General features: G+C 46.3%; 1 protein-coding gene across 6 annotated transcripts; it reads right to left on the bottom strand.

Moving 5' to 3' along the window:
• Positions 1 to 253: 253 nt before the first annotated feature.
• On the bottom strand, positions 254 to 103,355 carry NSD3 (nuclear receptor binding SET domain protein 3). 6 transcript variants are annotated; one of them, XM_044279034.1, is made up of 23 exons: positions 102,795 to 103,355; positions 89,924 to 90,696; positions 74,190 to 74,352; positions 71,960 to 72,114; positions 67,320 to 67,880; positions 63,515 to 63,644; positions 54,130 to 54,230; positions 36,091 to 36,136; positions 35,668 to 35,798; positions 33,122 to 33,241; positions 32,598 to 32,724; positions 32,279 to 32,476; positions 28,953 to 29,126; positions 22,618 to 22,761; positions 16,635 to 16,794; positions 15,428 to 15,630; positions 15,221 to 15,333; positions 13,844 to 14,113; positions 13,228 to 13,344; positions 12,863 to 13,004; positions 5,389 to 5,495; positions 3,303 to 3,507; positions 254 to 2,514 (listed from the first exon to the last, which is right to left on the bottom strand). In XM_044279034.1, exons 2-23 carry the CDS (start codon positions 90,650 to 90,652, stop codon positions 2,273 to 2,275), a joined length of 4,338 nt encoding a protein of 1,445 aa, XP_044134969.1. In that variant the 5' UTR covers positions 90,653 to 90,696; positions 102,795 to 103,355; the 3' UTR covers positions 254 to 2,272. The 6 variants fall into 6 exon arrangements, with proteins under 6 accessions (XP_044134969.1, XP_044134972.1, XP_044134971.1 ...); XM_044279037.1 differs by having other exon boundaries at positions 16,635 to 16,791; XM_044279036.1 differs by lacking the exon at positions 102,795 to 103,355 and adding an exon at positions 91,079 to 91,180.
• Between the last annotated feature and the right edge of the window lie 18,541 nt (positions 103,356 to 121,896).

The raw sequence follows: 121,896 nt of genomic DNA, 5'->3' as shown, positions 1-121,896 counted from the left end.
CTCACTTTACTCTTCCCCAGCCTCCTCCTTTGCCCGCCCTCCAAGTCTCTTGCCTCATCGATAGGTCCGGACTTGGGGCGGGCACAGGCAGAGGCTGGGGAGGAGTGAAGTGAGAAGAAGGCAGGGCAGCCTGGGCACCTACACACTGAACGCCGCCCCTGGGCACTTGCGAAGGCTCATTTGCATATGAATTAAACTTAGTTTTTCCTGCTGGTGCAAGTCTAAAGAAAAGAAGAAAGGTACCGTTACAATCCTGTATAGGTGTGCTACAGAGCCATGGAAGCGCTGTATATGGCCATATGGAGGTGACAGACTCGCTTTAAGACCTTTGATATGTTCCTATGACATGTCAAAACTTTTCTGAAAACTCAGTGACACTTTAAAGAGGTTGTCCAGCATAAAATACCCAAGTCCTTCTCACCACACTCTGCTGCTTCTGTTCCAATGTTTCCCAGTTCCTACACTTGTCTCTCCTTCCTGGTGCCTCTCGATACACAGAAATGACTGGCTGAGGTGAAGCAGTGCTGCGGTCATCGACTGGCTGGGTGGTCACTTCCAATGCCGAGAGGGACAAAGAAAAAGGCTGGCGGAGAACCCAGTAAGTTTCAGAAGAGGTGGATCAAGGGATCGGTGAGGTGATTATGACTTCAAAATGTTCCAGGCTGGACAACCCCTTTACTATGGCATGGAAGGTGGTGGAGTAACTAGGTACATCTTTATAACAGAAACGGCTTAAATTATAGGCCGCACCAAAATCCTGGCTATAATTGATTTACTATACACACTTTATGTACTTTATAGAATAGCAGGAAAACAAAAGATGGGGGTTCAAAGCCCAGCTCTCTGTTTGCTTCGGCAGGATTCAGATGGACAATATTTCCATCCAAGTGCTGTCCATGTTTAGAACGGACAGCACGCGGACTGAACACTGACTGGGTAGACGTTCCTCATTCCATGGGGAACAATTATCCCAGAGTGTTTCTACGTCTGTTTTTCTCTCAAGACTCATTCATTCCAATGAATGGGTCTTCGGGAAAAAAGAACGCACACGGACTCCATCCGTGTGCGGTCCCGTATAAAAACTCATCAATGTTCACCAGGTGACAACCAATCAGACCTTTTCTCCAGTTTTTGTTAACTCTCCCATCATTATGTACTCTTTCAGGAAAGGACATCATATCTTAGGTTGGGGGCCGAGATAACCGTTTCTTTATTCGCTGCTTTCTACATGTACATAGAGTGTTGTAAAGCAAATACAGTCAGGTTCCCGGTGAAAGTGGCTTAAACGTGACTGCATATAGTGAGCGACAGAACTTCTAACATGTCTCTTTGCAGGCATAGTCGGCATCTGTCTAGGATAGCATGGCAGGAGGCAGATGAAATTCCCTTATTTATGGGTATCCTTGGTCGACACACTGCATCCTGTTAGAAACCTTCAAATTTGACGGGAAAAAACTAATGGTTATTCAGGACAGAGGGGTTTGCTGATTCACAAGACAGGCAAACAGTTTGTTTCAATCCACCATATTTTAGAGACAGAAAGATGACACTGTTGTCTTTTTTTTTTTTTTGTCCATGCTCCTTGGTTTTCCAGGAGGTATGATATATACATGGCATGTGGTAGACGCTATATGTTCCCCTTGAGGCGCCACAGAACAGTATAATAGAGATTGGATGCACCTTATGTTGCAAGGAGGAAAAGGAGTTGTACGTTTCCTCTTGAATTCGAAAAAAAAATTAAAAAAATCTGCACAAGGAGTTAACCATTTGTCAAATTTCAACATACGTCCTTTAAAGAGAACAGCTGCCATTGAATCCTACCAAAATCGACTGAAGGAATACTCCAGGAGATATCCAGGAATAATGCTGAATTTCCATCTGTCCGCTAACACGTCAGAGCTGCAAAGTTGCCGTTTCTTCAGCGCTTCCATGAAACCACTTTGCCCCGGAGCTGCGTTTCATTCACAATCCCAAATTCAACAGTAATAATTATAAAAAAAAAAATTATAATAAATAGAATAAATACAACTTTGCTTACCACAAAGGTGGAGGAGAGAGGGAGGACTGGATTCACTATTAAAAAAGAAAACGTAGAAGAAGTTTCCAGGAACAACAAAATGACACTAAAAGGACAAGTACAATCTAATCCTGGCGTTAAAACACTTTGATGTGTGCGTTACAAGCCCCCCACTACACACTGAGGAAGAGGAGGAGCGGGGGGCGTACGTGGTACTGACAGGACTAGTCTTCTGTTCTAAGTGCATTGTCTCCTTTAAAACTTGGATGGGAAGGAAGAGCCCTCGCTCTCAGTTTTACATTTAAATTTCTTCTCCTTTCCATAGGGCAGCAAGTGCTTGGGGTCATGCTCCGAGCAGTACAGTCTCCCGTCCTGGGCTGAGGCGGTCAGCGCTCCTTTCTCATGCTCTCTGCAGAAAGACGACGGACAGAAGTCACAGAAGGATGAAGCAGCGGCTCCGCACTGGTCACATTGGTGCCACGGGCAATCCCATTTTCCTATTAAAAAAAAAAAAAATGCAAAAACATAAAAATCGATAACCAGCCAAAAACACACAGTGTGCAAAGTTGTTAAACCGACCCACCCCCCAACCTACAAGGACAAGTCGACTATTCTGAGCTTCAGGATGCAGCGATTGTTCAAATATGTGCATTTTATACTTTCATTATATGTAGATTTTTATAGTTTTTTTTTTATAAATAGTCCCTCAGCTGTGATAACAACCTATCTGCCCCCCCATGATCGCATTGTGGGGGGCGCTGATGCTCCCTTCCTCCATCTAACCACTTAGATGCCAATGTTGCTACTGACTGCAGCATCTGAGGGTTAACAGTCTGGATTCAAGTTATTTCTGATCTAGGCCTTTGCAGCCAAGCACAATCCGTCCATCACTATGGCACCGATCAAGGGCAGCGCAGTGGATCAGCGGTTAGTCATCAGTTTGTGTTGGTTTCCTCTACAGTTTCCTCTCGCACTCTGAACGCGCACCGATGACGATACTGGAGATATGGCTGCTATAGAACAGTGTGTGCTATATAAGGGGAAACTGGCCAAGAACCGTAAGAAGCAGGCGCACCTAGAAGAATTGCGCAAGGCAAGTAGCCTGAAATGAATGCTGTAGATATCTGAATTAATGTAAGCCCCTCAGGCAAATGTGAGGTCTAGTGCAGGGCCTACAGGGCTGGTGCATGACACAGGGATTAGACCCAGCACAATGTACCAGTTCCTTGAAATATGGACAGAACCAGCTAAATACAGCACACAGGATCCACAAGCCATGTATTACCATAAGGAGGCTGCGTCAGGTTAAGGCAGAGGAGGTGATACGCTTTCGGACAGTCTCTCTTATCACACATCACCAGTTCTCCCCCATCTCCACAGCGGAAACAGAAATCTTCATGCATCTGCTTCTGCTCCGTTTTGATCTTCCTCTTTTTGGCCTTCAGACGAGCGTTTTTGGCCTTTTCTTCATTTGCTGTCGCACAAGCTGTCTGCAGAATTAACGACAGAGTGAGGAAATGCTGGAACACAGCATTGTAGTAGCTTTGCAGAAAAACAAATACTTCAGGTTTCGTAAAGGCAGTACAAGTCCTCAACCAATATAGAAAGTATACATTGAGGGAGGGGTGGTGGTAAACCTTTACACGGAACAGACATCCACCCATCCAGTTCAGCCTATTAGGGGAGAGGCAAACGGGTGCAGGTGTACAAACAGAAAAATCCGCACAGATTTCTGTGAGTTTCTGTAGCAAAAACGTCTTGTGTTACTTGCATTTTTTGTTGAGGATTTGTTGTGGTTTTGCCCACAGATCTCATACTTGCATGACAAGATTATAATCTGCCCAAAAGAACCACACAAACAATTGGCATGCTGTAAAAATCGGCACGGCAGGTCAATTTCAGCACGGGTAAAAAAATAAAAATAAAAATGCATGTACATGTCTAATCTCATACACTTTGCTGGTACTGGATTCTGCAGTTTGTCTACATGGGAATCTGCGCAGAAATGCAGCGTGTAATCTGCATCTTGTGCAGGCAGCCTTAGGCCTCATGCACACAACTATAGTTATGGTCCGCATCTGGGCGCAGTTTTTCCGGCTCGGATGCGGACCCATTCAACTTCAATGGGGCCGCAAAAGATGCAGACAGCACTCCGTGTGCTGTCCGCATCCGTTGCTCCGTTCCGAGGCCCCGCAAAAAAAAATATAGCATGTCCTATTCTTGTCCGTTTTGCGGACAATAATAGGCATTTCTACAATAGGCATTTCTACAATAGGCTTCCTTTTTTTGCGGATCCACGGTTTGCGGACCGCAAAAAAAAAAATTGCACGGTCGTGTGCATGAGGCCTTGAGGACCTGTGATATTAATCCAGAGGATCGAAAAAAGAAAACAAAAACAAAAACATAAGGCGGGAGCTACTCTAATTTTAGAGTAAAAAAAAAAAAAAAGCCCTCCCGACTCCAAATTTGGCAACCAGAATAACTATGATCATCGACCCATCTACGGAAATCTAGTCACTATAACTTGTAATATATGTATATATATATATATATATATATGTTACTGTACACAAATGCATCCGGAGAGTGGAGAGCTCCAAAGTCCCACTGCTCTTACAGGAAAGACTCCTCATCTGTGTTGCTGCTGAAAGACTCACGAAGGCAGATAAGAGTCCATTCACACGTCCGTATGTGTTTTGTGGATACACAAAACACGGACACTGGCAATGTGCATTTCGCATTTTGCGGACTGCATATCGCCGGCACTCTCATAGAAAATACTTTTTCTTGTCCGCAATTGCGAAAAAGAATAGGACATGTTCTAATTTTTTGCAGAACGGAAGTGTGGATGCTGACAGCACAATGAAAATGAATGGGTCCGCTCCTGTTCCGCAAAATTTGCGTAAACGGATACGGACCCATTTTGTGGACGTGTGAATGGACCCTAATTGTGTGCTGAGAGGGAACTGTATTGCTGGACTAAAAGCTGACATTGGGTCTATTGATATGGAATATATCTGCAGTATTCGCATGGAGAACTATGGTTAAAAAATGGGTATTTTTGCTCAGAAACCAATGAGAACACTCATATATGAAGACTGCAATAAGGAGACAGACAGGAGGGAGGAAACACTCCAGACAAGCTCTCTGGAGAGTGTGTGCCATCATATCACTGTCTTCCTCTGCACAACTGGATTACCAGAAAAGAAAAAAAAAAACTGTGTGGACAGCTTCTTCCGGTGGAGAACATCTACACACACGTGGAGGCTGATGGACTGTATGACTTCATACTCAGGAGCCGTACAGCCACCAACAGCCCCCAACGTAGGCACATCTACTTCATGACATAGGAAGCGGATGCATTCACTTACTTTAGGTCGTACCCCCAGGAAGCCACTGCAGTTATCCGCCCCACAATGACATTCTGTCCGGCCATTCCCCAGGCAGTCAAGGTTGTAGTTAAATGTTAACTCCGCTCCTAAAGACATTATAATAGAGAGAATACCCAATTACACTTTAAAAAAACTGAAAACTGGCACATAAGGAAAGTAATTATGGGGAACAGAGGTTAAAGAATTAGTAGGACTGTTTTCACACTTTTGACAAGTACAAAGAAAACCTGAATTTTCAAGTAGCCCTCATACCTATATATTGTCTGACAGTAGATAACTGGCACATTGCCAAAATGCCACTCAGCACTTTATATAGAAAGGCAGCTTTGTGCAATTTAGATGCGTCATGTTTTGTTTAAAAAAGAAAATGCCTACAAATCTGTGTTTGAAAAGTCTAACCCAAGCAAAAAATACGATGCATAAGGCCTCTTCATGTCCATATCAGTGATGACATTTGTGATAAGATGGGCAGTGGTTCATCCGTGAAGGATCCGTGTTTGGTCCATGTGTCTTTTTTTGCCCTCCGTTTTTCATCCCTATTCCAATACTAGGTTGAAAATTAGTTTCCATAGCATCTATTACCACAGGTGCCGGGTGTGTTGTGTCAGTGGTTTTTCATGGAACCCTAGACTTTAGTGGATGTGTTTGGGCCTCATCACAGGCCAAAAAGTAGTGCATATCTCCGCTATCAGTGGGTTAAATAAACACATTAAAATCAATGGGTATGTGTGCTGTTTGTGGCGTCCATGATTCACCGACATGTGAAAGAAGCCTAACACCTCCTAAAAATAAAAGTTCAAGGCGTGCAGAGTTCATACATACCCACTTGTGCCTATGGCAGTGTGCACATATCACATTCACCAAAACCCAAAAATTAGGGTTTCAGCTGGATTTCTAAAGTGAAATGAGTGTACCCCCACACCCTATATATTTTTTGTAGGCAGTCATGTCCACCTTTACTAAACAGGATTTCATTTATTTTGGTTTTAAAAAAAAAATCCTTAAAATCTTATATTTGTGCAAAGGCTTACACAAACAATGTAAACACTCCCCGTGTGTCACGTACCGACCACAGGTTGAACAGACCTGAACTGAAGTCATCATAGAAACCTAGAATGCTGTGAGTTCAGTTAAACCCGCAGTGGGGCCATGATACATCCAACTATAATACCTCCGCCACAGGAAAGTCGGAATCAGGCCTAACAGATCAAGGTGTGCAAAGTTCATACATACCACAAGTGTCTACGTTGGCAAGAGCTTTCAAAGAAAAGCTAGGTAATGTTTGGCATTCATCAATACATGTAATAAAATACATAGTACTGCTACTATGCAATCAAACTGCATATAAAAATACAATGCAACATTTGAAATGCTATGTACACCTTTGGAGGCAATTTTTTGTTTTATGATTGCATGTTACTCGTTATTTTTTCAGGCTTTTATTAAAAATATTGAGCTGTTCTGTCACAAAGGGTTAGCTGTTTTTCTAGCTGTGTGACTGGTACTTTCAAATTCAATTTGTGCCTGGTCATCTAATGTCGGGCTTATCCATATGGGTAGGATAGTCATATTCTCTTATCATTGATTTCCTCCATATTGGACACAAGGCTCTGCCCTACTAAAGGTGCAATATATTGTCTCACAAAGACATTTGTTTGTAAAAGGTCTCCAACACCCTAAAACCCACAGTGAAATGTGAATATGATAAACCTATCTATACTGCATATATATCCTTTTTCAATATATAGCGGATATCCAAATATTAATAATCTATAATAGCAAGTTATAACAATTAGGATGATTTTTGCTTTTTATATCGATATATTCTAAAATAGGCTTTTTAAGAAAATGATAGGTCTGATAAGACACTGTCCCTGCAGGCTGAATACATAGGAATAGGGACAACACTTAGATTTAATTTTAACATAGATTATTCATTTGTTTCAAGTTTCATCTATTTAAGATGACTGGGAGATAAATCTGTGAATCACGCTAATTTGGATAAAGACATAAAATAATTATACAGGTGATATGACATTTATACAAGTGTAATGAAGGGAACCGTCCTTCGAGTCAGTGTCCTATCCAAGACTGCCCTCTCCTCATAACTCAGAACTAGACTAGACAAATACTAAGCCTATTATACATATCCACGCCCTCCGGATGACATCATAGGTAATGGGGGTGGAGGTTTCAGAGAGGGACAGGTTAAAAACAGGTGTAGGGGACACTTGGGGAGACGGAGATAAACGGACTCATACATGAACAGATGCACGGACTCATCAAGGAAACAACACACCGCCATCTTGCTTGCATTCATGAGGCCTATTAAAACCCAGATATCTAGTAAAGTATAATTCTCATTACCTATATGATTAATAGAAATTAACTGGCTTGATATTTAGTAATCCCTGCTTGATTGTGGATGTATAATGTTAAAGGTGCCCATGTCAATATTAGTGCTATTCAGTAAAAGTGCATATTACGGAATACGATATCTAAATTGATATCAGAGGGAAAGCTCTGCCTGAAATCCATATTTCGGGAGTCAATATGAAGCCCGATAATTGCCGATACTATACTAATGGATATCTGAGATCGGTTTATAGATTGAGCAGAGAAAGTATTTGTGTACAATATCCTCCTCGAATTGTTGAAATATATGTGATTGTAATTGTATATATCTGCCCGTATTATGGGGTACTACATGCCCATACACTACATTTTATGGATGCCATCTTGTGGATAAATCTAGGTATTGCACGTTAGGATATATTATTGATGACAATTTTTTTTGTTTTATATTCTAAATTTATGTAAATAATTTATATTTTGCATAAAGGCTGGTACAGTGTTTTTTCACTGTTATTGCACAACAAGATTACCTACCCTTCATCTCTTCATATTTTTGAGGTGTTTTAAATGTCCACCTCGTAGACCAAATTTTCATTGATCCTTAATTTTCTTAGTAAAGCATTTTGCTTTATTAACCCTGACACTAATAAACCTTATCTTTAAACCACCAAGAGGTCAAACACTTATTTAAGCCACATTCTTATCAATAACGTAAGAACTGAGCTATAATGACTGTTTATGATGTGAGAGAGCAGAGATAAGGAGTCTCTGTGCTCCCCAGATGACGGAAAATATAGAAAATCCAAATGGTGCTACTAGAGCTTGTCAGCCCTGTACAGAAAAAGGATGCCATCTTTTTAATAAAGACCTATTTGAAAAATTATTTTTAGCTCAAAATAAGTACAATGCAATAATAAAAAATAGAAAAATTGCCCCCAAAGGTGTACATAGCCTTTAAACACACAGCGCCTTCATGCAGTTTTTCATGAAACAGTGATTATAAGCCAAAATAGCCCAAAAATATAAACTTTGTTAAAAGGCTCTATTTAAGTTGCAAACAAAATGTACTCTGCAGAAAACTAAGATGTGAGGAGTTCATACCTACCACGAGTTTATGCAATCATTGTATTAAATGCCAAACGGCAAAGGTAAAAACACCCAACAGAGAACAAATAATGCAAGAAAAGTGGGTGGGTGCTGTCTCTCAGGATGAACTTGGAGTGAAAGCTATTTTACAGTTGAGTACACAAAGAAAAAATATCTCCTTTTCTTGCTCGTGTCATTGGGAGACACAGGAACGTTGGATTTTATAAAAAAGAAGTCCATGGGGGAGGGAGAAAACAAGAGACCACTGGAGCCATGCCATGCCATTGGATGTCTAGAGCACAGTGGCCTGCAGCACCTTGAAATTAAGGACAAACCCGGAAAGCTCGCACAGCATCCAGGTTTTTTTTTCTGCTCGTGTGCAGGTGTTCTCTGAATGAATGAATGAGAGCTGGAGAGGCGACAAAAGGACTGAAAACAGGGGCCCAAACTCTTGGGAGGAGAAGGGCACCTAGTCCTGTTCTGAGGTATACGAGTACTGATTCCGCCAGTAACCTCAAATAGAATCTCAGCCAATCTGGTGCCAAACAAACATGAACTCAAGAAGGGTAGTCCTGTAAGTGAACATTTTGAGGATGCTGGCACATAAGGTGGTAGCAGGCTGGGGTGGTGGGGGGCAGTTGTGAATAGGGTGACCCCATGGATGGTGGGTGACAGGGCAGCTAGACTGCCCTGTCCCACTTTGTCTTCTTGGGGGAGAGAACAGTGAGGGAGATTGACACCAAGAGCAGAAAAGGCCATGCATAGCCTGGAGGTCTGCCTCCTAGGAACTCTAAGCTGAAACTGGTTAGTGCTCTCCTGGTAGGAGGGGTATAGCTGGCACAGCGAGTTAATACCTCTTTGTCTTAGAGTCTGCATCCTAGTGGCAGCAGCTATACCCACAGTCCTGTGTCCCACAATGACACGAGTGAGAAATGATTGTTTATGGCAACAAGTGGGTAAAAATGTAATTTTTGATTGACATAAATGTATTCCATTGGTCAGAACTATATTAGAAATTCTTCTCTAGTTAGCATGGGTATGGGTGGAGAAGCGGTCAGCAGATTTTATGCTAAGGCTCAATACAGACCGGATAGGGGCGATGTAAAGTGTATACCATATTTTTCGCCCCATAAAAAGCATAAGTTGGGGAAAAATGCCCCTGCGTCTTATGGGGAGAATACTAATGAGCGATTTCATTACGGAAGCGCTCATTAGTACCAGAGGACCGGGAAAAGGCGAAGGCAGTGGCTGCGAACAGCGTGAGGGCGCTCTGTGACCTTACACTGTGCACGCCGGTTTACATCACAGCCGGTGGAAAGATGAAGAAGATTGCGCTGAAGGAGAGGAGAGGCGGCGTCCAGATCAGGAAAGGTAAGTGTTTTATTTTATTCCATATGAGGCTGATGGGGGCTGATATAACGTGGCTGAGGGCTGGTGAGAGGCAATGGGAGCTGATATAACACTGCTGGGGGCTGTGAGAGGCAATGGGGGCTGATATGACGCTGCTGGGGGATGGTAAGAGGCAATGGGGCTGATATAACGCTGCTGGGGGCTGATGAGAGGCATATGGGGGCTGATCAGAGGCATGCGGCGCTTATCTGAGGTCTGATTGCAGGTCATTCACATTGGGGTCTGAACTGAAGTCTTTTTGGGGTCTTATTAACATTGGGGGTCTCATTGGGGCTGGTTGTCAGCTTAGCTCTGATTAACATTGTCCTCCTCTAAAACCTAGGTGCGTCTTATGGACCAGTGTGTCTTATAGGATGAAAAATACATTTATTGATGTGTGTGTGGTTGTTACAGCTTATTTCATGATGCAATTCAGCCATATGTAAGCATCATAGAGTGAATAAACAGCCTGTCAAAAAGCAGAGGGGTAATTAGCTGAGGAACTATGCTCTCTAATTGATAGGCAAGGGTCATCTGAAGCCATACATAGATCATAGATTCTCCTCTGTTCCCTGTATGCTGCCAGCTATACATCTGCTGACCCATCTCTATTCATAACACAGGTAGAAGCAAAAGTTGCTATTCTATACAGTTCCCACTTCAGTCTAGATCCCAGCTTGGCTTTAAACTAAACTAAGATTGGACCATTAGTGCGAAGGGTAACGCATTTAAGACGCTTCATTCCATTCATAGGGTTTGGTGGAAGGTCAGAGAAATCATTGGTATTCAGGGCTACTCAGATATCACCCCTATTTGGCCGAATTTTATGTATACTGAGGTGAACAAGGTTAGTGGAGTGAAGGTGTGGAGTACTGTGGGACTGAAATATATGGGTCAATTGTTTGATAATAATGTTCTTAAAGAATTCTCTAGTCTACAACAGGATTTTGGGCTGCAGAAGTCCCAATTCTATGTATACCTGCAACTTAGGCACGCGTTAAGCGCTCAAGACAAAGTAGCAGCGGTTGGCCAAGCACAGAAAAACGCAGTAGTAGACCTGGTAAAATCAAATGGAGGTACGAAAGGAGTGATATCATTAAATTACTTGTGTCTTATGGAAGCGCAGTTTAAGAAGCAGGAATTCCGGTTGTATGACAAGTGGAAAAGGGATGCCCCGGATTTAACAGGGGAACAGTGGGATGCGGTCCTAGAGGATTTTACCCAAGTTGCAGTTAGTGAGGCTCAAAGGGTATCTCAGCTCTTGTTACTGCACAGAGTATACAGGACTCCGGTCCTGCTGAAAAAGATGGGGTACAGGAGTGATGATTGCTGCCCAAGGTGTGATGTAGCGAACGCAGATCTCGTTCACTTGATGTGGAACTGCCCCAGGCTGAGGAGGTATTGGGTGGGGGTCGGCAAATTGGTGAAAACCGTTTTTGATGTGGAAATCAGTATGAAAGTGTCGGTATGTTTGTTAGGGTGTGTGAATGCTGAGAAATATGGGCAAGAGAAAAGATTAGCTATTATTAGGATATTGTATCAGGCGAGGAAAGTAATAGCATTTTACTGGTTGAGTAGACAACCGCCTTCAGTGGAAGAACTGGAGCGAAAAATACATGCGCTGATCAGATTGGAGAAATATGTATATCAAAAAAGGAATTGTTTAAAGAAGTTTGAGAAGATATGGTCGAATTGGATTCAACACTATAATATACAACTGTGAAGGAATGGAGGGGGTGTGAGCGATGGGGGGAGTGACTGAGGGGTGCGTGATTAAGTATGGTTGGGGGGGCAGAGGGGACTCGAAAAATTAAAGGGGATAATCTACTTATGGGGATCTCCAGGAGCAGGTGGATCTTGGGTATGATTTTGCGATTACACATACTTGTTTAGAACGTAAAATTCTGGGTACCGCTGAGTAACACTGTGTTTCTGTACTGTGATGTGCTCAATTGTGGTAATGACTTGCTGCATCCTATAATGTGCTGTTGTTCGACTGCTCTTGTCCCAGGGGTTGGGGAGGGGGGACGACAGTGTTCTGTCTTTGTTGTTAATATGAAAAATCTTTAATAAAAAGAATCTGATTAAAAAAAGATTGGACCATTAGTAGGAAGGATTTATCAGATACATTCTTGGCTACTGAAGAGCATCCCTGCCGTCTAAAATATGTCTTTGAAAGGGAAAGTATTAAAAGCAAATACCTGTGAAAATAGAAGATCCTCATGTACAAAACCTTGCTGTTCTAGATCAAGAGCTAAATCCCGTTCACTAGTCACGGTTTCTATAAGCCTGCTAGCTCATTACATACTCATTCCCCCCCCCCCCATCCTTTAAAATGCCTTAAAGCAGTGCAGAGGCTGCTGTAATCGCATTGCTTTATTAAGTTGCAAATTCCCTCTACAGGCCACTTGTAACAGCCAGTTTGGGTAAGATATTCAAGTTATTTCAGATATATGTCAATTTCTTTATCTGCTCCTGCGGTTGACATCAGCAGGAAGGAGGTAAAGGGCTGCAATAATTCAAGTCTCCTCGTTCCCTGCTTCACATTGAAATAAATCGAGTGGCAATCAATCCAACATAAAGATACAGAAGAAACAGGCTTAGTAAGAAAGGAGGGTTGTACCTTGAGGTATGTCACAGAGGGCAAACAGCCCAACTCTGAAATCCCCATTTACCGTCCACTTCTGTGTTTCACAGTTTGGGTTACAGCTATGGTTCATGAATCGCGAGTAGTTCCCTTTAGGGCCGGCATCTATGATGCGATCCTGAAACGAAGCAATCACATTAAATATGTCATTAGGGAAGATTCGTACAAAGCTAGTGCCCATAAAGGCAGATACAGGTGCTCAGTGAGATACGTATTATACACGCGTTCCTGAAATTAGTTCCAATTTAGTGGCTCCAAATCCTAAAGGGCTCTCTCCAACTTGGGCAGCAAATTTTTTTTTTCATCTGGATATTTTTCTGCAAAGGTAAAGATGTTTTCACCTTTGTGACCGTCAACAAGTAGAAGTTGGTGACACCGTTCTCATGGGATCGTTTCAGTCGTAGTCTGCACTCCTCTTCATCGATCAGCTCCCCAACGTACTCGTTGACAAATTCGCCCTATAAAAAAGTAAGAGATGAATGACCTCCATAGGTGATAGCAGTCTCTGACCACTTTCTCTTCACTTCTGGGAAATTGTACACTTTTCATAGTATACAGTTTCAATATGCATTGATTAAAGGGGTTTTCCTCACAATGAACATTTATTGCCTAAATATCTGATCATCGGGGCCCCACTGCTGAAAACCCCACCAATCAAGAACGTGGTGAGGAGGGGTTTGAATGAAGCAACACCAAACATATCAGCTTCATTCAATGTCTATGGGGCTGACAGAAACAGTGGAGTGCAGTCCTGTGCTGATTCAGTCAGCCCCATAGACAATGAATGGCGCGACAGGGTGCATGCATGTGTGAGCCCAACTCCACTCAAGCTCTTTAAACCATGTGGTGAGGAGCAATGGAGGAGCTGGGGACCCCTGTTTTCAGACAGGTCATTTGTGTGAAAACCATGGTGTACAATACCAATAGGTATTATTGCTTCATGTCTTTTAACTATACCTTGCGGATATCTCTTTTGCACCTTAGACCCCAGCCTCTTCTGTCTGTACGGAAGATCTCAGTCTCTGGGTAGAGCCGTTTGGTAAAGCTCTGATTTTGACAGTATTCACCAGCAGGGCACACCTGAGGGTGACACTCGTACAGCAACATGCGGTTCAGGCACTGGGAGTCCAGGCCACAAGGGGCTTCATCAGTGGGACGACAATTACAACGAGGTATTTCAGAGACATCCGCCACCTGGATCTGAACTTTGCCCACAGGTTTATTGGCCTGTTAAAAAGGAATATTAAGAGACACAATATAAAAGACAGTAAGGCCCCTTGCAGACCAATGTTTTTCACGCAGCGAGTCCGCATCGCAGCACCCGGCCTGACCTCCCAGCGCTGCCGGGGGTCACATAGCATTATATTGATTTATGATGCTATGTAACCCTTACAGTTCTGGAATGTATTGGATAACGCTGGCAGCATTATGCCAATGTTATGCAGGGTTACATAGCATCATAAATCAATATAATGCTATGTGAGTCCCGTCGGTGCTGGGAGGTCAGGCCGGGAGCTGCGATGCGGACTCCCTGCAGGAGGAACGCTCCTCTGCAAGGGGCCTAAGGCTGATACATTGTTTTACACACATGTTAAAGGGGTTTTCCGAGACTTAAAACCGGAAGTCCGATCTCTAATGGAGCAGCGGGCCCCATAGCCTCCGGGTTTCTGCCATTTCATACAGCAGACAACCTTGGGCTAATGTCTGCGATCAGCAATAATGCCGATTGCATACATTTAACCCCTCAGATTCCACGGTCAAATGTGACCATAGCATCTGAGCGCGGAAACCGTGGCTTGGACTGCTCCCCTGTGCGGGGATCGGGGGAGCCATTATTTGTATCTGAAAGGCCTAGTCTCTGAAGAAATGTTGTTTTATTATAGTCATCTAGAGTGAAAAAAAGTAAAACAAAAAAGTTTTCCCCATAATAAAAATTAAAAAAGTTATTGCCGCATCCCAACAATGACGGTACCATTAAAATATAAAAATATTTATCCTACATAGCGAACAGCATAACTGAAAAAAATAAATAAATATCAAAATGGCCAAGTCGCTATTTTTTTTGTCACTTCACCTCCCCATAAAATTTAATAAAAAGTCATACACACTCTTAAATGTTATCTATACACTACATCATATCCAATATTAAATGGTGCCATTAGAACGTACAACTTTTTTCGCGAAAAACAAGCCGCCAACAGGGATATGTGAAAGGAAAAATAAAAAAGTTATGGCTCCGGGAAGGCAGGGAGTAAAAAATAAAAATGCAAAAACGGTAACATTGCAGGGCGCTGGAGGGGTTAATGTAATATAATGCTCACACTGGACTCGCACCTTTATGTGCTTGTAAGCAGGAGGTTTTCTGGAGTTGCGCTCTATCTCCAGAGCTTCCTTACTCTCTCGCTGTGCCTTCAACTCCTGGAATCTTTTAGCAGCTTCTTCAAGAGCTAAAAGAGAGAAAAGAGAGAAATAAGGACGTGCAAATTACAAGGATGAGAGGACTTAAGTGTTGTGGACATGACAAACCAGCCTCGTGCTCACCTTTCTTGAAAGTTTTATTAACACTGGTCTGGCCCTCAGCAAAACTTTTATCCCCTTCTACGTAAGGAAAAACACGACCCCGGTGCACCCAGTAGTAATCATGCGAGCCGAAGAAGAAAACCGGAAAGTCTCCGATGTCATGTTTCAGTTCCTGGATATTAAATGGGACAGACCTTGGATTGCAGATCTCCGCAGGCCACCATCTGGAAGTATCGGCGGTAAAGCAATTAACATTCTATGAAGGTCAATGGGTATCACTCTAGTAGCCACTGTCATAGCACAGGCCCAAGCAAGCTCTGTGCAGACACCGAACCAGCAGCGCTTACTACACGTGAGCTCAGTGGTCTGCACATTTTCTTTGCAGCTTGTCAACAAATTAAAGAGGTTGTCCCAAGAAAAATATTCTACATTTGTCAAACCAGCCCCTGGATCTGAATATATTTTGTAATTGCATGTAATTAAAAGTTTCCTATAGTCGGTATTCAATAAAATCTATGTGTACAGCGCCGCCTGCTGTTTGTTATTTTCCTAATTTCTCTGTCCAGCTTGTCGAGATGGACGCACATGCTCAGTTCCATCTTTCAAAGGCCACCAGCTGTATATACTGTGACAGTTACAGGGAGAGAGCTGCAGCAGAAAGGACATGCCCCATGAGTTGTGATAGGGAGAGATCTGAAGCATTAAAGAGGTATTCCCATCACAGACATTAGGGATATATCGCTAGGATATGCCCCCATTGTCTGATAGGCGCGGGTCCCACCTCCGGGACCCGCACCTACGCCAAAAACGGAGCAAAGAGAGCGGTGGCTGGAGGACCCCGGGTTTCCCAGGGTCCGGCCACCGCCAAGTGCTCTCCCCATACAAGTGGCTATTTTCGAGGGCCCCACAGAAATGAATGGAGGGCGGCTGCGCATGGGCCCTCCACCACCTTTCCCTGATGCATTCTCAGTGTAGGTGCCCAGAGGTCCTAGAGATATGCTGTCTGTGATGGGAAAACCCCAGCTTAAATTAAATTTGGCAGAGTAAACGGAGCAATGAATGTGGAGATCTCTGGATCCATGTGAGGTACAGGGCTGGTTCTGGCTTTGTTGGAAAGAGATTGACGTGGACTATATGATGTCGGATTTTCTTTTTTTATATTATTCATGGGATAACCCCTTTAAATCTCAGTACTTTCAAATAGTCATGTACTATGGAGAGCACTTACCTGTAGTTCCCTAGCTTAACCCATACGATCTGCTTGTAGTGCAGCTTCTTTCCGGTCCTGCAGTCGTTGCAGCTCCAGGACCCTTGTGGCATCTCTATGCTGAGGCAGGAGGGGTGAAAGGCGGCTGGACATGAATCACAGCACAGGAGTTTGCCGCCTCCTCGGATAAACAGACAACTTTATTAAGACCTCTGACTCAGGGCAATGGCAACTCTCTTGGTGTCGGGATAACTCAACCAACAAATGGGTTGCAAAGCAATAGAAGATGATTAAATTTATCACTATGTGGGAAGATCTGAAAATCATGGCTGCCTTGTAGAGAACGTCTAAACTCTCCAAGGGTGTAGTGGATAGAGGTTCTTATTCCTCCTATACAGGCATGTGGTTGGCTCACCATCAAACATCATTTTACACCTGAATGCTAGATACAAATTTGCACTTAAGTCAAGTAACTCTGCAAGTAATTTGCACAACTTTAGTACTGATACCAAATAGCTCCGTTAGTTGATATTGTGCTCATAAGCGGCTATTGGAATTTACATTGTACTCAATGTGCTCTGAATTCAGGTATATTAAGCTTTATTAAAGGGGTTTTCGGGGAATTAAATGGGATAGGTCATCAATATCAGATCAGTGGGGGTGCAATTCCCAGCATCACCACTAGTCAGCTGTTTGAGGCCTTGGCGCTCGTACTCATGCTGCGACCTCTTCCCAGTATAGCAAGCACAGCGTCATACATTGTATAGTGGTTGTGCTTGATATGGCAGCGCTGTCCTTTTCACTTGAATGGGACAGAACTGCAGACGTCAACGGCAGAGGAAGACGCCGAAGCGCTAAGGCGTGTTCCAACAGCTAATCAGCAGGGATCCACACTGATCCGATACTGGCACCACTTGGAACCAAACCTGAGTTCGGGAAATGTTTTTTTTTTACAGTACAATTTATGAAATTCGGTAAGCAACAACTTCCGCACATTGGAGCCAATACATTCTAATACTGTACAGAGCTCCTGCTCCGTACAGTATTAGAACAAAGTTTTATGCGAATCGACTTCAGATGTTTCATCCGAAGTCGATTCGCTCATCCCTACTGATGACCTCTCCTGAAGATAAAACATCAACATAATCTATAACCTACTTGAGCTTTTATGCATATTTTATCTATACTGTAAAATGGTGTTAGAAGGTGGATTGGAAGAGGATTCAGCTACAAGCTCAAAAAAAGGCATGTCTGGACAGTTTTGTACAATGGATATATGGCGATGCCTTAAAGGGGTTGTGCTAAGTATGAACGTTATGCAATCTCAATAGGATAGGGCATAATAAACTGATCAGTGGGGGTCTGATCACTGGGACTCACCTTTCTGGATCCAGAATATATATATATATGTAGCTCTGTTCATTCTCTATGGGAGGTCTGGAGACAGCAGAGAACAGCACTTAGCTATTGTCGACAGTCTCGTAGAGAATGAATGGAGCGGCAGGGAGCATGCACAGAGTGTTGCTCCATCCAGAGGGGAACATGGTATCCCAGTTCTTGAGATCGGTGGGGGTCTCATCGGTCCAACTCACACCAATCAGTTAATTATTCCCCATCTTGTGGCTAGATTATAGCTTTCAAGTTTCAGCGTATTTATTGAGACTGCTGCATTGACAAATAGTCAAACAATCCAATCGAAAGGCAAAAACAAGGACACACACAATCATAATCACATGCCATAAACAGGAAACAAATTCAGAACTGGGAAAACACAAGTTAAAGAAACACAAAACCTAGAAATGGATGGTGTAAAACAGGAGCTAAAACGGCCAGCCCTACTGGTCAGTAAACAGGCCTGCAGAAATCCGTTCACTTTCAGAGTGAGGTCCAGAGAAGAGGAGGGAGGCCACTGCTGCAGCCAGAGAAGAGGAGGGAGGCCACTGCTGCAGCCAGAGAAGAGGAGGGAGGCCACTGCTGCAGCCAGAGAAGAGGAGGGAGGCCACTGCTGCAGCCAGAGAAGAGGAGGGAGGCCACTGCTGCAGCCAGAGAAGAGGAGGGAGGCCACTGCTGCAGCCAGAGAAGAGGAGGGAGGCCACTGCTGCAGCCAGAGAAGAGGAGGGAGGCCACTGCTGCAGCCAGAGAAGAGGAGGGAGGCCACTACTGCAGCCAGTTGTCTTACAACCACACACAGGACAGTGAGGAGGAGAAGGGACATGGCTGAGTTCTGGGGATGCAGAAGACTTCTTTATAGATTTCTCCGTTTTAATTGTAATATGTGAGGAACAAAGGAGAGGAGATTGAAGGGGTTGTCCTGCGAAAAATATTTAGCAGTTTTCAAACCAGCACCTGGATCTGAATACTTTTGCAATTGAACGTAATTAAAAATTTTGTATAGCCACTAAGCTTTTCAATAAAATGCATCTGTACAACGTGATCAGTTCCTTTCTTCAGCTGCCTCTTGAGCTGTAATAGGGAGAGATCTGCAGCAGAAAGGGCACACCCCCTGAGCTGCCAGCTTGATATAAATCTAGCAGAGCAATGAATGTGGAGATCTCTGGATCCATGTGAGGTACAGGGCTGGTTCTAGCTTTGTTGGGGCTCATGCCCACAACCGTGTGCCCGCTGGGCCCGTACTGCGGCCCGTACTGCGGCCCGCAAAATACAAGCCCGGCCGTTATGGCACTGCATCATGGATGCAAACCCATTCACTTGAATGGGTCTGCAATCCAAAAGGTCGGTGCTGAACGGAGGCACGGAACCCCACAGAAGCACTACGGAGTGCTTACGTGGGGCTTCTGTCCGTGCCTCCGCACAGCAAAGAAGTAGTGCATGCACTACTTTTTTGCAGTGCGGACCGACGGATGCGGATTGTGGACCCCATTCAAGTGAATGGGTCCGCGATCCGCATGAGGCAGACCCGCGGTCAGTGCCGTGCATTGTGGACTGCAATTTGCAGTCCACAGCACAGGCCGGCCATCCCACGGTCGTGAGCATGAGCCCTTAGAAAGAGACTGTCATGTGCTATATCATGTCCGATTTTCATTACTCATGGGATAAGCCCTTTAAGGGTGAAGTGCAGTGAATTTTTACAACTTTTTTGTGCATTTTCTATGTTTTGTGTTCCTTTAAGGCGATATGATGCCATGGTGAGAACAGTGGAGTGTTTCAATTTTCCTCGGTAAGGATCTTAAAGAAGCACTCTGCAATGGATAACACTCCTCAGTTATAACAGACATAAAAATTGAGGCTCTTTGTGAATACTGTTTAGCTGTTCAGCTTTCTGTCTATTTGTGTCTAAAGGTAAATTCCGAATGACGCTGGTCTCCAGTTATACAGCTATTATGTCACACGTCTGACGGAGGTGGGGGCTACACTGCTGTCTGTTTCCAAGGGCAACCAGCAGAAGTCTGACAATAACTGTACTGTATCAAGATGGTCCCACCAGGCATCATATTGGAAGATTTCATTCTGCCCGGCAGCAGGCAGTCATCTTATGACCAGCGTTGGGTCGCCACACCACCACGTGAGGTCCCATCACCACCTCCCACCAAACAGAAAGAAATTCTATAGTAACTTTATGCCAACATCAAAACCCAGCCAAACTTATATTTCCTCTCAGCGCTCTAGGATGTTACAGGTTCTCCACCAGCAGGGCCTTGTGATCCAGATTTCAGAGGAAATATAGAGAGACAAGCCATATAACGAACACGAACACAAGCCGGGTGCAGGGAGCGCAAGCGGAGGGCTGAAAATAATTGTGTCTGCAATGGGCCAGGATGACTATACATGGAGGGGCATGGGGCATCTGTAAGAAGCCAATGCTTGTACTGTATGCAGATACCCCACACTCCAAAGGTTTCTATATCATATTCTAACTAATCTATTCTGTCAACGCCCACAAGAACATGACTGTATCCATGTATGGACCTATATACGGTCAGGTATGTACCCACAGGAGTTGTCCAGCCACCTACATATCTGCAACACTCACCTTACCAATTCCCTGCCGCTTTCTGGGTCATCCGGCTCCACCAATCAGCTGTTAACACAGACATGTGATCACTGCAGTCAACACCGCTAAGGTCATCACAGTGGCCAGTGATTGGCTGCAGAGGTCACATGTCCGTGTCCACATGTCATTGCTGGAGCAGAAGACACAGGAAGCAGTGGGATGACAGCAGAAGGGAATTGCCTAGTTATTATTTTATAGCATTTTAAGTGTTTTTAATTGGGTGAGTTTACTAATGCGTGCATGTAACCAACCAAGAATATACATAGATATCCATATACATATCAACGCATATACTGCATGTACGTATATATTAATGCATGTAAGCATGAATACATGTATGAAACCATGTACATACCTATGCATATATGTACTGATGTATGCATGCACACATTTTAAATTCACGTAAGAAGCATTAAAGGGGTATTCCGGTTACATTTAGTTATCCCCTACCAACAGGGCCCCCACCGATCACAAGACTGGGGGACCCATACCCTCTGCAGCCCCCACGAAATGAACAGAGAGGCCGGTCAGGCATGCTCCATTCTTTTCTATGGGAATTTCGGAGATAGCCGAGCACTGCACTGTATCTTTCGTGCATGCGTGAATTGCCACTCCGTTCATTTGAGGGGGGGCTGCAGGGGGCATGAGGCTCCCGTTCTCGTGATCGGTGCGGGTCCCAGTGGTAGGACCCCACCGATCTAATAGTTACCCCTATCCCTTTCATCTATGTACATGCCTATGCATAGATGCACCAAAGTAATCACCTAATTATGTCCTACCAGTATTATTATTTTTTTTACAAATTTGTTATTTATCTAACATTTCCATAATGTTTTTTTTTTTGTCTGGTAGATTTTATGCTAAAGATTTTCCCTATGACACTGGCTGACCTGTTACATGTGCACTTGGCAGCTGAAGGCATCTGTGTTGGTCCCATCTTCATATGTGTCTGCATTGCTGAGAAAAATAGTTTTAATATAAGCAAATGAGCCTCTAGGAGCAACAAGGGCGTTACCATTACATAGAGAGCCGAGCCATTGCTCCTAGAGGCTCATTTGCATATATTAAAACTTTTTTTTTCTCAGCAATGCGGGCACATATGAAGATGGGACCAACACAGATGCTTTCAGCTGCCAAGTGCACATGGAACAGGTCAGCCAGTGTCAAAGGTTGGGCTGACAGATGCCCAACTGTAATGTGTAACAGGTGTAAGATCCGAGCAGACAGCCATCCTGTATGTGGCCTTGGTTTGCAGACCAGGGGCTCATGGGACCCCTAATCTCCGGATAGAGCCCCTCATCTACTTGAAAGAGTTTGTGTCATCTCATACATTGGGGGAATATTGCCAATATAACCCCCCCCCAATGTCTGATAGGTGCGGGTCCCACCTCTGGGACCCCCCTTCCCCCCCCCATGTATTGAGATGAAACAACCCCTTTTTATCTTGTGGCTATGCCATAAATTTCCGAAGTTAGAACGCACTAAGGGCCCTTTTTGTCCGGGCTGAGGATGGGCCGGCAAACGATAGCTTTTGTGCACGCACAAACGATTCAATTACCCCAATCGACGGCACATTTACACTGCCAGATAATCGCTAACGAGCGTTCCTATGAACGCTCATAAGCGAATATCTTTTGGATTTTCGGACAGTGTAAAGGGCATTTAATACAGCCATCCTTTGCGTAATGATGTCAAATCTTACAGTAAGATTTACACACGTGTCCGGGTCAATAGATATGGATCAGGTAGAATTATTTTAAGCCCTTTAAAGCTGTTCAAAAACGCACACATAAAGAAAGGTAATAAAAAAAATAAAAAATAAATCACATCCAAAACTTAACACCATTCATCACAACATCAAGTGGCGTGCAAAGCGGAAAGGCAGAGCGGGCACAGCCGAGCGCCAGGCAGGGATAGAGGCTTAATGGCTTTAGGATGATGAAATGCAGATAAGGGGTTTCAACAACGGGGGAAAAGCTATTTTACAGTTACCTTTCTCAGATTTCTTTAGGAAAGCTGGCGAGGAAGAAGGAATCATAGGTATTTTCATCAACTCTGCACGCTTTGAGTCATTCAGTAGATAGTGGGACTTAAAGGACATAGAACTGACCAGGGTATAATCCTGAACTATCAGCCCTATACAAAACAAACAGAGAGATGCGGTCAATGAAAGCACCCATGATTCCACAAGGATCAACACAGGGTGGGGTGGGGGGTGGAGGCTCAGGAGAGAGGGGGAAACAAAATGAACAAAATGAAAAAACAAACAAACAAAAAAAAAAAACAGACAATGAGCAAATGGAAAGAAAACATGACTCAAAAGAATGACAAAAGAAAATGATGACATCAGCATTATCGCGTGGCTCTAGATTAAAAGGTCCATTTTCCTATTTCCACGACTATGGTACTGCAGCTCAGGCATGGTCACCTGACTGTGGTACCAGACGGGGCCCGAGGATAAAAAATGGCGCTGTTTCTGATGGGGGAAAAAAATGCTTGTACTCCTGGACAGCTCTTAACAAGCCACCATTTCTGACTAGGGGTTTAAAGGAGGTTTTCAATTGCTAGGATACGCTATCACCGCATGATTGGTGGGGGGTCCAAACTCTGGGAGCCCCAGGATGCTGAGAATGCAGGGGTCACAGCGCCATGTTAGCCACGGGCCCCCTTCAGTGTATTCTCTGTACAGCGGGGACCTGGCCTGGAAGGAAACTGCAGCCAAGTATTTTTTAAGCGAATCAGCGCTGTAGCCCCTTCATTCTCGGGATCGGTGGTGGTTCCAGATGACAGACTCTTGTATAACATAACCCAGCAATATGCCATACTACACACTTTACGAGATAGGAACAACTCCCCCTTTAAAGATATATACCTAGCTGGACATACTTAGAAGGTAAGCGTCATTCCCAGACTCCTTCATGTCCACTCAGCTTCACCAAGTGTGCATGTCATTTCAATAAGGGAACGAGAACACACATCTTCCTGTATTTCCATGGTTCTGCTATGTTATGGAAGCAGAACAATGAAAATAACAGATGCGCCATTTCTGTCACATGACCGACCCCATTCACCATAATGGAGTGCGTCAGGTTTGAGTCATGGGACTGAGACATGGATCCCCACGGAAGCACTACGGAGTACTTCCATGGGGTTTCTCTCCATGCCTCCGCACGGCAAAAATATAGAACTTGTTCTATTTTTTTTTGTGGTGCGGACAGATCACAAACTCATTCAAGTTGAATGGGTCTGGATCAGTCGCGGCAGCTGCATGGAAGGTGCCCGTGAATTGGAAAGGCTAAACAGCTGTGTGCAAGAGGCCTTATCCTGCATTTTTGATAAATCTGCAAAAGCGGCCCCAAACTGAGCCTCTGACAGATGTGAACATGGCCTTATGTTGCTGCAATTTTAACATGTGGTCTTAAAGGGGTTATCTGGGTGTTGTTACTGATGACCTATGCCCAGGATAGGTCATCAATCAGATCAGATCCCTGGCGATCAGCTGTTTGAGGAAACCATGTTAATCCGTTGAGCACTGCAGCATCCTCGCAGCGCCATCCACTGTATAGTGGCAGTGCTTGGTATTGCAGCCCAGGCCTATTCACTTCAATGTGACCAAGCTGCATTTAGGCCATGTGACTAATGAATGTGACATCACTGGCCTAGGGGGAGGCTGCAGTGCTCACTGGCATGCCGCGTGTCGGACCTCCTCCGATCTGATATTGATGATCCATCCTGAGGATAGGTCATCAATAATAAAGTCTCGGACAAGCCCTGTGACAAGGAGTATTCCACATTGAAGACAGTGATGCACAAAATAATCTGCTCACTGAGCGCTTCAGTGGAGGTTCACGGCTTGTACTTGTCCCCTGTGGTTTAGGGCAGATTCACAGAGTTTTTGGATGAAGTTTTGAGGCAGATTTTCTGCAGGTTTTTGGGCCAAAGCCAGAAGGAGATTCAAAAGAAATCGGAAATATCAAATAGGGACTTCTACTTCTCCTTCCTGCTGGATCCACTTCTGGATTTGGAGTATGGGTATTTTCGACCACACAGGACCTAAACTGAGCGGATTGAAAATCCACAACACAAATTGACAGGCTGCTATTTTAAGTCCTCGCCATGGGTCAATTTCCACGCAGTTTTTTCCTGTATTGTGTGGCTGAGGTTCTCCGATACTGCACCAAGCTGCGCATTTTCCCGCCCGCAAAACACAGCCAGAAAGCTCTGTAGGATACCTGTCCATGTGAACAAACCCGTGAAAGTAATGCAATTCTCAATCAGTATAACACTGGGATACTTAGGGAAAACATTGCTCCCTTCTACCTGCATCATTTCAACGGTATGAAGTGATGCCATTTACTAGTATACTTTGTGAATCAATTCATCAGATTTCAAGGTCTCTGTCTGTAGTCATTGAATGAGAACCTAGTCTGGTCAGGTAGACCAAACCTGTTTACCTGCAGCTGTCTAGGGGGATGACTGCATACAGATTTATTACAACAATTTCAATGGTAGCTGTAGAAACTTGTACTACAAGATCAGAGAGCTTTATCCACTGAAAGGAAAAAAAATTAAGGTTCAATTTCAATAACTACAGAGATCCTGAAAATGTTAAACGTTTTCGGAGCTTTGAATACCGGTGACTTATCCTCAGGATAGGTCATCAGTATCTGATCGGTGGGGGTCCAACACCTGGGACCCCTGCTGATCAGCTGTTTGAGAAGGCGCCGGCACTCCTGTGAGTGCTGCGGCCTTCTCTCAGCACACCAAGCACAGCACTGTACGTTGTATAGCGGATGCGCTTGGTATCGCACCTACTTCAACGGGGCTGAGCTGCGCCAAGGCCATGTGAGAGATGAACGTGACGCCACTTGCCTTCGAAAAGTTGTTAGAAGGTTGCGCCGCTACTACAGGTGCCGTTGCCTTCTCAAACAGCTTATCGGCGGAGGTCCCGGGTGTCTAGAGGATAGGTCATCAGTATTTAAGACACGGAAAACCCCTTTGAGACCAACTGATTCACAAATCATTTTAGAAAATTGCAGAACTTAATTTGAAGGAATAAGAAAATCATAGAAAACCACAGACCAGGCATCACTCTCAGAGCCAACTGTTATGTACGGTGGATGGGGAGGTGGGCACCCTCAACAACCGCTACGTGACCTCTTCTAGCATTTTTTAAGTGTAGCTGTACATTCAAAAAACGTTTCATATGCCCTGGTGACACATCAGAGGTTTAAGGCTACTTTCACACTCGCATTTGGTGCGGATCCGTCATGGATCTGCACAGACGGATCCGTTCAGATAATACAACCGAATGCATCTGTTCAGAACGGATCCGTTTGTATTATCTTTAACATAGCCAAGACGGATCCGTCTTCAACACTATTGAAAGTCAATGGAGGACGGATCCGTTTTCTATTGTGGCAGATTGTGTCAGTGAAAACAGATCCGTCCCAATTGACTTACATTGTGTGCCAGGACGGATCCGTTTGGCTCAGTTTCAGCAGACAGACACTAAAACGCTGCAAGCAGAGTTTTGGTGTCCGCCTCCAAAGCAGAATGGAGACAGAACGGAGGCAAACTGATGCATTCTGAGCGGATCCTTTTCCATGCAGAATGCATTAGGGCAAAACTGATCCGTTTTGGACCGCTTGTGAGAGCCCTGAACAGATCTCACAAACGGAAAGCCAAAACGCTAGTGTGAAAGTAGCCTTAGATAGGTAGCGGTATGAGTGTTTAGGCCTCTCCCATACCAGTCGCTTAAACGAGAAGCACTCAGACTGTTGCCTCTCCTTGCTGATGAAGACGGGCTCAACAGAAAGTCTACAAGTCCATCTTCAGCAGCCAGGAGAGACTGTAATGTCTGAGTGCTTCTAGTGATTGGCGAGGGACTCCACACTTGTACCCCCACTGATCAAAACCTTATGTCCCCATACCTGTTTCTTTTTGATAGTACAACTACTCTTTAAAACACCTATGGCATATGCTGTGCCAGCTGATTGGCAGGGTGACACTGCTGAGAAGAGCCTCTGCACCAGCGCCCCGATCTCATCGCTCCTACATAAAAAGAGGGTGAGTCTTTGACTGGGTCTTCCGTGGATTATTCAGTGTTATCAAAAAATATGTCACAATGTACATTGCTGTAGGAGTTAACCGAGAGCCACGTGGACATGCTGAAGGATAACACAAAATTATATTATAGAAAACAGCGGATACACTTGGTAACTCCTTACCTGCCTATGTTACTGCTCAAGACGTCTATTCCTCAAGATCAGAGGGATCGCACTGTCCCTTTTTACACATAGTGAGGAGCTAATGGAGGGGCGGTCAGGACCTGAACATAAATGGGCTGCAGTTTTGGATTAGAGCTGTACCCTCTTTCTGTACAGCCGAGAGCGCTGCTGTGCCGTTTTCTTTAAAGTGGAGGAGCGATGTGCAGCATTCTGTGACTCATTCATATTCAGGACTGTGGGGTCCAAGAGGCTGAATGCCCACTGATCATAGAGTGATGGCATATCCTAGCCAAATAAAGGATAAAGAGGCTGTGCCACAAAATAATATTCTACACTATTCAAACCAGTACCTGGTTTTGTATAACTACTGAGCTATTCAAAAAAAATCTATCAGTATAGCGCCACCTGCTGTTTGTTCTTTTTCTTGTTTCTCTGTCCAATTCACCGAGATGGTCGCACATGCTCAGTTTAAATCTTCAGCTGCCACCAGCCATATGTTCTGTTAGATGCTGTGGAAGTTACAGGGAGAGAACTGCAGCAGAAAGGACACATATACTGTCTCTCTAGTAACTGCAATAGTCCAGCATCTGCCAGATGACCACAGATTTTGCCTTCCATACCGACTCCTCATATACTGGAAATTTATTTTTAATTAAATCAAAAGAGGAATCTGATTTAGAAAATCTACTCTCAAATAATAGATGGGGGGCCTTTGCTTGGGGGACTGCATCAATTGGCTGGAGTGGACAACTGCCACGCAGTTCGCCTCTCTCTGGAGGATCCAGTGCATTAAAAGAGTGGCCCATTTGTTTCTAAAAGGCAGTATTGTAATGCTTATTATCACCTAGGATGGCGCTGTAAAGAATCTGAACACTTGCTGCAGGGTCCTCCCGCTAAACCCTATGGTTTTCAGACAGCCTGTGATCAGTTCCTAAAAATGTTTTTTCTTTTAACATGGAAGCCTACGCAACTGAAGTCTATGTCCGGTGTGTACAATGCGTATGCGCTGAACGCAATGTGAACACGGCCTTATTCCTTCTCCACACTTACCATACGCCCGGTACAGTCTGACCTTACAGTTATCAAGTGTAATTGCCGTTAGTAAAGCAGGTAATGGAAAATGGGTTCATAAAAGAAAAAGAAAAAAAAAAAAACACACACCAAAAAACAACAACACAGGAAATGTGAATAAATAAGAATAAAAAGACTCTACAGGCTTCATCTGGTCAGGGACGTTGACACACTTGCTGGGGTCTATAGTGGTCTAATGTTAACCAATAATAGGGCTGGATACAATATACTAACATAGCTGAAATCATATGTGATCAGGTCATACATTACAGACAGAGTGTCTTCGATCATTGCTCTATATACTTGAACACCACAGATACCCCCATACCCACAAGTGGCTACAGAACCTACCACTATCTGATGCCATTTGGATCAGATACTTTCATCACTGGTCAGCAATCTGTGGCCCTCTAGCTGTTGTGAAGCTACAACCCCCAGCAGGTACTACGACAGGCTTTTAATGTGCACTGACAACAGCTGGAAAGCGGCAGGCTGCGGAGCCCTGATCTAGCTTCATTATTTGCTGTTGCTTAATAGGGCAGGCTCAATCCGTGGCCGATCTTACTTACTCAGGTCTGCCAAGTGAACTTCCTGCATAGAAGAGCTGAAAAATAGATTCACTTTGCAGAAGTGCTGCCCTCTTGTGACCTTCGCATTTTCTTTGTCAGCAAGGTGGGATGTATAAGGCGAGACCGCAACCACAACAGCTGACGCTCAAGAGCCGTTCCTGGTCAGTCCCTGCACGGCTATATGGATGTCTAAGAAAGGGTACCGTGCTCAGAAACCCCTCTCCATCACAACCGCATTATATAGGGAATTTGGAAACGGGTTGTGGACTCGAGACATTCCCTTTAGCAGACTTCCCACATCAATACCGAGTGATTGTAAACTAATGAATGGGCTCTTTCTGGTCAATCCCATATACTAGGCTGAAAGCAGTCTACTCTGTTCCCATCACATGCTGCAAACAATCCTAGTCGCCTACCCACAAGTACAGAAAGCGGTTGCACGTATCACATTGCTTACCTCGCGCGCACACAAAGCAGAAGCTCACATTGACTGCGGAGGACGAATGACTGCTGCGTTTGGAATGGTTGCTGCAAATCATGAGGCTTGAAGACAGGATAAGGCTGCCCGCAGCCACACAGCTGTCCCCACTGTGATACGCCACAGGGCATCGCATGCAGCGCAACATGCGTCCTGCAAAAGAGAACATGCCAAGTTACGGATTAAAGGGAGTTTTGGCAGGAAAGGGAGGAAAACATGCTGCAATGTAAGAATGCTTTCAAAAACAGGAGTATTAATAGTTTAAATTTCTTCTGCAGCAGGACTACAACCCCAATCATACATTTACAGCGTGTGATGAAGATGGCACAGCATGTTATCGGATGCCAATTACACTCGGCTGACAGCCTCTACTGCTGTTTGAGTCAGGCTAGGGGGTACCCAAATAATGAGCTATTGTCACTTTTGCAATCAGGACATCGTTATAGGTGTCATCGTTCGAGCTTTTCTCCAGAGGCCATGAGGATGCTAAACTCTAACGGGGTTTTGTAATAGTATTGTGCTGTCAAATAGTATTGTAATGCAGATATTTATACATGTACTGTCCGTGTTCTTGTTGTATGGATGGATGTAAACTGTTTTTTATCGGCGCTGTATTTCATACTTGCTCAATGACAATAAAGTTGAATCTAATCCAGCTGATGTCACGAAGAACTATCTTCAGCATTACCCGGGAAGTGGCCCTTACAGAGCCCTGATCTCAACATCATCTGGGATTACCTGAAGAGACAGAAGGATCTAAGCAAGCCTACATTCACAGAGGATCTGTGATAAGTTCTCCAAGATGTTTGGAACAAGCTCCCTGCTGAGTTCCTTCAAAAAATCTGTGGGCAGATTTAGTGTACCTAGAAGAACTGAGGGTGTACTGAAGGCAACGGGTGGTCACACCAAATATGGATAGGACTGATTTCTCTTTTGCTCATTCACTTAGCATTAACCTATTCATTCTTCTAGATTTGACGGCATTCTTACTTTGCAGCATTTTCCCCACACCTGCCTAAAACTTTTTTACAGTACTATATATCTGGAGAACAGAGGTCCAGTGACCCCTGTATGCAGATGTTGCATTCTTTACAGAGTTTGAAAAAAGTTTTTTTCTCGATTCCTATATTGATGATATATCTGGACCGCCGAGCAGCTGTTTAAAGAGCCTCCAGTGTGCACCGTGGCTTTCTCACAAGCTAAGGCTACTTTCACACTAGCGTTCATGGGTCCGTTCGTGAGCTCCGTTTGAAGGAGCTCACGAGCGGACCCAAACGCCTCCGTCCAGCCCTGATGCAGTCTGAATGGAGCGGATCCGCTCAGACTGCATCAGTCTGGCGGCGTTCAGCCTCCGCTTCCGCTCGCCTCCGCACGGACAGGCGGACAGCTGAACGCTGCTTGCAGCGTTCAGCTGTCCGCCTGGCCGTGCGGAGGCGAGCGGATCCGTTCAGACTTACAATGTAAGTCAAAGGGAACGGATCCGCTTGAAGATGTCACCATATGGCTCAATCTTCAAGCGGATCCGTCCCCCATTGACTTTACATTGAAAGTCTGAACGGATCCGCTCAGGCTGCTTTCACACTTAGAATTTTTTCTAAGTTATTAATGCAGACGGATCCTTACTGAACGGAGCCTCCGTCTGCATTAATATGATCGGATCCGTTCAGAACGGATCCGATCAAGCGCAAGTGTGAAAGTAGCCTAAGCAAGCACAGACCCGTACATTGCAGCCCAGGTCCCATTCATTAAATCAAACTTGTCAGCGGTGTACGGACCTTGCATTGTATCAATGGGGTAGAAGCGAATAGTGTACGGGCAGAAGCACACATTGCTGCTCCTGCCTGTGCCCCCTGAGGTTGGCTAAATGCTGGCATAGCACATAGGTACCCTGTAACAATGTGCTATGCCAGGATTAGCTGAGTGGGCCGCTGCCCGTGCCTGCTTTGCTCAGGTTATAGGTCCGTCTTGTAAGCTTTTAGCGTAGAGAAACGGGCATAGGATGGAGCCGATCCGCTCAGCTAATCCTGGCATAGCTCGTTAGTGATCGAAATTTGTATGAACGCTCTTTAGTGATCATCTTGTGGTTGTAATACTCCCGCCGATAGCCTGAAGCTCATTCATCGGGCAATTCTGATTTTTAAACATGCTTAAAGGATAACTGTCACATTTAGACCCTAATTTCAATTTTCATATATGTAGTTACTAATAACATGATATTCCAGAATCAGTTATTATTAGACTGACTTACCCCATATTTAATAAGATTCAGCCCTTAGCAACCAGTCTGCATAAAACTGCAATTTCACTATTCAGTTAAGATGGCCGCCACTGCCCTCCCCCTGAGGCTAATCCCGCCTGCCCTCACTAGCCAGTAACAATAGCCCCCCAAAAGTATCAGTAACCACAGCCCTCCCCCTAAAGGGTTAATCTCCTGCAGCACAAAGGGGTCCTCTTACCACAAGTTGCTTTCATTTATACACTGAGCAGATGGCAGATCTCCCTTCCCTGGTCTGCGCTGCTTCAACTCTGCATTGTCCCAGTCTGCTGAGTGAGGGAGCGTCTGCCAAGTGCAGGGACAGGGAGAAGTGCACACAGCCCAGGCACTGTTATCAGCTGCTGGGGAGGACAGGCTGTAATCATTTATTTACAGTCCCTGGCTGTCTGTAATCTGACCTTGCACGCTGCCTGCTTCTGCGTCCTCCGTCCTTCAACACATAGACGGACCTGCCTAGCAACCTGATTTTAAGCACAGGTAAAAGTAGGCAGTACAGGGAACAAAAATGTGGAATTAAGGGGTAATTGAATACAAAGTGAAAAGTTGAAATAGGGCCACCAAGGAGATATTAATCACCACAATCCAATACTCCCAAAAAAAATAATACGACAGTTATCCTTTAAAAATCAGACCGTGTGGTCTAATTACGATCTGCCCCCGGCAAACCACTAGACAGTATGGGGAGGGGGGATGGCATAGCGATCACTCCTCTCCATGCTGCGGAGGAAATTGCTGCATGTTAAAGCAGCAGACTCCTCTGCTAGCTAGCAAGCGATTGCCGGGAGGGAACGCTTCCCTCCCGACAATCGCTTGCTGATATGCCTGTCTAATACAGGCTGCCTTAGCTTTATCTCGGGGCGAGATCTAGTGCAGAATTCCACACTTATCAGGCACAACTAAGCAAAGACCCCTAATCCCAGATTGTAAGGGAAGTAGTACTGTGCAGTAGTCCTAGGAAGTGGTCACTAGCACGACAGCTTCCACTTCTTACACATGTACCACATTAGCCACACACATATCTCTAAGTCACCTTTGCAAGCTCTGTACATGTCCTTTTCAGCAGTGCAAGAGCTACAGCAGTGGTGAGGACACCGGAAGCCCCTGGAATCTGAGACGGCGGCTGAATATTGCCGCACACAGGCTTCGTGGTAGAATTTGCCACAGGAAGGGACAGAGCAGCGCTTTATATTGGTGTTGGATATTTTGCAGGAGAAGCAGGTTTGGTTGCCTGTCAACAAAAGAGATAAAAGTTAGGAGCTGTATTTTTTTTTAGCCAATGATAAGTTTATGGATGACATTGTAGGCCTTGTAAAATATCAGCACACAAGGCAGACAAATGGCAAACGTACCAGTTCTACACTCCATGCAGACAAATTTTCCTTCCGGTAGTGTATCCATGCCAAGACATTCAAGATGGAAGAGTCGAGAGCAATCACCATAACAGGACACCAGCGACTCACCAAAATTTTCACAGATCTAAATAGAATGGATTCACAAACGTGTTACATCACCATTATGTCCTTTCTATGAACCACTTTCAACAACGTACAACATTATGCTACTAGTTTGAAATATCACTCCCATCCTATAAAATGGTATATCGCTAGGGTATTCCATCACTTTATGATCCGACATTTGGGACCCTAGAGAGTGAAAGGGCTGCAGTGCGGATTCAGCCTGCTGTCTCCATGGTTTTCCCGACATAGCAGCGCTCCAGGTCATTCACTATGCAGTGAAGACGCACCAAACCACCACTATGGCCAAATTATTCTCAGGATCGGTGGGAATCCCAGAGGTCCAACCCCTACTGATCATACAGTAAAGGCAAAGCCTACGGACACAAGATGGAGACAACTCTTTAATGCGCACTTACCTGACACACAGTGTCTCTCTTGCCTGACCGCCGAGAAACACTGGAATCTACAGACTGGACATCAGAAGCGTCCGCATCACCAGCGGCTGACGGACTGTCCACTTGCTTCTCAAAGCTAATCTGTAGTTAAAATTATGAATTCCAAATCACACAATTCAGTAAAATAACATGGAAAATGTACAAACAGTTTCCTAATTCTAGATCTAATGAGCTCTCTAACTTTATTAGGCATCATGCGGTTCATAAAACCGAAGAGGACACCTCCTTGTAAACCGTTAGGCGGGACGGAAGGAAGCGAGGAAGTGAATGCAAAAGGAAGCGAGGGAGGGAAGTTGGGAGGAAATGAAAGCAGAGTAGAATGAGAATGTGAAGGCAGAAGAAAGGGGGAGGTAGCATAAAGCAAAGGTAGAGAATGAGGAAGTGAATGTGGAAGAAAGCAGGAAGTGAAAACAGAAGGGAATGAGGATGTGAAGGCAGAAGAAAGGGGGAAGGGAAGGCAGAAGGGAGTGAGGAAAAGTGAAGGCAGGAGAGAGAAAGTAAAAGTGGAAGAAAGGGAAGGCAGAAAAAAGAGGAAGAAAGGGAAAGAAAATGGAAAAGAAGTGAAAGCAGAAGGGAGGACGGAAGGAAGGGAGCAAGAGAGAAACTAAAGGCAGAAGAGAGAGTAAGTGAGGAGAGGGAGGTAGGGAAGGTGGAAACAGAAGGAGGAAGAAAGCGAAAGAAGAAGGAAAGGTGGAAGTGAAGGCGGAAGTGAAGGCAGTGAAGGCAGAAGGGAAGGAAGTGAAGGCAGAAGGGAAGGAAGTGAAGGCAGAAGGGAAGGAAGTGAAGGCAGAAGGGAAGGAAGTGAAGGCAGAAGGGAAGGAAGTGAAGGCAGAAGGGAAGGAAGTGAAGGCAGAAGGGAAGGAAGTGAAGGCAGAAGGGAAGGAAGTGAACGCAGTGAACCATAAGGTGGTGTAAACTACTCCTCCACCTCGCTGGGTGTCAGCCTGACCACCTAGGGAGCAGTTTCTTCCGATATCAGATTGGGCAGGGGGGTACGCCTAAGGGGCCTTTACACGGCCAAGAATCCCAAAGATAATCGCTAACGAGTGTTCACAGAAACACTAGTTAGCAATTATCTGACGGTGTAAATGTACCGCCGATTAGCCGATGGGTGAGTGAAGCGCTTGTTTATCGGGTAATTCGATTATTTGTGCGAACACAAAAATTGTTGTTTACTGCAGAAGATCGTGCTGTCTAATAGCGATCTGCCGGCGGCAAACAACCAGTCAGTATGGGGAAGAGCAATGGCATTAGCGATCACTCCTCCCCACACTGTGGAGGAGATTGCTGCATGTAAATGCAGAGGTCTCCTCTGCTGATGAACAGGCGCTTCCTTCCCGACAATCTGCTGCGCTGTCGCCCCGTCTAAAGGGACCTTCAGACAAGCATTTAAAACAGTCACACACTGGATCTTATGATCTTTTTCAGAGCTGTTGACTGGTTAGGAGGAATTTCAAGAACACCAAAGAGAATCAGTGTAAAGCATAACACGAGGCATGACCGTGTGTAAAGGAACTTTTACACACAATGTCGGCTGCTCACATATTTTTTAGTGGCTTAAAAATAATTGTTTTTCGGCAACACATTACCCTGTGTAAACAGAGGACGTGCTGCTGACAAATGCAGACCGTATGGGGTCCAACGATTGTATTGATGATTATTCACCCCCTGCATTGTGTAAATGGCCATAATGAGCACTAATCAACTTTAATTATTGCCAACCGGTACTTGTTAGGGGCAGAAGATCTGTCCGTGAACAAGGACCCTTAGGCTTCATTCACACTTCAGTGTTTGGTCAGTGATTTCCATCAGTGATTTGTGAGCCAAAACCAGAAGTGGATCCTACACAGACATGAGGTAGAAGGGAAAGATCTGCTCCTGTTCTGTGTTTAGAGCCGCACCTGGTTTTGACTGGCACAAAAGGCCTAAGGCCTCGTTCACACTTCAGTGTTTAGTCAGTGATTTCCATCAGTGATTTGTGAGCCAAAACCAGGTACAACTCTAAACACAGAACAGGAGCAGATCTTTCCCTTCTACCTCATGTCTGTGGAGGCTCCACTTCTGGTTTTGGCTCACAAATCACTGATGGAAATCACTGACCAAACACTGAAGTGTGAACGAGGCCTTAGGGTCCATTCACACGTCCACAAGTGTTGTCCACACCCGTTCCGCAATTGTGCGGACCCATTCATTCTCTATGGGGACTGAATGGATGCGTAGAGCACACTATGTGCTCTCCGCATCCACATTTCCGGAGCTCGGCCCCGATCTTCTGGTCCGCAGCTCCGGGAAAAAAATAGAGCATGTCCTATTTTTGTCCGCAATTGCGGACAAGAATAGGCATTTCTATGGGGGTGCCGGCCGGGTGTATTGCAGATCCGCAATGCACTACGGACATCTGAATGGATCCTTAGTTTTGCCCAGAACACATCTTTCCCTTCCTAATTCTTGCACATATTTAGCTTTCAACAATTAATGTAACTTAAGACGAGGCATGCCAATCCCACCTGTGCATCGTTCAGGCCACGGGAGTCAGAGTCAGAAGCGTCCCGGTAGGAGGAGTTGGCAAGTTCCACATCAGTAGAGGCCCGGCTTCTCTTCTTCAAGGGCTTGCATGCATCTGATATCTCACTGGCCCCTTGAAACAAGGAGCGTCAGGATTCACTAACACACCATGTGGTAACTTCTATTAGTTTCAAAGAGAACGAATGCGGATGTGTGGAAAGAGCTACAGTAGGTTTATGAAGTTTCTGCATCTAATACAGTGACGAGCCAAGTCAAGGCGTCCGCTGGGCCCAGAACAGGACTTTGTTTGTAATGTGGATGCCGAACAAATCAAAATGATCAAAAGCAATAGGAAGGACTTGGAAATGAGGGGTCTTCAGTGTAATGTAAGTGTACAGGCTCGGACACCAGTCAAAAACACTCACCCTTCTGCAATCCAGTCTGCACCGCTGTTAATGGGGTGACATCAACCTGTAGGGGTAGACAAGAAAATAATCAATGTGGTCTGTGAGCAGATCTATATGCCTCTGAGGCACCCAGAACATGTGCAGAAGGGACAGTAGCTGCAGCTGCATCCCCCCTCTCCGGTCTGCTACTGACTCTCGTGAATTCATACACAATTTCTGCAACTAAAAGTCTGTTCCATGCATCTGAATGGGGTTGCTTCTGCAGAACGTGCAAGGATTTCTGCAAGCCCCATCAAGACGAATCATTTTGCCATTCAAGAATATGCCGTAAATGTTCAGAAACCTCTTGAGAGCATCTAGGCAGAGAAAGGCGCACCTATGACTGATGTCCGAAACGTGCTCTGCAAAAGAGCCTTTCAAAATACGAGGCGTCTCAGATTGGGCTCCTCCATAGAAGTCCAACCAGAGGGCACAAGACCGGGCACTGAATTTACTCCTGAAACACCAAACACGAGGTCCAGGGCTCAAGGGATTCAAGTGACCTAAAGTGATTACTCTTCTGCTCTGGTCAAGGCCAGGCTGTGTAGGCAGCTGCCTAGGACAACTTTAGGGCCCGTTCACACTGGTTTCTGCGCTGGCAATGGTGCGGAATCTGCCTCCCATTGTTGTCACTGGGAGTCATCTGTTCAATCGCCGTTTGAATATTTTCCGCACGGATTTCCAAACCTCGTCAAGAAGGAACAGGCCTGGAAAATACCTTTATCCTCTGCACACAGAATAGCCCTATGAAAAAGTGCTAGAAGCCGTGGGGTTGAACCTGCAGCATCTGCCATCTGAACATACCCTTAGACTACCTGCAACCAGTGCGGATTGCGCATCTTTTTCTGCATAGATTGTGGTGCGGAAAAACTGCAGCGTACCAGCAGAGTGAATGAGATTAGACAAATCTCTTGGATGTTTTCCTTTTTCGTTCCGTGCAGGTTTTGAAATCTGCAGTATGAAGACTTTGCACCCTTTTCAATGCAAATGTGAGATCTGCATCAAAAACTGCAAGTAACACATGCGGCTTTTGGTGCAGAAACGTACAGAAATCTGTGTGGAAATTTGTACGGAATTTCTGCAAGACAGCCCGCATCTGTGTGCAGGTAGCCTTGGGAGTTCTTGCAGTCCTACTTTACAACGTCTAACCGCGTCTTTCACCTAAGGCCTCTTGCACACGACCGTATGGCTTTTTCAGTATTATGCGGACCGCAAAAAATACGGACGACGTCCGCGTGCATTCCGTTTTTTTTTTTTGCAGAATGCAACAGCCACTCCTAATAGAACAGTCCTATCCTTGTCCGTTATGCAGACAATAAGAGGACATGTTCTATCTTTGAACGGAATGTAAAAACGGAAATACGGAAACAGAAGGCATACAGAGTACCTTCCGTTTTTTTTTTGTTGCAGATCCATTAAAATGAATATTTCCATATAAGGAACGTAAATGGAAAAAAAATAAAAACTTTAGTGTGCAAGAGGCCTAACCAGGAAACAACAGCACAGCAAATATCAGGAAACTGCTGAAATCCATGGTTCAAGGGAATAAAACCAATCTAAAACGAAGCAGGTTTGCAATGGTCCTCTACTTTCTGCTAATGTACAGTTGGTAGGATGACCTGAAGCAGAGGATGGATACAAGTGTACATGACTGCAGGATCAGACTACATCAAGATTGATTGTAGTCTGTTACCATAGAGACGCATGAGAGTCAAATGGTGACACAACTTTATTTAAAACCACATTAAACTGAAAACACGATCTGCAAAGAGGTTCCCTCCAGCACCCAGGAGCAAAAACCCCTAGGTGAACCTCAGCCTAAGGATCGCCCATCCTTTTGGCTTAGAGGGTTAAAGGGGCTTTCATAATATTGATGACTGTCTATATGAGATAGGCAGGGGCACAACTCTTGCCACCCCCGATGGTCAGCTGTTTGAAGGTGCTGGGATGTTCTTGTGAGTGCTCTGGTCTCTTCATTATTCACATGGGAAGTCTACCTAGTGCGTGCTGAGAGGAGGATTCTGGGAGTTGTAGTTTCACAACAGCTGGGGTGCCGGAGGTTGCTGATCCCTGCTCTAGCTCCTATTACCTCCTATTGAACTGATCGGTGGGGGTCAGACACCTGGGACCCCCACCGATTAGCTGTTTCAGTAGGCTGCAGTGTTTCAGTTTTGTCCCGATTGACAATGAATGGGGACAAAACTGAAGCGTTGTGCTGCTGTTTTGAGAACCTGTGTCGGATCTCAAATCCGGACAGCACAACTCAGATGTATCTTTGGTTCGGGATAGCCCTTCATGAGCCGCTCTGTAACAGTGCCTCCTCTACTGGCAAACAAGCCATCCTACTAAAAGATGAGACACAGTGCCGACCGCCAGCCCTCGCCGTTTCAGTAGCTCCGACTGCGTTGCATGGGAACTATGGAAACAGTGTAGTGCAGCTAGCTATAGTATTTCTGACTGTTTCCGTAGATCTCATGCACTGCAACGGTGAGCGTCAAAGCGCTTTGCTGTTTCCTGGCCAGGAGGTGGTCGGACTGTGTCTTATCTCGCCTTAGTAACTGTGAGATGAGACAACCCCTTCCCTCAATACAATCTAACTGTACTTTGAGATTTTAAGTAACTACCCATATCTTGGCATACAGGTAGGTTGAGTGGATAGTGTGAACCCTGGCTGCGACAACCAGGGTCATCACAGTTGAGGCCAGTCATCGGATGGTGAGTCACGGGCCAAGATATGGCAGGGATAGGTGTCCTGGTGCTGAAAGAGCCTGACTTTCTAAAGATGTCACTTGGTCCTGTGCCGCTTGGGGAACGCGTCACCGCTACAGCCAGTCAATGGCTGCAGCAGCGTACTTGACCCATGTCCATGCTCCAAGCTTACATGGGGCAACCACAGCACAGCTTAGAGGGCAGTGGATCAAAAGAGCCAGGACCGAACAGCGGGGAGCAGATAAGTATGCTTAGAGGGTTATCCAATCCCTATAATGACCCCCAGAATGCCGGGGCCCCTGCTCTAGAGCATACTTACCTGCTCCCCGGAACCCGGGTCGCTCCGGATCCCTGCACGGCCACCGCATCTCCCCGTTGTGCGGATCATAATATCCGGTGACGGGGGGAGCAGCCAATAGAAGGCCGTGATGCTGACCAGCCTCCCTAGCATTGGAGGGACGTGGGTGCCGCATTTTGGCCGGTCCTTTGTGACGCAATCTGCGACTTTTCCCCACTCTCGCCAGGTCGTGGTGTGGGTGTACCGGCAGGCCTGTCTCATTTATCATTTTCTATGCCTGTTTTAGGCGTAGAACATGGTCTAAATCTACACCAGTAAGGGAGCTGGCATAGATTTAGATGGGCGGTGGATGCGCCAAAGTTATAGTAGAGGCCGGCACCACTACATAAAAGCGGTGCATCCACCGCCGGCTAAAAGGGGTAATAATATCGGCATCAAAATGTTAAAAAATGACTCAAAAACCAGAAGAAGAAAAAAAATTAAAATCACAAAGACTTTTCCCCATAAAAAATGATGTAAAACCCCCCCCACATAGTTGGTCACTAACTACCAGAACTATAAAGTGATCCCATTATTTGAAGGGTCTCCAGGCTACAGATGTTGATGATCTATCCTCCCAGCTCCTGTACCCTCACCGATCAGCTGAATGAGGGGGATGCGACGCTCGTGCGAGCGCCGTGTCCTCTTCGATGTTTACCTGCCCACCGATACAATATCCTGAGGATAGGTCATCAATATAAGCAGCCGCCCTGACAACCCCTTTAACCTGCAGTGATGCCCATAAGAAATAAACCACAAAAAATTCAACCCAAAAACTTTTTTTTTTTTTTTTTTTTTTTTTTACTTCCTCCTGCTTCCAAAAAAACTCCATTAAAAGCAATCAAGTCGTATGCTACCCAAAATAGCACAAATTAAAATGTCTACTCATCCAGCAAAAAAACTAAAAAAAAAAAAAAAAAAAACAAGCGCTCACACAGCTCCGCTGAAGGGAGAAAAAGTAAGGCCGAGTTCACACCAGTTTCATTTCCCGTTCTTCTGATCTGTCAGAAGATAAAACAGGTTCCCATAAAAAAAAAAATAAACACAATCCTGTTGCACATTTTGCATACGTTTGAGCCATTTTTTCGTCCAAGAGCCATTTTTTTTTAGACAGATTTTTTTTTTCTAATGGATCAGAAGAACATAAAACGAAACAGTGATGTGAACTCTCCCTAAGGTCTCATTCAGAGCGGCCGTATGAATGAGACCGCAACCGTTCCGGATCGGGTGCGGACCGATTATTTCTATGGGGCCGCAAAAGATGCAGACAGCATGCCGTGTGCTGTCCGCATCCGTGGTTCAGTTCTGCTGCTCCGTAGAAAAGAGAGAGCATGTCTTATTCTTATCCGGACAAGAATAGGCATTTTCCATTATGGTTGCTGTCATGTGCGGTCTGCAAATTGCGGAACGCGCTAAGCCGGTATCTGTGTCATCTGAATGGGCCCTAATGGCTACACTAACATTCTGTTAATGCAAACGACTGATTGGCCGAGGAAACACTTTCCGTGCGTCTGCCAGGCTGACCGCAGTGTCGCCGTATAATAGTAATTGAGGACACAGTCCGTTTATATCTGATACAAGTTCAGTGGAAGAGATCCGCCATCACATATGGACAGTAAGATACAGTAAGTTCAGGGGAGCGAAGTCGGCCCGGCAGACACGCGGACTGCGTTTCCCGGGCCGATAACTGTCGTGTGCATGAGGCCTGACATGTTATTTATCCTCCAGCATAGTAAACACAAAAAAAAACGCAAAACCTAAAAAAGCAAAATGCTAAGCTTTTCAGTACATTATCTGTACCTCAAAATAGCGGTATTAAAAATACAACTCAAACCATCAACGACAAAATAAAATACAGTATGTATGACTCTCAAAAGTTGGGTTGAAAAAATGTCTGCATCGTAAAGGCTAAGGGTTGGATCGTGGCATTTTTTTTTTTACCGGTGGAATTTTGGCATGGATGTGTCCCTTCTTGGCATGCCCGCGGCTTTCAACCACCCGATCTTTGGCGCTATCTCTAACTGAAATGAATGGAAGGCGGAAACCACACGTCCTCCGGCCATATTTTGGTGCGGAATCTGCACTAAGAAACGCTGTGTGAACAGGTCCTATGAGGCGGATGATATGCAGTTTTTTCCGTGCAGTGTAATATGGTACTAGCAATGTGAAAGAGTTAAAAAATCTCACGTACATCGTGCGTAGTTTGGAACTCAACCTGCCATGAAGATTTTAATATCTGCAGCCCATTAATAGAAGTTCCACACCAAAAAACACAATAAACAGTGCGGTTTTATGTGTTTTTTATGCTGCTTTTGTGTGGATTTTCTGCATACAAATACACAAGGTAGCCCAAGGGTGCAGATCTACATGCTGAAAATCAGCACCAAAACAGCACCGAGGCCTCGTTTACATTTGCGTTTTTCACTTTCATGAGCTGTCCGCATTTTCTACAGACCGCACACGCACCCATTGATTTTAATGCGTCTGTTCACACATCAGTATTTATTTTACTGACTCAAAAAAAAATCACGGAGACATGCACTACTTTTGTCCGTGATGCTGACCGAACACGCCCATTATAGTCTCCGGGTCAGTGAAAAAAGAGCGACACAACACGGATGGCATCCGTGACGCGTCCGTTTTTAGCTGACCACTGATAGGAGAGGCTGCGGAAAATTATCTGTCAGCTGGGCGGCTTCAGTAGCATACGGATGACCAGGGCCAGCTCTAGAGTCATGTGGGCCCTTGGGCGATAAATCTCCGTGGGCCCCCTTGTGGCATTGGTCAAATGTCACCATGGCATCTGAGAGTGTTAAAAACGGAAGCGCGGGCTTCCTGCTCAGACGCGCCTTCCCCCAGCGGAGATCAGGGAAAGCACCCTGTTCTAAAAATGAGCCGCAGCCTGTACTAGGCTTCCAGGCTCATTGTTATTATACCCCAGTTCAGGCCACTAGATGGCAGCACTAAACTGTGATCTAGTGGTTTCTATAGAGAATAATGGAGCAATTTCCATTATTCTGTATAAGTTGCAATCTGATGAAAAGTAATAAAACAAAAAAGTTTAAAAAAAGGTTGGAAAAAAAAATAAAAAAAAAATATATATATATATATATATATATAAAAAATATGGAAAATCACTACACTTTCCCCAAAAATGAAAAAAAAAAAAAAAGAATAAAATGATGGGCATCGTCGCATGCGAAAACTAAACCCATACTATTAAAATATTTTAAAAAAAGTTTGCCCGGATGGTGAAGGATGTAACAGAAAAAATAAAAAAGGCTGATTTGCTGTTTTTTCCATCACTTTATCTCCATAGAAAATTGAATAAAAAGTGATCGTCATACACACCCCAAAATGGTATTGTAGAAAAGACAGATTTACCTCAAATGAGCCCCCACACATCTCTGTAGACATAACTATAAAAAAGTTATGGGGGTCACCGGGGAGCAGCGGTTCTGTTAGGGTTGCCACCTTTCCAAACAAAAAATAATCGTTAAGAAAGTTGCTGTGTCTATATAAAAGTTTTATTTAGCGTCTATTTTTTTTTAAATATTATGCTGGGATTCAAACTCACAGCCTTCTACATTACAGTCAAGAACCTTAAAGGGGTTGTCTGGGTTGAGAGCTGAACCCGGACATCCCTCCGTCTTCACCCCGGCAGCCCCCCTGACTTGAGCATCGGAGCAGTTCATGTTGCTAAATCGCGCAGGGCAGAGGCATTTTCAGGAGTTCTGGTGACGAACCGGAGCTCTCCATAGGGCTGGCAGGAAGCCCGGTGACGTCATCAGCACTGATGGGCGGGCTTCAGTGCTGGCCCTGTGGGTGACACATGGAGGGCAGAAAAAACACAGATACTTCACAGATGAAACACAAACTGATATTTCCCCGAGACACGGAAATGTGAACAAGGCTTTATTGCAGTTTTGGTGCATGTGTAATTAAAATCCACATTGTGCGCAGTCAACGCAGCGGAAAAACGGGCTGAAGACTTTAGTCCCATGCAGCAATGGAAAACCATGGATGCTGCAGACTCCTCAGGGGTCCGATATGCCCACTAACACCTTAAAACTACCTGCAAAAACCCAAGGGGGGCAGCAAGTGTGGGCATGGCTGCGACTACAACGGAGGTCCTCCCATTGTCTGTCCATGTGCCCCCTTTTCTCTCCAGATACCCCACAGTGGGGGAGACTTATCAAAAACCAGTGTAGAAGAAAACTGGCTTAGTTGCCCATAGCAACCAATCAGTCTCCACCTTTCATTTTCCACAGCCCCTCTGGAAAATGAAAGGTGGAATGCGATTGGTTACTTTTCTACTCAGAAATAGTACCATATATAATAGTCAGTCTCATACCTGAGGTGTCACATTGTAACTGAGTACAGACCTCACTCATACACAGCACTGCAGCCAACTACAACCCCCAATATCTCATGTACCTCTCACAGTGACCACACCTCTGGTACAGTTATGTAGTATACACTGGACACCGCATCTACCGTACCCAGTGACGTCACACCTCCTTTCTGGGGGGTGCACACGCAGGTTTCTACTGCTTCCTGTCACATGGTCATTGCGTCTTGCAGTAACCACCACTAGGGGGAGCTCACTCCACTTAGATTTTCACAGCTCCCATTCAGTTCCATGCGATAAAGCTCCCCCTAACGGTGGTTGCCGTGGGAGCAGAATGTTTTTATGTCGGTAGGATGTTCTGCCAGGTTTTCTCACATTATGATGGATAGTAATGAAATTTGAGTACATTGGCTGGGACTTTTAGTGTAATGTCTGTGTATACATGAGGAATATGTGTTTTATGTGACCGGTATGGCATTATATATATATTTTTAGTGAGGTCAGGACTCGTTCACATCTCTGATATCCATGGAAAATCCATCCGTGTGTCATCTGTATGCCACGTACACTGCACCACTGAAAAGGAATTCCCAGAGCATCTCGTACCAAGGGTCCGTGAAAAACCACTGACAGAACATGGAGGCCACCGCGTTTGGGTGAGTGGTTTTTCTAGGGTGGTCACTTGCTTCACCCCAAAAAGCCAGACATTCTAGGCCATACCCCTAACCATGCCCCCAATCCTTCTAAGTCACACCCTCTCTAAGTAACGGCGCCCAGTAGAAGGAAAAAAGAGCTCGGGTTGTATTCACACAACAGGTATGTATTTTGGGTCTGAAAAACGCGGATCTGCATAAAATGCTGGTGATGTTGGTTGTTGCATTTTTTTTGCATGGACGCATTGCAACGATGCCTGTTCTTGACCACAAAGCGGACAAGAGTAGGGCAATTTATCTTTTTTTGCGGGGCCTTGGATCGGACTTACAGAGGCGGACAAAATAAAATTCCCCGTTACGTTGCCTGTGCGTAGCGCTGACAGTGAACAGTGTGCTGTCCGTTGTTTTTTTTTTTTTTGCAGACCTATAAAAATGAATGGGTCCTTGTACAATCCGCAAACAAAATGGAGAACAAAAATACGGTCATGGGAATGGGGACGTAAAGGGGTTTCAGTGAGCCCAGTGACACCACCGCCAACATTGCTAGACGGAAGCCTCCACCTAGCAGTGTAATAATATAAACAAAAAAGGGCATCGGAGCATGAAATGGGGAGCTGGAGGGGCGACTAGGGGGATATGTCCGGAATCCGCTCTGAACCCGGACAACCCCTCTAAGGCGAGCTGTGTGGGGCCCGGAGTGCTTCTCTCAGCCTCAGGGTGACATGTCTGCCGGCTCTAGTCACTGACTGGGGGGTGAGAAGTGCAACGCTGCTGTCTGAGCGTCAAGCCACTGAAAAGGAGGTCTCCCCAGCGTCCGTCCAGGCCAGAGTGCCAGGAAACCGGTCAGTCCAGCCTAAAGCTAGACGTCTGGCCACCCTAGGTTATTTACATACCCACAGACTTCAATGGGCACATTTGGCCTGTAACACAGACCAGACTGGTGCACGTCTCCATGACTTATCTACTGACCCACGGTCAATGGAAAACAACTGATGTGTGAACACACACACACATTAAAACCAGTGGGTACGTGTGCTGTCCGTGCAGAGTACACGTTTATGATTCACTGAAGTGTGAACGAGGCCTCAGAAAAAATGTACAAGTCATACTCAAGGATTCCCTGCTACTTACCTTGTGGTCACTGGTCAATGCTTTTTTCCATGGATCAGGGGGGATAAGCCGCTGGGAAACCCCACGGGAACGGGGGTCCCAAGTCCTGTGTCATTACAGTATGGAAGTATCTCACATACTCCGCTCTAGACAGGCGCGTTATCTCCCTGGATCGCGCCTTCTACCACACGGATGGGTTTCTAGTAAATGTTCAGACATCTGCTCAGTCACCAAATTACTATCGAGAGAGAGAGAGAGAGAGAGAGAGAAGCTGCATCTCCCTCCACTGTGCCTGCGAGACTGCATGGTATGAGGGGAGAGTAATACTAAGTTATAATCTCCCGCAATGTGCTCAGGAAAAGAAAATATACAGTAAACGGCGTTAGACATCCATACATCCACTGCTACTCCAAGGCCTCTTGCACACAAACGTTGTGCAGCCGCTCCGTGCATTGGGGACAGCAATTTGCGGTCCCCAATGCACAGGCAACGTCCAGGCGGCGGCCGGGACGGATTGAGACCCATTCAACTTGAATGGGTCCGTGATCCGTCCGCACCGCAACAAATATTTTTTTTTTTTTTGCGGTGTGGAGGCACGGACAGACAACGTTAGTGTGCAATAGGCCTAAGGAGCACTTTCGTTGATTACTCCCCTCTCATAAAGTGATGTACCAGCACTACAACCACTTCATTCTCAGGATTGTGGGGTCCTACAGATCAGACCTCCACCGATCATAAAGCGGAGACGTGTCCTAGTGAAACGCCTTCAAGTGTTTTTTTAAAGCTGGGCCCTGACGCATGAATTTGCTGTGGTGTTTTTCCACCGCTAAAAATAATAAAGTCTTAGAAACCGCTCGTGGTTTATTGCATGCCATATGAAATGTTTAGGGTGGTTTTTGATAAAAACAAACATGCGGATAGCGTTTTTTGTTCAGATAGGGGATGGAAAAAAAACTTGAAAAATACCAAAAGCATACTGCCTCGTATAAATAAAGACAAAAACGCCAGCAATTAGAAAAAACCTCACTAGGCAAAAACCGTCTGGCCTGCATTTCATTCTTCCCCAGTCTTTTAGGTAACATCTGGAGCTGGAATTTTTATTTACTGCACTAAAACCACAAAAGTGCAGAAAAACGCCACAAAAGTCTAAAAGTCAGCCTCTTACTCACTTCAATGGCAAGCTGCACTTTTTTTTTCCCCACATGGAAAATAAACTTGGCTCAATCCCATTTAAATGAATGTGCAGGATAAAAAACTAAACAAAACGCTCTGTACGAGTCCAAGTGACACAGATCCACGCCAAAAACCAGGAGCCGAAAATGCAGTTTTGTACTGAAGTAAACCATCGAATCCAGCGATAAAAAAAGCATAAAAGACATGCCAAAAAACCCACATGATTCTGCTTTTCAAAATCCGTCATGTGAACACAAACCTGTGTGTTTTCACTCTTAGGGCTCATGCACACCGCCGTAGCCTGCAAAACACGGATACCGGCTATATACGGAACGTCCTGGCCTCTATAGAATAGGACATGTTCTATTTCGTTGCGGGGTTGCGGAACCAGACGGCACACAGTTTGCTGTCCATCTTTTGTGGCCCCATTGAAGTGAATGGGTCAGCATCTGACCCGCACAAAATGTGGATTGGATGTGGGGAAAAAATACTTTTGTGTGCATGAGTCCTTAAAGGGATTGTCCCATCTCACCTTTCAGGCTGCCGCTGGTCTGCGAATCTGCACTTCCTGCCTCTTCTGGGAGCAGATACCTGTACTGTACATTCCTGAATTTTCATCATCAGTACTGGCGCCAGATACTGATACTAGAGAGGCGGAGGAAGGTGGCCGGGAGCTGGTGCATGTGGTGCACCGCACAAGCAGGAAGTGTTCCCTGCCATGTGTGGCCAACGACCACATCCACAGAGAGGTCCAAGGAGGAATTAGCTTATATTCAATTGGGCTGCAGGATGGACCCCGTCAGTTATGGTTGGTCACACCCAAGGTGTAGCCTCAAAGCACAGAAATGAATGGGTTTGCAGAGCAACTCGCATGTTTGCCCCATCCACAACCCCAGAATTGCAAAAAATCCAGCAGTGTTGAATTTTTGGCAGCACGGTGCGAGTTGTGCTGCGACCTCATTCATTTTGGCTACACCGCAATTCTTGGGTGCAATAACCGATGCGTGCCCAAGATCGCCATGCTGCCAAACCCATAGGCTACTTTCACATTAGCGTTTTTCTTTTCCGCCATAGAGTTCCGTCACAGGGGCTCTATACCGGAAAAGAACTGATCAGGCATATCCCCATGCATTCTGAATGGAGAGTGATCCGTTCAGGATGCATCAGGATGTCTTTAGTTCAGTCGTTTTGACTGATCAGGCAAAAGAGAAAAACGTAGCATGCTACGGTTTTATCTCCGGCGAAAAAAACTGAGGACTTGCCCGAATGCCGGATCTGGCATTTTTTTCCATAGAAATGTACTAGTGGCATTCAAAATACCGGAATGCCGGATCAGTCCTTCCGGTCTGCGCATGCGCAGACCTTTAAAAAGAAAAAAATATATACCGGATTCATTTTGCCTGATGACACCGGAAAAACAGATCCGTTATTGCAATGCATTTTTCTGACTGATCAGGATCCTGATCAGTCAGAAAATATGACATGCGTTTGCATACAGTTTGCCTGATCGGGCAGTCAGTTCAGGCAACGGAACTGCCTGCCGAAATCAAACAACGCAAGTGTGAATGTACCCTTAGACAGGAACACCCCTTTAATGATTTCCATCTTTCCCCTTCTGTTTTCTCTCTCTGGAGAATAAGAGGTCATTGATCTTGTGGTTTTCTTTACCCGTTTCTTTTGGGCAGTGAAAACCTAATTTGTGTTTTCTCACTTCAATAAACCATATGGTACTAGTAGAATAGAAGTCATTGCTTCCAAGGTCATAAATTCCCCCCCAAAAAATCGTAAGTTATAAAGTGTGCAAAGGGTGAAATCAGGCAAATCTGCAAGACGGGGGTGCGTTCACACGACCGTATGCATTTTGCAGTCTGCAAAACGCGGATGATGTCTGTGTTGTATCAGGTTAATTTTTTATTTTTTTACTTCAATGGGTCAGTGATCTGCATTTGCGGCCAAGAATAGGACGCTCTCTCTCTTGCGGAACAGATTATACACATAAGCACATGGATGTCTTCAGTGTCCTTTCTTCATTCGTATGTCTGTTCCACAAAAAGGTAAAATGTTGTATTCTAGGACATATATGCAGACAACGGGCCCATTGAAGTCAACAAGTCTGCAAAAAAAAAACGGATGCGACATATGCGTCATCCGTATTTTGACGACAAAATACCCTAACAGGAATATTGCAGACAGTCTGCACCGGAATCCAAGCCGATGTTTTCTGCAACATATGAATGAAGTTTTGTAAACCCCTGTACTGTAAAATACGGTGGATTACTAGCGGCCAGCTCCCCGCATCGTGCGCCTGATCCTAAGATTATATCCCAGCTCATGCTGCAGAACTACAGTCAGACAATAGAATTCTTCAGGGTGTCCCGGGACATCAACAATTTTCACAAATCCACAGTTCACACTTGCTGGACAAGGCCACGGGAGCCCACGGCTCTGAATCTGCCGCACATACTGCCGATGAAAGGCATCAGATGACCTGTAAGCCTGCAGGGCTGTCTGCTGCTCCTACAACAAACCGGGCGAGCAAGTATCTCTCCTGTTTACACTCTTTTTTGTTCCACTGCTCTTACAGTTGCTACACAATTTTAAAGAGCACCCGTCAGCAAGATCAACTCTATGAAGCCAGGCGATCCTGATGATCAAAATGATACATGTTTTGTGAAAATCGGTTGAAGCGTTCCCATGAGTTAAAAAAAAAATAAAAAATAAAAAATTTCTATACAAATGAGAACTTAAAAGGGTTTTCCAGAAATGCCAACACTGATGACTTAGGCTCCATTCACACCTCTGCAAATGGGTCCGCATCTGTTCCGCAATTTTGCGGAACAGGTGCGCACCCATTCATTCTCTATGGGGACAGAAAAGATGCGGACAGCACACAGTGTACTGTCCGCATTTTCGTGCCGCGGCCCCGCAAAAAAATAGAACATGTCCTATTCTTGTCCGCAATTGCAGACAAGAATAGGCAGTTCTATGGGGGGTGACGGCCGGGTGTATTGCGGATTCGCAATACACCACGGACTTGTGAATAGACCCTTATCCACAGGATACTACAAGAAAATTTAGACCTGCACATTCATATACATAGTGACAGGTGCATATCCATCAAGCAAACATGGTTGATAAAAAAAAAAAAAAGGCTGCACAACATTTCACATACAAACAATAGAGCTGAGAAATGGGGATCATTCTAAATTCAAGTGGTATTATACCTACTGTAAATGGAAAAATAGAAGCTCTTTGCACAATTTTTTTTTTTTTATCAAACCACAGGATATGTCATCAGTATTAGATCTATGGGGGTCCGACACCCCTGACCCCGCCGATCAGCTGTTTGAGATGGCACCGGTGCTCCTGTGAGCACCATGGCCTTCCCCCTGCTCACCAAAACACAGCACCATACATTGTATAGCGGCAGTGCTTGGTTTCGCCCTCAGCCCCATTGACTTCAATGGGACTGAGCTGTGCCTCGGTCACTGGCCTAGGGTAACCTGATAGAAGGCCACAGCTCTACTGCGAGCACCACTGTATTCTGAAACAGCTGACCAGCAGGGGTCCTGGGTGTCAGACCCCCCAACAATTAGCTACTGATGACCTATCCTGAGGTATTAAGCCTCATTCACATGTCCGTGTTCGGTCAGTGATTTCCATCAGTGATTTTGAGCCAAAACCAGGTGCGGCTCCAAACACAGAACAGGTGCAGATCTTTCCCTTATATCTTTGGAGGCTCCAGTCCTGGTTTTGTCTCAGTCACTGATGGAAATCACTGGCCAAATCACTGATGTTTGAATAAAGGCCGAATGATCACGGCCGTGTTCCGCGGCCGAGAGCGGTCCGTGGTATGCCGGGCTGGATTCCTGTTCAGAGCAGGAGTGCACGGCGCCATTAGTTGCTATGACGCCACGCGCTTCATGTCGCCGCTGCACTACAGTAATACACCATACGAGTGTATTACTGTAGTGCAGCGGCGGCATGAAGCGCACAGTGTCATAGCAACCATTGACGCCGTGCGCTCCTGCTCTGAACAGGAATCCAGCCCGGCACACCACGGACCGCTCCCGGCCGCGGAACACGGCCGTGTGCATTCGGCCTAAGGCTTTAAAAGTCTCCGAAAACCCCTTTAACTGCGCTGAGGGGTGTGTCCTAACCACAGCTTTCCTTCCAGTGCCGGCCATGCCCCCGGGACCACTAAATCTCTAATTTGCATAAATAAATTTCTCAGGAACAACACAACCAAGAGCGATATAATTTTAATCAGCAGGATCAACCATACCAGGCAGTAATCCACGTTTAACCCCTGCCCGAATCGCTGTATATACAGTCAGGTCCAAAAATATTGGGACATCGACATAATTCTAACATTTTTGGCTCTATACACCACCACAATGGATTTGAAATGAAACTAACAAGATGTGCTTTAACTGCAGACTGTCAGCTTTAATGTGAGGGTATTTACATCCAAATCAGGTGAACGGTGTCGGAATGTTTGCATATGTGCCTCCCATTTGTTAAGGAACCAAAAGTAATGGGACAGTTGGCTTCTCGGCTGTTCCATGGCCAGGTGTGTGTTATTCCCTCATTATTCCAATTACAATGAGCAGATAAAAGGTCCAGAGTTCATTTCCAGTGTGATATTTGCATTTGGAATCTGTTGCTGTCAACTTTCAAGATGAGATCCAAAGAGCTGTCACTATCAGTGAAGCAAGCCATCATTAGGCTGAAAAAGCAAACCCATCAGAGAGATCGCAAAAACATTAGGCATAACCAAAACAACTGTTTGGAAAATTCTAAAAAAGAAGGAAGGAACGCACCGGTGAGCTCAGCAACACCAAAAGACCCGGAAGACCACGGAAAACAACTGTGGTGGATGACCGAAGAATTCTTTCCCTGGTGAAGAAAACACCCTTCACAACAGTTGGCCAGATCAACAACACTCTCCAGGAGGTAGGTGTATGTGCGTCAAAGTCAACAATCAAGAGAAGACTTCACCAGAGTGAATACAGAGGGTTCACCACAAGATGTAAACCATTGGTGAGCCTCAAAAACAGGAAGGCCAGATTAGAGTTTGCCAAACGACATCTAAAAAAGCCTTCACAGTTCTGGAATAACATCCTATGGACAGATGAGACCAAGATCAACTTGTACCAGAGTGATGGGAAGAGAAGAGTATGGAGAAGGAAAGGAACTGCTCATGATCCTAAGCATACCACATCATCAGTGAAGCATGGTGGTGGTAGTGTCATGGCGTGGGCATGTATGGCTGCCAATGGAACTGGTTCTCTTGTATTTATAGATGATGTGACTGCTGACAAAAGCAGCAGGATGAATTCTGAAGTGTTTCGGGCAATATTATCTGCTCATATTCAGCCAAATGCTTCAGACCTCATTGGATGGAGCTTCACAGTGCAGACGGACAATGACCCAAAGCATACTGCAAAAGCAACCAAAGAGTTTTTTAAGGGAAAGAAGTGGAATGTTATGCAATGGCCAAGTCAATCGCCTGACCTGAATCCGATTGAGCATGCTTTTCACTTGCTGAGGACAAAACTGAAGGGAAAATGCCCCAAGAACAAGCAGGAACTGAAGACAGTTACAGTAGAGGCCTGGCAGAGAATCACCAGGGATGAAACCCAGCGTCTGGTGATGTCTATGTGTTCCAGACTTCAGGCTGTAATTGACTGCAAAGGATTTGCAACCAAGTATTAAAAAGTGAAAGTTTGATTTATGATTATTCTGTCCCATTACTTTTGGTCCCTTAACAAGTGGGAGGCACATATGCAAACTGTTGTAATTCCTACACCGTTCACCTGATTTGGATGTAAATACCCTCAAATTAAAGCTGACAGTCTGTGGTGGTGAATAGAGCCAAAAATGTTAGAATTGTGTCGATGTCCCAATATTTATGGACCTGACTATGCACTGCACTGTGTGGATCGAGTCTTTAAAGATGGCACCTCCTCAGCAGCTGAGCGGGTGCCTTAGTCGCCGGTTTTCTGCTGTTTTAGGCCCCATGCACACTGCCGTGTTTCACAGCCGTGTGCGGGCGTGGAACCGCGGCCTGGATCCCTCCTGAGAGCAGGAGCGCACGGCGTCACTGGTTGCTATGACGCCGTGCGCTCCCTGCTGCCGCCGCAATACAGTAATACACTGGTATAGATCATACCAGTGTATTACTGTATTGCGGCGGCAGCAGGGAGCGCACGGCGTCACTGGTTGCTATGACGCCGTGCGCTCCTGCTCTCAGGAGGGATCCAGGCCGCGGTTCCACGGCCCGCACACGGCTGTGAAACACGGCAGTGTGCATGGGGCCTTACACAGTAGACACCCAGAGGCATTGTCGCTGTTATCACCGACCACAGATTTTTAATCCCTCAGATGCCATAGTCAACTGCGACCATATTCCGTTGTCAAATGCCAAGGCTTGTTGGAAAGTCAGATTTTGACTAGGGATGAGTGAATAGACTTCGGATGAAACATCTGAAGTCAATTCGCATAAAACTTAATTTCAATATACGGAGCGAGTGCTCCATACAGTATTAGAATGTATTGGCTCCGATGAGCTAAAGTTTTTACTTCGCAAAGTCTAGCGAGACTTCGCATAATAACTTCAGAAATTGATTTAGACTGTACAAAAACATTTCCCGAACTCTGGTTCGGTTCCAAGTGGTACCTTGGAACTGAACCTGAGTTCGGAGCCAATACATTCTAGTACTGTATGGAGCACTCACTCCGTACAGTATTGAAACAAAGTTTTATGTGAATCAACTTCGGATGTTTCATTTGAAGTAGATTCGCTCATCCCTAATTTTGACTCATGTGGAGCCAAAATAGGTGGCAATAATGAGATGGTTCTCTTCCTTGGGAGATACCTCTTTTGCACCCCTGTACATAGGTTAACCTTAACCCATTTAATATTCCTTAAAAGGGTATTCTGGTTATATGGAGTTATCCCCCATCCACAAGATGGTGGATAACTATTAGATTGGGGGGGTCCTACCACTGGGACCCCCATCAATCACAAAAACAGAGGCCGCGTACCCCGTGGAAACCCTTAAATTAACAGAGCGGCCTGTCCTTACATATCTATAGGCGTTCCAGAGACAGCCGAGTACAGCGCTCTGTTATCTCTGGAACTCTAATAGAAACTAATGGTGCAGCCGTTTTCGATCATTGGGGGGGTTTCTATGGGGTATGGGGCACCTGATCTTGTGATCGTGGGGGTCCTACTACTGGGTTAGAGGATAACTTTATATAACTGGAATACAAGGGCTGACAGAGGTAGGCAATGATGAGGGCTGTATGAGGCTGAATGAGCGCTATGTCCTGCCAACGAATGAGGATTTTACGTGCCACATGAACTATGCAATCATCCCCTGCCCTTTAAACTCCTGCCTTAGGAGCCATGAAGGAACCTGACAGTCTGAATGAAGTCTGAACATTGTAACAATGTCTTAAAACAAAGGTAAAAAGATAAAGAAAAATGCAAGGCAGATGGTTGTATGCTTTAATAGTACAGATTAGATACACGTAAAGTCTTCCAGTCATTAGTAATTCAGCCACACATTTAGCCAGGGATGAGGTGTGAAGGTTAATGTAACAGGTCACCACAATCCAAGGACACCACTTATCTTACTGCCGGTGATAGGAGAAAGCAAAAAGTTCATGCAACCCACCTGCTCTTTTTTCACCTTCTTCTTTGGCACGGAGTCCAAGGACTTCTCAGATTCTGAACGAGTCCGATTGGACCTTCTCTGGTGTTTCTTCTCGGAGGTTCCTAGTAAAAAGAAACTGTGTTGTGCATTAATCCATCAATGTGCCTGAGGACTGCAAACGACCCACCTCTGGTAGAGATAACCAAGAAAGGTTAACCAGCTCTATTAAACTGCCCTTTGGTGAGGATTGGCTAAAAAAAAAAAAAAAAAAAAAAAAAGTCACCCTATCCACAGCCTCTTTAAAACATCCTGATCTTCAAGATGTCAGAGATCTGCTCCCCAATATGAACGATTCATACACCAACCATGTGAGTTAGAGAACTTATGCTCGGTACTCTCATCTCTAGGGTATGCCATCACCCTTGGATCACTGGTGGTCCGATCAGCTAAATATCCCTTTAAATTCCCCAAATCCCCGTATAGAACAATGCAGGTCACAAAAACAAATCTTCCAGGTGTCTACACCCATAATGTAAATAAGCTAAAAAAAAAAGAAAAGAAATTATAAAAAAAAAAATATATTATATATTTTTTTTTTTTATGGAAAAAAAATATATAAATAGAGTTAAAGAAAGAGCCAGGTACCTAATTAATGCTAGGATCATCAGCAGCCACAGGAGCTCTCCTGACAAGGATGGTAATACAGCTGAATACGGGGCGAAGGCGGCAGTATTTTCTGCTGCACTGTGGTATTTGGTTCTGCTGGGGCAGTATTTTCTGCTGCACTGTGGTATTTGGTTCTGCTGGGGCAGTATTTTCTGCTGCACTGTGGTATTTGGTTCTGCTGGGGCAGTATTTAGTGCTGCACTACAGCATTGCTGGCCCCACCTATTCCTGTTGCCCCTGCCTACTTGTACTGTACTGCCTTCTTTAAGTTTGGACCCACCTACAACAAGGCGCCACTTTTAGTTTTTTGCCAGGGCCACTTTAACCCCTTGGATACCGGAGGTTTTTTTCCATTTTTCTTCCCCATCTTCCTTGAGCCATAACTTTTTTACTTTTCCGTTCACATATCCATACGATGGCTTGTTTTTTGCAGGACAAGTTGTACTTTCTAATGCAACCATTTAATATGGCATACAATGTAGTGGGAAGCGGGGAAATTTTTTTTTCTAAAAACGCAATCCCTCCACAGTTTTTGTCCCTATGGCTTTTCCTTTGCGGCAAAATTGATCTGTGCCCTTCATTCTCTGGGTCAGTACGATTAAAATGATACCACATACTGTATGTATACGTTTTTTATGTCTAAATAGTGTAAAAATAAATTAAAACTTTGGAAAAAATATTTATATATATATCCATATTCTGACTGACCCCCCCCCCCCCCTCCCCATAACTTTTTTTTTATAGTTATATCTACTGAGCTGTGTGGAGGCTCATCTTTTGCAGGACGATCTATAGTTTTTATTGTTACCATTTTGGAGTTTGTGTGACTTTTTAATCCTATTTTTTTTAGCTTTTAGATGCCACGATTACACTTGATCACGGCATCTAAAGGCTTTAATGACCACGATAGGAACTATTGCCAGTCGTGGTCATTAGCCGTGGGTCTCTGCTGTTTGAAACAGCGGAGACCCGCCGGCAATGGCGCCCGCTACACGTGCAAGAGGGCGCCATGTTTACTAATCACTGCAGCGCCGTACATGTAAAGGGTTAAGTTCCCAGCCTATCCTTGGGTGCATAGACTTTACTGGTGAGCGATACAGACCTGAAAGCATTCTGCTTCTAGCTGAGACTACGGTGCTTCAAAAAGGCACAACACGGCAGCATACATTGCTGCAGTATCTGAGAGTCATCAGAACAGGCCCACACATTAATACAGGTGCGAATTTTAGAACGTTGGGGCACAGATCTAAAACACAACCATGGATATATTACACGTGTGATGTGCTTTCCACCAGCAGTCTCATCACTGATGAGATTTAGCTACCTGCTGTGAGAATATGCAAAGGAACAAGGGACATAAAAACCTGCCCAGAACAACCATCTTCAAGGATGAAACTATGGCTACATTCACACAATTGTATTTTCGGCCCGCGTCCAATCTGCATTCTTTGCGAATCTCTTGCGGACCTACTAATTTCCATGGGGCCGCATAAGGCTACTTTTACACTCGCGTTTCGTGCGGATCAGTCATGGATCTGCAAAGAAGGATCCGTTCAGATAATACAACCGTCTGAATCCGTTCAGAACTGATCAGTTTCTATTATCTTTAACATGGCCATGATGGATCCGTCTTGAACACCATTGAAAGTCAATGGAGGACGGACCCGTTTTCTATTGTGCCAGATTGTGTCAGTAAAAACAGATCCGTCCCCCATTGACTTACATTGTGTGTCAGGACGGATCCGTTTGGCTCAGTTTCGTCAGACGGACACCAAAACACTACAAGCAGTGTTTTGGTATCAGCCTCCAAAGCAGAATGGAGACGGAACGGAGGCAAACTGATGCATTCTGAGCGGATCCTTTTCCATTCAGAATCCATTAGGGCAAAACTGAACCGTTTTGGACCGCTTGTGAGATCCCTGAACGGATCTCACAAACTGAAAGCCAAACCGCCAGTGTGAAAGTAGCCTAAAATGTCATCTGTGTGCTGTCCACAAATTATACAATATGTCCTATTCCTGTCAGTTTTGAGGACAATAAACATTTTTTTAAATGGGGCCTGGGAAAAGTGCAAGGTGCATCAGTATTTTACGGATCCACGATTAGCGGACCGCAAAACAGATACGGATGTGTGAATGTAGCTTAATGGCAAGTGCATTGTAACTAATGATAAAATATGAGACCTGACAGACAATGAATGTAACTATGAGGACATTTAAGGGATTATCCCACAAAAAATATTACTATGCAAAGAGTAAGGCATTGCAAATAAAGTATTAGTGTAATATATTAGATTTTTGGCTCCATAAGACGCCAAATGGCAGTGCGTATTATGAAGCAAATACTAATGAGCGTTTATCTCACTAGTACACATAGGAACGGGAAGTGGTACTCACCGCTCCCTGGTCTTCTGCCTGCACCACTGTGTGTCCTGACTGCGAGGTATGATATGAGGTGCGATGAAAATTTTTTTTTTCTTCTTATTTTACTCCTCTAAAACCTACCTAGGTGCATCTTATAGAACAAAAAAGCCACTACATCCAATCGAAATATTGTAAGGGAGTTTTTTTTATGTACAATGCATGTTCCTGTTTGGTAGCGCCCCCTGCTGTTTATACTTCTGGCCCATCTTCTCCTGCATTCAGAAGTGAACCAACTTGCTCAAAAGCTTCCCCGTTCTCAATGTCGGTGTAGGGGTCTCAAAGCAGGTGAAGCAGCCCCAACACTTTTCTTTCATTCTTACTTCTAAACTCATTGACAAAAAAAATAAAAGTAACGCACCGAGAAATGTCAGATTGCTGCAAAACTCAGTTATGTCTCAGGTAAATAATTTCAGGTGTTGTCGGATTAGACACTGGGACTTGCGATGAGTGTAAAAGTGCTTCCCCCGCTGCCCTATAAAAAAGGTTCTCAGAAGCTACTTTTGGGTGGTGTACCTCTTGTTGAGCGTTCACTGACTTCTAGACAAGCATCTATGATGCACTCAGAGATTTTGCCCAGTTGACAGACTTTGATTGGAGGTGCATTAGCCTAAGAGAAGCAGGATGGCGGTTTCCACGAATTGCCCGAATATGCCGTTCTGACCTAGCTGTTAGGAGCAGTGGTTTTGAGGGCACTTACATGCAGTGAACAGGTTCTGGATGGCCTACACAAACTATCAGTAGAGAGGATTGTTTGATCCACGTCAAGCACGAGTAGTAGCTCCCACAGTTTTGTTGTCCACCACCCAGACACAGGTGCTACCTTCATTACACAGCCCATTTCCAATTGCTTAGCAAAAGGAAATTTGGTGTAATGGTTCTCATTATGTGTCCTGCCATTGACAGCCAGCCACTGTCAACTTCATTTAAAGTGGTGTCATGAGCGAGAAACCTGGACTGCTGCAAACTGGAAATGTATCATTCGTTAGTGATAAATCCAGGTTCTGTTTTGGATCCGGGGCCAGAGGCCGCATCTCGTCTCCTGTCCGGGCCAGAGGCCGCATCTCGTCTCCTGTCCGGGCCAGAGGCCGCATCTCGTCTCCTGTCCGGGCCAGAGGCCGCATCTCGTCTCCTGTCCGGGCCAGAGGCCGCATCTCGTCTCCTGTCCGGGCCAGAGGCCGCATCTCGTCTCCTGTCCGGGCCAGAGGCCGCATCTCGTCTCCTGTCCGGGCCAGAGGCCGCATCTCGTCTCCTGTCCGGGCCAGAGGCCGCATCTCGTCTCCTGTCCGGGCCAGAGGCCGCATCTCGTCTCCTGTCCGGGCCAGAGGCCGCATCTCGTCTCCTGTCCGGGCCAGAGGCCGCATCTCGTCTCCTGTCCGGGCCAGAGGCCGCATCTCGTCTCCTGTCCGGGCCAGAGGCCGCATCTCGTCTCCTGTCCGGGCCAGAGGCCGCATCTCGTCTCGTGTCCGGGCCAGAGGCCGCATCTCGTCTCGTGTCCGGGCCAGAGGCCGCATCTCGTCTCGTGTCCGGGCCAGAGGCCGCATCTCGTCTCGTGTCCGGGCCAGAGGCCGCATCTCGTCTCGTGTCCGGGCCAGAGGCCGCATCTCGTCTCGTGTCCGGGCCAGAGGCCGCATCTCGTCTCGTGTCCGGGCCAGAGGCCGCATCTCGTCTCGTGTCCGGGCCAGAGGCCGCATCTCGTCTCGTGTACAGGGTAAAGGCCGCATCTCATCTCGTGCCCAGGCCAGAGGCCGCATCTCATCTCGTGTACAGGCTAGAGGCCGCATCTCATCTTGTGCCCAGGCTAGAGGCCGCATCTCATCTTGTGCCCAGGCTAGAGGCCGCATCTCATCTTGTGTACAGGCTAGAGGCATTACATATACCTACGTTACATTCACACACACAAAGTTTCATTCCAACAACTCCTTGGTGCGCTTTTATATATATTTTGTCAATGGAGTGTATATAGCTATATTTCTCTCTAAACAGTGGAGAAAAACTGTGGGGGCGTCACATACCGTGTGTCTCTCGGGCTATATTTGAGGGGTAACTTTCTATGCATAGGAAGAAGGGGTTAAAAGGAGCTAGTTAGAATGCTTCTTGGGAGGTGCAGGCACTTTGTAGTCTCATCTGAACTGCTGCCTGCCCACAGAAACGGTAGAACAATCCTTTAATTTTACATTTGTGGGATAACCCCTTTAAAAGATCTTGTCAAGGGTGGCTAACAAAAAACATACATTACTCACACATCACCGCAGTCCCAATGCTGCTCTGGTCCCTGCTGCTCTTCACTTCCTGGTTCCAGTTCGACACAGGAAATGTCTAGAAATGAGAGGCAGCCATTTCCTATGTGTCAAGCTGGGACAAGGAGAGCAGCTGGGCATCGATGGAGTAATGCCTATTTTTTATTTTTAACTCTGACCCTTTCGCTTGGAAGCCCCCAACTATGAACTTACCAAAGAAGTAGAAAAAAAAAAAAAAAGTCAACAAAAAAGTACAAAGTACTACTGTTAAAACTCTGCCGGATATAATGGACTTCATGGACTCATGTAGATGTTCAGACACAGCATAACTGTGTGATGAGCGTTGCAGTGATGGATGTTACGTACAGAAGCCTTGTCTGGGGTCACTTTATGGTGAATGAGTAGATGCTGTGCTTGTAATGAGACTGTATGATGTCTGTGGATGCATCTGCTACCGTGACACTAATGATTAATCTTATTGTAGTAACCCTTTAAATCATGTATAGGACATTTCTGTTAGCTCCCTCTTTCACATGGGAGTTTTCAGCTCCCAGCCAGTAGGGAACTTCTCTCCAACCAGAATGGACGCATTACATGCAAGAACAGACGGCCTGCCTCTCAAATACAAAGCCACGTGTCGTCACTCTAAAGCGTAGCTCCGGTGATCGACTTATAGACTATGGACACCTTTGTAGTGATTTTGTTTCCTAAAAGAAAAATCAAAACTTTCTCAAATACTCATCATTGAAAAGCTCCTACCGCTTTGCTGCTGTAGAGTCTGTGCATGTCCTTCAAACAGCAGGCTGTGCTGCTGCTTCTGACATAGATGTGACAGAACATTTCTCCTGGCTGTGTCAGAATTCTGCTCTGCTGCTTCCTTCTCAGTGTTAGGGTCCATTCACACGTCCGTAAGTGTTTTGCGGATCTGCAAAACACGGACACCGGCAATGTGCATTCCGCAATTTGTGGACCGCACATCGCCGGCACTATAATAGAAAATGCCTAATCTTGTCCGCAATTGCGGACAAGAATAGGACATGTTCTATTTTTTTGCGGAAACGGAAGTGCGGATCCGCAGATGCGGACAGCACATTCCGGCCCCACTGAAAATGAATGGGTTCGCACCAGTTCCGGACGTGTGAATGGACCCTTAGAAATAACAGCTGGAAAAGAAGGGGGGGAGGGGGAGAGGGGAGAGATCTTATATGGCAGATCGGAGGGTGGAGAGGACAGAAAGCATGCAAGTTTCCAGGGAGTTATGAATTACATAAACTGTGCTGTATAAGAGTATAGATAGTGAAGAAAGCACATGCACAGCAGTTTGCAGGGGGGGGTGAGAAATCAAAGAGGCTGTGTGTATCATTGTACATGTCCATCACCTTTTAAAACTTTATTTGCACCTCTGATGTAAAGTAGCAAACAAGTGATCTGTGCTATTTATTCACTTCACTCACTTGCAGTTCGCATTTAAGCATAGGGCAGAGTTGGAGGAGACTTTCTACGGCACTTTACACCCACCTTGCTGATGTCAGCTGCAGGAGCAGAGTAAAAAAACATATAGCTAAAATAACATATACCTTAAGAAAACAGGGAATTACAAGGTGTCTATGGAGGGAACTCGCTAGTTAAAGGGGTTGTCTGGTTTCAGGAGGAAACAGGACAACCTCTGGCATCCACCTGAAATAAAGAACAGCCAAGTACTTACTTCAAAAATCCTGCACGGACACTCCAGTTCTCCCGGCTGCAGCTGTGACACCATGTCGAGAACACATGACCACTGCAGCCAATCATTGGCTTCAGTGGTGCACCCGACAAAGCCAAATACTGACTGCAGCAATCAGTCAGACATGTCACCACTGCCCAGCAGGGAGAACCACACCGGTGCCGCAGGGTCTGTGAAGGTAAATACTTACCTGTTCTTTACTTCAGGCAGATCCCATGGGGTTGTCCAGTTTCAGGAGGAAACCAGACAACCCCTTTGGTAAAACACAAGGTAGAAGTTAAGTCAAACAGTGGGCAGAAGTGTACTAATAGGGGCATGAGCATCAAATGTGAAGTAAGCTAGCAGGCGAGTAGAAATAATGACCGTGACTGGGCTGCAGCTCCACTGCATCAATTACACGGCAGGCAAACATAACTTCCCGTTCTTGGGAATTATGAATGAATGACTGACTTTCACAAAAGTACTGTATGTGATTCTTTTTTACTGGAAGCATGCTTTATGTGCACTGGCAATCACAAATAGTTTTTTTAACCTACACGCAATGGTATTGTGCTTAGGGCATTTTTGCGGACAGCATCCAGCCGTCTGAATGAGCACTTAGTGACATAACTGGGCAAGAGGTAAAACTCAAGGACCTGTCCAGGCCCGTATGTTAGCGTTCCACATGTCACTGCTATTCTTGATGGGTCAGAGTATATGGCATAAAGGGGCAGTGTCAGGTAAAAGTCAGGGTTTGGGTTAAAGCTCAGTATTCTATCCTCCTCATATAGCACTCGCTCCCTTCTCCAGACGCTCTGCGGCCACCAATGAATGCCGGCATGCACATATGAGCCACAGGACATTTGTAAAATCACACATCCCTATTGGAAAACACGCTGAAACCGATGACTCCATACACGGCATTAACGCTGGACCACCAATGACTAAGTGAGCCACAGCACTAGCACCAAAAGGCGGGGCTGGACGAGAGGTCTAGCCCTGTCAACCAAATGGGAGGGGGAGCACACAGACGTAGAGCTAGTGGTGCTCCAAGCACTATGGCCGGCCCCTCTGTGCTCAAAATAGTTTTTATATTTAGGCAAATGACTTAATATATTGCTGCAGCAAAATACAAGTAGCATTTTACACCGCATGATTAACCCTACCAGGCAATATGCCCGATTTAATAGGGTTGCTCATGCTGACAGATACTAGTTAAACAATTAAAGGGGCTCATTCTCTAAAAAAATAAAATAAAAAAATATACCCAATTTCGTGGAACAATTCTGTTTGGGGACTGAAGAGGTTTTTGAACATTTACAAGGACAGAGACTTACAAAAGGTGAGGAAGATGATGCTCATCTTCATGTGTTCTACATACATAAACCATTATACTGATGGGTAAGCAGCACTGAAGGCAGCCCACAGAGCTCATCTTCTAGTGTACATGGTCAAATATTTAGGGCTGTGCTACACTGCCCAATGTTCGGGCATAATGAGTGTCGATCGATAATAAACCCTTCGATCGGCGCTCATTCGCATGGGCCTTTTATACAGGCCAATTCAAAGTATATGGGGGAGGAATGATTGCTATGCGATCGTTCCTCTCTATTCAGTTGTATTGAATACTAGCCGCACATGCCTCATTGCACAGGGCAATGTGTTGCCGATAATCGGGCACCTTTCCTGCTGCCTAAAAAATGCAAGCGAGCCACAGCACAATTACACAGGCCAATTATCGGGACAGAGTTCCTATGTTTAAATATCGGGCAGGGTAATAGGACCTTTGGGTTCAGGTGACAGATGTCCTTTCATTAGCCTGGCATGGACAGATACAACTGTTCTTCTGATAATGTGGGGAGGGGATCACTTGGATAAAATGCTCCCTTTATGTTGGGGGGGGGGGGGGGATATAAAAAAAAAAAAAAAAAAAAAAAAAAAAAAAAAAGGCCCCCGGTATGACTAATAAACCCTTCTATACAAGATTACCCTGTCTTGCAGATTTATTCCACACATGCTGTAAGTCTGCTGCAAGCTATTGCAAGATGTCAGCCAGGCATACAGCAGCATGAAGAAGACCTGCGGACAGCCCCGTCTCAACTACACAGATAAAACACAACAGAAAACCCACTGAACACTGCAAACGTCGTGATAGCTTTGTATCGTTTATTGCACAAAAAGCAGCATATAACAAAAATATGAATGGGGTGACAGCGCAGTTTTGAGAGAATACTGATTTTGGAGTGGGGGGCGTCCTCTCTCCATTTAATTAAGTTTACAGATCTTGGCGGCGGGCTCAACAGTCTCTTCCCCCCTCCCCCTTTCACTCTGGCAGTAGGGAGGTGTGTGTTAGGGGCAGACACGTGCAGTTTGCCTACCTGTGACCCCCGATGAGGTTTCGGGAGCAGGCGTGTGTTGTGCTGACAGTTTCTCCATCTTCAAATTGGGGGAGGGTACAGATGTCTTTTCTGGAGCTTTGACTGTGATTTCCGGCTTGTTACCGACTCCCTTGAAAAAACAAACATATAAAGATTGTACATTGGTCTCATCAAAAGGCAAATACACCGGCATATTTCCACCTAGTAAACCACTGAGATTTGGGGATAGTTTCTGAAGGTCTCTGGGTAAACCCTAGCCAGCTGAAAAGAAGATGCCACATATACAATCTCTTCTGATGTCGAAGGAAGCTGCTGGCCTTATCTCCTCCACAGAGCCAGTCAGTCTCCTAGGTGTGGGATGGGGATGGGGTCCCACCAAATTTTCTTCCCAGTTGCCTCTACAAACCTTTTTTCCAGCCCTGACGACAGCTATTTGTGCATCTGAAATAAAGTATGTCAAGTTACATACACCAACGCCATCACCGACTAGCCATATCAGTCCATATCACACTGCAAACATGATCTACAACCGTCTCTAAACCAGACATGCTCAACCTGCGGCCCTCCAGCTGTTGCAAAACTACAACTCCTAGCATGCCTGAACAGCCTGCAGTTATCAGTCTACATACAGCAGGGCATTGTGGGAGTTGTAGTTTTACAACAGCTGGAGGGCCGCAGGTTGAGCATGCCTGCTGTAAACTATCAAGAAGAACGTATGCCTTAGTTGTTACAGTTCCTCCCCCTCTAGGGAAGTCAAGGAACGGAGAACGTTGTGCGATTGTTGCTGGTTTTCAGGATGAATTTTGGTTGAAGCTGCACGTATGAAGAAAATAAATGGAGAAGTGCTCATCCCCCTTCTGTCCATTGGCAGGGTGGGGGTTAGTGACTGGTGGTTGAGACAACAATGGTACCGGGCCCTTTATAGGAACACTGAACCTAGAAATAAATGATACACGTGGACAGTAGAAGATGCAGTCACCAATGTTTGTTTCAAGAACATGCAGAAAAATTCCACAGACGGGACAGTCTTGTGGAAATCCTGCAGAAAAGACAGGGGTTAAAGGGGTATTCAGATATTTTTTTTTATTATTTCATGCCCCCTTTCCTTGTTGAAAAATCTTTTGCACTGATACTTATCAATGTGCTCATAGTCAAATGATATCCTCCTGGCATTTCCGGAATCACGCTCCCTACATTGTGTAGGTGATCCTAGCCTGGTTATAGCCCACAATGAACGTGTCATCAGTGACGTCATGTTCATGGCCTGCCCACCTACGCTCCATTACCACAGAGCATGGTGGTAATCGTAGAATACCCCTATATTCTCCTGCGGACCTCATCTATCTTTTGATGGTGGTTGGCAAAGGTTGCGAGGCCAGAGAGGACACATTCACAGAGGCTGCTACTACTGCCAGTTGTGTTACAGACAGAGAGGAGGAGCAGGGGAGACATGGCTGATCTCTTGAGACACAGAGGATTTTATGATAAATTCTTTATAAAGGGAGAAAGTGCAGGGATATTTTTATTTGTGTGCATTGTCTGTTTTAAAAAGGAGCCACAAAAAGGCAATGGCCCCTGGGATTCCCAAAAACTATGTTTGTGCCTTGTCTACAACCCGCAGGTGATTTTGCCACTACAGATCCCAATGCAAGTTGGATTTTTTTTTTTTGCGATAATCACTTTGCAGTTGAGGCAGGTCACAAAGCAACTCCACAGACAAGCATTACGCACACTGTGACGCCACGATTGATCTTCATATCACTCAACACATGCTGCTATCTAGCTTTAAAGGGGTTCTGCACTTTGTTTTAACTGATTATCTATCCTCTGGATAGATCATCAGCTTCTGATCGGCAGGGGTCCGACACCTGGGACCGCTCCAGTAGCGCTACGGCCTTCTCACCATTTACCGCCGGCCCAGTGACATCACGAATAGTATCAACTAGCCTGGGCGGCTAAGCTCTGTTCACTTGAATGGAGCTTAGCCCCGCCCAGGCTAATGATACTAGTCGTGACGTCACTGGGCCTGCGGTAAACAGTGAGAAGGCCGCAGCGCTACTGGAGCACCGCTGCCTTCTTAAACAGCTGATCGGCGGGGGTCCCAGGTGTCGGACCCCCGCCGATCATTAGCTGATGATCTATCCAGAGGAAAGATCATTAGTTAAAACAAAGTGCAGAACCCCTTTAAAGTAATTTTTCAGTGTTAGTATAAAGAACGCTTTCCATAATTTTTTACTTTCATGTTTCCCCCCTTGGTGCTGCTGCTAATCTGTTCTGCTGAGCAGGCATTGGACAAAATCCGTCTTCTCCCCCCTCTTGCAGCTGACAATATAGTTCCCTTCCTACTTTCCCTGCAGAAGGAGTCTTCTCAGCTATACTGTCATGTTCCTGCGGATGCTCAGCTCCATCCTGACAAGTTAAACAGGTTTTGCCACCAACCTTTTTACACCAAAAAAATGGCTGACTGTAAGATAACTGCCATATCTTACCTACATAAGACAGGAAGCAGACTAGAGGTGCTCAGTAGAAGACACAGAATGGGGATGGGATCTGCAATTGTCATATGATGCATGCAGGTATTGCCGATATGTAATGATCCAAGCGAGTGCCTACCAACGCTCTGATCTCACAAAAAGCCTTTAAAACATGACAAAACTAACTTCATGTTGTAGGCTCAGTTTTGTGAAAAGCTTCAATCCTGAATGATATGCATGACACTGGGGTATGACCGAGAGATACGAAAATACCTACAATGGAAATTAGAACCCCTGAATCATGCTGGCTATTCCCTAAGATGACGGGAAGGGGCAGGCAGCTGCCGTATGTAAGGTCTGGACCTCCCTGGGATTCCACTATAAGGAGTGCTGAAAGAATAATACACCTGACGCAAAGTTAAAGGGGTTGTGTCACTTCAGCAAACAGCATTAATCATGTAGAGGAAGTTAATACAAGGCACTTACTAATGTATTGTGATTGTCCATATTGCCTCCCTTTCTGGCTGGATTCATTTTTCCATCACATTATACACTGCTCGTTTCCAGGGGTTATGGCCACCACTGCAGACTAGTGCAGATACGAGATGCGCATATGTGTCCTGCGGTCCCATCACCAGACAGACTGGTGCTTTTTGCTATAGTGTGCAAGCACGACCACTGCTGGATTGTTGTGTGGTCATAACCATGGAAACGAGCAGTGTATAATGTGATGAAAAATGAATCCAGCCAGCAAAGGAGGCAATATGGACAATCACAATACATTAGTAAGTGTCTTGTATTCACTTTCTCTACATGATAAATGCCATTGCATGAAGTGAGACAACCCCTTTAATGAGTCTGGTGTATTCCCGAAGAAAGCTCTCTCCCGCCTCTCAGGCCACTGATGGACAGCTGCCTGCTATGAACATATGCACCACAGTTTGTTAAACGGTGCTACAATTTTACACATGGTTTTAAAACGACAAATCTAACAGCCTCTATACATGGGACAATTCAGCCGGCCATTGACGGAAGGAAGCGTACCTTCCCGGCAAATGATCTCCTCCACAGTATGGGGAGGAGTGATCACTAATGCCATCGTTCGTCCCCATACAGAATCATTGTTTGCCGGCAGCAGAGGCTTTATTTTTATTTTTAGACAGTATGATCTGCTGCTGGCAAACAACTATTTAGGTGCCCGCATGAAAGATAACTAGATGAACGACGTTGCTAACGAGCATTCCTATGAATGTTTATTAGCGATTATCTGGTCGAGAATCGGCCTGTGTAAGGTTGCCTTTAATGAAAGAAACAGAGATGTAATTCCATACCTTGGTTGTGTATATGAACTGTTCGAAACCATCAGAAGATGCATTATGGAGGGCAAGGACATTTTCGATTTTCACCACAGGTGACATGTTGCACTTCTGAAGGTCAATGGTGCCCTTGTGTAGTAGAACTGAGGCAGGAAGCGACTTGCGGGCGGCTGCCGTCTTCCACGGTATCTTTGCTGGAGGGGGCTGGGGCGGCGTTGGCTCCTCTTCCTGAGCCTGTTTCCTCTGGCTTTGCCTCCGAGTTTCAGGTACAGGTAAAGGTACAGGTATAGAGTCATTATTGTCCTTGGGTGAAGGAGAAGGTAAAGGGGCAGAATGCTTTGAAGCAGGGGAGGAGACTTCTTTAGGACAGACAGGTTCGGTATCATTACTAGAGGTGGACCTCCGACTCCTTTTGTTACTGGTTGCTTTTTTAGGTTCGGGTAAGGTCTCTGGGTCTACATAGATGAAGGTGTACTGTTCTATCCTCTCCTCCCGACTCATCCGCAGGGCTTTTTCTGCATGAGCGATGCCGATCTCCCACTGGATGCGCTCCTTCTGGGGGCGAGGTTTCCGCATCTGAACAACAAATATGACAGGAAGACCTCTATTAAGCAGAGTCTATGCCAAACTTCACAAAAGTTATTTATTGCATCTAAAAATTTCAAATGAAGCAAATCTGCTAATAAAGAATACAAATTTCTCCCCCCCAAAAATTTATTTTTGTATATATATATATATATATATATATATATATATATATGTATATTTTTATTTTTTTTTGCAAAAATGAACATGCATTTTAAAGGGACAAGAGGCTACAGGTAGTGATGAGATACCATCCAGATAGATCATCAATTTCAAACAGGTGGGCGTCTGACACCGGGCACCCCCACCGGACAGTTATGTTGCGTTGCTCTGGCACCAGAAACTGTACAGCTCTGCACATTATGTAGTAGCCAAGTGGGTGCTGCAGATCAGCTCACATTCAAGTCAATGGAGCCGAGTTTCAGTACACCGGCGCAGGAAACCCCACAGTGACATTCCATACACTGTTAGGTTCCAGCTCCGTGGCTACCTCAAACAGCTGATCATGGGGGTTCCAAGTGTCAGACCCCCAACGATCTGATACTGATGGCCTATCAATATCTGTGGTCCGGAGAATCTTTATAAGGTTACGCTGACATCTGCGTCGGAATCTCGATTAGGAGCCCGTGTTGCCAGACAAAACAGTTTTGCATATTCATCTAGTAAAATGCCAGGCCACCTGACGGACCCCAATATAACCCAAAAAATCTGGTGGCCGTCGTCTGTGTCCATCATACGACTCACCCAGTGCTGCTCCTAGAACGTTACAGAAAAAAAATACTGACAAAGTGAACGAAAGACTCGATTCCACTGTCGGATATATTAATCTTCAATGCCACAAGATGGATTTCCAAAATGGTCACCGCAAACTGCAAATCTAATATAAACTAAAACTACAAGCAGCAGCGCTTGACTGCTCCTCCATGTCTGTCATGCCGCTAGAGGGTCCCCCATTCTAGGCATCGGTGGGGATCCCCATTATGCTAATATTTATCATCTATTTAGTAAAGAACTGTTGCATTTTTTTGGCCAGGATACCCCTCAAAAGTAGGACTGCTTTTCAGTACTCCGTAGGCCCATTTCACACGGGACGAGATTTCCGCGCGGGTGCAATGCGTGAGGTGAACTGAATCCGGACCTATTCACTTCTATGGGGCCGTGCACATGAGCGGAGATTTTCACGCATCACTTATGCGTTGCGTGAAAATTGCAGCATGCTCCATATTGTGCGTTTATCATGCAGGCCCCATAGAAGTGAATGGGGCTGCGTGAAAATCTCAAGCATTGGCAAGCAAGTGCGGATGCGGTGCGATTTTCACGCATGGTTGCTAAGATGACAGTCTAATTATTCACTGTATTATTTTCCCCCTATAACATGGTTATAAGGGAAAATAATAGAATTCTTTAATACAGAATGCTTAGTACAAGGTCAATTGAGGGTTAAAAAAATTAAATTAACTCACCTCCTCCTCTTGATCGCGTAGCTGCCGATCTCTTACTTCTTTAATCATGAGCTGCCGGCTAAAGGACCTGTGGTGATGTCACATCACATGGTCCAATCACATGGTCCATCACTGTGGTGATGGGCCATGTAATTGAACCATGTGATGAGCTCAGTGACGTCACCACAGGTTCTTTGACATGAGAACAGGAGACCGGCAGCTACGCGATAAATTTTTTATTTTATTTTTTTAACCCCTCAATTCACCTTCTGCTATGCATTCTGTATTCAGAATGCTATTATTTTCCCTTATAACCATGTTATAAAGGGAAAATAATTACATCTACACAACACCGATCTCAAACCTGAACTTCAGTGAAGAAGTTCGGGTCTGGGTACCACATTAAGTTTTTTATCACACACGTGCAAAACGCATTGCACCAGCGCGATAAAAACGGAACTACGGAACGCAATCGCAGTCAAAACTGACTGCAATTGGGTACCTACTCGCGCGGGTTTGCCGCAATACACCCGGGACGCATCGTGAGCCAAAATGTGACGCCCGTGTGAACCAAGCCTAACAGGGCTGCCTATATCACGGCGACAACACCTGAACCTAACTGAGATTGCCCTATAACCTTCCGCTATGGTGTTAGGCTGGATTCACATCACAGTTTAATTTTCCATTCTTCTGATCCGTAAGAAGAACAACAAAAACTTTAAAAAAAACTGATCCTGTGAAAAAAAAAACCGCACAGATCCTGTGCTCCAGTTGTGCACATTTTGCATCTGTTTTAGCCATTTCTGTCCTAGATCCATTTTTTCCCCTCTTTAGACAGACAAAAAAAAAAGTCCTGCATGCACGGAAATGGCTCAAACGGATGCCAAATGTGTACAACTGATGCAGAGGATCTGTTGCTTTTTCAGTGATGTGAACCCAGCCTTAGAAAGATATTCCAACCTTATAACGTGATGGTAGATCACTGGGACCCCCGCCGATCGAGAGAACACAGGGGCCACAGTGCTGATTTGTTGTTCAAGGTAAAACACTGAACAGGACACGGTACTGAAGTGGTATATCCCATCAGACATCACTTTATAGAGGGATGAGAGGGGAATGTCCCCTTTAAAGGGGTTGTACCATGGAAAATATTCAGTTTTCAAACCAGCACCTGGATCTGAATACTTTTGTAATTAAAATTTTTGCATAGCCGGTGAGCTAGTCACTGAAAATATAGCGCCAACTTCTGTTTGTTCTCTTTCTTATTTATAAGGCACATGTTCAGTTCCATCCATTGACTGCCTCCGGAGCTGTGCTAGGGAGAGGGCTGAAGCAGAAAGGACTCGCCCCCTGACCTGTGCTAGGGAGAGGGCTGCAGCAAAAGAACTCTCCCCCTGAGCTGTGATAGGGAGAAAGGACTCGCCCCCTGAGCTGTGATAGGGAGAGGACAGCAGCAGAAAGGACTCGCCCCCTGAGCTGTGATAGGGAGAAAGGACTCTCCCCCTGAGCTGTGATAGGGAGAGAGCTGCAGCAAGAAACACACGCCTCCTGAGCTACCAACTTGAAATAAATCTAGCAAAGTAAACAGAGCAATGAATGGGGAGATCTCTTGCTCCATGTGAGGTACAGGGCTGGTTCTAGCTTTGTCTGTTCTAGATCGTCATGTACTGTCCGATTCTCATCGGTTGGCCTATCGCTAGGATACAGCCCCAATGACTTATAGGTGTGGGTCCCATGTCTAGAACAGAGCCCCCAAAGTAAAAAAGAGAGGACCACGCATGTGCGGCTGCCCTCACTTCATTTCTATGGGACTAACAAAAACAGCTGAGCGCTGGCTCGGCTTTTTCGATAAGCCCCATAGAAGTGAATATGGCAAGTGGCCGCGCTTGATAGAAATGAATAGAAGGCAGCCGCACATGTGCAGTGTGCTCTCCTCCACTTTGCGGGGTCCATTCTAGTGATAGGTTTGGGTCCCAGAGGTGTGCCAGCACCTAGCAGACACTGGGAGCATAACCTAGCGATATGCCCAATATATATCAGATGGGCCAACCCCTTTAACGGGATTGTCTCACTTCAGCAAGTGGCATTTATCATGTAGAGAAAGTTAATACAAGGCACTTCCTAATGTATTGTGATTCCATTTTGCTTCCTTTGCTGGCTGGATTCATTTTTTTCATCACATTATATACTGCTCGTTTCCATGGTTACAGAGCACCCTCAAATCATTCAGTGGTGGTCATGCTTGCACACTATAGGAAAAAGAGTCAGCCTCTCTGGTGGCCGGGACCATGGGAGCGCACATAGACTGGTGCTTTTTCCTGTCCACTGATGGATTGCAGGGTGGTCATAACCATGGAAACGAGCAGTGTATAATGTGATAGAAAAATGAATCCAGCCAGCAAAGGAAGCAATATGGAGAATCATAATACATTAGTAAGAGCCTTGTAGTAACTTTCTCTACATGATAGATGCCACTTACTGAAGTAAGACAACCCCTTTAATAATGGGATAACCCCTTTAAGAGCCAGCCCTATAATTGTCATGTGTAACTTTTTAAATTGGGATTAGACTTCGTGGTGATAACCCATAGGTTTCATTAACAATATTAATTAAAAATCTTAAAGGTACCTTAAGTCTCTCAGACTGATTGACAACCTTGGCAGAGTCTTCAGCCACCAGCTGCTCGTACTGCTTCTGCCCCCGATACTCGCGCATGCGCTTCTCATGCACCCAGGCCCTCTCTGGTTCATTGCTGAAGAACTGTACATGGTATTCCCGAGCGCCTGGGACGAGAGGAAAGGACAATAACTCACAAGGAACCTCACCGCCTTTACATGGTGCTTCTAGGGGATCGGGCACAGTTCACATTCGCGCTCTCACACACGCTCGCGCTCTCTCCCACACGCGCGCGCTCGCTCTCTCTCTCTCTCTCCCACACGCTCTCTCTCTCTCCCACACTCGCGAGCGCGCGCTCTCTCTCTCTCTCTCTCTCCCACACGCGCGCGCGCGCTCTCTCTCTCTCTCCCACACGCGCGCGCGCGCTCTCTCTCTCTCTCCCACACGCGCGCGCGCGCTCTCTCTCGCTCTCCCACACGCGCGCGCGCTCGCTCTCTCTCTCTCTCCCACACGCGCGCGCGCTCTCTCTCTCTCTCCCACACGCGCGCGCGCGCTCTCTCTCTCTCTCTCTCTCCCACGCGCGCGCTCTCTCTCTCCCACGCGCGCGCTCTCTCTCTCTCCCACGCGCGCGCGCTCTCTCTCTCTCCCACGCGCGCGCGCTCTCTCTCTCTCCCACGCGCGCGCGCTCTCTCTCTCTCCCACGCGCGCGCGCTCTCTCTCTCTCCCACGCGCGCGCGCTCTCTCTCTCTCCCGCGCGCTCTCTCTCTCCCGCGCGCTCTCTCTTTCTCCCACACGCGCGCTCTCTCTCTCTCCCACACGCGCGCTCTCTCTCTCTCCCACACGCGCGCTCTCTCTCTCTCCCACACGCGCGCTCGCTCTCTCTCTCCCGCGCGCGCTCGCTCTCTCTCTCCCGCGCGCGCTCGCTCTCTCTCTCCCGCGCGCGCTCGCTCTCTCTCTCCCGCGCGCGCTCGCTCTCTCTCTCCCGCGCGCGCTCGCTCTCTCTCTCCGCGCGCGCTCGCTCTCTCTCTCCCGCGCGCGCTCGCTCTCTCTCTCCCGCGCGCGCTCGCTCTCTCTCTCCCGCGCGCGCTCGCTCTCTCTCTCCCGCGCGCGCTCGCTCTCTCTCTCCCGCGCGCGCTCGCTCTCTCTCCCGCGCGCGCTCGCTCTCTCTCTCCCGCGCGCTCGCTCTCTCTCCCCGCGCGCTCGCTCTCTCTCCCTCTCTCCCGCGCGCGCTCGCTCTCTCTCTCCCGCGCGCGCTCGCTCTCTCTCTCCCGCGCGCGCTCGCTTCTCTCTCCCGCGCGCGCTCGCTCTCTCTCCCGCGCGCGCTCGCGCGCTCTCTCTCCCGCGCGCGCTCGCGCTCTCTCTCTCCCGCGCGCGCGCGCGCTCTCTCTCCCCGCGCGCGCTCTCTCCCGCGCGCGCGCTCTCCCGCGCGCGCTCTCTCCCGCGCGCGCTCTCTCCCGCGCGCGCTCTCTCCCGCGCGCGCTCGCTCTCTCCCGCGCGCGCTCGCTCTCTCCCGCGCGCGCTCGCTCTCTCTCCCGCGCGCGCTCGCTCCTCCCGCGCGCGCTCGCTCTCTCCCCGCGCGCTCGCTCTCTCTCGCTCTCTCTCCCGCGCGCGCTCGCTCTCTCTCGCTCTCTCTCTCTCGCTCTCTCTCTCTCCGCGCGCGCCGCTCTCTCTCTCTCCCGCGCGCGCTCGCTCTCTCTCTCTCCCGCGCGCGCTCGCTCTCTCTCTCTCCCGCGCGCGCTCGCTCTCTCTCTCTCTCCCGCGCGCGTGCTCTCTCTCTCTCCCGCGCGCGCTCGCTCTCTCTCTCTCTCCCGCGCGCGCTCGCTCTCTCTCTCTCTCCCGCGCGCGCTCGCTCTCTCTCTCTCTCCCGCGCGCGCTCGCTCTCTCTCTCTCGCGCGCGCTCGCTCTCTCTCTCCCGCGCGCGCTCGCTCTCTCTCTCCCGCGCGCGCTCGCTCTCTCTCCCGCGCGCGCTCGCTCTCTCTCTCCCGCGCGCGCTCGCTCTCTCTCTCCCGCGCGCGCTCTCTCTCTCCCGCGCGCGCTCGCTCGCTCTCTCCCGCCGCGCTCGCTCGCTCTCTCCCGCGGCGCTCGCTCTCTCTCCCACACGCGCGCGCCGCTCTCTCTCTCTCTCTCTCTCCCACACGCGCGCGCTCGCTCTCTCTCTCTCTCCCACACACACACATGCGCTCGCTCTCTCTCTCACACACACGCGCTCGCTCTCTCTCTCACACACACACACGGTTTTTACCTCTGGTGTTGATCTTGCTGTGGACATGGAGCTGGGGGTCACAGGACACCATACAGGGCCACCAGGGGTACGTTCCCACTTTAGACCAAACCAAATCGCCCACGTGAAACCAAACGACCGTCCTGACCTCAGAGGGGAGCGGGGAGATGGGCAAGAGCTGAACCTAGAAGACACCGGAAGATTAATTCATCAATATAAAAAAACTGCTATTAAATGCCCTAAGTGCCTTTCAAAGCATAAAAATAAAAGAGCTACAAATGATGTGGTCTGGAAGCCAAACCACGTGCGATATTAAAGGGTTAATGAAGTGGCGCCCAAATAATGAGCGCACACCTCGGTGGTTGGTTTGATAGAAGTGATGGCTCGGCAGCAGTCTACATTAGGGTTGTCACGATACCAAAATTTGGATTCAATTTCGATACCATAAGAAAAGTATTGCAATACTCGATACAACGCGGAAAAAAATAAAACACCAAAAAAGCCGCGTGCATTCCGCATTTTATGGAACATCCGGCCCGAACAGTCCTATCCTATTTTTTTAGGGGGAACAAGGTGACAAATAAATGGCAAATCGCACAGTTTTTGTTTACCGCATAGGAGATATTTTTATATAATAACTATTTCCCCCTTAGGGGCTAAAACCTGGGATCTTTTCATCCCTTCTCTATTCACCCCGATAGAGCTCCACCAGGGTGAATAGGACCTCACGCTGCCCCTGCTGCCCTGGGCCTTGTGCACACAGCAGCAGGGAGGTTACCATGGCAGCCATGGAAGGCTTCAGCAGTGTTCTGCATCAGTCTGTCTTCCGTATCCGTTCATGTGGAACCATCTATTGAAAATGTTATGCCCAGCCCAATTTTTTTATGCACTTACTGTTTAAACATTATTGTATATTTCTGTTTCCAATATGCAAAAAACGGATCACAAAGTAAAACCAAACGGAAGCGGAACCACTACTGATACAAACAAAAAAAATAAAAAATCGGTGAAAAATGGACCGCAAAATACTGAAAAATATGCAAGAGGCCTTGGGGTGTATGGCCACTTTAAATCCCAGTCATGCCTCTGTAGGCCCACAAGTGCGGGTGAACGTACATTAAGTTTCGCACAAATTTACGTGCGTTTCTGCGGCATATCTGCACCGAAATTCTCATAGTCTAACAGCGGTTTCTTGTGTGCTTTTGCCGCCAACCTCCCCTTCCAATGAAAAGGGTGAAATCCGCAGGTAAAACGACAAACGTAACTGACATGCTGCAGATTTGGAAATCCGCAATGCAAGTCAATTTCCACACAGAAACAATCCGCAAAGTGTGCATGAGATTTGTGCGGTACTGAAAAACCGTGCGGATTCCACCGTGTCTGCAGGTGGTCGTAGAGTTTTCAGCCATTTCCTTTGCTTGCGTTATTTTTATTTTTTTTAGCATAAAAGTTATGATCAACGACAATCAAAAGAATCATCTTTCGATCGTTGGATATTTCCACCAGAAAATGATCGCCCAAGCTGAAAGAGGCCATTAACCTCTTCATTACCGGAGTGTGTATCCCCCTCCCTTACCAGGCGAGTTGCTCGGTTCTGGCAATGCGTCTATCCAAGGGTCCATTCACACGTCTGCAAAACGGGTTTGCATCCGGTACGCAATTTTGCAGAGCGGGTGCGTACCCATAAATTTTCAATGGGGGCGGCAAAAGATGCGGACAGCGCACATGTGCTGTCTGCAACCGCACCTCCGTTCCGCAGACCCGCAAAAAAAAAAAAAATAGAACATGTCCTATTCTTGTCCGCAGGCACGGACAAGAAAAGGCATTTCCATTATAGTGTCGGCCATGTGCGGTCCGCAAAATGCAGAACGTACATGGCCGGTGTCTGTTTTGCGGACCTCAAAACAGTTGCGGATGTGTGAATGGGCCAAAAACTGCAAATAACGGATTCATTTCTGAGCCAGCCTACATGTATTTGAATTTTTTTCTCGGGACACCTCAGACCTCTCTTTTGTGCCATTAGATGATGGATATAATATTAAAAATATATATTTAAAGGGAACCTGTCACCTGGATTTTGGGTATAGAGCTGAGGACATGAGTTGCTAGATGGCCGCTAGCACATCCGCAATACCCAGTCCCCATAGCTCTGTGTGCTTTTATTGTGTAAAAAAACGATTTAATACATATGCAAATTAACCTGAGATGAGTCCTGTCCCTGACTCATCTCACGTACAGGACTCATCTCAGGTTAATTTGCATATGTATCAAATCGGTTTGTTTACACAATAAAAGCACACAGAGCTATGGGGACTGGGTATTGCGGATGTGCTAGATGCCATCTAGCAACCCATGTCCTCAGCTCTATACACAAAATCCCGGTGACAGGTTCCCTTTAAGGAAAAACTGAAAATTTAGAATTTTTTTATCCTTTCTTATTATTTTTTTTTCTAACTAATACAAAAGGTTTCAAGACAAAACATTTCTAAAACCATTGCCGTACACTTGGATGCTATGTATGTAATTTATCTACTGGCTGGGCCCGCCGCAAGACTTCATAAGACTGGAGCGTATTTTGGTGGCCTGTTATTCTATTGCTGGCTCTATAGCACCGTATTGCCAGAAAAATCTTGTACAGCGCCAAAACGCAACGAGCCCCTTCAAAGTGACTTTTTTTGTCACTTTTTTTTATTATTTACTTTTTTTTAGTGAATTAACCCCTTTTTCTGCCACAGTCAAGGCAGGAAGAGGTTTTAATTTTATTATTATTATTAATTCCCATCCTGCAGGCTGACATTTCATTCTAAAGCCAGCAGGTGGCGATCTTTACATAGGAAAAAGCGCTCCCTGCTGGCTTTCAGCTTCTTCGATGTAATACACGCTTGTAGCAGAGTGCTACAAGAATGTATTACTGCCCGACAGCGCGGTCACCGCGATCTGCGGCGGCACGGGCCACGGCAGATCCCGATGTAACCTGACGCTTTTATACGTTGGGTTACAGATGAAGGCCTACCGCTGCGACGTAGAAAGTCGTGCAGTGGTAGGCAAGTGGTGGTTGAGGACCTTTCACCGCTCCTGACATGCCCGTTTTAATGGCTACTTGCATTCCCCATGTAATACCAATTCTGTAAGTACATAGGAAAGTATAACGAGGGAGATTTATCAAAAGGTGGTGTAAATTAGAACTTGCTTAGTTGCCCATAGCAACCAATCAGATTCCTCCTTTCATTTCTCAGCGCTCCTTTGCCAAATGAAAGGTCAAATCTGATTGGTTGCTATTGGTTTCTCTTCACTTGCATTTTTTTCAGGCATTTAATATCGACTTCTCTACAGGGAAAAAAAACACTAAACACTCAAATGAATTTCATGGCTTTTTTTTCTCTCTTTTACAAGTCTTAAAAGGGGTTGTCTGCTTTTTACTTTTGATGTCCTATCTTCAGGATAAGTCATCAATATCAGATAGGCGAGGGTCCGACACCCCCAGCGATCAGCTGTTTGCTCGTACAAGCGCTGCCTCCCCTGCTCACAGTGTAATTACAGGGTCGGTGTCCCCACACACTTCTATGGGGTGGCCGTCTGTTCCAGTGAAGTGAATGGGGACACCATACTTGTAATTACACTGCTCATCGCTGCTGTGGGCAGGTAAACAGAGCAGCGGAGGCAGCGCTCGTACGAGCCCGGCCTTCTATTCAAACTGCTGATCTGTGGGGGCTGCCAGATGTCACCCCTCCCCCCGATCTGATATTGATTACCTATCCTGAAGATCGGTCATAAATAGTAAAAAGCAGACAAACCCTTGAAAAAAAAAAAAAAAAATAAATAATGAAGTTCTTATCAAGTCCTGGACTTATTTTTCCATCTAAAATAACGGATCTCAGATGGAAATGGCTCAAACGGATGCCAAATGTGCACAACTGACCAGAACTGATACTTAACCCCTTAGGCACCTTTCACACGGGCGAGTATTCCGCGCGGATGCGAGGCATGAGTTGAACGCATTTCACCCGCACTGAATACCGACCCATTCATTTCTATGGGGCTCTTCACATGAGCAGTGATTTTCACGCATCACTTGTGCGTTGCGTGAAAATCGCAGCATGCTCTATATTCTGCGTTTTTCACATAACGCAGGCCCCATAGAAGTTTATAGGGTTGCGTGAAAATCGCAAGCATCCACAAGCAAGTGCGGATGCAGTGCAATTTTCACGCACGGTTGCTAGGAGACGATCGGGATGGAGACCCGATCATTATTATTTTCCCTTATAACATGGTTATAAGGGAAAATAATAGCATTCTTAATACAGAATGCATGGTACAATAGCGCTGCAGGGGTTAAAAAATAAAAAATTATGTAACTCACCTTAGTCCACTTGCTCGCGTAGTCGGCATCTCCTTCTGTCTTCATCTTAGCTTTGTGTAGCAACAAGGACCTTTGGTGACGTCACAGTCATCACATGATCCATCACCATGGTAAAAGATCATGTGATGACCGGAGTGACGTCATCACAGGTCCTGTTGCTACACAAAGCTAAGATGAAGACAGAAGGAGATGCCGGCTACGCGAACAAGTGGACTATGGTGAGAAATATTATTATTATTTTTTAACCCCTCCAGCGCTATTTTACTATGCATTCTGTATTCAGAATGCTATTATTTTCCCTTATAACCATGTTATAAGGGGAAATAATACAATCTACAGAACACCGATCTCAGACCCGAACTTCTGTGAAGAAGTTCGGGTTTGGGTACCAAACATGCGCGATTTTTCTCACGCGAGTGCAAAACGCATTACAATGTTTTGCACTCGCGCAGAAAAATCGCGGGTGTTCCCGCAACGCACCCGCACATTTTCCCACAACACCCGTCTGAAAGAGGCCTTAGTGACCACTAATACGCCTTTTTACTGCAGTCACTAAGGGGTCTGAGGGTGTGCACATGAGAGCTGCGCTCCTACCCTTACAGCCCGGACCTGCAGGAGTGCCGATCTGGTCTGTTTAACACCTTACATGCCGCAGGCAATGGCACCCACCACATGTTAGCAGTGACAGAGGGAGTGGACTCCCTCTGTCTCCCATTGGCACCCCGCAAATGCGATTGCGGGGTGCCGATGTGTGTAAAGGCTGGCTGGGACCTGATGTAGGCCCCAATCCTGCCTTAAGGAGTGTTTTGTCTCTGGTCAATGTTAGTATAGCACTGACATTAAAGAGGACATTTCTGTTTTAATAGCTTAATACATTCCCCGTGTAATAACAATTCTAGAGCCTCTATTCTTATGGCTGTATGTTGTGCCATTCCTCTATTATTCCTGCTAGAAGTTATGAATGAATTACTAGTCGTCTGCAGTAAAGATACAGAGGGGAGGTAACCAGTTTGGGGGGGGGGGGTGTACCTGCACAGTCTAAAAAATGGCAACACTGACTGGATACAGTCACCAACTGGTTACCTCCCCTCCGTACCCTTACTGCAGACTACTAGTAATTCAGTCATAACTTCTAGCAGGAATAATAGAGGAATGGCACAACCTTTTCCCCATTTAAAAAAATACACTTTTCAATAAAACTGCAAAAATCTCCCCCACGTTTGGTATTGCTGCACCCGCACTACACAAATATCATGTAAATTATCCCCTACGGTGAACACCGCAAAAAAATAAACAAAATGGCAGAATTACTCATTTATTTTTAGTCACAATTTTTTTTTTTTTTTTAATAACAAGTGATCAAAAAGCATAATTTACCCCAAAATGATACAAATCAAAACTACAAGTCGTTCCGCAAAAATCACACCCTCACACAACTCCATATAAAGAAAAATAAAAAAAGTTATGGGTCTTAGAAAGAGATGATGTGAAAAGATTTTCTTTTTTTGTTTAAAAAAAGGGGGTTTTATTGCACAACAACAGTAGTACAACTTAAAAAACAAAACCAAAAATATGTATTTTGTTTCAGTGTAATCGTACTGACCCAGAGAACAAAGATATTATGTTATTTATACTGAAAAATGAACACCGCAAAATTTATAATGTAAAAACTCAGGGGCAGTATTGCGGTTCTTTCCCATCTCCCTCCCAGAAAGTTAATAAAAGTTAATCAGAAAGTTATGTGCACCCTAAAATGGCGCCATTAAAAACTACAACTTGTCCCGTAAAAAACAAGCCCTTATACAGATACATAAATGGAAAAATAAAAAAAAGTTATAGCTCTTGGAAGGAGACGACGAAAAAAGGAAGAAAAATGCTCGGTCAGTAAGGCCCAAAACAGACTAGTCACTAAGGGGTTAAAAAATTATTATTTTTTTCCCCTGTTCTTCAAACAGCTCAGAATGGGAAACTAAACCATGATGTGAACCCGGCCTAATAAATTTGGTGCATATTCATGACAACGCAGACTCAAGACATCAGCAGGGACATTAAGGCCCCTTGCAGACGAGCGAGAGCGGATTAGGTCCAGATGTGTTCAGTGAAAAATGTGCAATTTCGCAAGTTCAGTCAGTCTGGTATGCGATTGCGCTCAGTTTTCAATGCGCGGGTGCAATGCAATTTAATGCGTTTTTCACGCGCGTGATAAAAAAAAAAAAAGGAATGTTTACAAACATCTCTTAGCAACCATCCGCGAAAAACGCATCACATCCGCACTTGCTTGGGGATGCGAATTTCCGCGAAAAACGCATCGCAGCCGCACTTGCTTGGGGATGCGATTTTCATGCAGCCCCATTCACTTCTATGGGGCCTGCGTTGCGCGAAAAACACAGAATATAGAACATGCTGCGATGTTCACGCAACGCACAAGTGATGCGTGAAAAATCACCGCTCATGTGCACAGACCCATTGAAATGAATGGGTCCGCATCACGCATTGCGCCCACGCGGAATACTCGCTCGTGTGAAAGGGGCCTAAAAGGTCTTATGCCACTATTGTAATAGTAATGCAATGTCTTGTAGATGCAATCTAATGGTTGATTGTTAGTCATGTAGGGTGACAAAAAAAATATACAGTATATATAAAAAAAGTTTATAAAAACTAAATATAAAAGTGCTAATCATTCCCTTTTCCTCATAATTAAATGTTTATATCTATTTTTTAAACTATAAAAATATTTAACCCATGCGGCGAACAGTGCAACTGAAAAAAATCTAATAAATAAGTGGCCAATTTCGCCTCACCTCCCCCCAAAAAAATTAAAATTTAATAAAAAGTCGTACACTGCTCCGTACACATAACTATATAAAAAAAAGGAATGGGGAATAAAAATATGTGAGGGAAAAAATAAAATAAAATACAAGAAAAGCAATGTAAATGTGGTGTGGCTATAATCGTACTGACCCAGAAAACCAAGGTAACAGGTCAGTTTTACGGCATAGGGAATTCCGTAAAAACAAAACCCATAAAACTGTGGTGAAATTTCGTTTCGTTTCCAACTCCACCCCATTTGGAATTGCTTTCCAGCTCCCCACTACGATGGATACAATATTACATGGGGCCATTAGAAGTACTTTCCTGCAAAAAACAAGCCCTCCTACAGCTTTGTGAATGAAAAAATAAATAGCTCTAGGAAGGCCGGGAGTGAGAAATGGAAACACAAAAAAGGAAAAGTGCAGGCTCCTCAAAGGGTTAAAGAAGCAATTCCTGCCACTCACTGAAGTCAATAAAGGAAGTAAATTGCCACACAAAAAAAAGAAAGAAAAAAAATTATTAATTGGTCATCCTGTGAGTTTAACCCCTTAAGGACCCATGATGTACATGTACGTCATTTCTTTGCGGGACTTAAAGACCCGTGACGTACATGTACTTCATGGGGGTCAGGCGGGTGCAGGAGCTGCGCCCGCCCAATCTGCAGCAGGGGTCTGGCAGTCACTGATAGCCGGACCCCTGCTGCATGCACCAGCATCGGTGAAATCACAGATGACGGCACATTAACCCTTCATGTGCCGCGGTCAGCGCTGACCACGGCACATGCAATGTCGGGCGGGGATCGGCACTGCCATTGGGTCCCCGTGCTGCTGTGACTAGGACCCGATGGCATGGAAGGCAGCCAGATGCCTTCCTTAAGCGCATCGTGGCTGCCTTCCGGGGGAGAGCCTGTGAGATCCAGCCCCCTGGATCTCATAGGCAGGAAGCTGTATGAGTAATACTCACTGTATTACACTGATAGCCAATGCATTCCAGTACAGAAGTATTGGAATGCATTGTAAAGAGGATCCGGATCAATGCCTTTTAATGGGCATTCATTCCGGATCCGGCCTTGCGGCAAGTGTTCAGGATTTTTGGCCGGAGCAAAAAGCGCAGCATTCTGCAGTATTTTCTCCGGCCAAAAAACGTTCAGTTCCGGAACTGAAGACATCCTGATGCATCCTGAACGGATTTCTCTCCATTCAGAATGCATTAGGATAATCCTGATCAGGATTCTTCCGGCATAGAGCCCCGACGACGGAACTCTATGCCGGAAGAAAAGAACGCAGGTGTGAAAGAGCCCTAAGACAAATCGCCCCAAAAATAAAACTATGGCTCAGAATATGGAGACACTAAAACATGATTTTTATTTATTTTTTCAAAAATGAAATCATTGTATAAAACGTACATAAATAAATAAAAAGTATAGCGTGTTGTCCGCATCTTTAGCAGCCCCATTGAAGTGAATGGGTCCGCACCCGAGCTGCAAAAACTGCGGCTCGGATGCGGACCCGAAAAACTGCTGTGTGCATGAGGCCTTAGAAATTTTCTATTTTCCATTAATTCTTGAACACCTAAAGGGTTAACAAAGTTTGTAAAATCAGATTTGAATACCTTGAGGGGTGTAGTTTGTAAAATTGGGTCATTTTGGGGTGGTTTCTATTATGTAAGCCTCACAAAGTGACTTCAGACCTGAACTGGTCTTGAAAAAGTGGGTTTTAGAAAATTTCTGAAAAATTTCAAGATTTGCTTCTAAACTTCTAAGAGATGTTTCACACTAGCGTTTTTCTTTTCAGGCGCTGAGTTCCGTCCTAGGGGCTCAAATCCAGAAAAGAACTGATCAGTTTTATCCCCATGCATTCTGAATGGAGAGTAATCCGTTGAGGATGCATCAGGACGTCTTCAGTTAAGTCTTTTTGACTGATCAGGCTTTTCAGAAAACCGTAGGATGTTGTATTTTTACCTCCGGCCAAAAATCCGGAACACTTTGACTGAACGCCGGATCTGTTGACTTGCATTAGCTCTGGATCCGGCGTTGTGTGTTCCGTCAAAATGGATCCGGCTTTTGCATGTTAAACTCGAAAAATTTGAAAAAAAAAGTTGAAGTCCATAAACGGCGGATCCATTTTTTCCAATGCATTTTTTCATGGTGATCAAAATCCTGATCAGGATTCAAATGTAATCAGTTTTCACACGTTTTTCCAGATCCGGCGGGCAGTTCCGTTGACGGAATTGAATGCCGGATTCACACAATGCTAGTGTGAAAGTAGCCTAGCCTTGTAACGTCCCCAAAAAATAAAACAACATTCACAAAATGATCCAAACATGAAGTAGACATATGGGAAATGTAAAGTAATAACTATTTTTGGAGGTATCACTATTATAATAGTAGAGAAATTTTTATTTGGAAATTTTATAATTTTTCAAAATTTTTGGTAAATTAGGAATTTTTTTATAAATAAAAAAAAATTTGACTAAATTTTGCCACTGTCATGAAGTACAATACGTGACGGCTTGGATAAGTAAAAGCGTTCCAAAGTTATCACCACAGTGACATATGTCAGATTTGCAAAAAATGGCCTGGTCCTTAAAGGGATTCTGTCACGAGATTTGAGGCCTATAACCTAAACATATGGCCAGGTCCCTACTAATACGCTGAATCCAAAACTGACCTTATTAAATGTGCCTGTGGCTCTATTAGCACATAAAACTGGTTTTTATAACCTGTCATTCACCTAACTAAGGTGCCCAAGGGGACGTCTCTTCATGCAGGGTGTCCGGCTGCAGCCATCTCCGTCTGGTGCCCAGCGCCGCCTTCCCACTAGAAATCGCCGCCCTCCCTTTCAATAGAGCCGGCTACCTCACCTCAGCGCCGCCTCCGAAATCGTCTGCTCTCCTCAGCCAGATCCCGTGCGGCTGTGAGAGGATGGCTGCAATAGGGCGGTCAAGGCAGGTTTGAGCGAAGTGCGCCGGCCAGCGCATGCGCACTTCGCTCAACGAGGCCGCTGCCAGGAGTCCGCACGGGCGCATCAGGTTATACCTAGTGCGCACGCGCGGGATCTGGCTGAGGAGAGCGGACGATTTTGGAGGCGGCACTGAGGTGAGGGAGGTGGCGATGAGGTGAGGTAGACGGATCTATTGAACCGGAGGGCGGCGATTTCTAGTGGGAAGGCGGCGCTGGGCACCAGACGGAGATGGCTGCAGCCGGACACCCTGCATGAAGAGACGTCCCCTTGGGCACCTTAGTTAGGTGAATGACAGGTTATAAAAACCTGCTTTATGTGCTAATAGAGCCACAGGCACATTTAATAAGGTCAGTTTCGGATTCAGCGTATTAGTAGGGACCTGGCCATATGTTTAGGTTATAGACCTCAAATCTCGTGACAGAATCCCTTTAAGGTGAAAAATGGCAAGGTCCTGAAGGGGTTAAACATGCATTTGTGAACTACGTGGTGGTTTTTAAAGGGGTTGTCCAACTTCAAGGGTCTTTCCCCCCATATGACGGGGCCTGATGAGGGAAGCACACTTACCTGCTCCCCAACACTAGGCTCCAGCTCCTTCGCTCTCTCGCCATCGCTGCCACTCTCTGTCTGTCAATCAGTTTGACGCAGGTCACGTGGCCGCTGCAGCCAATGACTGGCCACAGCAGTGACTTATCCCCCAAGTGTAATGTCCCTGGGTCACATGCCAAAAGGGGGACACCTCACCATGCTCATAAAACAGGATGTTGACAAGAGGAGAGCAGCACCAAGGAGCCGGACCCCAGCGGGAAGAAGCAGATCCAGTGATGTGGGACAGCAGGCAGAAAGGCCCTCATAGGTGGAAAACCCCTTTAAGAGCAAAATCTGAGTGCGCTATTAACAAATCACATAACATACGGGTAACATCTAAAGACGGTGGTTCACAGCTCTACATTGCTCTGTTATTACTTCAGGAAATTTAGGAATAAAGTAACAAATGGGCGTTCGCATTCCTGAGGGGGCATTCATACGTCCATATCCGTTTTTCTGTCTGATATCGGCCGTGTGCGTTCCACAATTTGCAGATCAGCACTTTCAGCCTTTTTAGAAATGCCTATTCTTGTTCGCATAACGGACAAGAAAAGGGCGTGTTCCATCTTTTCCCCATTGAAATTAATGAGTCCGCGTGAGATCTGCAAAAACCGCAGAACTGAAAATATCATCAGGTGAATGAACCCCAAGTCTGACCCCAATCAATCTGTGCAGGGACAAGGGAGATGGGAACGCCCGATTGTCAATTTAGGCTGGTTTCACACTAGCATTAAGAGATCAGCGAAGCGTTTTTTGTGCGGCCGATTCTCTGCATATTTGCCAGGTTGTGGCTGGATCGCCACCGGACCCTATTGTAGTTAATGGGACCGGCGGGCATTCAGGTACCGTCCAGGAATGCTGGATCCAGAGAGCTCAGGGAACAATTTCTTAATGCCCAGCCTAATTCATACATTTCTAGGAGGAATAGGAGAGGAAATGCAGGGATGAGGCGTATAGGCTACAAGCGCCATATTGCATAGACTTTTCCCTCTGTTCACACTACCAAAGCGGATTTCATGCTTGACAGACAGACCAGCGTGCCTAATCCTAACCAGTCCTGGTGGATTAGAGAACCAGTCTGCTTCTCCAGGAGGAGTAACAGAGGAAGGGCACATGAATTCCCTATAGGATAATGATTCTAGAGCAAGCATTTATTACAGCAGACAAACTAAAGGGGTACACCTGTCTTATAAAGGGGTAGGGTATCCCTGTGATGGTCATGAAGGTCTATGCTCCCGAGAGCTGGTTTAGGGCTGGGGGCCCTTACGTTCTCCCTGCCGCCTGCCTCATTCAAGTGAATGGGCTCCCGCTGCAGGTCCCTGCACAGTGGGCAGCCAGGTGTGAAGGGGACGCAGCGTTACACCAGCGTTGTGCCATCTCATCATAATGTAACAGGATATTCTACGGATATGCCATCACTTTACAGATGGGAATACCCCTTTAAACCAACAAGCAGTTCTCAGTCGCCTTGTGTTGCATTAAATAATCTTAGAAATGATGCAAGAAAAATGAGGAAGGAAAGCAAGAACTAGAGAAGGACTAACAGATACAACAGATAACCGTTAATCAGGGAGCGTTTCATAAGGCAGAGTTCACACCGTGCGAATGGCAGAAGACTGGGGGTGGTAGTGATTAAAATGGACCCGTCACCACAAAATGCAGTGCAATCTGCAGGCAGCATGTTATAGAGCGGGAGGAGCTGAGCAGATTGCAATATATCATGTCATTTGTATATTTTAATCTGTATTTTTTTCTGACTTCAGCTGTAAACGGAGGAGGTGTTATCAGTGATTGATAGTATTCTCTGTGTAAGTGTGTATACAGAGAGATAGCTGTCAGTCAATGATAGCTGTAAATGAGGAGGTGTTATCAGTTGATGATAGCATTCTGTGTGTAAGTGTGTATACAGAGATAGCTGGTAGTCATTGATAGCTGTACACAGGGGAGGTGTTATCAGTGATTGACAGGATTCTCTGTGTAAGTGTGTATACATAGATAGCTGTCGGTCACTGATAGCTGTACACAGGGGAGGCGTTATAAGTGATTGATAGTATTCTTTGTGTAAGTGTGCATACAGAGACAGCTGTCAGTCAATGATAGCTGTACATGAGGAGGTGTTATCAGTCGATGATAGCATTCCCTGTGTAAGTGTGTATACATAGATAGCTGTCGGTCACTGATAGCTGTACACAGGGGAGGTGTTATAAGTGATTGATAGTATTCTTTGTGTAAGTGTGCATACAGAGACAGCTGTCAGTCAATGATAGCTGTACATGAGGAGGTGTTATCAGTCGATGATAGCATTCCCTGTGTAAGTGTGTATACATAGATAGCTGTCGGTCACTGATAGCTGTACACAGGGGAGGTGTTATAAGTGATTGATAGTATTCTTTGTGTAAGTGTGCATACAGAGACAGCTGTCAGTCAATGATAGCTGTACGTGAGGAGGTGTTATCAGTCGATGATAGCATTCTGTGTGTAAGTGTGTATACATAGATAGCTGTCGGTCACTGATAGCTGTACACAGGGGAGGTGTTATAAGTGATTGATAGTATTCTTTGTGTAAGTGTGTATACATAGATAGCTGTCAGTCAATGATAGCTGTACATGAGGAGGTGTTATCAGTCGATGATAGCATTCTCTGTGTAAGTGTGTATACATAGATAGCTGTCGGTCACTGATAGCTGTACACAGGGGAGGTGTTATAAGTGATTGATAGTATTCTTTGTGTAAGTGTGTATACAGAGACCGCTGTCAGTCACTGATAGTTTTACACAGGGAGGTGCCATCAGTGATTGATAGTACCTCCCCTGTGAACACTGGTATCAGAAATAGCAGCGATATAAATGTATACATAATTTACAGAATTTTTTTTCCCCATAAAACTATGTAGCAATCAGCTCAGCTCTTCCTGCTCTATAACACGCTGCCATGTGGCACAAAAGCCAACGTGCACTTTTGCAAAGAAATATGGCTTCCTTAGGCGCTGTTCACACCACCATAATGGTTTCCAGTCTTCACAGACACGTTGGATCCGTTTAAAAAAATTCTTAAAAGGAATCCAGTCAGATAAGACACAGATTTATGATGTTAAGTTTAAATCGAACCCAACAACGGCTCAGAGTAAGGGTCTAGTTACACAAGCGTATGCCGGGGGTCTCCCAATGGACGTCCCCGATGTGGATACTGTATAGGTGGCATGTCTTGCCCATAGTACACTGCGCAGTATCCATTTTTGGGAGGGGATTCCTCTGAATGAAACTGCATACCAGACAAAACTATTCTAGATAGCAGAAAAAAAAGTGTACCAACATATACCGGCCTAATAGACACTGTCATGTGAACAGGTACCTATGGATACGTTTGACAAATGCAACAGGATCTTTCCCAGCGCATACAGCAAACCCTGCACACAGCGTGCAGCCGTAAAGGGACCCTTTCAATATGAAAATGCTAAATCTGCATTTTCTGCTATAGAGCAGGAGTGTAGGAAGAAAAGATTCAGTAAAACGTCTATTTAATTAAAGGGGTCTTTGAGATATTTTAACTGATGACCTATCCTCTGGTTAGGTCATCAGTATCTCATCTGTTGGGGTCCGACACCTGGGACCGCCCACCGCTCAGCTGTTTGAGAAGGCACCGCTGCTCCTGTGAGCGCCTTGGCCTTCTCCGTGCTCACCAAGCACAGCGCCGTACATTGTATAGTGGCCGTGCTTGGTATCGCAGCTCAGCCCCATTCACTCCATAGGAGCCGAGCTGTGCCTTGGCCATGTGAAAAATGAACGTGACGCCACTGGCCTAGGCTAAGCTGGGAGAAGGACATGGGCCTACTGCGAGCGTCAGTGCCTTCTCAAACAACTAATTAGTGGGGTCCCGGGTGTCGAACCCCAACTGAGCAGATACTGATGAACTAGCTAGAGCAGGGATGCCAAACCTGCAGCCCACCAGCTGTTGCAAAACTACAACTCCCAGCATTTCCTGTTAGCTGAAGGCTGTCCCAGGCAAGATGGAAGTTGTAGTTTTGCAACAGCTGGAGGGCCGCAAGTTGGGCATCCCTGATCTAGAGGATAGGTCATCAGTTAAAGTATCTCAGGACAACCCCTTTAATTTAAATTCCTGCTCATTCTGTTCTTTGAAGTCCAGGAGGCGGTCCTATCAGTGACTGACAGCTCTCTCTGTATACACAGTCAGAGGGCAGGCTGTCAATCTCTGATAGGACCGCCTCCTGGACTTCACAGCCCTGAATGACCAGGAATTTCATCAATAAATTAGATGTTCTACTGAATCTTTACGCATAAATCTTTATATCACTCTGCTCAGCTCCTCCTGATCTATAACATGCTGCCTGCAGCTCAGCCGTGACAGGTTCCCTTTAATGCTCGCCACATAGACAACAGATGAACAACTAAACCTAGAGATTTCAGTGCCTGGGAGTGCACAGACTACCGCATTCCCCGATTCGAAATCCTTCGTGCAAAATGGAGATACACCGCCACCAGAGGTGTCCGGCAGCGGCTTATTCCCTGCTCCTGACGAGCATCTGGCCGACAGCTATCTAGAGGTCAAGGGCATGTAACGTGTGAACAAAGCCTTATGCGGCACTATCCGAAGGTGTGAATCCAGCATCAGTAAAACAAAATCAATATAAAACGAAATAAAAAATGCATAAGCATCTAGCGTGGCTTTATTTAAACGATAGGGAAAAAAAGAATGGGAACAAGAAATGAACACTGGGAAAACGTACAAAACACGAGTATTAACTGCAGGATCTGAAAACCCGTAGAACGGTCCCTGACTTAAAGGATTTGTCTCATCACACAGAACCCGTCTGGTTGCTTAGTTCACCTGCAGCGACTACGCAAATGAATGGCAAATAAATGGCCTCCATGTGATGCATGGAAGAACCAGTTCTTCACTCTGGCTCAGGGAAACCCTCGCTGTGACACCCATATTCCCTAAAAGTCCAAACGGGAGTTAGTTGTCGAGATGAAGAAACCCCTCTAACAACCCTCTAGTACAAGCGCGGCAGAACTCACAGTTTCCTCCTCGGGAGGATCCACCTTGTATATCTCGTGTGGTTGTGGCTCCTCTGCTATCAGCTCTTCCCGGTGGTGGTGATGGTGGTGGTGATGGTGATGATGATGCCTGCTGCTCTTTTTCCTTTTCTCTTTCCTCTCTCTCCTCCTCTCATGCTTCTTCCGATTTATCTCACTGGCCTCAAGCAGGAGATCCCCACATAGTGAGGACTCAAACATCTCCCGTCCATTCTGAATAGTCTTTGTAATTCTTAACTTGATCTCAGGGGAACCGGTCTTCTTTTGGGTGATGATTGTTGAGGACGGAGGTGGTTGCAGAAGGTTGGGTGGTGATGTGGGCTGAGGGGGCGAAGATTTGAACACTCCCTCATGAGGGCGCATGGCCGCCGTTTCCAGGTGGTGATAACACTCCAGAGTGCTGTAGTTCCTCATGCCGTACCCATTGGCTGAACCATTGGGATACTGAGAGTAGGTTGCGTATTTGACCTGTGAGTCATACCCCAGCGAAGACTGGTAGCCATTGGTGAGAGGCGGCAGGTCCTCGGTGGTGGGAGTGGGGTACTGGAAGTCCGGCTGGAGGCCAGAATCGTAGGGTGTGTGCCCACCCTCATCGGCCTGATCACTGCTATTGGCATCATCCTGCCGGTTGTTGGCGGAGTCGATGAGTTGAGGGGGTTGCTGGATTGTGTTTCCCATGATCCCTTGCATGAAAGAGAAGGAGAAATCCATTGTCGTGCTCAGGCATCATCAGCTTTCCCTTTCTCTCATAGGGCCTGAAGAGAAAAATACAAAATGTTGAATTGTAGATTTAGATTCTATTAGTGTTTTAATTTATGTGAAAAATATACTACATTACATAGAACCATTCTGCAGCCCCCAGTACACCCATACACAGTGGACGAGCTACCTGCTTCCAGCTCAGCTGAGGATAGGGGCAGGGCCTTGTCTACGTGCCCGGCAGTCGGTGCAGGGCCTTGCCTACGTGCAAGGCAGTCGGGGCAGGGCCTTGCCCAATATCCACAGGAGGCCTAACACACACATGCCCTGCAGTCAAAACAGGAACGCCCAACTCTCAATGCAGTTACAGGATACCCATTTGCGCCATAGCCACAAAAAGACGCCCTCAAGCGCAGTATTCACAGCAGGGATCCCTACCACGACTTAAAGCACCCAGTCACCAAATGCATGACTGGCAGACATCAAACTACTTTGCACGTCTTGTCTCCTAGTCCCGGTGCCAATCAAGACCATCGTGCAGTTCTGCACTGAACACCGGGGCCAGACTATGTGAATTACAGGAATTTCATAGACATGTGAGGCCTCAGTGATGTCACAAGACCACATGATATAAAGCATGCGGTCATATGATTGAAATGGTTGAACCATGTGACAACAGCCTACTGACTGTGGGTTGTGCTGGAGGGGCAGGGGCTGGGTTTTATTTAAAAAAGGCATATTTCAACATGTTTGGCTGACTTATCTCCCTCAGGCTCTGACATTATTATCACCTTGTTATCACTGCTGACGAGGCCACTATCTATGGCAGCCACACGGCAATGCTTTACACGCAGCCCTCAGCGACGGCCTACGTGCAGCGAGGACTGATGACTGCGTGCCGCAGATCAATGTCCTGCCATCTATCGTCCATGGCTTCACAGGCGATCTCAGGCACTCCGCAACTAATCGGTGCATGCGCAGGATCCTGATCAGGATAAAGAGGGACTGCACTCAGTTAGGGTATTTCCACATTAATACTTCATTATTGAAAGGTGACCCAAATAAACGTCATCAGCCATCACCTCCTTCACTGCCGCTCGATTAGATTAGGTGCAACAATAGCGTGCAAGTAAGTGCACACAAAGAGTCGAAAAGCAAAAGCGCTGTACCTAACCAAATCTGAGGAAGATCCAGAATGTATGGACTGAACCATCCTGACTGAATGTTTATTTGGATTGCCTTTTAGTAATGAAGTATTAAAGGGATTCTCTGGGATTTTTAGATTGAGGGCCTATCGGACCCCCGCCGTTCAGCTCCTTAAAAAGGGCAGTGGTGCTCCGGTGAGCGCTGCAGCCTCTTCCTTGGCCAGTGACATCATGTTCATCGGTCACATGACCTAGGCGCAGGTCAGTCCCCTTCAAGTGAATGGGCCCGAGTTGCATGAAATACCAAGCGCAGGCACTATACAACGAACGGCTCTGTGCCACGGTGTCCCACTTCGTTATACAGCTGATTGGTGGGCGAGCCAGGAGTCGGACCTCCCCACTGATCAGATGTTCATGACCTATCCTGAGGCTAGGTCATGAATATCAAATTCCCAGAAAACCAGTTTAATGTGGAAACTGTTACACATGCAATTTGACCCACGGGTAGCGTACCACGGTTCTCGACGGGCTGCACTTGGACTAGCAGTACCGGTTCTCAAGAAGCATGTGCCATAATGTTCTTAGGGGAAAGTGGCATCTTCCCGCACACTGTAGCCACCCTTCCCCTGTCTGCAGAGGGTCTAAGTACGGGCGTCAGCAGCCATAGTTGGCGCTGTCTGTTTACCACTAACTGCTGGTTCGCACCTCGATTTGCAACCCGAAACAACGGCAGGTGCAGCCGACGATTTGAGTAAGGCCTCATGCACACAAACGTATTTTCTTTCCATGTCCGTTCCGTTTTTTTTTTGTGGACCGTATACAGAACCATTCATTTCAACGGGTCCGCAAAAAGAATGGAAGTTACTCCGTGTGCATTCCGTTTCCATATTTCCTTATTTCTGTTGTGTTCTGCAAAAAAAAAAAATAGAACATGTCCTATTATTGTCCACATTACGGATAAGGATAGGACTGTTCTATTAGGGGCCGGCTGTTCCTTTCCGCAAAATACAGAATGCACACGGATGTCATCCGTATTTTTTGCGGATCGCAAAATACATACGGTCATGTGCATGAGGCCTTAAAGCGCAGCCGCTAATGCACACATGTAATAGCACCTTAAAGGGGTTATCTGAGAGTATCAAAAGTCTCCCCATATGCCGAACCCCCCACACTGAATACTGGCTCCCTGCGCCGCCGCTGGTGCTTCATCCGGTGTCGGGGGAGAGCAGCCAATGGCAGGCGGGGACGAGCCTCCCTAGCATCACGGGTGACACTAGGGAGGCTCGTCCCAGTCTGCCATTGGCTGCTCCACCGACACAACATGTTTTGATCCACGCACAGTGAGAAGCAGCAGCGGCGGCGCAGGGAGTGGGGAGCCAGGTAAGTATACTGAAGTGTGGGAGGCCCAGCATATGGGGGGGCTTTTTACACTCTCAGATAACCCCTTTAAAGGGATTGTCCGATTTCCTATAGTGATGACCTAGCTAATTTGCTGCGTTCTCTTCAAACAGCTGCTTATAGGGGGTGCTAGGAGTTGGACCCCTGCCGATCTGATATTGACATGAGCATAGGTCATCAATACAGGAAAACCAGACAACCCATTCAAATGGTCAGAAACCTCCTCAGCTCCCCCCCCCCCAAAAATCCCTGGAGAAAATATGAATTCACAGAAAATACCAGAGCAAAAGAAAAACACACAAAGGCTGCAGGCGACACACACAGCGCTGCAACTAAGGGCTCCGTATGGATACTGGATGTGTGGATCCCGCAATTTTCTCACTTCCATCAGTAGAAATTCCTATTTTTGTCCACAAAATTTGCGGAAGAGCCGCACAGATCATGTGCTGTCTGCATTTTCTGTGGAGCCATAGAAACAAACGGGTCTGCATGCGATCCACATAAAATGCGGATTGGACGTGGACCAAAACTACGGCCGTGTTCATGTGCAGCAACATATATGACATTTCCTCAGAATAGGTCATCAATATCTGACGGTGGGCACCACGTCCTCTGTAAACAGCTGATCGGGGGGGGGGGGGGGGTGCAGGGTGTCAGACTCGGACCGACCTGATATTGATGACTTATCCTGAGTATAGATCAATACATACAGCCTGCACAACCCCTGATCAAGGCTGGACGGGCCGAAACGCATCCTTGACATTATCCTGTAAATCTATCCATTGAAGGAATAAAACCAAATGAACTGCTGAGATTTATTATACTGCACAACCCCTTTAACACACATCTATGGCTGCCTAAGGAGGGCCTGGGATATTTTAACCCTTTACAGAATATGGCAGTCGCCCCGTCATATGACAGACGCACATTGCTTCCCATGGCAAACAACAAGAGAACTACAAAAGGCAAACACAGTATCTGATGCTGCAGAGCAAATAATCACAATATCAGCAAATAAACAAACAATGTATCAAAACCAAAAGAGCAGAGAAGTTAAAGGTCTCCTACAACAGACTGAGGAGCCAATTGGAATGTCTCACTCAACAGGGCAACAATTTTGCACCAAATCATTCTATTACTTGTCTCAGCTCTTATGCAGACCCATGCGTCTCCATGGTAACAGACAACAAACAAACCCCTTGTAGTTAGATCCGACATTCATTTTGCCATTTAAATGCTGCTTACCTCTTGCTAACATAACAAATCTTTGTTAGGCCTCATGCACACAACCGTAATTTTGGTCCTTGTCTGATCCACATTTTTTGCAGATTGCGCACAGACCCCTTCATTTCTATGGGTCCGCAAAAATGTCATCAGTGCGCTGTCTGCATCTGTGCGGCCACAACGCAGATTATACAACCTGTCCTATTCTTGTCCGTTTTGTGGACAAGAACACGTTTTTTTTTTTCTTTCTTCTTCTTCCAGTGGGTCCCATGAAAACTGCGGGATGCACACAGGCCGCATGCGTATTTTATGGACCCGTGACTTGCTGACCACAAAATAGAAATGGATCCGGTCGTGAGCAGGAGGCCTCAGAAAGAGGCAGGCAACAGAGGGACGGCAATATAACTGCAGCTTGTTGTCTGTTACCATACGAAAATAAAAGGCCATTTGTAAAGTCATTTTATTTTTTGTATATCTACAAATAGATATATTTGTAAAGGTGAACACATACAGAGCATTCGCTGGCTTAATTTACTGCTAGATATTAATGAGCTATCCTCAGTCCCTGCAGTACTCCAGTGTGGACACCAGTGTCAAGGGGCATCAACTAATGTTGATGTCTCCCATTTAAAGTGTCAGGTCTAATGAGAATGTGGAATACCCCCTATAGTCAATGGGGCTCAGGAACAGAGGTGACAGCCCTGCCCTGATCCCCCAAATTCTGAAGAGTTCTGACACTTTGGACTTATATACTTTTATGGCTAACCTCCGGCACACAGTTGTGGTTTAAACTACGACTCCCAGCATGCTCCAGTCATTTCTTGGAAGTTCTAGAAACAGACAAGCAAGTGTACATCTTGAGAGTTGTAGTTTTACCACAGCTGGAGTGCCGGAGGTTAGCCCTCATGGCCTCTTTCACATGGGCGTCCCGGATTTGCTCCGGATGCGTCACGTGTGCACTGCGGGAAACCTCCGCGAGTGCGCAAGCAATTTCAGTCAGTTTTGACTGCGATTGAGTTGCGTTGTTCAGTTTTTATCACGCGGGTGCAATGAGTTTTGCACGCGCGTGATAAAAAAAAACTGAACGTGTTACCCAGACCCGAACCTGGACTTCTTCACTGAAGTTTGGGATCGGTGTTCTGTAGATTTTTATTATTTTCCCTTATAACATGGTTATAAAGGAAGAGAATAGCATTCTTAATACAGAATACAAAGTCAAATGTCCATTGAGGGTTAAAAAATAAAATAAAAACATAACTCACATCATCCACTTGATCGCGCAGCCCGGATCCTCTGCTTTGTTCTTCCTGAAGGACCTGCTAAAGGACCTTCGCTGACGTCATCGCGCTCACCACGTGGTGAGCGCTATTACGTCATCAAAGGTCCTTTTTGCAGGAAGAAGAAGAAATGAGACGATACCGGCTGCGCGATCCAGTGGATGATTTGAGTTATGTTTTTTTTAACCCCTCAATCGATATTTTACTAAGCATTCTGTATTAAAGGGGTATTCCCATCGTATTGATCACTGTTAAATCTGTTAATGATTTGACAGTGATCATTTTTCTAAATACATTTTATTACCTAATTTGCACCCTTTTTTTTTTTTTTTTTTAAATAAGTCCCCTTTTACCTGATGTTGTCTTTGGTCTCCCCTGGTTACGGCCACCTCTCCTGTCGATTCCCGCCGGGTCACGCTTGCGCAGAAGACTGAAGATTCTCTTCCGGCCGGGCAATGTCCTGAGCGTGCGTGTTCAGGACATCGCACGGCCCGGCCGAGAGACAAACTTCATTCTTCTGCGCAAGCGCGGCCTGGCCGGGAGAGGACGTCACTCGGGCCCAGCCGAATCCAGGAAGTGGACGTTGCGCTGGACGAAGGTAAGTATTAATACTGAAGATGGGAATACCCCTTTAAGAATGCTATTATTTTCCTTTATAACCATGTTATAAGGGGAAATTATACAGTAAATTCCCTTTAATGGGGTCCGGGGTTGCTCATCCCCATCATCTCCTAGCAACCATTTGTGAAAATTGCACCGCACCCGCACTTGCTTGCGATTTTCACGCAGACCCATTCATTTCTATGTTGCCTGCGTTAAGTGAAAAACGCTGAATATAGAGCATGCTGCGATTTTCACAAAATGCAGAAGTGAGGCATGAAAATCACAGCTCATCTGGACAGTCCAATTGAAGTGAATAGGTCCGGATTCAGTGCGGGTGCAACGTGTTCACATCACGCAATGCACTCACTGCAGGTCAATAAACGCTGAAGATTTTTGTTCCATTTTTGTTAAAATCTGCAGATCTGCCGCACACAAACCTGCAGCCATTTACACCACGTGTGAACATACCCTAAAGAGGCGCCATCAGCTCCAAAGAAACGCCGGCACAGAATAGGAGTCATCCACCGTAACCTGCTGTCAGCCATTTTTATATAAACAAAAATGAGAAAACTGATGCCAACCAACGGCATCAACGAGGTAAGTTCACAGGTAGCGATAATACTGGAAGCACAGACGACACAGAGGCATTCAACGAAACCTCCATGATCAGAAGAAACAGGTTTTAAATTAAATTAAACCAAAAACCTCCTTTTGCTTCTACAGCTCCTTTGCAGACCTATGTGTCTCCATGGCGACAGCAAACAAGAATCCCATTTGCTACACTGCTACCCTGTCAATATGGGAGAGAGCGCAGGTAGGTACCATATAAACAGCCAGAGTCCTGTACACCATGTAATACATCAGGATGACACAGAGGGAGGACTGCGTGGGGGGGGATCCCCTGATCACTGACAGTAATTCCTCAGAAAATGACTCACTGCCTGAATTTCCACAATCGTGTACTCGTGTACACTGCAGCCGTCTGATGCAGGCACAAGCAAAATATCCAACTGATTGTAAGCTCTTCATCACCCTGAATGCTGCAGCTCAGACCTACTGTGAAAGCACCTCTGTCAAACCAGCCGTTTTGGGATTTTTAAATCCCAAACTCTGCAGTCCCCTCAGTATACATAATACCCTCTATTGTTCCCCCAGTAACTATACATGTGCTCCAAGTTCACACTGTGCCCCAGTAACTATACATGTGCTCCACACTGTGCCCCAGTAACTATACATGTGCTCCACACTGTGCCCCAGTAACTATACATGTGCTCCAAGTCCACACTGTGCCCCAGTAACTATACATGTGCTCCAAGTCCACACTGTGCCCCAGTAACTATACATGAAGTCCACACTGTGCCCCAGTAACTATACATGAAGTCCACACTGTGCCCCAGTAACTATACATGTGCTCCACACTGTGCCCCAGTAACTATACATGTGCTCATTATTGCACTCCCAGTATCTATATACGGTATGCTCCTCATTCCCCCCCCCCCCCAGTAACCCTGTATGGGCTCCCCATTGCTCCCTCCCGCTACCTGTATGGGCTCCCCATTGCTCCCTCCCGCTACCTGTATGGGCTCCCCATTGCTCCCTCCCGCTACCTGTATGGGCTCCCCATTGCTCCCTCCCGCTACCTGTATGGGCTCCCCATTGCTCCCTCCCGCTACCTGTATGGGCTCCCCATTGCTCCCTCCCGCTACCTGTATGGGCTCCCCATTGCTCCCTCCCGCTACCTGTATGGGCTCCCCATTGCTCCCTCCCGCTACCTGTATGGGCTCCCCATTGCTCCCTCCCGCTACCTGTATGGGCTCCCCATTGCTCCCTCCCGGTACCTGTATGGGCTCCCCATTGCTCCCTCCCGGTACCTGTATGGGCTCCCCATTGCTCCCTCCCGGTACCTGTATGGGCTCCCCATTGCTCCCTCCCGGTACCTGTATGGGCTCCCCATTGCTCCCTCCCGGTACCTGTATGGGCTCCCCATTGCTCCCTCCCGGTACCTGTATGGGCTCCCCATTGCTCCCTCCCGGTACCTGTATGGGCTCCCCATTGCTCCCTCCCGGTACCTGTATGGGCTCCCCATTGCTCCCTCCCGGTACCTGTATGGGCTCCCCATTGCTCCCTCCCGGTACCTGTATGGGCTCCCCATTGCTCCCTCCCGGTACCTGTATGGGCTCCCCATTGCTCCCTCCCGGTACCTGTATGGGCTCCCCATTGCTCCCTCCCGGTACCTGTATGGGCTCCCCATTGCTCCCTCCCGGTACCTGTATGGGCTCCCCATTGCTCCCTCCCGGTACCTGTATGGGCTCCCCATTGCTCCCTCCCGGTACCTGTATGGGCTCCCCATTGCTCCCTCCCGGTACCTATATGGGCTCCCCATTGCTCCCTCCCGGTACCTATATGGGCTCCCCATTGCTCCCTCCCGGTACCTATATGGGCTCCCCATTGCTCCCTCCCGGTACCTATATGGGCTCCCCATTGCTCCCTCCCGGTACCTATATGGGCTCCCCATTGCTCCCTCCCGGTACCTATATGGGCTCCCCATTGCTCCCTCCCGGTACCTATATGGGCTCCCCATTGCTCCCTCCCAGTATATATAATTACACCTTCTCAGTGTCCCCCCCTCCTTCAGGTAGTGTTGACAGATGCTTTCTTCTTTATTTAGTTTCCCCCCCAAAAAATTTAAAATATACTCACCTCATCGACTTGCACTCCAGGGATCACTTCCTCTGGACTGGAGGCACCAGGACCTGTGCTCCCAGCGTCATGACATCACATGTTGTGACATCAGGTCCTTCTGCCTCCAGTTCTGAGCAAGTGTTCCTCTGCGTGCAGATGGATGAGGTATTTTGTTAGTTTTTTTTTTACCCCCCGAACGGGTGCATTTCTGTATAAAGCCCTTCAAAAACAGGCCCATTCATTTCAATGGGGTCCATATGGCTGTGAATAAAGAAGACCCCTGTACTCCGCTTTGCTGCTTAAGGTGGGATTTCCAGTACAGAAAGTGCTGACCGTTTTCGGATCAATGGTCTTCAGAAGTACCGGCTCTGCCGCACCGGGGGTTTAAAGAAAGATTATAAGGAGAGAGGTTATGGCGCTGTAGTGAGTGAGGTTTGTGCCTGTATTGTACAGCGCCATAAGATACAGGCGCACACCTCACACACTACAGCGCCATACTCTCCCTCCCTATAATCTTTCTTTAAACCCCCGGTGCGGCAGAGCCGGTACTTCTGAAGAAGACCATTGATCCGAAAACGTTCAGCACTTTCTGTACTGGAAATCCCACCCAGCAAAGCGGAGTACAGGGGTCTTCTTTATTTATTGTATCTGGTTTGAGAACCATCTCCGGATACCCACCAACTCTATAATCGCAGCGACTTCTAACCATTTACATATGGCTGCGAAAACAGTTAAAAACCGAACACGTCCTATTCTTTTGATGGCCGTTATTAACTCACCATGTGAACAGTACCCTAGACTTTAACCGGTTCTGAAAACGACCATGTGAACGAGCCCTTACGGTAACAAGCGAGCAATCGCGCTCAGCTACCTCCCATATAGGTCAACTGACAGAGCTGCTGACATGCAATGCTACATCTCCATTGGGGACAGTCTTGCTGGACACGTGAGGGTCCCAGAGGTGGGACCTAAATTGATTAGATGTTTATGGATACGACTGCCGGACACCTCTGGTGGTGGCTCATCTCCTGCTATCATCACCCCCCACTGTTCTTGACAATACACTAATGTATATGGCGCCTTAAGGTGGGAACATCCCTTTAAAGATACTTTCAATTCCTCATTACGCACAATACCTCTGATTGCTGTCTGTGAACCTGTTTCCAGGTTCTTACAGTGACACACCGTAGCAGACTGACAGCATGGAAACAGGACCGGGCGCTTCTGTCCATGGGACGAGGGACTTTACTATTCATATGTATATATTTGATGTGCCCCGAGGTAAGAGAAGCCCTAATACACAGCACCCTCCAGTATCACCTGAGCAGCCGGATCTGCTACATCTAATACAGGGGGGGGGATGGGCAGAAGACCCCTATATGCCCTGCACTCATCTGGATAACATCAAGCCTTTGTAATGATACTACTATTACTAGCCAAGGTAATACACCGACCAGACATGTAGAGTAACGACAGTGCAGCTCTGCAGAAGGGCCGGACACACAACATATGGAAGGATTCACTGTAATGTATGGAGAGAACTACAACACACAGCAGAAACCTACGGACCGGATAGTGAACATACATACATTATGTAATAAACATATCCACATACACACAGGCATAACAAACACACACAAATATATATATATATATATATATATATATATATTTAACAAACACAAACATACAGGCATTATGTAGCTGTAGTATATAACATACAGGCATCATGTAGCCGTATATAACATACAGGCATCATGTAGCCGTATATAACATACAGGCATCATGTAGCCGTATATAACATACAGGCATCATGTAGCCGTATATAACATACAGGCATCATGTAGCCGTATATAACATACAGGCATCATGTAGCCGTATATAACATACAGGCATCATGTAGCTGTAGTATATAACATACAGGCATCATGTAGCTGTAGTATATAACATACAGGCATCATGTAGCTGTAGTATATAACATACAGGCATCATGTAGCTGTAGTATATAACATACAGGCATCATGTAGCTGTAGTATATAACATACAGGCATCATGTAGCTGTAGTATATAACATACAGGCATCATGTAGCTGTATATAACATACAGGCATCATGTAGCTGTAGTATATAACATACAGGCATCATGTAGCTGTAGTATATAACATACAGGCATCATGTAGCTGTAGTATATAACATACAGGCATCATGTAGCTGTAGTATATAACATACAGGCATCATGTAGCTGTAGTATATAACATACAGGCATCATGTAGCCGTATATAACATACAGGCATCATGTAGCCGTATATAACATACAGGCATCATGTAGCCGTATCTAACATACAGGCATCATGTAGCCGTATCTAACATACAGGCATCATGTAGCCGTATCTAACATACAGGCATCATGTAGCCGTATCTAACATACAGGCATCATGTAGCTGTATATAACATACAGGCATCATGTAGCTGTATATAACATACAGGCATCATGTAGCTGTATATAACATACAGGCATCATGTAGCTGTATATAACATACAGGCATCATGTAGCTGTATATAACATACAGGCATCATGTAGCTGTATATAACATACAGGCATCATGTAGCTGTATATAACATACAGGCATCATGTAGCTGTATATAACATACAGGCATCATGTAGCTGTATATAACATACAGGCATTTTAGGACACTTTCACATGATCAGTATTTGGGTCCAAGACACAGAAGAGGAGGAACCGGTCTTTCCATTATACTTTCTCTCTAGGATCCACTTCTGGTTTTGGGTTAGAAAGGCCTCATGCACACGACCAGTTTCGTGGTCCACAATCAGGCCGCATTTCTTCCGGCTCGGGTGCAGACCCATTCACTTTAATGGGGCCACAAAAGATGCAGACAGCGCTTTGTGTACTGTCCACATCCATTGCACCGCAAAAAAATAAAAATAAAAAGTAGCATGTCCTATTCTTGTCCGTTTTGCAGATCCACGGTTTGCAGACTGCAAAAAAACGGAACGGTCGTGTGCATGAGGCCAAATACTGACCATGTGAAAGTGGCCTTATACAGAAACACACATATATACGGGAATCGTTATATATATATATATATATCATCTTATACGTAAACACAAACATGCACGGACATATATAAATACACACAATCATTGTATAAACACAGATATATAATATATATATACACACACACACACACACACAAATGTACATCCAAAACACAGATCTAGATAAACATATGCGCACATATAGACACGTGTACACACACGGACCCATACAAACAGCATGGCGATAAAACAGCCCGTGATCTATATACCGTATAGATGTACACACCACACCACATACAGGACTATTCCACCAGAGCGTCAGCTCCACAGACAAGGGTGCATGGCTGCCCACTCCTCCATGTTCTCCGGTGGGCCGGTATACACCTCCACATCCCCAAGTAGAGTGTCAGCCCCTGGGACAAAAGCCCCATGTCACTAATCAATGAACATTCCCCCTCCCCCAGATATATATATATATATATATATATATATATATATACACACACACCCCTCCCCCACTAGAGTGTTAGCTCCTAGGACAAGAAGCCTGTCTTATCTCCAAATCATATCAAAAGTCAACCAAGTCTCCCCTCCTCCATTGATCCATAGCCAGTATATATATCCGGCCCCTCCCCCCCACTAGAGTGTCAGCTCCTCGGACAAGAAGCCTATCCTATCTCCAATCATGTAATAAATCCCCCCAATATCCCCAGTGCTCCCCCCTCCCCCAGGAGAGTGTCAGCTCTTCGGACCAGCCGCCCTCACCTTCAGTTTGTTCCATTCTAGATCCCGGTGTCTCGGACTCAGCGACAGGAACCCGCGGATGACCGTAAGGAGAGGGGAGGAAAACCGGGCGTCTGACGTAATATCCGGGCTTCACCCCCACTCCTACTGAGAAGAAAAAAATAATCCGGGCGTCTATACAGTTCTTTTTAATATTTTTCGGGTGAGCCTCGTCTGTAGGGGCGACATAAAATGGCGACGGTTCTTTTATTCGGGTGTCTATGGACTTGTAACCTCCTGGCGGTGACGTTTCGGGCAGGTGTGCACCCGGTTGGGGTCGTGTGTGCGCTGACCAGGCCGAGGCCTCAATTTTGGGCGCCGCGGGGGGAGTAACGGGTGTTTTATCGCCGAGGGGTCTCCTGGCGTCGTGGGAGGCTTCCGGATGTCGGCTCCCGGGTGACTAAATACCCCCTCCCTCCCCCCCGGTACGTTTCAGTTTTTTTCCGGGTGTGTCCGGGTCACCACCGCCCGCTTCCTCCTCACACAAAAGCCGCCCGCGCGCCCCGGCAGCGCCAGTGAAAAAAAATCCTTCTACTCCGATTGGTTGGAATTCTTCGCTTAGCATGCCGGGACTTGTAGTTTCCCTTTAAGGTGTCAATAAGAATTGCTGTCATTAAAGCTTGAAAACTGAGATGAAGTATGGGCTGTGGGCTCGTGCGACACCTAGAGGCCGGAGGTTGAAGTGTGTACTGGGTTAGGCACTTTCACACTAGCGTTTCTCTCTTCCGGTATTGAAATCCGTCATAGGGTCTCAATACCGGGAAAAAAAAACGCTTCCGTTTTGTCCCCATTCATTGTCAATGGGGACAAAACGTAACTGAACAGCACATCATTTATTTATTTTTTTCTACCATCTTCTTCCTTGAATGTGACTGAGCTGCGGATAGGTCATGTGACCAATGAGTTGGTTAGCTGCTATAGAACTCTGCCGACTGCCTGAAAGGTACGCTAAAAGCATCTGATTAAAATACGGTTCTCCACCAATTCTGGTAATCAGACTAGTGGTGTGAACAGGAGCGTAGGGAAAATATATATATATATATATATATATATATATACACACTACGTGCAGAATTATTAGGCAAATGAGTATTTTGACCACATCATCCTCTTTATGCATGTTGTCTTACTCCAAGCTGTATAGGCTCGAAAGCCTACTACCAATTAAGCATATTAGGTGATGTGCATCTCTGTAATGAGAAGGGGTGTGGTCTAATGACATCAACACCCTATATCAGGTGTGCATAATTATTAGGCAACTTCCTTTCCTTTGGCAAAATGGGTCAAAAGAAGGACTTGACAGGCTCAGAAAAGTCAAAAGTAGTGAGATATCTTGCAGAGGGATGCAGCACTCTTAAAATTGCAAAGCTTCTGAAGCGTGATCATCGAACGATCAAGCGTTTCATTCAAAATAGTCAACAGGGTCGCAAGAAGCGTGTGGAAAAACCAAGGCGCAAAATAACTGCCCATGAACTGAGAAAAGTCAAGCGTGCAGCTGCCAAGATGCCACTTGCCACCAGTTTGGCCATATTTCAGAGCTGCAACATCACTGGAGTGCCCAAAAGCACAAGGTGTGCAATACTCAGAGACATGGCCAAGGTAAGAAAGGCTGAAAGACGACCACCACTGAACAAGACACACAAGCTGAAACGTCAAGACTGGGCCAAGAAATATCTCAAGACTGATTTTTCTAAGGTTTTATGGACTGATGAAATGAGAGTGAGTCTTGATGGGCCCGTGGCTGGATTGGTAAAGGGCAGAGAGCTCCAGTCCGACTCAGACGCCAGCAAGGTGGAGGTGGAGTACTGGTTTGGGCTGGTATCATCAAAGATGAGCTTGTGGGGCCTTTTTGGGTTGAGGATGGAGTCAAGCTCAACTCCCAGTCCTACTGCCAGTTTCTGGAAGACACCTTCTTCAAGCAGTGGTACAGGAAGAAGTCTGCAAGGTAAGAAAAACATGATTTTCATGCAGGACAATGCTCCATCACACGCGTCCAAGTACTCCACAGCGTGGCTGGCAAGAAAGGGTATAAAAGAAGAAAATCTAATGACATGGCCTCCTTGTTCACCTGATCTGAACCCCATTGAGAACCTGTGGTCCATCATCAAATGTGAGATTTACAAGGAGGGAAAACAGTACACCTCTCTGAACAGTGTCTGGGAGGCTGTGGTTGCTGCTGCACGCAATGTTGATGGTGAACAGATCAAAACACTGACAGAATCCATGGATGGCAGGCTTTTGAGTGTCCTTGCAAAGAAAGGTGGCTATATTGGTCACTGATTTGTTTTTGTTTTGTTTTTGAATGTCAGAAATGTATATTTGTGAATGTTGAGATGTTATATTGGTTTCACTGGTAAAAATAAATAATTGAAATGGGTATATATTTGTTTTTTGTTAAGTTGCCTAATAATTATGTACAGTAATAGTCACCTGCACACACAGATATCCCCCTAAAATAGCTAAAACTAAAAACAAACTAAAAACTACTTCCAAAAATATTCAGCTTTGATATTAATGAGTTTTTTGGGTTCATTGAGAACATGGTTGTTGTTCAATAATAAAATTAATCCTCAAAAATACAACTTGCCTAATAATTCTGCACTCCCTGTAACAGCGTCTCCCTATGAGATTGTGGGAGATATAGAGCCCATAGGATAATGAGGTAGCAAAGTCCTTGTTTTGAGTGGAGACCCCTCAAATCCTACGGCGACTCTACATATATCATTAGTCAATGAACACTGAACATGTGTAGGTGCACTGTATTAACTCAATGCACTGCATTTGCTCGACGCGTTTCCCTGCCGATATTTTGTCGGTATTTCTTCAGGAGCAAAACATACTGATGGTCGAGTTCAGATATTGCGCTACGGCACTCTGGTGGTGAGTGTGGAGCAATAGCGCCAGCCTATCTATACTGTGCAGAGAGCCGTCTGATATCTATCACTACTACATTGAGTGTGCAGCAGTGAGACCAGCCCGTCTATACAGTTGATAAGAACGCTGACTAGTATATTCAGTTATATCAGTACATACCACATACTGGGTTGTACACCATATAGCCATTGTGGTTGGGAAATTAGGGACTACAGTTTCTTGTACCTCAATGTCCCTGAAGCCACTTGTGATGATTCCGCGTCTAGTCATCTGGGGTGCAGACGTTTTGGTATGCTATATTGTGACGATCCAGCATAGCACGGCATCTATTCATCTTTGGTGTGTAGACGATCCTTTGTGCATATATACAGTATGTGGTGTATATCTGAAAAGGCTTCATATACCCCTGAAAATTCATGAGAACCCGGGGGCGTGGCCAGCCATGCCGGAGTGAAGATGCGTGTGTTGCAAGCTCCTTCACAGCACCGGAGAAAACTCTCCCCAGCTACCCACCATCGATGGGCAAGGTGACCAAAAAGGGCAGGGCCCGCTCTGTGGCCCCCCTGGCATCCTCACAAGGGGACTTACCGAGGCTTTTTGCCAGGCAACCCGCTACATCGGGCCCAGACATGAATGAGCGCGCCAAGTGCCTGCAAGATAGTGCCGCCGGCCCTCACACGCATCCGCCTGCAACACCCTCGGTGGTGTCTGGGTCCCCTCACCGCTCACCGGACCGGCGCAGATCGCGGTCTGCATCGGCACCGAATCTGCGCATAGCTCCTGATCAAGGCCAGCAGCCCCACAGCCTGGAGGAGGACGGCCCTGGACCGCGCTCTGAGCCTCCATCTCTAGCTCAGAGGGGATCCCTGACAGCCGTTGCACTGTCCTCGCGCTCTCCAGCGATGCAGGTCAGTGCAGGAGACCTCCCTCTGCCACAGAGGCCTCCTCAGCCATCCTCTCACCCCACCACCCGGGGACATGAAGCTCTCAGCACATCCGCAGCATCATTCCGCCCAGGGACAGGATCTCCCACTAGACCCCCCTGGTTTTGCGCTCCAGACAGCCACGTGGGACATTCCCTGCCGCAAGGTGAGCCTTCTCGCCGGGGGCAGCTCAGGGGTGATGACCGGGAGACCCCGAATTCATGACGGGACACGGCATCTCCCCCACACCTGTCGCAGGGGTCCCTCTGCCTCCCGCCCCACTCTCCTGGGCCATCCCTGGCGGCATCCTCGCACTGGTCCACGGGCTCCTCATGGGACGAATCCCATCCACGCCAAAGTGGCACAGCTCCACCGGGCACACAGACCCCAGCTGCCTCTGAAGCTACAGCCCTCCGGGGATCTCCAAAACCCTTTCAGAGGCCCCCATCCCCTGGTCCTCTGTTTGATGAATACTCTCTGCCACCCACTATGGCGGACTTACGCAACCTGATATGTTCGCTACCTTCCAAGGCGGACCTCTCCAGCTTTGCCGCTCACATCTTTGAATGTAAAAGAGAATTTACTCAAGTACGCTCGGAGATGGCCCTGATTGATACAAAGGTGGACTCTGTTAAACAGGACCATACATCCTTGTCTGCACATGTTCAAACCTTGAAAGACAAAGTACAGTCCCATGACGCACAACTGTGCACCTTACAATACCACCTAGATGAGGTTGAAAATAGAAGCCATCGCAATAATATTCGGATTAGGGGCCTCCCTGAGTCAATAGACAGGCAGTTCTTCTACCCACAATTGTGAAAATCTTCAATGATCTCCTGGGACGTCCGCCAAGCTCCAACATCAAAATTGACAGGGCTCACAAGCCTCTGAGGCCCCCCCAACCCTGATCTCTTGAAGCCAAGGGACGTCATTTGCAGAGTCCACTTCTACGCTATCAAGGAACATATCCTGCTCAAAGCTCGACAGATATCCTCTCTGTCCTATGAAGGTACCTCTTTTATTCTACTACAGGACCTTTCCCGTCACACCCTGACCCAGCATGCTGCCCTGCGTCCGCTCTTGAACCTCCTCAAAGAGCGCAGCTGTCACTGGTTGTGACAGCAGCATTCCTTACCATTGGGGTTTCCCTTTTGCTCTACTTGCGGGTCCCAAGGAACAAGTTGCCACCCTCCGGGACCCTACAGATCTTCCCCACTTTCTACAACAGCTGGACTTGCCACCGGTGGACTTGGGGCCCTGGCAGTCTCTTCTTCCACCTGTTACTGTGTCGTCGGGACGACCTCGTCCATCACCTGCTGAAGGCGCTTCTGGATCCTCTGCATCGACCTCAAGAGGATGACGTCAGAAAAGACCAAGCAGCCTGAGAAGCAGATCCCCACCCCACCTCATCACCTGAGGATTGCGATACCTGCCTGGGACTACTAAGGCCTCTACACACTAATTTGTCCATGTTGATCCTCGAATATCTGCCTATCCTCTATATCTGTTTTCTTGCTCTCAAACAGCTGGTGATCTTTATTTCCTATCTGTACCTGCCGGAGCTGTGGTAGGTCGGCTCTTGTCTGGCTGCCACTTTTTCCCAAAATAATCGGAGACTCTCCCTGGGGGTGACATAGCCCTGAGTGATAGCCTCTTTAGACCTTTTGGTCATTCAAACCACCTTAGGGCTCTTTCACATCTGCGTTCTTTTCTTCCGGCATAGAGTTCCGTCGTCGGGGCTCTATGCCGGAAGAATACTGATCAGGATTATCCTAATGCATTCTGAATGGACAGTCCGTCCTTCAGGATGCATCAGGATGTCTTCCGTTCCGGAACGGAACGTTTTTTGGCCGCAGCAAATAGCGCAGCATGCTGCGCTTTTTGCTCCGGCCAAAAATCCGGAACACTTGCCGCAAGGCCGGATCCGGAATGAATGCCCATTGAAAGGCATTGATCCGGATACGGCCTTAAGATAAACGTCGTTTCGGCACATTGCCGGATGCGACGTTTAGCTTTTTCTCAGTGGTTACCATGGCTGCCGGGACGCTAAAGTCCTGGCAGCCATGGTAAAGTGTAGCGGGGAGCAGCATACTTACCATCCGTGCGGCTCCCGGGGCGCTCCAGAGTGACGTCAGGGCGCCCCAAGCGCATGGGGCGCTCTGACGTCATTCTGGAGCGCCCCGGGAGCCGCACGGATGGTAAGTATGCTGCTCCCCGCTCCCCACTACTACTATGGCAACCAGGATTTTAATAGCGTCCTGGGTGCCATAGTAACACTGAAAGCATTTTGAAGACGGATCCGTCTTCAAATGCTTTCAGTACACATGCGTTTTTCCGGATCCGGCGTGTAATTCCGGCAAGTGGAGTACACGCCGGATCCGGACAACGCAAGTGTGAAAGAGGCCTTATCTCTCGTTCTCTGTTGTTCTCCTTTCCTTTATTCCTCTTACTCTTTATCGTCCCCTTTCTTTTTGTTTTTGTCGGTAGTCTCCCCCCTCCCTCCTTGTGTTTTTTCCTTTCCCCACAGTAATGGCGACATTAAAGATTGCATCATTCAACGCAAAAGGTCTCAATACTCCTGAAAAAAGGGCCCAGGTACTCCACCACTTTCATCGCCAAAAGGTACATGTTGTTTGCTTTCAGGAAACACACTTTAGGGAGGGTAGCGCCCCGAGAATACGACATCGGCACTACACAACCTGGCACTTTGCAAACAATTCGGTGAACAAAACAGGAGGAGTCGCCATAGCGATCCACAAGTCCTTACCTCACCAAGTGCTGGGATGTACTGTCGATCCGGATGCAAGATACCTGGTCCTTGCACTACTTATTGGGGGGAAAAAAACTAACCTTCCTTAACGTGTACGCTCCCAACCAAAATCAAGCGCCCTTTATCATAGACCTAATTGACAAAATCACACCGTTGATCCGGGGGACTATCATACTATGTGGTGACCTTAACCTGACTCTTGACCCTACGCTTGACAATTCAACTGGGCGCGCATCCCTTTATATATTCCACTATTAAGAGGGTCAAGCGGGCATTGCTTCAGCTACAATTACGAGACCCCTGGAGTCTCCAACACCCAGCTGACAAAGATTGCACCTTCTATTCTGCCCCCCATGACTCATATAGCCGTATTGATCACATCCTTGTTCAGCAACCGGCCTTATCCTGGCTTGATTCCACACATATAGGGAACATTCTGTGGTCAGACCACGCCCCCATATACTGCTCCCTGAATCTGCCCTTTTTTACCAGACAGGAATGGACTTGGCAGCTGAATGAAAATCTCCTTCTTGACATGGGATGTGCTGCTGACCTTACAAGCAGTATAACAAACTTCTTGTCGGATCACAAAGAGGATACTACCCCGCTCCCGGTCCAGTGGGAGGCCTTGAAATGTGTTCTTCGAGGTGTTCTCATTAAACATGGCTCCCGTCTCAACTGGCTCTGCAAAAAGTTACCTCCCTGAAATTTGCCCACAAACGAGCACTTACCCTGCAAACTCTCCATGACCTCCAGAATGCGCGCATGGAAGCTAAACACCTCTTGGAGGCATCCTATAAACGTATGATACAAATATGCCGGAGTAAATTCTATGAATATGGAAACAAAAGTGGGCGTGTGTTGGCAAGGGCTCTAAGCGGAAGACTGGCATCCTCCCACATTCCCGCTGTCAAAAACTCTCAAGACCGTATGGTACACACCACCACGGACAGGGGCGTAGCTAGAAATGCATGGGCCCCATAGCAAAAACATTTTATGGGCCCCCCAGCCCCCACATATCTATCGGGCCTCCCACCACCCCTTCCAGAGCTCCCACCCAAACACCCATCCTAGATCTCCCACCGCCATGAGCATAGAAAAGTCTGAGGGTCTGGAGTTGTCACATCTGGTCTGGCACCTACCAATAAGGCCCCATTCACACGTCCGCAATTCTGTTCTGCATTTTGCGGAACGGAATTGCGGACCCATTGATTTCTATGGGGCTGCATGATGTGCAGCCTGGACACGGAGTTGCGGACCCGCACTTCCGGGTCCGCAATTCCGTTCCCGAAAAAAAATAGAACATGCCCTACTCTTGTCCGCATCTGCAAACAAAAGTAGGCATATTCTATGCAATGTCAGCAATGTGCGGTCCGCAAATTATGGATCGCACATTACCGATGTCAGTGTTTTGCGTATCCACGGGCCCGTGGATTTGCAAAACACTTACGGATGTGTGAATGGGGCCTTACCATGCGTCTTCAGTTAGATGAGAGAGAAAAGTCTGAGTGCACTCAGACTTTTTTCTCTCATCTAACTTTTACAAGTCAGTCCCATCAGACTCCCTCACTGCCTACCTCAGGGGCAGTGCCCGTGCCTGGCGCAGGCGCACACACTGCTTGCCTGTGGCCTGCCCCCTGGCACACACACACTGTCATTAATTTAAGTGCCCAGCGCCAGTCAGCAACAGACAGTGGGCATCACGCTGGGGGCCCGGGCCGCTGCCTGCAGCCTGCCCCTGGCAGGCTGGCACAGTGGCATGCACGCACACTTGCTTGCAGTGCTTCTCCTGGCTCACAGTAACAGCAGTCACTGCCTGGCCTGCCCAGGCCAGGGGCCAGTGCCCCTGCCTGGTGCAGGCCCACACACTGCCTGCCTGCGGCCTGAGTCTGACCCTTGGGCCTGGCACACACACACACAGTAAGTAGTGTGCCCAGTAACCACTTCAGCCACAGAGACAGATTCCCACTCCCACAGAATTCAGAGTCCCAGTCCCAGACTCCCACCACTCACTCCATGATCCCAAGACCCAATCCCATCAAGCTGGGCCCTGGGCTCTGCGCTGCCGCCTCCTGCCACTGTCTGTCACCAGTAATTAGATTTTATTAGTCTCAAAACTCACCTCGCCGCCGCAGCCACCGCATGTCCGCACTGCCACTGCCGCCTGCTTCTGAGTGTCTGATCTGACTGGGAGCCGGAGATGCGCGGAAACCACGCCTCCGGCTCCTCCTCACTCAGTCAGACCTCACTCAATGTTGCGGCCGCCCGCCCGCCCCCTCTGACATGACAGACATGCGGCCTGCGCTGCGCCGTGTCCACTGCCCCTAGGGCGGGCCCTAGCCTGGATTTTGAATAGGAGGCAGTGGGGGGGCCGTGGGCCCCCCTGGCTCAGGGGCCCGGTCGCAATTGCGACCGCTGCGACCCCTGTAGCTACGCCACTGACCACGGACATTGCGGCCGCCTTTCACTCCTTTTACTCGAAGCTCTACAACCTACCCCAAACATCTTTATAAAAAGTAGGTAACCACCCCCGATCCTCCCCTCCTACTTCCCAAATTATCTACACTTGACTCTTCCACTCTGGAGACCCCATTCACAGACACTGAACTCCAAATAGTTCTTAAATCTCTCCCGGGTGGTAAGAGTCCTGGCCCCGATGGGTTCACAGCTAGATTCTACAAGGCTTTCACTTCCAACCTTTCCCCTATTCTGCTCCAGGTCTTCAATGGGGTGTCTCCTGGGCTCCACTTCCCGGCGCAGGCCACTGGGGCTCATATCACTGTTAGCCCGAAATCAGGAAAGGACCCGCACCTATGTGCCAGCTATAGTCCTATCTCTCTTTTGAATGTAGATCTTAAGATTTTTGCCAAATTGATGGCAAATAGATTGAATACTTACCTACCTTCATTGATCTGCAATGACCAGGTTGGGTTTGTGCCGGGGAGGGAGGCCCGGGATAACACTCTCAAAACCCTAGATATCATCCACTATGCTAAATCAAAGAAGATCCCCCTCATGATACTTTCCTTAGATGCAGAAAAGGCCTTTGACCGGATATCTTGGCACGCCATCCAGGAGGTTCTCTTACACATAGGCCTGGGCCCGATATTCCTGTCAAAGATCCTGACACTATACCAACATCCCACAGCTAGAGTTAAAGTAAATGGAGCCCCCCCCCCCTTTCCAATCCATAATGGGACACGGCACTATCCCCCTTGCTGTACGTCCTGGTCATGAAGCACCTTCTGGCCTCCATTCGTGCCAATTTAGATATCTCGGGAATAAAGGTTGGATCGCAAGAATATAAATGTGCAGCGTTTGCCGATGATCTCCTTGTCTACATAACCAATTCACACATTTCTTTGCCATCTTTGCTTCGGGAGATATCTCTCTTTGGTGCTTGGTCCAATTTCAAAATGAACATGTCCAAATCAGAGGCCCTTAATGTCTCTTTGCCAAACAGCCTGACCCCCTCCCTTAAGGCCTCTTTTTCTTTTGCTTGGCCACCAAATGGTATAACATACCTGGGGATAAAAATGACTGCGGATCTCTCACAGCTCCACAAATTGAACTTCATACCTCTTCTCCAACAGTTCCAAAACGACCTAGATGGGTGGCGCAAGCGAGATTTCTCCTGGTTTGGTAGGATCAGTATATTAAAGATGACCCTTTTACCAAAACTACTATACCTTTTACAAACCATCCCCCTTCGCATCCCGTCCACATTCTGGTCCCAACTTCGCAGATGTTTCACGCAATTTGTGTGGGTGCCCGGCCGGCGCGATTAAAATGGGAGCTAATGACTCGCACCAAAGAAACTGGAGGGGTGGGTCTCCCAGACTGTTGACTATACTACCACTCTACAGCCTATGCCCGATTGCTGGACATGACGCGCACTGACACATCCAAATCATGGGTGCAAATCGCGCGGGACTCCTCATGGTGTTCCGTAATAGCCCTCCCATGGTTGGTGGGCTCTCCACGCTATACATTATCACAACTGTCCTTCTCAGCTTATCACACCCTTGCAATCTTAGCATCCATAGGTCGACCCACTTTATTGATTGACCCCAAAGGCCCTCTGGTACCGGTAACTGACCACCCCAGATTCCCTCCAGGACACTTATCCCGACCCTTTCTTCAGGGCACGAGAGCCCGCCCGATCAGGTTCTGGCATGTCCTTTTCCGGCCCCACGCTGAAACCTCTGTCCCAAATATTAGCTCGTAACTCCTTTGAGTATCTGCAGCTTCAGCATTTCTACCTCTCTTTAAGCAAGACTCACACCCTAGCCCGAAAACTCACTGAGTTTGAGCAGATGTGTGTTTCTCCTTCAGCGGTCCTACATCCCATATCCTCTGTGTACAGGCTGCTGATACACCGACGATCCTCATGCCTTCCTCCATATTGTCAGGCCTGGGAGCGGGATCTGGGTAATCACTATACCCCAGCCCAATGGAACAAATGCTTCCTCCTATCGCACAAATCAACAATTACTGCCAAAGCTCAAGAAACGAGCTACAAAATTGTATCTAGATGGTATAGAGTACCAGCGTTACTCCACAAATGGTTCCCGACAGTGTCGGATCGTTGCTGGAGGTGTCTTACGGAGGAAGGCACGATGATCCACGTGTGGTGGAATTGTAGCGGCCTACGCCCTTTCTGGAACTTTGTCCACAAAACAATCAAGGAAGTCATGGGGGTCACTGTTCAAAATTCTCCAGAAGCCCTACTGCTGTTCAACTATGTCTTGAATGTCCCAGCATATAAGAAATACCTCCTAAAATATATGGTACAGGTGGCGAAAGCGGTGATTCCCAGGCATTAGAAATCCACCTCTCCTCCCTCATCCGAGGAATGGTTTGATGAAATCGCCCTGTATCAGAGACTGGAGGACCTCATCAGTATTACGCCTGCAGACACCTTACGATATGTGAAAACGTGGAGCCCCTGGGAAGCCTTTCGCTCCTCAAACTCATTTAGGGATGCACAGTGTCACGGCTGTTTAAGGGTAACCAGAGCATACACAGTAAGAAGAGCTACTGACCGGACCCAAACTAGGGAAGAGAAAGGGTGACCCCTGTCAGACCCTCAACACTCTCCCTATGCTGCTAAAGCACATGCCCGGATCCAAATGGTGGAACGAGGCATGCCCGCGTACCTTAGACTGATGAGCCCTGTAACCCCTACAATAGTGGAAGGGGCACGGCCACCGATGCCCTGCTCAGAATATGGAGGGAACCGTGGCCACCTCAGATCCAGTCAGGAAATCACCAGGTACACAACAAAGTCTGCACACTTAGCTGATAGAGCTGCAGCCGCAGAGAAGACGGATCCAAGGGCCGCTGGCAATATCCGGAGTGCTTTCAGCAGCAGAACACAGGTCCAGAGAACTAGTAGCTTAAGAAGTGAAGATACTCAAGGCAGAGCTACAACTGAAAAGAGAAATATAATCCACGCCCTGCAATAGGAGGAGGGGTGATTTAAAGGCAGGGAAATCAAACGCAGGAGAGACAGCTGGGAGTAAAGACCTCATCACAGGGGCGGAGAAACAGAACAGTGAGAACACCTCCAAACTCTAAGTGACATCATCACAGGGGTGGAGACACAGAGCTGTGAGAACGTCTCAAAGCTCTGGTAGTGACACACAGGTCTATTCTCTTCAAGGGAAACTGCAACCTCTTTCCCATTTCCCTCCCCCCTGCCCCTTTGTCTAATGTCTTATCTGTATGTCTCCTCTCGTAACTTTTATGTCCACTTGGGCATTTAACCCCATATTGTTTCATGGTTCATATTGTTTGATACCGGGTTATATATACCCTTTACAGTTATATAAACACCATACTTGAAATGTTCATGTCACATGACTCTGTAGCGGTTTTACTGTGTTATATTGGAAAATCTCAATAAAACCTAAATGAGAAAAAAAAAAAATTATGAGAACCCATTAAAGCGGAGATCACAATAACCATGGTATCCCCGATGCCGCAAGCACGAGATGATTTACAGGAGTAGGCGCGGCGATCTCTATGGTCGTGCCTGATTGGCTCCTGATCTGGAGGCTTGGCAGTCTGGTGGGAGGAGTGTTCTCCATTTGCAATGAGCAGGACACTGGTACAATGGCCAATAAGGCAGTGGGTCAGGATATGTATAGATATATTTATGAGTAGTTCGTGACGCCAATTGCAGCTTGCGCAGGTACCATAGCAGGGCCCTTTAAGATGTTATAGCTCATGTACCAGGTGAGGAATGCCAGAGGGGGATAATGTCTCTGTATAGCAGATATGGTAGTGTCAACGGTGTCTCCTACCTTGGTACGGCTGGACTCCTGGATCCTGGCTCACTTGCAATAAATTGAGTGTTGTTAATAGGAGTAACTGAGGAACTTTGGTAGCAGTAAATGAGATCCAGACTTAAAATATAATCCAACTTGTCTTTACTGAATAGCAGCAGTAATCCACATAAGTTACAGCAATAGTCTTGGGTCCCAGCAGGTATTGGCAATGTATGGCAGGGATCAGTATCTCTTCTGCTCCTATACTATGTGCCTGGAGAATCTGGCAGGTATTTATATCTTCCTCTCTGTCTGTCTTCTGCTTGGTATGGGCCTGACTAGCTGAGGAGGAATTAGGCTTCTCCTGGACTTTGGACATGTACTCACAGCTTGGCTCACAGGGGATGCTTCTTCCTAGAGGCTGGAGATGGCTGCTTTTCTTGTCAACCAGCTGAGGCTGATGGCTCAGGCTGGGAAGAGTGATCTTGGCCTCAGCCGAGGCTCGATCCTGTCTTGGGATCCCTGTTTCTGGGAGCTCCTACTAACACAGCCTTCCCCTAGCCGGGGTGGCTGGTACACTAACTGTAACTTCCTTTCCTTCCCATGAGACAGGACATGGGACCAGCCCACTTCTGCTCACAGAGGAGGGGGAGCTAAAACTGGAATGAACTATTCCAGTCTAGCAATACTAAACTGGCTAAGATCTGCTGAACACATTGCTGCCACCTGCTGGTGTACAGGGAAATTACAGCATAATATATGAAACAGGCCTAGAAATACATAAAATGACGTTAATAACAGAATAATTACACAAGATGACCATTTACATACACCTAACATGTTGTAGCGGGGAGAAAGAGTTTGGTAACATACTCCGGGATGTTACACATTTAAACAGTGCGGACATCGCCGGCCCTATGGCCCTCATAGTGCAGGAGGCTTGAATGTGCTGCACGCGCGCCATGGCGTGCAGCGTGATATAACTGAATATGCTAGTCAGCGTTCTTATCAACTGGCTGGTTTCACTGCTGCCCACTCAATGTAGTAGTGATAGATATTAGACAGCTCTATGCACAGTATAGATAGGCTGGCGCTATTGCTCCACACTCACCACCAGAGTGCCGTAGCGCAATATCTGAACTAGACCATCAGTATGTTTTGCTCCTGAAGAAATACCGACAAAATATCGGCAGGGAAACGCGTTGAGCAAATGTAGTGCATTGAGTTAATACAGTGCACCTACACATGTTCAGTGTTCATTGACTAATGATATATGTAGAGTCGCTGTAGGATTTGAGGGGTCTCCACTCAAAACAAGGACTTTGCTACCTCATTATCCTTTGAGCTTTATATCTCCCACAATCTAATAGGGAGACGCTATTTTTAGTGGTGTGAATACAGGAGGTAGTATATATATATATATATATATATATATATATAGATAGATAGATAGATAGATATACACTCACCTAAAGAATTATTAGGAACACCATACTAATACGGTGTTGGACCCCCTTTTGCCTTCAGAACTGCCTTAATTCTACGTGGCATTGATTTAACAAGGTGCTGATAGCATTCTTTAGAAATGTTGGCCCATATTGATAGGATAGCATCTTGCAGTTGATGGAGATTTGAGGGATGCACATCCAGGGCACGAAGCTCCTGTTCCACCACATCCCAAAGATGCTCTATTGGGTTGAGATCTGGTGACTGTGGGGCCATTTTAGTACAGTGAACTCATTGTCATGTTCAAGAAACCATTTTTCCAGTCTTCAACAGTCCAATTTTGGTGAGCTTGTGCAAATTGTAGCCTCTTTTTCCTATTTGTAGTGGAGATGAGTGGTACCCGGTGGGGTCTTCTGCTGTTGTAGCCCATCCGCCTCAAGGTTGTGCGTGTTGTGGCTTCACAAATGCTTTGCTGCATACCTCGGTTGTAACGAGTGGTTATTTCAGTCAACTTTGCTCTTCTATCAGCTTGAATCAGTCGACCGATTCTCCTCTGACCTCTAGCATCCACGAGGCATTTTCGCCCACAGGACTGCCGCATACTGGATGTTTTTCCCTTTTCACACCATTCTTTGTAAACCCTAGAAATGGTTGTGCGTGAAAATCCCAGTAACTGAGCAGATTGTGAAATACTCAGACTGGCCCGTCTGGCACCAACAACCATGCCACGCTCAAAATTGCTTAAATCACCTTTCTTTCCCATTCTGACATTCAGTTTGGAGTTCAGGAGATTGTCTTGACCAGGACCACAACCCTACATGCATTGAAGCAACTGCCATGTGATTGGTTGACTAGATAATCGCATTAATGAGAAATAGAACAGGTGTTCCTAATAATTCTTTAGGTGAGTGTATATTCCCTACGTTCCTGTTCACACCACTAGTCTGATTACTAGAATTGGTGGAGAACCGTATTTTAATAATTGAATCAATAAAGATGCTTTTAACGTACCTTTCAGGCAGTTAACATGTGACCAATAAACATGATGTCATTGGCCTAGGAAGAGGGTCTAAGCTTTCACAGAGCAAAGCAGCCCCTGCCAATAGCAGGCTGCAATGGGAACGAGCCTACTTAGCATCACGGGTGACGCTAGGGAGGCTCGTCCCCGTTGCGGCCTGCTATTGGCTGCCCCCCATCGCCGGAGATTTTGATCCGCGCGACAGGGAGATGCAGCAGTCGCTGTGCGGGCATCAGAGGCGACTCGGGTGCCGGGCAGCGGGGTAAGTATGAGAAGCCTAGGCATTTTGGGGGGCATTATAGGGGTTGGATAACCCCTTTATTTCCCTTTTCTCTTTAAAAAAATAAAATAAAAAGTCAAAAACATTAACAAATGAATAAAAAAATGCATAAAAAGTGAAATAAAATTAAAAAATATTCTAGCTATAGTTACTAGTTTTAGCAATAGTATAGCAGACTATGTACACACCTACACACATTTTCCCCCTTTTTTGTTCATAAAATAAAATATATTTTTATATAGTTTTATATAACATATTTATTTCATTTACCAAAAAATTTTTTAAAAGCCAAACGCTTAAAATATCAGAATTTTCCCAGGATGAATATCTTAGGAGGTCAACATAAAAAGTCAATTTGAAGGAGTTTCTAATGTTTTGGCGCTGTACAACATCTGCACAGGCAGTACGGTGCCATAGAGCCAGCAACAGAAAAATATGCCGCCACAAACCTTTGCTCTAACCGTACACACTAACCTCTACCAGAGAATTCTTCATGTGAACAGCTTTGGGCATAATCTGACATAGCGGAAATACTAACAAAGGAATGTAGTTTATAAGGATGAAAAAAGACACTCGTCCAAGCCAAATTTCCTCACTTCAGGGGAAAAAAATTTCTTCCCAACTCCAATCAGAATAACTCCCTGGATCAACGACCCATCTCTAGTAACGATAACCTGTAATATTATTACACTCCAGAAATACATCCAGGCCCCTCTTGAACTCTTTTATTGTACTCACCATCACCACCGCCTTAGGCAGAGAGCTACTGAGTCTCACTGCTCTTACCGTAAAGAATCCTCTTCTATGTTGATGTAGAAAACTTCTTTCCTCCAGACGCAGAAGATGTGCCCTCGTCACAGTCCTGGGGATAAATAGATTATGTTAGTGCATTGATCATCATGACCTCCTCAGTCAGAGAGCTACATGGTCTCACTGCTCCTACAGTAAAGAATTCTATGATTGTGTAGAAACCTTCTTTCCTCTGGACAAAGAGGATGTCCCCTCGTCACAGTCCTGGGTAAATACATCATGGGAGAGATCTCTGTATTGACCTTTGATATATACAGTATATTCAATACTCACAAATAGTTAGGGGTATTTGGCTTTCGGGTGAAATTTATAGAAAGCGTAAAAAGTTGACGCTACAGTGATATTATATCATGAAGGTAGGGCATTTAAGTAGAAGCAGCAATGGTGATTTCCTCATCTCAAACTATTTATTAAAACAAAAGCCAACACCAGTGCTGGGTATACCCCCACAAAAATGTCATGTGGCCTTGAGCATCAATTGCAGCTTGACAACGACGTCTTATGCTGTTCACAAGTTGACTTATTGTCTACGGAGGCATGGCATCCCACTCTTCTTGAAGGGCGGCCCTCAGGTCAATGAAGTTCTGGGGTACAGAGTTACAAGCCTTTACATGGCGACTCAGCTGATCCCATAGGTTTTCAATGGGATTCAGGTCTGGAGAAAGTGCAGGCCACTCCATCTGAGGTACTCTAGTCTCCAGCAGCCGTTCCCTAATGATGAGACCTCAATGAGCTGGCGCATTGTCGTCAATGAAGATGAAATTAGGCCTGTGTTGGTCATGCAGAGGCACAATGACTGGATTAATGATGTTATTCAAGTAGTATGGGCTTGTCACTGTACCATTCATAAAGTGTAGGGCAGTTCTGTATTGACTAGACACACCTGCCCACACTGTAACACCACCACCAAAGGCTCGTCTGGTGACAACAGTGGCTGATGCCACATTTTTGCTTAGCGTGAATTGATTTTCATCAGTGAACAGCACTGAGACCCACTAGTCCCTCGTCCAGCCTAGATGCTCCCTGGCGTTATGCCTGTGGTCAGGTACCCTTGCAGGTCATCTAGCATGCAGACCACACTGATGTAAATGGTTTTGAATGTTCTAACGTGACACTTGAGTGCCTCTCACCTCCCTTAAATGTGCCTGGAGTTGTGTGGCATTCATCATCCGGATCCGCAGGGCATTGTTCACAATGAAGCAGACATCAGTGTGGGATGTGGCCAAAGGACGTCCACTTCTCTGCCTTTTTGTGACTCTTCCAGTCTCTCTGTATCTCTGTTGCAACCTGCTGATGACATGCTGTGACACTCTAAGCTCAGTGGCCACTTCCGTCAGAGAACATCCTGCTTGAAGCCTCCCAATGGAGAGGTACTATTGACCAAGTGTTATGTGTCATCTTGGTCTCATGATGTCAAAATGTGAACAGCATGATGAGGAGGACTAAATATCAATTCTAATTGAACCAGGACATTTATTGGGAAATTAATGGATCAAACACCTGTTGTGAATTTTGCTCTTAAGCTCTGGAGAACAGTAAGTTGTGGAAAAAGTACTGAAACATTGAACAGTTGGACATTTGCATTTAAAAGTTTAGAGAAGGTCACATTAAGTTCACCAGTAAAGGTTAGAGTGCATTATAGGTTCATCCTGAAATTTCACCTACAAGCCAAATATCCCTAACTTTTTGTGAGTAGTGTATATATACATTGTTATTAGGTCTCCCATCTTTTTTCTAAACTAAATAGCCCTAATTTCGATAATCTTTCTGGGTACTGCAGTCTAACTTAGTTGCCCTCCTCTGAACCCTCTCCAGCTCTGCTATGTCTAACTTGTGCGCAGGAGCCCAGAACTGTACACAGTACTCCATGTGCGGTCTGACTAGTGATTTCTAAAGTGGCAGGCAAGATCACTATGCAGGAACCTGGTCCCATCAAAGAAGTTGGAGAGGGAGGGTCTGGCAGAAGAAACAGGAGGAACAACGGTGCACAGAGTGACATGGGCCCACCCTGAGGGCACTTAACTACTCGTTTCCATATGCACAGAAAGTACTTTTTCTCCAAAATGAAACTACTGATCTCTGTGATGCCTGCCAGCATCTTCTCTTTCATAGCAGCTGGAGAGCTTACCTTTCCCACTGCTTCACGCTGTGTTCGGTTACTGAACATCGCTGCCTGCTTCCTGTTTTACACTCCCTTAGGGCGCACATGCTCTCCCCGGCTCCCCAGCATTCCCTGGGGTATATAGGGTTCCTTACCCTATGGGAAGGTGCCTGAACTATAGGTTCCTAGCTTGTCTAGTGCATTATTGTATTTTTCTAACCTCCCGTGCCCAACCTCTGCCCGTTTACTGGATTGACCCTGCACTACCAGTCTTGACACCTACCTGATATCCATAATGACCCTATGCTACCCGCCTTGACTTATTGCCTGTTTTACTGTTCACACTGTAGACCGTGTACCGGGGTGGTTTCCCCAGGATACAGCGAAACCACGAGCGAGGAAAGCAACCCCAACACCAGCGTTTGCAAAAACAGAATTTTACATAAATGTGGCAATAAACACAACCACAAATGCTGGGAACATACAATAAATTTACATGGGGGGGAGAAACAGAACTGGATCGCACATCCACAATGCTATCCTTTGATCTGACTCGCTTCTCAGCGCTATATTAAAGTGTACAGCCC

This window comes from Bufo gargarizans, chromosome 2 (assembly GCF_014858855.1).
Source record: "Bufo gargarizans isolate SCDJY-AF-19 chromosome 2, ASM1485885v1, whole genome shotgun sequence".
NCBI lineage: Eukaryota > Metazoa > Chordata > Amphibia > Anura > Bufonidae > Bufo > Bufo gargarizans.
The sequence above is the reverse complement of the archived record's forward strand: the minus strand, read 5'-3'. Positions and strand labels throughout refer to the sequence as shown.

Excerpts from the sequence above, each read along its gene's own strand:
- NSD3 (XM_044279034.1), bottom strand. The coding sequence starts at position 90,652 with ATGGATTTCTCCTTCTCTTTCATGCAAGGGATCATGGGAAACACAATC. Across the intron at positions 67,881-71,959 it reads ATCAGTCTGAGAGACTTAAG|ATGCGGAAACCTCGCCCCCA; the intron begins GTACCTTTAAGA and ends TTTGTTGTTCAG. Across the intron at positions 35,799-36,090 it reads GCAGACTGGATTGCAGAAGG|GGGCCAGTGAGATATCAGAT; the intron begins GTGAGTGTTTTT and ends CCTTGTTTCAAG.